Here is a 144,179-nt window from a genome sequence, read left to right on the forward strand (position 1 = left end):
AGGACATGCTTGTAGATAGAGATCTATGGGATATCATATCCAAATCTAAACTGATTGCAATGTCACAAGTTGACTAGCATATATTAGATAGAAAGGTGAAGGGACTTAATAAGATTTACTTGGGAGATTCTATGTGTTGGCAATTGGCACTCAATTGGTTGGTTTCACTATGTTGTCATTGATGGCAACATGGCAACTTATTCCGACTTCATATTTTGGGTCAGTTGTGTACTATCACCAGCATCGGCAGGATGAAAGGAATTATCAGGTTACCGACAATGCAGGCCGACATGGTTTAGAATGAGGTTATCGGTATTGGAGGCCGACATCTTTTGGATTCGGCATCGGCAATTATTTTTTATATTCATGTATTTATGTTATCTAGCCGACATGTATATTGATATTGTAATTATCTTTGCAAGCCGACATAAGGAATGATAAATTGTATAGGGTATATAGGTTAGATGGTTAGATCATTTTGATGGATGTAATATCACGTGAGTATGTAATTGGAAGGAAATAATGAAGGAGATGCGAAATATATCAAAGAGATCATGTATGTGAGGATATTTATGTAAGGGATATTCCAATAAAGGGTTTAAGGTTTTAGATCGGAACAGACAGAGCTTAACCAGAACTATATTTAGGCATAGAAGATGCTATCTCTGCAACTCAATAAATTCTTCAGATTGTAGTCTGGACTTATATGTAGTCAATGAGGCTTCTTTTATGATTGAGCAGTGTGCTCTAGGCTGTAAGCCTTCCTACAAGTGCAGGCCCCTTATATTTTGTAATATCTCTTCATATGGCCAATGAATTGATATTGTGGGTCACAAATCCCACTGTGGTTTTTCCTCTTTGAGGTTTTCCACGTATAACTATGTGTTTTATGGTTCTCATTTATGTGATTGGCTTATTGGTTGCTTTACTTCTTTCAATTCTTTATGTACCGGTATGCCGGTTGGTGTATGCATGTTTTATTAAGGTTAAAATTGATCATATCGGTAGAACAAGGATTCACCCCCCCACCCTTCAGTTCTCTTAGATTCCAACAATTAGTATCAGAGCCTTGTGCCTCGGAGGAAGTTTAATAGCTTGAGGGAGATCTTGAATCCGGAATCCATGGATATGGGTTTGGAAAAGGAACTTGAGATGATACTTGAAGATTATGATGTTGAAAGGATGAAGAACTTAAAGCTACAAGATGAATTGAATTTTGCTAAGGAATTCATTCTTGTCCTACAGGAGAGGTTGTCATTTGTTCAGGATAGGAGGAAGGAACTTTTACAAAATCCGGATGATGAAGAGAAAGATGCACTTAAGGAGTAGTGTCAAAAACTGAGCCAAGAGAACATGGTCATGAAAAATGAAATGCAAGCTATAACCATGAGAATGTCTAAAGAGATTAAGGACCGAAGAAAAAGGAAGAAAATATTGTTGTATCTTTTGTAGCGTCGTAAATTGTACGTACTTGCTAGGGTGGTACAATTTCACACCTAGTTTAGCACCCGCCTTGGCGCATTTTGCATTTTGCATTGCATTTCCCCTTTAGCATTTAATTAGTCAAATTAATTAGGTCTAAGGTTCTATTTCATCATCTCCCACATCATAAAGTTGGGCCCTTTCATTAAAGTGTGCCCCTTTCATTTTATTCTTCCAATACATCATTTAATCAAAAACCCTAATTAGGTCCTATTTTGAACTTGGGGGCTTGATTTCGGGGGTCAAAACATCTCGAAATCACCTATAACTTCGGGATTCTCTCTAAAATCATCATATCCGACGGCCCTGAAAATTTGGCAAAAAGTTGTCGGGACCATGGCGCCCGGAGTGCAACATGGTCCCGGACATTTTTCCCGAAATTTTAGGAGCACGATCCAATCATAAAATAAAGCTTAACCCCAAGAAATTGGCGGGATATTCAATCTCTAGGTCGGCCAAAAGACGAAATTAAGACCTAGGGTTTCATACATAAGAGCTCTCTTTCTTCATTTGAAAGGATCCGATTTTTGTTTTCAGGACCTCATATGCAGCGAAAGAGCAGATCTTTGAAGACTTCAACAACATTCAACATCCTTCTATCAAGCATTTATCAATTTCATTCATCCATTTAGGGCTTTGAAGACATTGAAGAACAATAGGAGATTACCGACTGAAGATTGGCTTGTACTCCTCCCTTGAGGGTTGGGTATGATTTCATGTTGTTTTCATGTCTTTGCATAAGCTTCAATATATCCTTTATTCATGCTTTAGATCACTTTGCATCTTGATTTAGAGCATTTACATTATCATTTACAAGCAATTAGGGTTTACTTTCTAGGTTGCTCTAGTTTGCTTTCTTGCATTTAAGGACCTTGCACACACACTAGGTCTGCACACACAATACATTTTACAATACAACTTGGCTATTCGTGGAGGTGGAAATCACCGAAGCGGGGGTTTGACTAAGGCAAAACCCTATATAGCCGCCCAAACACCTTTTCAGATATAAGTGCAGGTTTCGGGACTCGGACGACGCCGCAGGTTGCAGATCCGGGAGAAGCAGACTGAGACAGACCTTCATACCAAATTTCAGATCAAAAGACCAGGACAGGGGCGTGGGGCGCCCTAGTCCTGCCAGGACAGGGGCGCTGGGCGCCCTGGTCCCTGGGACAGGGGCACAGGGCGCCCTAGTCCTCCTGACAGACAACATTTTCAGCATTTTTGACAGCTTTTCCAGAGTGCAAAACAGCAGTTTTCGGAGCAGTTTCAGGGGCAGAATCAGGACAGTGGCGCCCGCGCCCCCATCCTGAACATTTCCACTTAGATTTTGACTCCGGGTACACATTTGCATTCTTGTCTTATCTTGGTATTTACAGCTTTCCATTATTTAAGTTCAATTATGCAAATCTTGTTATTAGTTCATACTTGCACTTTGGGGTTTGGGATTGAACTTGCATCATTTTATCTTTCAATTACAACAAGGGAATAGAAATCCTAATAGGTATCCCGTGGCTCTCTCTTCCACAAAAAGAAGTAGCCAATTGTGTGATACCTCTAGGCTCTTTCGTATTCCACAAGTGTGTGGTTGAAAGTGAGATTTGGGCATGTTTGCTTAGTGTCACTTTTTCTCCTACACATTTTGGTGAACCCGACGTGAACTCCAATCTTCTCTAATTCTGATTTATGTTTTCAAATTTGAGTGTTTATGCTATTTCCAATTCAAAATTGTATTTACAAGTTTTAATTTCTTGCAAGATTCAAAAATTTAGAGGAAATTTTTGCTAAAACCCTAATTTTTCAATTCAAAGTTGAACTTGTGGATAGCTTAATTGTGGTCAATAATTTCAAATCTGATTTAGGAACTCATTTGAATCATAAATTTCATTTTCTAAATCTACATTCTAAGTGCTTGCATTGGTTGAAATTAAACATTTCCTTCTATTTTGCATGTGTTATCATTTGAAAGAGGAAAATTGTTGTCATGATGCATTCATTTCATAGATGTGATAATGGGTTAGCTTCCCTTGTTTCAATTTTTCCATCTCCTAAAGAACTTCCCCCTATCTATAACAACATTTTAGTGCCTAAAATAATTGCTACCAATCCCTTTGAGACTCTCCCATGCTCTAAGGATGTAGACTTTAAGAGTGATCTTGACAATTCTCCTAAAATGTGCCCTTCCTATTTAGCTATCCTAGAGGAAGAGAATGATATCATAAACACATTTCTTAATGTTACTTCACCTTCCCTCCATGATGCCTCTCTAAGTGAAAAGGTATTGATGGACATTGACTTATTTTCTCCTAAAGTTGGTCCTTCCATTGGGGGCATGTTAGTGCAACAAGAGGTTATGAACACTTCTTTCAAAGATCTCCTTCCTAAGCATGAATCTTTGGAGAAATATGTTCATGTTCCTCCTAAAAAACACTCCCTTCATGAGGATCCTTTTGTGCAAGAAGATGACATTATCCCTACATTTCCTAGTGATTGCATTTCCTTTTCCAACAAAATTCCCACTAGAGATGATGAATTAATGATAAATGCTTACCCTTCTCCTAAAGTTTGTCTTACCCATAAGCATCCCTTAGAGAAAGAAGATGAAATAATAAGCAATTTCCTTAATTCTCTCTCCCCTAAAGATCATATTGAATATATTTTGAGGAAAGAGGATGAGTTTAACACATCTATTGATGCTCTCCCTCCTAAGGATGAGGAATTAATAAACAATGTTATCTCCTCTCCCGAAATTGACAATACTTCAAACATTCCTTTCAACAACTTCACCATTTGGGATGAACCATTAGAAGAAGGTGTAGATTATTCTCTCTCCCTTGATAATTTCTCACCTTCCTTGAATCTCAATTATTCTCCCTCTAAAAATAAAGCATCTCCCTCTCCTCAAATTGGTTCTACTCATAAGGATACCCTAGTTCAAAGCAAGATGATTAATATCTCTTTCAAAGATCTCCCTCTCCAAAGTGAGACTTTAGAGAGTAATGTTGATCCTTCTCCTAGATATTTTATTCCCCATGTAGATCCTTTGATGATAGAGGATGATATGACCTTTCCTAGTATTACTTTTCCTACTAGAACATCAATGCCTACCCCTTGTCTCTCTCCTAAAATTGATTTAATCCATGATAAGATTTTAGTGCAAGAGAAGACTATCAATAATTCTTCCAACACTTTTGTTCTTTCTTCTAAACCATCCTCAATCAATTTGATACATGTGAATGAGACACCTAACAAACCTCTCTTCACTGTCCAAGGTGCTTGTCCTTCTCAAAATCCTCAACCTTTAAATAAGCCTATCTTAGTGGTTCAAGGTGGTTATGCTAATGATTCTTTTTGCACTCCTAAGAAACCTATTATTACTGTGCAAGGAGGTTATTCTACTAAGAGCCCTTATGAGTATGCTAAGCAACTGACTAGAGAGAGTTATCATGCGGTTGCTCATACTTATAATACTAGAAACAATAGGCAACCTAATCCTCCTCTAGTTATCTCCACTTCGCTTCCTCCTTCCCAACCTATTCTTCCTCAAGCTCCTCGTATTTCACAAGTTCTTGGTAAGGAATATGATCTCATAGAACAACTTAAAGCTACCCCTGCTAAGATATCCCTATGGGACTTGATTCAAACTTCTTCCGCTCATCATGGAATGTTACAAGATGCCTTGAAAGATTTGAATATTCCTCCACCTAATACATCTAGTAATATAGTGTCTTTGGTTAACTCTATGATGAATCCTAAAGCTCAAATTGTGTTTACTCAAGATGAGTTGCCTACTAGTGAAATTCAACATCAATATGATCCCTTGATGATTGTGGTTATCATAAATGACACTGCTATAAGACGAACATTAGTAGATAATGGCTTTGGCCTTAATGTGTGTAGCAATAATCTATTGCATAAGATGAATGTGGATACATCCCTTATTGAGCCTGACTCTCGTCCAATTCGAGGCTTTGATAATGTGGCTAAGTCTTCATTAGGTACTATCACCTTACCCATCACAGTGGGACCTGTTACTTTGCCTACTCCTATCCATGTTATGTCGGGAAATCTAACATACAACTTGTTATTAGGGAGACCTTGGATTCACGGTATGCAAGTTGTCCCCTCTACATTGCATAGACAAGTTAAATTCATTTATAACAATAAGACATATACCTTGATAGGTGATACTAATTTTCAAGCTTGTTTGCAAACATCTACTTCCAAAGGGAGTTCTTCTAAATCTTCCTCTTCTAGTGATGACTCTTTACCTATGGACAAATCATCATCCTCTGATAATCAAAATTCTTTGGATGAAGATTCTTCTCAACTTGAATCTACACATGAAGAGGCTTTTGATCCTGAGAAGGTTCTCACAGAAGACGATTGGGGATCTCTTGATTTCACTCCCACCTTCGTAGGTGAGTATAGGGTTCCTCCTAGAGAGCTTAAAGTTAAAAAGAAGGAAGAAACTAGAGATCAATCAGTCTTACCTGAACCTATGAGTAATAATTTTGTGGCCGCTTCTCAAACTTCTTCTCCTCACACTTCTAATTCTGAAGAGTTTGACTCTTTGTCTTATGAAAAACCGCCTTCTCTTTCTGAAATGGCTGATCGTTATGGTCGTGGTTTTCGCATTTTTGCTAAGCATGGGTATCATGGAAATGGTTGTGGCGCTCACGAACAAGGGATAAAGGTTCCTCTAGAGAATAATCTTCACAATTATGCCTTTGGACTTGGCTATAATCCCTGCAAGCCCACCAAAGCATCTAAAAGACCATCTCTCAATGTGAATGCTATATTTAGTAGTGATGATGATCTCACTTCAACTAAATCATCTTCTACTTCTATCAACTCTCATTCCCCTCATAAGGAAATATTGGCGATGAACAAATCTCTTTATGACTCCCCTCAAATTTCTAAATCCACAAATGAATCTTTATCTCCTATTCATCATAAAGTCCTTTCCTCTAGGGATAAGGCTCTAATAAATTACACTCATCTTTCTTCTAAGATTTCTCGTAACTTTCCTTCTTCAATTTTTATCACTTTATGCATGTTTCTGATCTCACTTATAGTTGAGCATTCAACATGTCATATTCAAATACCTCATTCAATCTATCATGTCTTTAAATAACATTAATGGCTATTATGTTGCTCATCATTATGTGACATTGGTAGCTCATTTACTGGGGGCTCATTGTCATTCATGATGGTACAATTTCAAGTGCAATCATATTTTTGAAGCAACATAATAGCCTAATTTTTCTATGTTATCTCTTGTTCCTATGAGGTAATAGTATGGAAATATTGATCATCTTTTCTTTAGAATCCTCTTTTTCTAAATATGGGAGAAGATTTGTATTCTCTTTCTTATCCTACCCACTTCTTGTGAGAAGCATTTTACATACACTAATGTCTTGCTTGCATGAACTCATGTGAGTATGTAGTACATTTTGCTTATGTCTAAATCTCTCCCTAGAAGATTGTGTAAGTCCTTCTCATTGACCTTATCCTTGGGAGGCAATGATCTTTCCTTATTTTTATCTAAGGATCCACTTTTTCCTATTTTGTGGATGGTGTGGACTTTATTACTTGATGTTATGCCTTGTATGCATTTGTTGTTGTTTGTTCAAGGGGTGTAAGTCCTTGACTACAACCTCTTTTGCACTTGGTAAAATACATCCATAATGAATTCACCCTCCCAGTTGGGTTAAAAAGAGCATCATCCTTCATTAAGAATCACTTTCACCTCACAAAAGAAGGAAGTATTGCATTCTTATTCTCTTCTTTGTCTTATTCTAGAAGATGTTATATTTGTCTAAAACAATTCCTCTCGGGGATAGGTGTCTTTTGTACAAAGATCTCTTCTCCTCTAAGGATCTCCTTTACACATACTACAAGATATCCCTTTTCAACTATCTTATCCTTGCTTAAGGAGTGCAGAACTCTCTTGCTTGGATCTATGACATTGTTGCATTTTTGGGGTATCTTCTTGTGTGATGAAGGTAGGTATCCTTGTTCTACTTTTCTTATGACATAAAACTTACACTTTTTGAGCAATGGGTCATTCTCGGAACTAGAGCACAGACTCTTAGAGCGAGATGTCACGCTTTTGTACTATACATATACAGGTTGTAGCATACTCGGGCATAGACTCCTATGAGGTGCTTCTAACCTCCCTTACACACACATGCACGAGGTTGAGTGGAACTAGCGGCATAAGGCTAGACTTTCTCACTCTCCTCCCTTACATGGATCACCTAGACAGACTCTAGGGGCTAGTTTTCCATGTCCTTTTTCACATGGATCACCTAGACAAGATCTAGGGGCGAGAAGTCCGTGTTTTTCTCTCTCACTATTCTTCTCATGGATCACCAATGTGTGTATTCATGCTTTTTTTCCTTTCTTTTCTTCTCTTTGCATTTTGTTTCCATTTACATCCTTCATCTTGTGTTAGAGAACTCTCAAATCCTCACACTCTTTGTTGTGTTGGAATTGAGATTTAGTCCTCTTTCTTACCAAATGATTCTCCATTAGTTTTTGATCTCATATCAAATCTTCTTGTGAGCATTTGTCATCAATTTTCTTTAACAATTCGAAGTGGTAAACATGATACCCTGTTTCAACTCACTAAAATTAGCAAGCCGAAACAGGGGGGGGCATATAGCTACCCTCGAATTTTCATCACCTTCCTTAGTAAGCATTAGGTGATTTTGTGATCTAACGTGTGTTTTGTAGGGTGCGGTTCCTAACTGTGTACTGCAGATACCGCTGGGGGCTTCGTTCGACAGACTTATGGATATATCCTTTTTCAAATAATGTTTACTTTTCTATACTTTAGCTTGCATATGCACGTAGTGTTCATATGACCGCTAAAGTGGGGGCTAAATGTAGCGTCGTAAATTGTACGCACTTGCTAGGGTGGTACAATTTCACACCTAGTTTAGCATCCGCCTTGGCGCATTTTGCATTTTGCATTGCATTTCCCCTTTAGCACTTAATTAGTCAAATTAATTAGGTCTAAGGTTCTATTTCATCATCTCCCACATCATAAAGTTGGGCCCTTTCATTAAAGTGTGCCCCTTTCATTTTATTCTTCCAATACATCATTTAATCAAAAACCCTAATTAGGTCCTATTTTGAACTTGGGGGCTTGATTTCGGGGGTCAAAACATCTCGAAATCACCTGTAACTTCGGGATTCTCTCTAAAATCATCATATCCGACGGCCCTGAAAATTTGGCGAAAAGTTGTCGGGACCATGGCGCCCGGAGTGCAACATGGTCCCGGACATTTTTCCCGAAATTTTAGGAGCGCGATCCAATCATAAAATAAAGCTTAACCCCAAGAAATTGGCGGGATATTCAATCTCTAGGTCGGCCAAAAGACGAAATTAAGACCTAGGGTTTCATACATAAGAGCTCTCTTTCTTCATTTGAAAGGATCCGATTTTTGTTTTCAGGACCTCATATGTAGCGAAAGAGCAGATCTTTGAAGACTTCAACAACATTCAACATCCTTCCATCAAGCATTTATCAATTTCATTCATCCATTTAGGGCTTTGAAGACATTGAAGAACAATAGGAGATTACCGACTGAAGATTGGCTTGTACTCCTCCCTTGAGGGTTGGGTATGATTTCATGTTGTTTTCATGTCTTTGCATAAGCTTCAATATATCCTTTATTCATGCTTTAGATCACTTTGCATCTTGATTTAGAGCATTTACATTATCATTTACAAGCAATTAGGGTTTACTTTCTAGGTTGCTCTAGTTTGCTTTCTTGCATTTAAGGACCTTGCACACACACTAGGTCTGCACACACAATACATTTTACAATACAACTTGGCTATTCGTGGAGGTGGAAATCACCGAAGCGGGGGTTTGACTAAAGCAAAACCCTATATAGCCGCCCAAACACCTTTTCAGATATAAGTGCAGGTTTCGGGACTCGGACAACGCCGCAGGTTGCAGATCTGGGAGAAGCAGACTGAGACAGACCTTCATACCAAATTTCAGATCAAAAGACCAGGACAGGGGCGTGGGGCGCCCTGGTCCTGCCAGGACAGGGGCGCTGGGCGCCCTGGTCCCTGGGACAGGGGCACTGGGCGCCCTGGTCCTCCTGACAGACAGCATTTTCAGCATTGTTGACAGCTTTTCCAGAGTGCAAAACAACAGTTTTCGGAGCAGTTTCAGGGGCAGAATCAGGACAGTGGTGCCCGCGCCCCCGTCCCGAACATTTCCACTTAGATTTTGACTTCGGGTATGCATTTGCATTCTTGTCTTATCTTGGTATTTACAGCTTTCCATTATTTAAGTTCAATTCTGCAAATCTTGTTATTAGTTCATACTTGCACTTTGGGGTTTGGGATTGAGCTTGCATCATTTTATCTTTCAATTACAACAAGGGAATAGAAATCCTAATAGGTATCCCGTGGCTCTCTCTTCCACAAAAAGAAGTAGCCAATTGTGTGATACCTCTAGGCTCTTTCGTATTCCACAAGTGTGTGGTTGAAAGTGAGATTTGGGCATGTTTGCTTAGTGTCACTTTTTCTCCTACACATCTTTGATGAACAAATTTGAAGAATGTGGTAGGTTGGTTCATGAGAATGATATGTTGAGAACTAATTTAGTACAATCTCAAAGTAATGAACAAGAGCTTGAGAGACAAATGATAATTCTGAGAGATGATCTAACTATTGCAAGTGAGTATAAAGAAAAATTCAAGATTAGCTCACCACAGCTAGATGAGTTATTGAAGAGACAAAGGCAGAATGAAGATTCTAGTGGACTTGGATTTGAGCAAGGACAGAGTTCTGGTACTGCTAATGAAGATCAAAACCATAAGGCACTAGTAAGGGAGTTTAATGGTTATAAATTTAATGGTAGATGTTTTGTTCGCAATAAATTTGGTGACATGGCTAGGCAATGTCGAAACAGAGCAAATCAGAACCCTGATTTTGCTCCCGGTCAATGTTCTAAATGTAATAAGTATGGTTATAAGACAAAAGATTGCAGAATGAATGTAAAATCTTATTCATGTGGAAAATTTGGACATATGGCTAATCAGTGCAGGTCAAACAATTATACCGGTTTTAGCAAAGCAATTCAAAGGAACAATGTTACATGTTATACATGTAATGAGGTTGGACATATTGCTAAATTTTGTAGACGCAGAAATCCACCGATTGGTAATAAAGGATCAAATGAGAAAGGGAAAGAGAAGCTTAATGAAATCCGACAAGATTATATCCAGAGATGGGTCAGGAAGACTGAAGATCAATCAGTAGATGGGAATGCACCAGTTACTTATCTGGCAAAGGAGGTTGTTCCTGCACCAGTAGGTAGCTCATCCGGTAACTGAGGTAGATGCCTTAGGGGTAGGCAAAATTTCATGAAGATGTTGCATATACCCTGGGAAGAGGTTCTGGAAGATGTTCTAGACATTGGAGATGGTTATCTGGCATGGATATGCTTGTTGAAGATCAAGTATCTTTCACCAGAAGTCATTGATGTCAATGAAAGATTAGGGTGTTTCTTGGAGGTTAAAAGGTTGAATCTACTCCATTTTCGATCACCTTGCATTCAAAGAGATTTAGTGTGATTAAGAGTGATTCAGAGCAATCAAAGGTGATTCAGTGTGATCAGATATCTTCTCGAGTGATTTCACTGACAACTGAAAGAGTTTGTTAGGTTTCACCGACAACGATTAACATGTACTTATCTTTAATCATGGAAGAAGGATCATCATTTATTCCTATCTTTGTTTCAAACCCGACTGTTGTTGAGGTCAAGGACCATCCCAGGCCAACTTTCAAGTGATATCCGCATGTGGCTACCCTGGATGACTCGATTGGAGCATTTTCCCATGTTCCGAAAGGAGTTGTATATGTTGAAGATGTTAGGGCATACATACACTATCACATTGAAGAATTAGGGACATCTGAAATAAAGGGCATGTACATGAGCGAGCTAATGGGAAATTCTGGAAAGATCAAACTTGAATACAAGCACATTGAAGACTTAGGGTTTATCGACATTCTGGATATTCTGAAATTCGAAGATGAAATTGTTAGATATGTTTTAAGATGAGTACATGGGGAGTTTATCTGGTTGGATAGACCTTACAAGATCACCAAGGAAGCCATCATAGCACTCACCGGTTTACCACAGGTTGGGAAATGTTCAGATAAAAAGGTTTCTAATGATTATGTCAACAAGATTATTGGCGCAACATCAAACAGATGATCCATGAGAATTAGCACTATTACCGACACAGACATTAGATTTGGTAGCATGGTCATCGGTTATAAGGTAACTCAGTCAAACCAACTGAATTTTGTTTCTAGCCCTTGTATTTTCGCAGCTTATAAAATGATGAGAGAAAATGAGAAATTGGATCTATGTGGTTGGATGTTAGATGAATTATTAATAAACGTAGGGAATATTAAAGGAGAAAAGAAAGGAACTTTCTGGTATGGAAACTTAATTGTCTGTTTAATGCTATTTTTCATGAATGAGACTCCCAGTTTTGGGAAGAGGCAATGGGCATTTGATATCCTAGTAGGGAGGCAATTAAAATATCCTATTGCCACATGAGGTAGTCAAAGAGATGAAAAAATATGGGGATATTTTAAGGCATTCTAGAAGGCTATGAAATCTAGAGAAAGAGTTCTTAAACACATTGTTGAAAAATACTCAACTGACATATGCTTCATGATGAAGAAAGATGAAACACTCATGGAAGCAGTTAAGCCCTCGAAGATCTGGATTGAGGAAATGGGCTATGAAGTTGACAAATAGATTTTAGATGCTTATGCAAAAATGTTAATTGATGCACCAGTAGATGAAATTATCAAAACCTTTGTCACTGCAAAGAAAAAGACACAAGAGGTTGAAACAGAGTTGAACTGGAAGAAAAGAGAGAAGCAGGAAGGAAGGGAAAGTAAGTTTGTTGAGAAGGTCTCATGGGACATTAAAGCATTGATTGTTGTTGTCCCGAAGAAAGGCAAGAAGAGAAAAGAACCAGAAGTGTTCATTGAGCCTATTGTAGCATAGTCTACATCTAAGGATGACACACCCCTGGCTTTCAAAAGGGTTATAAGGAAGAAATCAGAAGAAACCAAGGTAGAGGCTAAAAAGCAACCAGTTAACAAAGTTACATTCAAGTTACTAGCACAGAAACAAGCACCAAAAGTAACACCTTCAGCTCCATCCAGTACTGCAAGAAGGAAGAAGAAGGCTGACATTGATCTGGCAATTGAATATGGTAATGTAACTATCATTCCACCAAAAACTTGTGCAGAATTAGTTGATGAGATCACTAAAGATGGTATGTTAAAGAATGTACAGTTTTATTATGAATTTAGAGGATGATGAACAAAGAGAAATAGAGGAAGCAATTTTGTTATATTTGGATATTTATAAGAAAGCCTTGATAGAAATTGAAAACCAAATACCGGCAGAATTGTATAATATGTTAGATGCTAGGAGACTATCAACAATGCAAGAAGACAGGCATATAAAGATATAAGAGTTGTTATATATTTGTATTTTTATTACTCCAGATGAAATGGATAAGACACTTGAGGTGCCAGATAGAAAAGTCTTTAACAACAAACATAGAATAACCAGTCTTATGTTAGGTAGAGTAAATGAGATAATCAAGGAGACCCACAAGGCATGGGTTAAGTTCTTTCAAGAGAACCAAGGTTTCTTTACTTCACCCAAATCAAAGACAGACACTGCAGACATCCTGGTTGAAGGGAAAGGAAAGGGTATTATGGGTACCTCACCCTCAATTTTGATAAACATTAAGATAGTGGAAATCAAGCCCCCGGTAAATACAAATGTACAGGCAAATGTTGAGATACCAAAAAATACAGAGAGTATAAAGGTTGATAATGTACAGGATACTAATTTTGAAGACAATACTCCTCTGGACACAAATGTACAGGATGAGGTTATAGTTCCTAGGGAGGAACCGACAGTTATTGAGACTGCACCAAGTGGCAAAGCCACCAGTGCAAGTGAGGAAGCTATAAAGGATAAATCATTGGAGGAGAAGAAAGGGGAATCCAACAGGGAACCGATAGTGAGTCCATCATTGTTGTCAATTGACACTTCACATGTTGTAAAGAAAAACATAACCGAGATGAGTTCTACTAAACTCATGATGATGGTTGCACAAAAATTGACAAAGGAGGGATCTATGGATAAAGGGATTATTGATCAGTCTATCACTATTTTGCACAGACTAGTCCCTAATTGCAAGTTTGATAGATAGGTGGGCCATGTAATGTCCCGCCAGGAACCCCAAAGGAATACCACAAAACTAGGCAACAAAGGGGTGAAATAATTTTTTTTTTTAAAGTATAAAACACCATAAGTGCATCAATTACTACATTGCATAAAATAACACAAGCAAAAGACTTACACCAAAATTCCTAAAGGGTTACCAACGAAGATTAAAACTAACAGTTAAATTACACAATTACGATTAATCCAATTAATCCAACATTACTCAATTAACATAACTAATCATATAGAATAACATATTACACCATTAAAAGATTGAAAGATTAACAATATAATTTCCTTTAAAATAAAGAATTTATACATATCATAATGAAAGCTGATAAATAACATCCCACTCTTAGGATTACTTTGACCATAAAAATACATGGCTTCCAATATACATTTAAAGTTAACATCAATATCATTTACAAGGTTACATAAATTTAATGATACAATTGACCACATAGGTCTCATTGTAATACCCTAAAATTGGTCATCTAAACCATGGGCCCCTAATCTCGACAACATCACCAAGGTCCTAACCAAAGGCAATTAAATTAATCTTGAGCACATTATTAATTCTTTAATTATCAAAAATCACATGGCAAATCAACTACTCAACATTAATTAAATATTTATTTAATTAATCAAATCATTTCCAAGAATATCATTTTGATCAATTATCCCATTTTAATTTATTAAATATCCTTGCATATTTAATTAATTAATAAATTTGCCATTCAATCATGCAAAAAGGATTAATTTTAATTGAAAATAAAACAAAAAGAATTGAATTGAGAGAGAAATCAAACTTGAGATATTATTTCTTTTTCTAAATTTAGAACTTGAAATCAAAAAAGCAATTTAATTCAATTATTCTCTAAAATTGGAACTTAAAGCTTTTCAAAACAAAAAAAGAAGTTCAGTTGCATTGAAAAGACCTTTTTCTTGAATAAATTAAAGAATTATCTATTTTTATCAGATATGCATGGAATTAATTTATTATCATTTTCCAATGCAACTTGGACTTCTAATTTAAATGCATTTCAATTAAACTATAATTGGAATATATCTCAAGGTTAACTGAACATGATTTCTCAATTATTTCAATTAATCCTAAATTGAGCTTTTTCTCTTGTGATTCTCTATAAATTCAGTCTTCAGCTCTCATTCCAATTCACCCTTGAGATTTTTGAGAACACGCTTGCCCTTGGAGATTATTATCACGCTAATTTTGCTCTGGAGTCATTGAAAATTATTGTGCTTTTTTAGATTATTTGCATCCATTTTACATTCATTATTGTTTGCATCCATTGTTGCTTGAATTGGTTATTATTGCTTGAATTATTCATCCATCTTGCATCCATATAGCTTAATATCATATAGATTAAATCCTTCATCTTGGTGTAGTCTAGTCACTGGTATTGCTTATAAAAATCTGAGAGCAATCTTATACTCGCATCTTTTAGAAGGCAATTAGTCACTTTGCTATGGTTTATTTCTTATTGATTATTGATTACTAACCATGCATATAATGACTTAATTGAAGTGTTGTGCTTGCAGCTATAGGTTCACTTTTTCACACACACATCTCTGGCGCCCACTGTGGGGCCCGAAGACTATATTTTTTTTGGCCTCCAAGACTGACTGCTTTATTTTTTGTTATTTTCCAGGTTTCAGATTTTTCAGTTTTTTTTTTGTCCATACATCTCGTACGACAATTTTTACAGACCAAAATGACAAACTGCAAGTGTCACACGAATTACAAATATCTTATCATACGAGCAGATCCTCTGTCGTACAAGAAGATACTCTGTCGTATGAGCAAAAATCCTCTGTCATACAAGCCGACATCATCAGCAATCTTATTTCGTATAATACTGAATCCTGTCTCGTACGAGTCAAGTTTCTATCGTACGATTCTGTATTTTCTAGTAAAAGAGGCAAATTTCATATTTTTTTTCATTTCTGATTGATTATTCTGACGACTGACCCTGACTATTTATCTGTCTATCTCAGAGTGTTTCACAACCTAACTAGTTTTTGCAGAATGCTTGTCGAAGAATATGCTTGTCGCACAAAGACAATATGACTACTGATTCGTTGTCTTTGCAGGTTGCCTAAAGGAGAATCAACTAAACATCGTGTATTCTTTAAATTCATTTTTAGGAACCTAACTTGTTATCTGGTTAAAGAACAAATCTGTCTTTTGTGCTTTTAGAATATTCTGAGAGGTAGGAGAGTATGCTCTTGTCTTTTTCTAGACAATCAGAAATCCAGACCCTTGAAGCTTTTTCTTTGTTTGAGATTTGTACATCTTTAGCAGGCCTGCCCTCCCGAGGGGTTGAAAACTCTTAAAGTCGTTACGACCGGTGTGAGGGGAACGACCTAAGTGGGAATGGCTAGACGCTAAGTACTCCAACCCACTATAAAATAAACATGATTTGATGAAAATCAAGTTGCTCGGGAATAGCTCTCCTTCGTACCTTCGGGTATATTAAACCTTGGTTTTCAAGGTTGGGAGACCTCTTAATTGAGTTTATACCTCGACACGTCGAATGGATCCCTGACTAAATCCAATTTAAAATTAGAAGCTACCTAGTTCATCTCTGAAAGGGGAATAATCTTTTTGCAAGAGAGATAGTAACTCTCCCAAGATACTTGTCATTTCGTGTCCCCATTAGCTTTTGGAGTCGGATAATACGGCATTGAGAATCCATTGTGTGAGACTCAGCGGCCGTATTTTGATTAGCTATTGGGTGTGTACTTGAGTCTACAAGCAAAGGTTTTCTTTCCTCACCAAATTCCTTAGGGTTTGCATGATGTGATTGGAGTCACTATACATACTACTTGTTTTCTATGTTTTCATCCCTGAAACAAAAACTAAAATACCAAAAATCAGTGAAGACCAGAAATAACTCAGTGAGTCAAAACTCTGCCTGTGTCAGAAACTAGTCCATCCTAAGTCAAAACTCTGTCCATGTTAGAAACTAGTCCATCCTAAGTCAGAAACTAGTCCATCCTAAGTCAAAACTCTGTCTGTGTCAGAAACTAGTCCATCCTAAGTCAAAACTCTGTCCATATCAGAAACTAGTCCATTTTAAGTCGAAACTCTATCTGAGTCAGAAACTAGTCTATCCTGGTAAAAAATCAGTCCATCTCAGAATTGGTCATACTCAGCAATCAGAAAAACTCAAAATTTCTAGGCTTCGTCCTATGAATAGTCATACGAGTCTGATAATTCATCATCCTATATCACATCCTATGTCGTACGAGTTTTCTGGTTTGTCATCCTAGACCCAATCCTGTGTTGTACGAGTCATTTTATTCTGTTGTCTGACTCTGTATCCTATGTTGTATGAAACAAAACTGCTCTGAGTCTTTTGTCATCCTGCACATGACCATTTGTCATACGGTATGAGGCAGCAACTCGTACGAAACAAAACTATTGTCGTCCTGTAGTTGCTAAATTGTCATCCGGTCCAGAAAATCCTGTCGTACGAGTCTCTAATTTTGTCAGAACAAAATAGTCAAACTTGCCTAGAAATAGCTTACAACAAACATAATACTGGTTATCATTTTCCTGAGCATAAATAGATCAAGACAATGTACCTCTTCCATTTGCATTGCACAATTTGGTCGATCACCTTTCAACTAGTTCAATCAACTACCTATCAAATTTTAGTCACTTAGATAACATCTTATACAGGATAGATCGTTCCTGAAACCAGATTGAATCTTTAGATCATTCCTAAAACTAGATTGAATCTTACACTACGCTTAGAATCAACTTAGATAACATCTTAGACAGGATAGATCGTTCCTGAAATCAGACAAAATCTCAGTTGTTTCTCCCAAACAATACTCTAAACAGAACAACTAGCTCTAAAATTGATCTTGACCTCTGCATCAGAAAATGACTTTAGGTCACACTAATCCATAAAAATGCCTATTCAAACCAGAAGTTCTCATAAGAAACAAGCCAAAGGCAAAGAACAAACCTTCACCTATCAAGATAATCCATTCTACGTGAAGGATCCACTCACTAACATACCGTCGTCATCAAGCGAACCAATTTTTGATGAACCGAAATCTCCCACTATACATGAGACAGAATACAATGATGGAAACAAAAACGACCGTAATATTCTAGAAAATCACAATGACTCCTCATCATCAAGTGAGATTGACGAAGATGTTGAACCTCCAGAAAAAGAAATCCTTGACTGTCAGAAAGACAAAGACTTTAGAAAAATGATGAAAACTATCATGACCTGAGAAAAGGAAGACTATTTCTTAGAACTAGCAAAACAAGGTGCCAAACTTCCTATTGGATATGATGTTCAGACACTTGTTACTAAAAGGGAAGACTCACCTATAATCATGGTACACAAATAGTTACTAGCTTTGTGGATGGAGCTCACAGAGCTAAAGAATAAGGACAAGTCCCCAAAACAATATTCTCTAGAAACAATATGTCCCTTTCCATTTGACAAAAATCTATACATGCCTCCATTTCCTTCATGAGTGGAAATCCCAAAATTTGACAAATATGACGGTACCTCAGATCCTCAAGATCATGTTAGGGAATTTAGTGATGCTTGTATGGAATTCATGCACGATCAAACGTACCTCATGCATCTCTTCCCAAGGAGTTTAGGGGGTCAAGCAATGGAATGGTTCTCAAGTCTACCCAAAGGAATAAAAACATTTGAAGAGCTAATCCAGCTATTTTTACAACAATACTCATACAACATTCGACATCCTGTGACTATGATCGATCTTTGTAATACTCAACAGAAAATAGGGGAACCTCTTCTTACTTTTCTCCAATGCTGGAGAAGGATGTTCTCTAGGTACCCACGACCTATTCCAGACTCTGAGAAAATGGATATATTTGTCAATAACTTGGTCCCCGAACTGAAATATAGCATACAAATACAAGTACACCCATCATTTAACAAAATGGTAGATAATGACATTCGAATGGAGGATGTGCTCATAAAGAAGGGAGATATCACACCTTGGAAAGAAACACAAACAGGATCTAGCTCCAAAGAGAAGAACAAGTATTGGAAATTTGCCAAAGACAACAACAAGAATGTTGTTAATGATGGGGTAGTAGACACTATCAAAACCAACTCAAAATCCATAATATTCAACCTGGCGAGTGGTACACAAGCACTTTAAGCTACTGAGATTACAGAAGAGAATCCACCAAAGAAAACAAAGGAATGGTTCAAAGAAAAGCCTTGGCTTTCCAAACCTAAGCATGATTTTACTCCTCTTGAAGAATCATATGAATCCGCTTTCAAAACTCTGTTGGCAAACAACTTGATAACACTACCAGATAAATCTAGACCATATGATCTGGATGTCAAACCAATATGGTGGAGAGAAAATGAATACTATGACTTCCATCGGAATAAGGGTCATCACATAAACAATTGCATGAAGCTAAAACATGAGATTCAGGATCTCATAGATGCTGGTAAAGTTGTTGTTGGGAATCATCCAACCAATGCTAATCATAAAGCATTTAAAGACCCTTTGCCTGCTTACGAACAAGGTGATTCCTCAAAGACCAAAGGAGGTGCCAAGGTAAATTATATTTATGCCAACCAGGACAACGTTATCAACATGATTGAACCTTCACACTCAGAATATTGCAATGTGATTATAGTTCAAGATAAACCAAATGAATCACAATATGCAAGAGCTCTGACCCGATCTCAAAAGAAAGTTACCCTCCAAGGAGCTAGTTCTTCCAACCCGGCTCAAGAAACATCAAATCCAACAGCCTTGCCAAATAAACAAAAGGAATCAACCTTGGATAAATTTAAAAGATTAACCTCATCATCATCCTATGGATACAGCGTGGTTGAATAGTTAAAAAGGACAAATGCTCAAATTACAATTATTGAATTGCTACAGCTCTCATCTGCTCATAAGGAAATCCTAGACAAAGCATTGCTCACTTCCAATGTTCCAAAAGATTTAGACATTGATCGGTTTCAGTCTATGGTGGGTCATCTGACTTCACCTCACTATTTGACCTTCTCTGAAGAAGATGATAATTCATTAAATCATCCACATAACCAGCCATTGCATATTGAAGCCATGATCCACAAACACAGAGTTAAACGTGTTTTGATAGATGGAGGCGCGGGGTTGAATATCTGTACTTATCATCTGCTTACACAACCAGGATTCTCTGAAAATTTCATTGATCCAGGCAAGAAAATAACAATTAAAGCCTATGATGAAGAAGAGAGGACCTCCAAAGGTCTGGTATCATTACCAATCAGAGTGGTATCAGTAGAGAGAGATGTCCTTTTCCAAGTTCTTGATATTCCATTGTCATACAATATATTACTGGGCAGGCCATGGATTCATGAAATGAAGGCAGTACTGTCAACATATCACCAATGCTTAAAGTTTCCTTATAACGAAGCTGAAGTCAGTATTCCTGCTGATACAAATGTCATCTGTAATGCATTGACAAAAGGTGCAGATACTTTTGTGCCTCATAATACGGCAACCTCTCCAAATGAAGATCCAGAAACATTGATGAAAGACTTAGAAAAGAGATTGAAGATTACAGATACCAACATGGATGGCTACAAGATAGAACCGGTACTATCATTAGTTTCTCTCCCTCCATCACCAAAACAGTTGAGTAAGCCATCAGAGGCTATGAGGACACAAACTTCAGCTCTGAATACTATATATGATGGTCTCTTCATATAGTCTTCTACCTCCTTGGCGGATGAAATAGAAGAGGATGTTGTGCTTAATTGACTCTTTAAGGAAGATAGTCCAAATGAGGAGGTATGACATTGTGAGATTTCCTCAAACCAATATGGTCATGGTTACAAAATGATTCAGCGCATGGGGTACTTAGGTACTGGTCCTTTGGGAAAACAAAAGAAGGTATTACTAAACCAATTCAGCTACAAACCAAATCCACACATGATAAGGCTGGACTGGGATACAATCCTAAAAAGACATCAGAACAAAAACATGTTTCTAAGTCAAAAGGCTTGAAAAAGATATCGCCCTTAACATTACATGAAGCAGACACTAAACAAACAAAAGTACAATGTAGAAAAGAGAAAGAGGAATCAACGGTCAAGAAAGAAGAAATAGTCAGTGCTCAAGCTTCAACAGTATCAGCTATGATAATACAAGAAGTTGAGGTCCCTGAGGATATAAGAGATGAAGTTGTAAGAATCAGAGAATCGTTTGCACCATTAAAAGTTCCAGTCACATATACTGGCAGGCAACAAGTAGATGATTCAGAGACTGATTCAAACAAGTATGAATGGGGTCCTGACTATCTTTCAGACACATCCGCTATAGAAACTCCAGAAGAATCTAGTGGTGTCATAGATGATACTCAAGAGCTGATGCACATAAAACTAGAGAGGGAAATACAAGAAATTAGACAAAAGAGGCAAGCAAATTATGAACAAGCATTGAAAGAAGGAACAATACCAGAAAGCTTCTCATCTATGTGTCCTTATCCTAAAACAGAACAAATCAGTTATAGCACTACACAGGAAGAGTTAGAAGCTACAGAACAAGAACCAGTCATCAGTCTAGAAGAAGCTGAATGGAGTAGATGACAAAAAATCACCGAAACAATGAGATCATGTCAATAGGTGTGTCAAATACAAATGACAAATGAACCACAATATGAAGGAACTTGTAGCATTAAAGATGCTAGTATTGATACCATACATATGCTTACTAAATCACCTGAAAGAGACTTGGAAACTTCATCTGATGACTCTAATGACTCTGATGACAGTCATTTTCATGATGATACCCACTCAACCTCAAATTTTGAATCATCTAATACAAACAATGAAAAGTTAACTACTAGTCTTATTGTTGTTAAACCATGATATAATGTCCAGTCCGGCGTAGTAAACGACATTACAAGTATGTCTATTGGATTAGATCGATTAAATATTAATGTGAACTTTAATAATCATGATCTGACTCTTCCTGGTCTCGAGACACTTACGCAAGGTATCATTTTGGAACTCGACTTTTTGATCCATAGTTGTGATAACAATACCGTGAACGCTCTTGAACCTATCCAAAATTTGTCCTTAGTACATCCCGAATTGATTGATTGTACTTTACAGAATCAACCCATGGATATACCTACTTTTTCCAATGACTATACATTATCCTATTATCTCAATGCAGTCAAACCTATGAACTCTTCCACCAGTGAACAGAGTGAAAATATGACTGAAGAGGATATCAAGTATCTTAGTCGCAAAAACAAGAAAAATAAAAATAAAAGATTTGATGGCGAAAACCATATTGTGGCAGTGTCAAAAATCTAAAAAAGAGAAAATAAAGGATGTACCTAAAGGTGAAAACCTCTTTGAGGTGCCTGAAGGTGAGATACTTGGTATACTGCCCAGTCATTTTTAGGAGCGGTCTTCCATATTGATCGAGCCAACTCAGCCAGTGAATATCGGGAATCAAGAGACACCACAAATTATTCACGTAACTCAATCACTATCAGCAGAGGAATTGAAGGATTTCACTCAGCTATTCTTAGAGAAGAAAATAAACTTTGCATGGACGTACTCTGATATGCCAGGCTTGGATCCTGATCTCATTATGCACCATCTCTCAATCACACCAGGAGTAAAACCAGTTAAACAAAAACTCTGTAAGATGCACCTGCATGTCGCACTATTGGTCAAAGCTGAACTAGAGAAACTACTCAAAGCTAGATTTATCAGAGCAATAGATTATGCTGAATGGATTTCCAACATAGTACCTATGTCGAAGGCAGATAAATCTATCAGAGTTTGTATAGATTTTAGAGATCTCAACAAAGCATGTCCAAAAGATGACTTTCCAGTGCCAATTATTGATATGATAGTCGACATGACAGCTGGGTATGAGATGTACTCACTAATGGATGGATTTTCTGGCTACAATCAGATTAAAATCGCTCCTGGAGATCAAGAAAAGATAACTTTCACCTGTGCATGGGGAACCTTTTGCTGGAACGTTATGCCATTTGGGTTAAAGAATGCAGGGGCGACCTATCAAAGAGCAGTTACAACTATCTTTCATGGCATGATGCATAAGAATATGGAAGATTATGTTGATGACACCTTAGTGAATACTATGAAAAGATCAACGCATATTCAAGAGTCAGGTCCTATACTTGACAAAATGGAAAAATTTAATCTCTGATTAAATCCAAAGAAGTGTGCATTCAAAGTGACATCTGGTAAACTACTTGGCTACATCATTTCAAAGAAGGGCATCGAGGTTGATCCTGAGAAGGTCCAAGCTATAATGGAAATGCCACCTCCAAAGAACATCAGTCAAATGAGAAGTCTACAGGGATGTCTCCAATCCATTAGAAGATTCATTTCTCAACTAGCAGACAAGGCTCAACCTTTTACAAAAGTATTGAGAAAAGGAATAATATACAACTGGGATCAGCAGTGTGAACAATATCTTTAGCAGATAAAAGAGTACCTATCTAATCCACCGATATTGATGCCACCTATTCAGGGTGAGCCACTAATCTTATATATATCAGCAATTGATTCATCACTGGGGGCACTTCTAGCGCAACAGGATGACAACAAAAAAGAACGAGCTATTTATTACATCAGTAGGACATTGGTGTCTTATGAAATGAGCTACAGTATAATATAAAAAGCATGCTTGGCATTAGTCTTTGCATCATAGAAACTAAGGCACTATATGCTAGAACATTCAGTCAAGTTGGTGGCCAAAATTGATCCACTCGAGTATCTTCTTAATAAAGCAACACTCGCCGAAAGATTGGCGAAATGGGTTATGATCCTTACAGAGTTTGACATTGAATATGTGGAATGCAAAGCCATAAAAGGATAGGTAATTGCTGATCACCTTGTTGAAGCTCCACTTGAGGATACTCAACCACTACACATCGAGTTCCCAGATGAATCAATAATGCATCTTACTCAACAACCCTGGAAGAGGTTCTTCGATGGTTCCTTTACTCAAAATGGTTCAGGTGCTGGCATACTATTCATTATTCCTCAAAAGTATTCAATTCCAAAGTCTTATAAGATTTTATTCCCTTGCACAAACAACATTGCAGAATATGAAGCTTTGGTGAATGGAATAAAACTAGCCATTGAATGGAAGGTTGTTGAATTACATATCTATGGAGATTCTCAGCTGGTCATCAATCAAATCAATGATACATATCAGACTCAAGATGACAAATTGATGCCTTACAAGAGGATGGTAGATGATCTCAAGAAGTACTTTGCTTTTGTATCATTCCAACAGATTCCTAGATCAGTGAATAGAGGAGTAGATGCTATGGCTACCTTGGCATCTATACCTGAGCTACAGGAGTCCAATTTTTGCTTTGATTTCCTGGTGGAAGAGTTGTATTACCCTGCTTGTGATTTTCCTAAGACCCAAATAGTCTGTTCTATTATTGGACATGACTCATCCTAATACAGCCACATCTATTCCTATCTAGGTGATCAAATTATCCCTGAAAACCTTACTCGTAATGAGAAAAGAAACCTAACTCGAAATGCTTCGCGGTATGTTATCATAGCTAACGATTTATTTAGACGAGGTTTGGACGATACTTTGCTTAGATGTCTAGAAATTGAAGAATCTAAACATACATTATCGGAAGTCCTTGAAGGTATTTGTGGATCTCATTCGAATGGTTTTACTTTAGTTTAGAAACTATTACGGGTTGGCTACTACTGGCCAGATATGGAAAAAGACGCCATAAAATTTGCTAAGACTTGTGATAAATGTCAGCTTCATCGAAATCTCATACATGCCCCGGCAAGGGACCTCATACCATTTATAACACACTGACCTTTTCAGCAATGGGCCTTTGATCTCATTGGTCAGATATATCCGGCTTCATCCAATAGACATAAATTCATCATAACTGCCACTGAGTATTTCACCAAGTGGCTAGAGGTAGTTCCGCTCACCAAGGCAACTGGTAAACAAGTCACCTTATTCATCCTAAACTATATAATTTGCAGGTATGGGATACCTTCATCCATCGTGACTGATAATGGAGGACAATTCAAGAATAAAGATCTGGATGAGCTTTGTGAGAAATTCAAAATAAAGCAACATTGGTCATCAGTATATTACCCTCAAGGTAATGGACAAGCTGAGGTGTCTAACAAAAACCTACTGATTATCTTGCACAAAATAGTGAACAAGTCTGGGAAGGATTGGCATCTGCAGCTCAATCCTGCACTATGGGCTTACAGAACCAGTATCAGTACACCTACTGGGGCTACACCTTTTTCTTTGGTATACGGGTCTGAAGCAGTATTACCTATTGAAGTAGAAATACCATCTCTAAGAGTTTCATTGCAAGGTCTTGTTACTGATGAAGATCATAGAATATCTAGATTGCAAGAACTCGAATTGCTGGATGAGCATCGGCAAGTGACGTTTGATCATCTCAGAGTGTATTAGAAGAGAATGTCCAGAGGGTATAACAAGAAAGTTTGACAAAGAGAATTTCAAGTTGGTGACCTATTTCTGAGAGAAAATCCCAAAAATCAACAATTTCGCGACAATAAAGGGAAGTTTGAACCCAACTAGCTAGGTCCCTACATTGTTACTGCAGTATTCGGCTCTGGTGCCTATCAACTCTCAAACTCAGAAGGAGAATAGCTCCGTGAACCGATTAACACCATCCACTTGAAGAAATTATTTTCTTAGCACTCTCTGCTCCAGCAAACTTGTACAATTGGAAAAAGTCCTGAAAAAAATCCTAAAAATCAGAAAAAGTCCTAAAGAAATCCAAAAAAAAAAAGAAAAAATAGAAAAGAAAAGAAAAAAAATAAAAAGAGAGAAATTGCCCTAGTGAAAACTTGGCAAACAGGCACCTTGGTAAAAAAAAAATGAATCTCTACCAAGTAGGTGAAAACCTAGCAAATAGGTGCCTCTTGTACTCAAGTGCTTCATCTATCAATGCAACGTTGGCATTTCCCGCTTTCAAGCATCTTTTGCTTTTGCTTGTACATATTTTCAGTCACTTTTGTGACATCCTGGTTTGTTGGAACCCTCATGACTTGAAACTGATCAACTTCCTAGTCTTAGGTTACTCGACAGAGCACATTACTTATCCTAAGCAGTGTCAACCAAGTCATTATTCTGTCAGTTAAACCTGGTCATCCACTTCGAGTCAATTACATGTCTCCTGACTACTACAGAGTTTTTATCACTGAGTTCACAAACAAAACAACATAACGGAAAACAATTACTAAACAGTTTGAGCTATGAATGAAAATTTTCTTTGTATGCTGTCTTTTATATTGATTTTCAATTATTGTCCCTTTGAGTAACTCGAGGAAGTCTATTGTGACTAAGAGAAACAAGGATTGGGGGCATAATATTTTCTTTGTTTTCTGCTTGTAGGAATGATCCCAATGATCTAGAAACATATAAATTAGCTGGGTGTCTGTGATAAGAGCCTTCACATTAAGGTGAAATCGCCTCACATACCTTGACTCTGCTTATTTGTATGCTACAGGGAGGTCCACATTATTTCTTTGTTTGTTTTGAGGGAATTTCTTTATGATGAAATTCGGGTCCCTGCAAAATTTGTCCAAGGATATGAACGGAAAAAAGGGTCATTGTGGACAAGATAATTAATATTGCACATTGAAAAAGAAAGGAACTCTAACCTGCCTGTTGTGTTCATTATGCTCAGTGATGAATCTTAAGTATTTTAAATCCAGTGACTAGGTTTAGGTTGCATTTCGCATATCATTTTGTATTTTATTATGCATTTTTGTGAATCTAGAGTGATTTCGGTATAGTAATAATCTCTTTATCTTCTGAATGAGAGCTGAAAGCATCATCATTTCTTACGCTAAGTGGTCTTTTTATCATTATTTCTTCGATTGAGTACTTGTGTTTTGAGATGTTTAGTTGCATACATAACATTTCATATAGATTCATTCATTTCATTTCATTATTATTCATTTACATTGATCTTATTGCATAGAAAAATGAAAAAATTGCATTACTCATTACTCATTACTCATTTTCATTCATTCATTTATTTGCATATAAAAAAGAAATCAAAACTTAGACATCCATATTCATTTGCATTACATACATTCATGCTGAAATAAATGCATACATTTAGAATATAGAAACATCTCATAGTCAATCAACACAAGTACGATGAAGTCAAATCAGATCTTGTATATATATAATGTCAAGTATAAGGGTACAAAATGATGTCCAATGACATATACAAACTCCCATCGAAGCAAGAATCGTATCGACTATAAAAAAATGGGTGTGTCTACAAAAAATATCCCAGCTACAAAAAGAAACATCTAGTTGGTGCCCTCTCCCTCATCGCCTGGTGGAGGAGGAGCCTGATGCTCGGGATCCTGGCGCAGTGCTCGTGCTCCCTCTGATCTAGCCATATACTGTGAATAGGGTTCCACCTGCTGTGTAATAGGAACTGTGACACTATATGCTACCACATAATATGCAGCCCTACTACTCTGGAGAAGCACCTCCTATCGAAGAGACTCTATCTCTGCTCTCGACTCGGCTCTCAATGCTGTGATCTGGCGATCACGCTTGGCCCTAACCTCGACCAGTTGTCGGTCTTGCTCTGCCAACTGAGTCTAAGCCAATGTCAACTGTGATTGTAGCTCTGCAAGGCATGCTCTCATTGACCATCCAGTGTCGACCCCTTGCTCTCTCATAGGCTCTCTGCCACCATCTCCACCGCCATCTCCACCTATGGCTCCACCCTGCTCATCCCGCCATTGCCGGACTTGCCTCAGAGCTGCTTGCTCCTCCTCTCTGCCACCCAACCTCACACCTACTCTCCCAAGGGATCCACCCTCACCCCTCTACTGTCCAACATCAGCTCGCACTCCGCTGCTGCTAGCACTAAGATCACCACCAGTCTGTCATGGAGCATCTAGTCTTTGTGCCTATCCTTGCCTATGGCCCTACCTCTGGCCCTATTCCTGTGCCGGTGCGGGGGCATCATCCTCCACATCCTCAATATGAGGAGCATGCTCTCTTGGATCTGTAAACCAAGGGAATGGATGCTACTGAAAGTAATCCCTGTACTAGGGCAATACCCCCGCATCTGCTATATCATACAAGTAATCCCACCTCAGATAGTGTAAACCTGTCAGCTCCTGCATCACTAAAGCATAGGATAGCCTAGGTGACCATCCTTGTCTCTCCTCATCGACGTATCGAGCATACGTTGTATACTCTTGAGAGATCCCTTGAGGCCGGCCATACTGCCTCATCACTCATGAAATGATGAATCGCTCCACAACAGTCTGTGACCTCCCAATCAGTGGGTGTGTAACAAAAAGATCTCTCCAAACCGCCCGCCAGTCATCCCATGACTCCAACTCCCTGTATGGTCTCCATATGACAGCTATCAAATCATTGAGCTGTCATTGCCAAAAGTCTATCTTGCCCAGATGGGGCTATGTAATATATCTGGCATACCTGTAAATAATCGGCTGCCCTGGCTCTATGCTATCATCAACTATCGGCCGACAAACAGGAAGGTGCTCCCAATCCCACACCTATAAAAGTTACACCCCTACAGCCATGCTCCGCCCATATTTGTAGACAATCTCATGCATCTCCTGATACATGTGGGCCAACAAACAAGAGCCCCAGCCAAGTCTCTAACGGGTCTCTATCAACCTCTCCAGTATACGGCCCCATCCGCTATGGAAACCCTGTTGCCCTATGTCTAGCATCAAGAAGCAACCAATGAAACCTGCTAGGACACATGCCAGCGGATACTCCTCACTGTACCTACCCATCAATATATCCCAACTCATAGAATGAGTCAAGATATCGAGATCCCTAAATACGTTCCTAAGAGCCTATAGTCCAGGTAACAATGCAGTATCATAATCCACCTTATCCCCAACAAAAGGGATATGAAGGATCCTGTACACATCCTCGAGAGTGATAGTCAACTCCCCAACTGGCAAATGAAAGGTATTATGCTCTGAATGAAACTGCTCTACCAACACTGTGAGCATCCCGTGGTTCACACGGATATCAGGTAACCTCATCAAGTGAGTCAAGCCACACATATCAACATGAGCCTGCTCAACCTCAGAAAAATCATGAACCAAAGCCATAGTGGGAGGATATACACATCTGAAGAGAAAAGGAGGTAAGCACACCTACAAAAAAACCCAACAATGATCATCAATAAACATTCCAAATGAGCCTACAAGAGAAGTTAAACATCACACAAATCCAAATAAGTCAAATGCAAAAGCAAAATTTCATGTTTACACTTTCAAAAATGATCACTATCTTCCAAACGACAAAACATAGTCAAACAGCATCTCGTACGAGTCGGGAATGGCTCTCGTACGAGTAAACAGCCTTGAACGAAAAACTTTTACACATCGCATGACAAAATGGTCTTTTAACAGCCCTGTCGTACGACACGAGGGTGAATCCCGTACGACAAATCTAATGGCTTCAAACAATAAAAGACAATTTGCCAGTTTCTCGTACAAGACAAGAACCTATCTCGCACGATAAACTGCGACACCCGACCCAAAACCTGTGAAAAACGTGAAAAATAAACAAAACAATTCAAAATTGGAAACATAAAGAGGCTAAAGATCAATCACTTACCGTTGGCTCGTAGTTTCGGGATCGATTGTGACATCTTTGGCGCTCAAATCAATGCTGACGAGTAGGGACCACCATTTTTCTTCGCAGAAGGCTTTTTGAATTTTCAAACTTGGAGGGTTAAAATGATTTGAAAATGACACTTTCGTCCTATATATAGCCTAAAACCTAATTTTTCAACTTGCTCCAATGGTCATGAAAATTGTACCCTTAGCTAATGTGCCTGCTCTGATTCCATTTTCGGGACCAAAATCAAAATTTGAGATCATTTTGCTAGTCAATTTCACAATTTTGACCACTTAGCACTTTTTTCATCAAATGCTCATTCTTTCTTCAAATTGCGCTCAATTTCAACGCTGAATCTTAATTCAATTTCATTCTACACATCAACATTACAATCAACTCTACACTCAATTTCTTATCAATCATCACTGGAATTTTCAAAAAAAAAAATCCTCAAAATCAATTTGTGCTCAAATAAGTTATTTTTGCCACACAATTGCCTATAATCAATCCCTCGCTATCTTTCGATTTCGCTCTGGAGGGGGCATGCTCACGACCTTATGAAGTCACATCTCACAAGTCGAGAAATTTTTCAAATCTTCATCAAAAGTCGAGCAAAATCTTTCCAATTAAAGAAAAAAATCCTTATTGCTAAGGGGCATCTCAACTTCATCACTTCACATCAAGTTGAGATCTCTCGATCATCTGAATCAAATCAATCGCTAGGGGCATATCAGTTTCATCGCTTCAAATCAAGCTGATATTTGTCTTTCATCTGAATTAATCTCTTAACGTTAGTCAGTTTCATCACTTCAAATCAAACTGATTATTCGTTTAAACTCAAACAAAAATTTAAAGAGTTTCTTTGATCACACTAAATCTAAGTAGGTGTTCAGTATTCATTTCTTGATCAAGCTGAATGGTTTATTCTTCGCTCATCGTGTCTTGATCAATCAAGTTCAAGATCAATTTTTTTCTTATCATCACTCACTGTATCTAAGATCAATCAAGTTCTAGATTAGTAAAATCTGCTTCTTGATCAATCAAGTTCAAGTTCGGTATCTTTCTTTTCTATCGTTCCTCAGTTCAATCAAGTTTGGGATCGGTATCACTTTAATCAGACTTCATTCAGCTTTGTCTCTTCGAATCAAGCTAAACACCTTGCTTTTCATCTAGTTCATGATCAATCAAGTTCAGAACTGGCATCTCCTAGACATCACACATTCTTTGAATCAAAGTGTTGCTCGCACATTAATTCAAAGAGGGGCAAATGTAATACCCTAAAATTGATCATCTAAACCATGGGCCCCTAATCTCGACAACATCACCAAGGTCCTAACCAAAGGCAATTAAATTAATCTTGAGCACATTATTAATTCTTTAATTATCAAAAATCACATGGCAAATCAACTACTCAACATTAATTAAATATTTATTTAATTAATCAAATCATTTCCAAGAATATCATTTTGATCAATTATCCCATTTTAATTTATTAAATATCCTTGCATATTTAATTAATTAATAAATTTGCCATTCAATCATGCAAAAAGGATTAATTTTAATTGAAAATAAAACAAAAAGAATTGAATTGAGAGAGAAATCAAACTTGAGATATTATTTCTTTTTCTAAATTTAGAACTTGAAATCAGAAAAGCAATTTAATTGAATTATTGAATTATTCTCTAAAATTGGAACTTAAAGCTTTTCAAAATAGAAAAAGAAGTTCAGTTGCATTGAAAAGACCTTTTTCTTGAATAAATTAAAGAATTATCTATTTTTATCAAATATGCATGGAATTAATTTATTATTATTTTCCAATGCAACTTGGACTTCTAATTTGAATGCATTTCAATTAAACTATAATTGGAATCTATCTCAAGGTTAACTGAACATGATTTCTCAATTATTTCAATTAATCCTAAATTGAGCTTTTTCTCTTGTGATTCTCTATAAATTTAGTCTTCAGCTCTCAATCCAATTCACCCCAGAGATTTTTGAGAACACGCTTGCCCTTGGAGATTATTATCACGCTAATTTTGCTCTGGAGTCATTGAAAATTATTGTACTTTTTTAGATTATTTGCATCCATTTTACATTCATTATTGTTTGCATCCATTGTTGCTTGAATTGGTTATTATTTCTTGAATTATTCATCCATCTTGCATCCATATAGCTTAATATCATATAGATTAAATCCTTCGTCTTGGTGTAGTCTAGTCACTGGTATTGCTTATAAAAATTTGAGAGCAATCTTATACTCGCATCTTTTAGAAGGCAATTAGTCGCTTTGCTATGGTTTATTTCTTATTGATTATTGATTACTAACCATGCATATAATGACTTAATTGAAGTGTTGTGATTGCAACTACAGGTTCACTTTTTCACACACACGCTCATTAGAATAAACTCCAACATGAGCTAGAACATGAATCACGAACTACAGGTACACCTGCGAAGCCAATCCTCGCATGAAGGTATGAACAAGAATATCTGATGGGAAATGGCACTACCACCCGACCATGTGATCCCAAAATGGAACCACCCCACCGTGCTAGGAGATAGCGGAGGACCCTCAAGCAAGAATAAACAAGACAAGGATGATAGTACAAAATGACTCCACAATACTCCATGTGACTCGAACTCATAATACACTAGCAACCCTAACGATAGAGTGTCATTGCATGGCTTAAGATGGTTACCCTAGGTAGGTCTCCATAGGTCCCGAACCCCATCTTGGGTTATCCTGGTAACCTTTCCTGAACCCCCGGCTCCATCTAAGTCTCATGCGGACCCTACCAACCTTTTGTGAAGACAAGGTGGTAGGTTTGCCATTCCAGGCCTTCCCACTACATCTTGAGCCTATATAAGCACTCATCCATGTACGGGGTACAATATCTTAACTAATATTACAACTACCCACCCCCTAATCAATTATTAGATTATCACTTATTAACTGACTTTCGAGGGGTTATCGTGCCAACCACTTCGGGTGTGGCCCCCACTTGAAAGCCACTCTCTCACAGGACACTTACAAACATGGTCACTCTATGAGGACCCTATGGCGAAACAAAAAGCCATAACACCACTATCCAAATACAAGTAGCCAAAACAAGGACATACTAACCCCTGACCAGCCATAAGGATCAGGCACTACATGGGTACTACAATGAGGTCACACTACATTACTTGGTCAAGGAATACCAAAATACGTCACAACAAGACGACTGACATAAACGAGAGATAACAACCAATTAAACCCCCTTGCAAGAAAAGCTAAAATCACTAAGACCCAACACAGTTAATCTTTTAAAAGAAAAACAATCATGTATATAACTTGCAGTTTTCATCGATCAAATTAAACAAATCATCAACACCATGAAACTACGAGAAAATCAAGTCATCATTGCACTGATAGGGCTAAGGATCTAACTAATCAGAATAATCCATTTAATTTGTTTAATTTGAAATACTAAAAATCATAACAAAAATAATAGACATATATTTCCCAATTAAAACTCATTAATTCCCAACAAATAAAACCACTTTATTATATTATTAATAAATTAATAACAATAATTATATATAACAAAATATATATGTATATAACAATCGTTACAATCGATTAATAATTAATAAATTTCCAAATTAAATTACCACACTAAAAAGACTAGCAATATTACTTAATACTAAAATACGTATTAATAATATTAAATTAACTAAATTTTTTTTTTCATTATAAAAAAAATAATACTAAATTTTTTTTAAAAAAATTAAAAATTAAATTAAATAAAAAATTAATATTTTTTTTTTTTTAATGTGGTGGTGGGTCCAAGGCCCACCACCAACAGCTGCTTGTTATCACAAACATGTGATAGCAGCTTCGTGTTGCTCGGGTAGCCTGGCCAGGTTGAGCCTGACTCCCCGCCACGTGACCCAATAAACAAAAAAAAAAAAAAAAAAATTAAAACCCCCTTTTTTTTACTTAAAAAAAAAAAATTACAATAAAACTTTAAACAAACCAGAATTATTACAGGTAAAAACTACATAAAAATCGAAAATCTCTGTGACAAAACATAGAGTAGTAAAACTCAGATTTATTAAAAAAATTCTTCCATAAAGCCAAATTGGCTGAAAACTAAAGAGATTGGCAAATCCCAAATAAACTTTTAGCCAAAAATAAGAATGGAGAAAGAAGAAATTTAACTCAATTTCCTCATTCCTCTAAATTTGAAACACTGAGGAAGAAAATTAATTGGAAACACAAGAGAGTAATTTTGGCAAAATTTTGCCAACATAACCCCCCCAAATTTCACAAATCAAAACTAAAACATACACAGAAAATCAATTCCATCCATAAGACATAAATGGAGGAATTGATTTCAAGCTAAAATATAAACATAAAATAACCAAAGAAGGAGATTGAAGAAGCATTCTAAATCAATAATGAGCTGAAATTTCCATTAAATCTCATGGCAACTACTCCAAAACAACAACCACCATTTTACAAATATTTCACACAACACATAGGAAGAAGAGGAAGAAATCTATTTTTTTTTAATGAAAATAAAGCAGAGGCTATCCAACCTGTGAAGCTATCCAGGAAGCAATTTGTGGAAGAGCTTCAATCCTACAACCAGATTCTCAAACCAGTTCCTTCTTTCAAACAATTTTTAAATTTTGTCTTCCAAAAATGAATCCTCCCTTCCCGTGAACTCACAGGCATAAATACAAAAATATTTCAACCTAAACTTTTAGGTTGAAAAGTTTCCTTCCAACCAATCAAAATAAAGCTATTAAACAAATAAGGAAATCTGATTTACTTTATTCTCATGAATTAACCTTTTTCTTTCAACAATTAAATACCAAAAGTCAAAAAGAAAGGTAGAGAGGAAAAGCCTTTATTATTTATTTTTCCTTTACCCTTTTCTAAGAGATTTTAACTCAACATGACATTTTGGAATTTAAATAGAAAGGAATATATTTACTAATTTATCCAATATATTAATACGATTTAACACAATATATTAAGCCATGTTAACATTTAATTCAAACAACTTTATCTATTTAATTTAAATCAATTACTCAAGGCCTATTTAAACAAATAATTACACCAACACAAAAATAACATCACTCACTCAATTTAACAACCATTTAAATAATCAAAAGCATGCAAAATGAGGAATGATCAAAAGATTGACTCACAAAGCAAAAATATTAAAATGCTACGAATCGCATAGCAATCAAATGAGAAAGATGACCGACTAACAACACTCACATGGGTGCGACTGCAGGTCAAGTTAGGTTCCAACCACTATCTCCTCCAATTCCATTGGACAAATAAGGTATGCTTAGACCTATGAAACTAGGTGGAGTCAATACCTCGTACCTACCCAATACTTGTACCTGCAATGTTCGACATCAACGAACCACACATGCATATATACAAATATATAATCAAACATGACACGCACCGATGAAGGAGAATCATCACGTTCACTATCTCACCAAAGTGAGTGAAGGAAAATCATCCCCTCGAATCTCATACACTTGCAAACACGCAACATATAAATAACACATCACATATGAAGGTAAAAGTGTCAGTCCATGACAATAATCCATAAAAATAGCATTAATCATATGTACTAAAATACTGCAAGAAAGCATACATCGCATATCTAGTAAAAGCATGAAATAACATCACATAAAGTCTGAATCAATATACAATAATATATCCATGGAATAGTCAAGTGAAGTCAAACATAAGTCCAAAAAGAGTCTAATCGAGGAGGGGTACCACATCCTCCCCCCCAAAACTAGGCTTATTCCTGGAAGCCTAAAACATATAAGAATAAAGCTCTCTCATCTTCGCTGCATCCTCCCATGTCGCCGAGGTCTCATCATTTGGGTCCCATAGGACCCTTACCTGGTTGATGGTACGACCCCTGAGGGTCAAATCCCGATGCAGAAGAATGCGCACGGGCTCCATGGAAAGTTGCCCGTCCTCGACTTGTAAAGCATTCCGATCAAGAACATGTGTCACATCGGGATGATAACGTCGAATAATAGAAACATGAAAGACATCACGGATACGGGATAGAATTGATGGCAAGGCAAGACGGTAGGCAATAGGTCCTATCCTCTCAAGGATCTCAAAAGGGCCAACAAAATGAGGCGCCAACTTAGAACCCTTTCCATAACGGATCAAACTATTTCATGGATGCACTCTCAAGAACACACGGTCACCAACTGCAAACTAACGATCTACTCTATGAGCATCGGCATACTTCTTCTGCCTATCCTGAGCAACAATTAAATGCCCATGAATCTGCTCAACCTGTTGCTCCATCTCTCGAAGCAAATCCGGTCCTAACATCACCCTATCCTCTAGCCGATCCCAACTCAAAGGAGTACGGAAAGGATGACCATACAATGCCTGGAAGGGAGACATGCTATAGAGTTGTGATATCCTTTGTTATAAGAAAACTCCATAAGGTAAAGATATTCCTCCCAGTGCGACTGCTGATTCATAACATACATGCGAAGCATGTCCTCCAAGACCTGATTCACACACTCAGTCTGGTCGTCAGTCTCTAGGTGATAAGTTGAACTGAAGTTCAACTGGGTCCCCAAAGCATGCTGAAGTGAGGTCCACAATGTTGAGGTAAAGACATGATCTCTATCAGAAATGATCCACCTTGGGATCCCATGCAATATCACCACATCTTCCAAGAAGACTCATGCCACCACTGTTGTTGTATAAGAAGATCGAATAGGAACAAAATGAGCAACTTTGGTCAATCTATCAACAATGACCATGATGGCATCATGACAACGTGAAGAAATAGACAACCCCACAATGAAATCCATGGAAATGATATCCCATTTCCAATCTGGTACCAAATTAGGCTATAAAAGCCTTGTAGGGTGTTGATGCTTCGCCTTCACCTACTGACATTCTAAACACTTCGACAAAAAATCAGAAATGTCACGTTTCATACTAGCCCAATGATATGTCTATCTAAGATCTGTGTGCATCTTCTTGACACCAGGGTGTGTTGAATAAGGTGCACGATGGGCCTCAGTCATGATCAAAATGCGAAGACCCTCCAAAGGAGGTACATAGATCCATCCAAGATGATGAAGAAGACCATCTACCTCAAGGTTGTAACCAGAATGTCTACCCTCTAATAGCCTTCTGGACTCTGTCACGGCTCTAACATCCTGATACCAGGTGTCCTAAGGAAGAACTCCAAGAATTCTCTCTCTCAAGTCCACTCCAAGGGACAATGCTACAACTTCGTGCCGCCTACGACTCAAAGCAACTGCCACTATGTTCTCTTTCCCCTAAATATATTGAACCTCAAAATCATACTCATAGAGGAATTCCATCCATCTTCGCTGTCGAGCATTCAAGTTCGGCTGCATGAAAATATACTGCACATTGCGGTGATCACTATGCAGCTCAAACCGATGCCCCAACAGAAAATGTCACCATCTAACCAACACATGCACTATAGCTGCCAACTCCAAATCATGAACTGCATAGTTAAACTCATGGTCCTTGAGTTTGCGTGACTCATAGGCAACCACATGTCCATCCTGCATAAGCACTACACCTATACCTTCTAAAGAGGCATTTGTGTATACCATAAAATCTCTAGATGGATCAGGGACTACCAAAATCAGAGCACTGACAAGGAGTTCCTTCAAGGTACAAAAAGTTGACTCACACTGCTCTGACCAAACAAACTTCTTCCCTTTCCTTTGAAGAGAAGTAATCGGGTGACCTACCCGGGAAAAACCCTGAACAAAGCGATGGTAATATCTGACCAAACCCATAAAACTTTGAACCTCTGAAATATTGGTCGGTGCTGGCCAATCAACGATGGCTTGGATCTTTAAAGGATACATAGATACACCTTCTCCCAAAACCACATGACCAAGATAGTTCACCTCTGATTGGAATAAATCACACTTTGCCAAGTTGGCAAAAAGTTGATTCTCCCTCAAGCACTGCAATACCTATCGCAAGTGGCCCTCATGCTCTTCTATAGATCTAGAGTAAATCAATATGTCATCCAAGAACACAAGGACAAAATGATCAAGGTAGGTGCAAAAAACCCCAATCATGAGGCTCATGAAAACTGAAGGCGCATTCATCAACCCAAATGGCATCACTGTGAACTCATAGTGACCATAACGAGTACGAAATGTCATCCTATGAATGTCTACATCATGAATGTGCAACTAATGATACCCAGATTTCAAATCAATCTTAGAGAACACCTTGGATGCCTTCACCTGATTGAAAAGATCATCTATACGAGGCAATGGATATCGATTCCGGATGGTTACCATATTCAGCTGTCGGTAATCAATGCATAACCAAAGAGAACCATCCTTCTTCTTAATGAAGATAACAGGCGCACCCCAAGGGGAAACACTAGGATGAATGAACCCCTTGGCCAACAATTCCTCCATCTGCAACTTCAACTCACTCAACTCCTGAGTAGTCATCCAATATGGATCTCTTGAAATAGGTTCTGCACCAGGAACCAAGTCAATGCGAAAGTCTATGTCTCACTATGGAGACATACTGGGAATATCCAACGGAAACACATCAGCATACTCTCGAAGAATAGGGTGACCATAAAGAGCAATCTCTCAACTCTCTTCCTCGTCCACATCCTCAAGAGAAACTGCAAAAAGATGGCACCCTTGACACATACACCGCTTAAGTTGCATAGTGGAAATCATACATAAGGATATCGATCTCTGAACTCCAATGAACCCCACTTTCCTGCCATGGCCATCTAAACACTCTACTGTCTTCTGACGATAGTCTACATGAGAATTATGAGATGATAGCCAATCCATCCCCAACACCACTCCATAAGACCCCAAAGGAATGACTCAAAGGTCAACTCAAGTAATAAAGGGTTCTAGGTCCAACTCACAACTGGGAACAAAGGCATCTACGAACACACACACACACTGGTAGCCAACTCTACTTGCCACCTATCCTCCTACTTAGCAGACATGAGCCTGCATCGCTCCACAATGGATGAAGAAATGAAAGAATCTGAAGCACCAGAGTCAAAAAGTATAGAAATAGGAATACCACACAACACACCTACGGCCTCAATAACTATAGCCTGATGCTTAGCTTGGCTATCATCGATCGCTGCAAATACTCTATGGGATCTACCTACATCCCCTATTGTCATCTCTGATGCTACTAGCCTCTGACTCCTCGTCTAGTGTGAACGCTGAGGGAATTGAGCGGCTATGTGACCAAACTATCCACAGGAGAATAAATCTCTCCTACCAGGTCCTCTACCTCCAGTCGGCCCACTGGACTGCTAGAAGCTTCCCCTACTAGGGGCCTGAGATGCACCCTGAGAGGACTGCCCTGGAAGACTCTGTATGCTCCTCTGCCAGTTCTCGTTCCTCCTATGCTGAGAGTTGCCACCCTGCTGGCCCTGAAACTATTTTGGTATCGGCGGCTGCTGCTGCTGCTGCCCACCCTTAGTGGGTGACTGAGGACTCCTAAACCGTGCAGCCAACTGGGACTAGTTCCCATGAACTTTAGGCCCACTAAAAGGTATACTCCCTATCTGCACTCTAGACTAACCACCATGTGCACGGCTAAGGTTTTGTTCTACTAGCCTGGCTTTCACCATGGCTACCTCAACTGAAGCTAGCTCAAACACTCTCTCACTCCTCCACTAATGCAGCCATTTAGACCCCTCAAGAAGTATTGAACAAGCATCACCTCATCATTGCCAATATCGGCATACTGTTTAAGCTCATAGAACCTATGCTCAAACTAATCTACTGACAAACCATACTGGCACAAAGCGTAGAAATTGTCTATCTGAGTCTGCCTCCAGTGGGGTGAGAGAAATCGTGCCCTTAATCTCTCCAGAAAGATCTCCCATGATACGGTGTTAATGCTAACACCGATCCTCTCCTCCTCTAACCGCCACCATATAGATGCAAAACCCTTGAGATGCATGATAGCGCATCTCACCTTGGTGTTGCTACCATATGGATACATGGTGAAACACTAATCTAAACTAATAAGCCAGGTCTCTGCCTCAAGACCGGTACCTCTACCATCAAAGAAAGGAGGATTGGACCTCATCAAGTCCCTCGTGTGACCCATGGTAGCTGGGTCCTGGTCAGTTTGGACCTCTCTCTCTCTCTCTCTCTCTCTCTCTCTCTCTCTCCCCTCTAGAACATGTTTGTAACATCTATCACAACTCTTCCCTTTCAGGAACCTTCTCACCTAAATGTTGTTCATTCTGATGAACAGATTGATACTGATCTGCACTCACATGAGTGGGTACTAGTGAAGGACTATGGCAGTCAAAACCTCGACCCCGTCCCCTACCTCTACCTCTATTGCGGCCACCAACACAGCCACTACCCTTGGCTCTCCTAACCATGACCTAACACTACAAAAGAGAAAATGATTTAGGTCTATGGCAAGGATTAAAAAAAGGGGAAACACAAACACTAAGACCTACACAAAAGGTCAAGTTGAATGGGCTCACTACAATCCCAGAGTACCCAATGTTGAAACATGGGCTCTGATAGCAAATGTAATGCCCCGCCAGGAACCCTAAAGGAATACCACAAAACTAGGCAACAAAGGGGTAAATAATTTTATTTTTTTTAAGTATAAAACACCTCAAGTGCATTAATTACTACATTGCACAAAATAACACAAGCGGAAGACTTACACCAGAATTCCTAAAGGGTTACCAACGAAGATTAAAACTAAAAGTTAATTTACACAATTACGATTAATCCAATTAATCCAACATTACTCAATTAACATAACTAGTCATATACAATAACAGATTACACCATTAAAAGATTGAAAAAGTAACAATATAATTTCCTTTAAAATAAAGCATTTATACATATCATAATGAAAGCTGATAAATAACATCCCACTCTTAGGATTACATTGACCATAAAAATACATGGCTTCTAATATACATTTAAAGTTAACATCAATATCATTTACAAGGTTACATAAATTTAATGATACAATTGACCACATAGGCCTCATAAGAATAAACTCCAACATGAGCCAGAACATGAATCACGAACCATAGGTACACCTGGGAAGCCAATCCTCGCATGAAGGTATGAACAAGAATATCCGATGGGAAGTGGCACTACAACCCGACCATGTGATCCCAAAATGGAACCACCCCACCGTGCTAGGAGATAGTGGAGGACCCTCAAGCAAGAATAAACAAGATAAGGACGACAATACAAAATGACTCCACAATACTCCATGTGACTCAAACTCACAACACACTAGCAACCCTAAAGAGAGAGTGTCATCGCATGGCTTAAGATGGTTACCCTATGTACGTCTCCATAGGTCCCAGCCCCCATCCTAGGTTATCCTGGTAACCTTTCCCAAACCCCCAACTCCATCTAAGTCTCATGCAGACCCTACCAACCTTTCGTGAAGACAAGGTGGCAGGTTTGCCATTCCAGGTCTTCCCACTACATCTTGAGCCTATACAAGTACTCATCCATGTGCGAGGTACAATATCTTAATTAATATTACAACTACCCGCCCCCTAATCAATTATTAGATTATCACTTATTAACTGACTTTCGAGGGGTTATCATGCAAACCACTTCGAGTGCGGCCCCCACTTGAAAGCCACTCTCTTACAGGACACTAACAAACATGGTCGCTCTACAAGGACCCTATAACGAAATAAAAAGCCATAACATCACTATCCAAATACAAGTGGCCAAAACAAGGACATACTAACCCCTGACCAACCATAAGGATCAGGAACTACATGGGCACTACAACGAGATCACACTACATTACTTGGTCAAGGAATACCAAAATACGTCACAACAGGAGGACTGACATAAATGAGGGATAACAACCAATTAAACCCCCTTGCAAGAAAAGCTAAAATCACTAAGACCCAACATAGTCAATCTTTTAAAAGAACAACAATCATGTATATAACTTGCAATTTTCATCGATCAAATTAAACAAATCATCAACACCATGAAACTACGAGAAAATCAAGTCATCATTGCACTGATAGGGCTAAGGACCTAACTAATTAGAATAATCCATTTAATTCATTTAATTTGAAATAGTAAAAATCATAACAAAAATAATAGACAAATATTTCCCAATTAAAACTCATTAATTCTCAACAAATAAAACCAATTTATTATATTATTAATAAAATAATAACAATAATTATATATAACCAAATATATATGTATATAATAATCGTTATAATCGATTAATAATTAATAAATTTCCAAATTAAATTACCACACTAAAAGGACTGGCAATATTACTAATACTAAAATACGTATTATCAATATTAAATTAACTAAATTTATTTTTTTCATTTTAAAAAAAATTATTAAAAAAACACTTAATACTAAAAATAATTTAAAAATTAAAAATTAAATTAAATAAAAATAATAATAATAATAAAAAAAACTTTTAATGTGGCGGTGGGTCCAAGGCCCACTGCTGGCAGTTGTCTGCTATCACAAACATGTGATAGCAGCTTCATGTTGCTCGGGTAGCGTGGCCGGGTTGAGCCCGGTTGCCTGCCATGCGACCCAATAAACAAAAAAAAAAAAATTTATTTAAAACCCCTTTTTTTTACTTTAAAAAAAAAATTACAATAAAACTTTAAACAAACCAGAATTATTACTGGTAAAAACTACATAAAAACCCAAATCTCTGCGACAAAACAGAGAGTAGTAAACCTTAGATTTATTAAAAAAATTCTTCCATAAAGCCAAATTGGCTAAAAACTAAAGAGATTGGCAAATCCCAAATAAATTTTTGGCCAAAAATAAGAATGGAGAAAGAAGAAATTCAACTCAATTTCCTCATTCCTCTAAATTTGAAACACCGAGGAAGAAAATTAATTGGAAACACAAGAAGGTAATTTTGGCAAAATTTTGCCAACACAACCCCCCCAAATTTCACAAATCAAAACTAAAACATACACAAAAAATCAATTCCATCCATAAGACATAAATGGAGGAATTGATTTCAAGCTAAAATATAAACATGAAATAACCAAAGAAGGAGATTGGAGAAACATTCTAAATAAATAATGAACTGAAATTTCCATTAAATCTCATGGCAACTACTCCAAAACAACTACAACCATTTTACAAATATTTCACACAACACACAAGAAGAAGAGGAATAAATCAAATTTTTTTTAATGAAAATAAAAGCAGAGGCTATCCAGGAAGCAATTTGTGGAAGAGCTTCAATCCTGCAACCAAATTCTCAAACCAGTTCCTTCTTCCAAACAATTTTTAAATTTTGTCTTCCAAAAATGAATCCTCTCTTTCCGTGAACTCACAGGCATAAATACAAAAATATTTCAACCTAAACTTTTTGGTTGAAAAGTTTTCCTCCAACCAATCAAAATAAAGCTATTAAACAAATAAGGAAATCCGATTTACTTTATTCTCATGAATTAACCTTTTTCTTTCAACAATTAATACCAAAAGTCAAAAAGAAAGGTAGAGAGGAAAAGCCTTTATTATTTATTTTTCCTTTACCCTTTTCTAAGAGATTTTAACTCAACATGACATTTTGGATTTAAAATAGAAATTTACTAATTTATCCAATATATTAATACGATTTAACACAATATATTAAGCCATTTTAACATTTAATTCAAGCAACTTTATCTATTTAATTTAAATCAATTACTCAAGGCATATTTAAACAACTAATTACGCCAACACAAAAATAACATCATTCACTCAATTTAAAAACTATTTAAATAATCGAAAGCACGCAAAACGAGGAATGATCAAAAGATGACTCACAAAGTGAAAATACTAAAACACTATGACTCGCATACTGGTCAAACGGGAAAGATGACCAACTGACAACACTCACATGAGTGCGACTGCAGGTCAAGTTAGGGTCCAACCACCATCTCCTCCACTCCCATTGGACAAATAAGGTATGCTCAGACCTGTGAAACCAAGTGGAGTCAATACCCCGTACCTACCCTGTACTTGTACCTGCAATGTCCTGCATCAACGAACCACACATGAATATATACAAATATATAATCAAACATGGCACGCACACCGATGAAGGAGAATCATGACATTCTCTATCTCACTAGAGTGAGTGAAGGAAAATCATACCCTCGCATCCCATACACTTGCAAACACACAACATATAGATAACACATTGCATATGAAGGTAAAAGTGTCAGTCCATGACAATAATCCATAAAAATAGCATTTATCATAAGTATTGAAATACTGCAAGAAAGCATACATCGCATATCCAGTAAAAGCATGAAATAATAAAGTCTGAATCAATATACAATAATGTATCCACGAAATAGTCAACTGAAGTCAAACATAAGTCCAAAAAGAGTCTGCTCGAGGAGGGGTACTACAAGCCCATCCGGCAAGCTTAAGACAATTACAGAGTACATTTCAAAGGATTTTCAATCCTTGCAAGAGATTTCAAACCAGCAAGCACTAGAGAGGTTCACACAAGCTAAAAGAGTTGCATTTGATCAGATGATTGAGTCTGAGAGAAAGGAAATTGATGAGAAGTTGAAATTGATAGATAATTCTTTGAAGCAGTGTACAAATATATACAAAGTATTTTATAACATAGATGCTCTTACATTTAATTTGGATAAGAAGATTAAGGAATTCCAAGAGAAAATTGCAAGTATAGCTAATTCTTTTGATGGATTGAATTCATTGACTACATCCATTGATGGTCAAATTTTGGTTTTGGAAGCTCAAATTTCTATTCTTGAGAAAGAAAAAGACAAAATCATAAGAAGAGCTAGAAGTCTTAGAGGTTTGGTGAGTCCTCAGTTGGATTCACTCAGTGTACATAAGAAGGAGTGTATAGATATGGTTGGCAAGCCCACACCGGAAGAGCTAAATGAGAAAGACTCCTATGCACATATGTTAAATGGACTTGCATCTATTTCAGACACTTTCAAATTTGGTTGGGATACTTATCTTGAGATTTTGGAGAAGGCATGCATACCCAAATATTTTCAAATATATTAAGCTTCGGTAAGATATTTTTGGGAAATTCATTGTACAATGTCTTTTCATTCTTTGTCCCGGTTTTGGATCTTTGGCATTCTTTTTGGAAATTTTGATGGAAGTGATGTCAAAGGGGGAGTGATATAGATGTGAAAAAGAAAAGAGGGAGTTGTATACATTAGGGAGAGTATGGAGTATTTTGTATTGATGAAATATTCAACTCAGGGGGAGCAGGTAGGATGAAACCATGATTATTTTTCACGTGAGTGTTGCCATCAATGCCAAAGAGGGAGATTGTTGGCAATTGACACTCAATTGGTTGGTTTCACTATGTTGTCATTGATAACAACATGGCAGCTTATTCTAGCTTCATATTTTGGGTCATTTGTGTATCGGCAGGCACTTCACCGGCACAGACATCGACATGATGGAAGGGATTCTCAGGTTACCGACAATGCAGGCCGACATGGTTTAGAATGAGGTTATCGGTATTGGAGGCCAACATCTTTTGGATCTGGCATCGATATTCGACATTTATATTGATATTGTAATTATCTTTGTAAGCCGACATAAGGCATGATAAATTGTATAGGGTATATAGGTTAGATAGTTAGATCATTTTGATGGATGTGATATCATGTGAGTATGTAATTGGAAGGAAATAATGAAGGAGAAACGAAATATATTAGAGATATCATGTATGTGAGGATATTTATGTAAGGGATATTCCGGTAAAGGGTTTAGGGTTTTAGACCGAAACAGATAGAGCTCAACTGGAACTGTATTCAGGCATAGAAGATGCTATCTCTGCAGTTCAATCAATTCTCCGGATTGTAGTCTGGATTTATATGTAGTCAGTGAGGCTCCTTTTGTGATTGAGCAATGTGCTCTTGGCTATAATCCTTCCTGGAAATGCAAGCCCCTTATATTTTTTAATATCTCTTCATATGGCCAGTGAATTAATATTGTGGGTCACAAATCCCACAGTGGTTTTTCCTCTTTGATATTTTCCATGTATAATTATGTGTGTTATGGTTCCCATTTATGTGATTGGCTTATTGGTTTCTTTACTCCTTTCAATTCTTTATGTATCAGTATACCGGTTGGTGTATGCATATTTTAATAAGGTTAAAATTGATCATACCGGTAGAACATTGATTCACCCCCCCCTCTCAATGTTCTTGGATTCCAACACTATTTTGATTGGGAGACATGTATTAGGCTAAATCATTAGTTAAAAAACTATTCTTGAGAAAGATGTTGTACACCTTGAGGATGGATGATAATGGCTTTGTGGCTAATAATTTTAATTTATTTAATATGATTGTTACCCAATGCATCATATTGAAGTGAAATTGGAGGAGGATTATTGCATGAAACTAATAAATTCTTATCTAAACTCATGAGGTTGCTTGTGATAGTAATTACGAGCACTTCCTCATAACTCAGGTAGTGGTTACTTTACTCTTGGAGAAGATGTGATGTAAATATTTTGAATATAGAAAGGAGGCCTTATCTATTCATGGAAGACTAAAGGAGAAAGGTAAGAAGAAGGACAAAAAGAAAGAGAAGTCTAGATCAAAATCCTATCAGAATCAAAATATCTTGGAAATTCCAATGCTAAAAGTGTTGGAATAGTTACAATACCTAGCACTTGAATAGAAAATTCAAAGAAGAGAAAAATAAAAAAGAAAAATGATTTAAGATGATGAATCCAAAAATTATTTTTCAAGATGATGCATATGTCTATGTCTTGAACTTGTTAACTTTTGCATTAGAAGGTGCAAGGTTGATAAACCCTAGGGCTTCCGCCCATAGGACCTCTTGATGAGGGTGATTTTCAAAGTATGAAGAATATGATTGTGGAAAGGTGTAATTTTATGATAATTCACATTTGAGAATAGCTATTCATGGTAGAGTTTATTTTTGATTTTTGACATGAGTGAAGGCAACCAATGGTGTATTATACATCCTTGGTTTGACATGAAATCTATTATAATTTAGTACACTTAATGATGTGATTGTGTAGGTAATTTTATTTAGTCAAGGGTATAAGATGGTGCAAAAAATCATGGTTATTTCAAATGGTGTTAATATGAGCACTTTGTTTCAACTAGAGGCATGAAAATTATTGAATAAAATGGTTGTATTCATGTAGAAAAGAGATTTGTAGAACCTACACCTTTACCATTGGAAAAGTCAATCAACAAAATTTTTGTGTCTACTTCCAATGGTCATACATTCTAGGTCCTAATTGATCTCTTGATTTAAAGAAAAGTTACATGAAGATAAAATTATGTGATGTTATGAAAAAATGGGCCATGTAGGTGAGAATAATTAAAGGGAGGTAATAAATAATTTTGTTGAGAGAATGAATGATTTTGCTAATAACTGTATTTTTTATGAACATTGTATATATGGAAAATAAAATCGTATTTTTATTCTAGCTTTCATAAATCTTCCAATGTGTTGGAATTTATTCATTAAAATATATTAGGTATTATTAGAATTCTTTCAGTTTCTATGTCTGACATGTACCTTTGTAGATTTTTGTCTATAAGGACATGGGTGCATTTCTTGAGAAGTAGATTGAAACTCTCCAGTTAGTTTAAGGATTTTAAGTTTCTTGTGGAAAATTAGAGTGGTATGGAGATTAAGGTTTTGAGGATTAACAATTCTAATGGGTGTATGAGGGGGAAAATTTTAGAGTATAATGAATAATAAAATAGAACAACCACAAAGACCCTATGATTCAAGCCATTTCTGAAACCTCAAAACAATTAGAGTATTTATGAATGCAAATCTGATTTCAAATAGAAATCAAACAATTATACCTTAATCAAACATGCATCATATATAACTCTATTTCTCTTCTTGGCCTTCATGTATTGGTAGTATGTTTCTCTCAAATTCTGTAGCATAATTCTAGCAGTGTGATTGCAAGAATTATCAAAGATTGTGGTTGTTTACAATGATCCAATGAAGTTGCTTTTATATATTTTTTGATATTGATCAACGATGGTGATCTAATAAGAACATTTGATGATCAATGGTTGAAATTCAATGTGAAAAAGTTGATTGAGATAATTAGGGAGATGATTGATTAAAAAGAGTTAGTTAGGATAAATTGAGCAGTTGAACTAAAAGTGAGTGGGAATTTCAAAGGTGGAAGTGGGAGGAATAAATTCGCACTAAAATATTAAATTATTATTTAATTTTTGATTTTTATTTTTTTGATCAATAATATTTATAATTTTATTAAAATTAGCTCAAATAGTACAATAGGAAAACCATCATCCACCCAAAAAACCATCCTTAGTTCACCAAACCATCCTACCAAAAACATGTTGTTCTTCAAACCAGAAACACATAAACCTTACCCCACAACTACTGTAGAAAAAAAGTCCAATTACATCAAGCCAAACTTAAATTGGCATAACTGTTCAAGAGGAAATTAACTGAAAGCAACTAAATCAATAATAACGAAAGAAAATTTGGTACCAAGAGGTACCTTGATCCGCCATGTTTCATCTTTTAGTCTTCGGCTACTTTTGGTGCACTCGAAGCGTCCCTCAACCTATAAATTCTGACAACCGCACCGCTACCCAGATTGTTTTGCCTTGCTAACACCACTGAAAGTCGCCTGGTAATCGTCTTCCTCCTCCGCACCTCGTCCACCATCCTAGATTCCACTCTTGCCTTCTTGATAATTTCTTCCAACTCCATTATTTGAACATAAATTACCAGTCCTTCCCACCCTCTCCTCGCGTCATCTCGAAACCTGGCTTTAACCTCCTCATGGCATTGTACAAAGGGAATCTTCATGTGTCTACCCCGTAGTTGTGTATTTTCCTATGGTATACCTTCAGAAACATTGAAACCCCAACCCGGGACTACCCACTCTAGCAAAGACTCCATGTTTAAAAGGTAGTCTCTCAAGACTATCATCGTCATCACCTTTCTGACCTCCTTGCATGAATAGCCCAAGTCGAGACCACAATCCATGATTAACGAGTAAATATCCACCCTCGAACGATATCTATGGCCAATGACTACCACCTCTTCGCAAAGAACTAGTTGAATAGATTTCAGAAATAGGGGGCTTCCATGTTGGAAGCCTCACCAAACCATCGAGCTCTACATAAAATTCGTAATCCCCCCACCAAACACGCTCAAATACCACATTGAATGAGCATACATTCCATATTTAGCTATTAAAGAGGCATGCACTACAACAATCACCATTGCAGAAGCATTCAACATCAATTGCCCATAAAGCATGATCCAGTCTCAGCTCATTAAATTAGATGCAAGTCGCATGTCGCACATATCAAGTATGTGATAGTATTGTCCTTGGCAGGCCATCTTAACTTCATAAAACGTTGTTTTCATTACCATCCCACCACCTCACCTCACCCTTGGACAACTCACAAGCCATGTTAGACAAGTCATCAGAAATAATATTTCCACTTCTCCTAACATGGGAAATACAAAAGTCTTGGAAATTTTTTAATTTTGCATAGATAATGGTGATGAACTTATTCAATTTTTAGCACGGGGTGTCTCCTTTCATAAGAGCATTTACCACCACTTGGGAATCCCCCTCCAAGTGGACTTTCGAAGCCTTCATATTCATTGCCAAATCAGTAGCTAACAAAGCCGCTTGCACCTCGGCTTCATTATTAGTTCCATCATGTAATCTTTTTACACCTTTGAAGAGAACCTTCCCTTCATCATCGCAGGCCACACACCCCGCTCCTGAGATGCCCGGATTCCCCCTCGAAGCCCCATCAAAATTAATATTAACCCAACCCCGCTCAAGTTTTGACCAACACACCTCTTCAATACCAAGATCATTGCACAAAGGATTAACCCTAGGGAACCCATGAACGAGTAATTATTGTTTAATTATGCATGGTAGAAATTTATGAATAAATTAAATATTTTATTTATTTTTAGGAGAACTTAATTTAAGAAAATTGGAACAGTTCAATAAATTAAAGAATTCATTTAATTATAGAAGACCTAATTAGCTAATTAAATGATTAAAATAATTACTTCATTATGAGAAAGTAGAAGAAGAAGATTCAATTAAATATTTAAAATTATTTAATTATTGTGCATGATAGAGGAAAATTAGATGAATTAAATAATAAAAATTATTTAATTACTTACAATGCAAGGAGTTAATTAAATAATATAAAATACTTAATTAGAATGTTAGAACAAATTTAAATAATTAAATAATTAAAAAATTATTTAATTTATGATAAAGGGAGGGAAATTTTGATTTTTAATTTTGAAATGGAAGAATTAGGTTATTTTTAATTGAATAACTAAAATTATTTACTTAATTAGAAGAAAAAATAGTAAAAATGTTGCTAGCAAGCATCAAGACAATTTTTCAGTGTCTACATGTTGCCCCTCTTTGATAAAATGCAGTTTGAGCATTGTTACAAATAAAAGTCATGAAAAATCTAGGTCCAACCATGCCCCAGCATGCCCCATTAACAATAGGCTAACACGGTGCCCCCTCAAGAAATTGGGAAAAAAAATTAAAGTGAGTCTAATTTCTCAACAATATTTATCTGAGATCATAGATATTATTTGGCTAAAAAATGTGAGATCAGGGTGCTAGTTGCCCTAGTCCCAAAGTGCTCAAATGTGGAGAGAAACTAGGTTCCAAGATTAGAATGTCATCATGAATCTTTTTATAGAAGTTTGATAGAATTTCTAAGGATCAATGTGGTGGTGCACCCCTATCTTTCAATTTTTGCTTCTACAAAAGCCAAATCTATCTATTCGTCATTGTCTCCTTAGTCTAGATCTTTGTTTATAGCTTCTTAATCTATCGTCTACACATAAAAAGAGGAAAAGATTTTACGGATAGGGATTTTTCTAGGTCAAACCTCTAGTTTGGAATTACACCCTAATTGAATTGAAATACTAGAGTAAATATTGTATGAGATACCTCAAATTTGTTGTAATTGATAATGATTAATGATGCAAATCTCTTTAAATGTAATCACAAGTGTTGATGCAATAGCATGACAAATATAAAAGACTCAAACACACGCACATGCTTGCATGAAGATTAATGTAATATGATGCTCCATGATGTTGAGATGCTTGAAGGTTATGGTGGGATGAAATGTTGCCTTCAATGCTTGAAGATGCTTGATGTTGCTTGATGTGGATGCATTACTTATCAATGGAATGCTACATGATTGATGGATTATGAAATGAATTGAAAGGATGCTCTCATATGGGGTTCCCAACATAATTTTCCAATTAGGACAACTTCCAATAGTCAAATTATGACATTGAGATTTGAAATCATCGTGTGAGAAGAGTGCATTGACATATTGAAATTAGGTCCTATTTAAGGGGGACCAGAGCAACCCATTTGCCCTTGTCCCATAGAAATAAGGAAAAACATTAAGAAATTGATAGTACACTATTGAAGGTCTGGGTTCAGTTCTTCGTGTAGAAGGATGACATCAATTTTAAGATAAAAAGCTTGAAAATGGGCATGGGAGAGAACTAGAATGGGACTCACTAAAGTAGCAACACAAAAAGTGGTATAAGTTGTGTAGGGTTACAATTTATGATGCTACATCTAGCTCCCACTTTAACAGGATTATAAGCCTATGCACATATGGTAAAGTAACAAAAAGAGAAAGATAAATGAGTAGTTTGGAGAAACATCACAAGGAGATAAAACATCACTAAATTCTAAGGAACGAGCCCCCAATTTCAGGATCTTAAAGAACACAATCATATGAAACGACACATGAAAAAAAAGAAATACAAATAAAATTAAAAGACAAAAAGACACAAAAAAACATAAAAGGGGTTAGTACTAAAAAATAAAATCTCCAAGTCAACTAGTTGAAGAGACCTTGATATTTAAAATGTCTCAACCACTAATATCACTCTCAAAATGATAATAAAAGAACACAAGTGGTCACATGGAAAGAGAAAGATCATGCATAAAATGGTGAACCATGATCCAACAACTAGAAAAGTTATGGGCTCATGGGGAGGAGAAAGGAGAAAGCATGGATTCCATAGGCTAGTATTTTGTGTTATGTTAGGTGATCCATGAGAGGAAAAAGCAAGAGGAAATGTGGATTCCATGAACTAGCAAGCTATGTTATGCTAGGTGATCCATGAAAGCATGAATTCTTATGTGATGAGTTGCATTATGTTGTGTGATCCATGTAGGAAGGAAGAGTTGAAGTAACAAGTTGTGTTATGCTAGGTCTACTCTTCCTAAAAAAACAACACAAGGAGTGTTGAAAGGTCTAGCAAACTATTACATTTATTGCAATATACCTCTTTTCTAGCTATCTCTTCCTTGCCCATAAGATTTATTCCTTTTCATCTTGGATTGTTTGAAAAAAATTTCTTGAAGGAAATCTCCTTGGTGATAAAGGCATGTATATGCGTTCCTTATTCTTTCAACCTTAAGATATCAATATAGGGCTATGTTGACATCTTAAAGGGGGGCATACATCGCTGTCTCCTTGTAAAATGTGTTCAATTCAAGTTATGGATTTTTTTTGCATGATGTCTTGCTTGGGTTTTCCTTAATTAATTCAAGTTTGCGGACTTCCTTATTAACAACTTGTTTGGTTTGGTTATCCTTATTATATGTCTTATATAGGTTGTTGCATGCTCAAAACTAGACCAAGTGTTAGATGAGATGCTTAACTCCTAAAACCAAGAAAATTTTTAGCTAGATGAGTTGAATAGCATAACACAACTTGCTAGACCTTTCAATTCTTCCTTTTTACACTTCTTTAAGGTAGGTTGACTAGCATAAAGGGATCCTCTTAAGGGATACAAGGATGGAGAGATCTCTATCCAAAAATATCCACCTCAAAAAATAGAGGAGATCTTTCATAAAGATGACATCTTTGAAAAATAGACGAGATCTTTAATAAGGATAATTCTTTGCTAAAAATGGCAACAATGTATGAAAGAGGCAACTCAACAAAAGAAAAGGAAATCCTTAGAAAGAAGGAATGGTTGAAAAACTATTGTGTTGGCCATTTGGTGAAATTTATTATGTGTTGCATTGGTGTTTTGTCATTGATGTCAACACTAGCTGTTTGGATGCTTTACCGGCACCCTTTTGGTCCTGGTAGGCTGAGTGTATTCTGGTTGTTTTGGATCCGGCATGATCTGGTAAGCTCCGGTATAGTTTGGTGATGGAATTATCTTGTTCATGATACTCATGCTCACATTTGGTCAGTTGGTTTTGGTATGGTGATCGGATACTATCCTGTCTGCTTAGAAGCTTAGTTTCTGGTTCTGGCGAGGGTTTCACCGGCAGAGCTTTTAATGAATATCTTTGATGAATTGCATAACTGGTGTTGGTGCAGCTTCTGGTAGAATTCTAGGATGTTGTTGATGATCATGTTCAAGATTTGGCAGATGGAAATCATTGCTGAAACATGTGGAATATTGGGTCTCGGTTGATCTAGGTTATGGACCGACCTTTAATGTAACATGTGGATTGGACCTCTCGATGTATTTCTGGGATGTCTTATGTGTTGGATACTATTTGTTTGGTCTAGGACCGACATGGTTTGTAATTATGTAATTGGTTTATTATCTGATGGCCGACCTGACTGTTTATGGTCGAGGGTTTATATATATAGATGTAAGATCTCATTGTAGATCATCACGGTTATCTTAGAGGTCATGGTCAAGGAATGTAATGTATGAAAAATGTAATATCATTTAGGCAGATGAGTTGGTCGATCATTGGAGATCGAATTGGGTGTATGTAAGAGGATTTAGTCCTCCAGTATTGAGCTTAACTAGAACTGTACTCAAGCATAGGAGATGCTATCTTTTGCAGTTCAACAATTCTCTAGATTGTAGTCTGGATTTATTTGTAGTTAGTGAGGCTCCTTTTGTGATGAGTAGTGCGCTCTAGGTTGTTGGCCTTCCTGCAAGTGCAGGCCCCTCAATTGTAATTCACATACTTACTACAAAAGTATTATCTGACTATGGGTAGGCTTCCCACCATGGGTTTTCCCTTTACCGAGTTTTCCACGTACAAATCTTGGTGTCGTGTGGATGGTATTTATTGTGTGATTATTGTTTATGCTTAATTAGTTTAACTTCTATTCCGATATTAATGTTTTAGGTTCTGATATTAAAGTTTAAATTGCTAATGGTTCTGGTATTCTGTGACAACTGATTCACCCCCCTCTCAGTTCTCTTTCGGTTATTCGAACTATCTAACAATTGGTATCAAAGTTTCAGTCCTCTTTGCAGAAAGCTTAACCGCTTGAGGAAGATCCTATGGCGACTAACAGTTCAAGTTCATCCAGATTTTTTGGATCTATCTTTCAGTGGGATATTCTGAGGCTTCATGGAACAAATTACATAGTATGGAAGATTCAAATGGAGACTCATATGAGATGTCTTGCAAGGAGATTTGGGAGATCACACAGAATGGTGTCACACCTTATAATCCGGGATCTAGCAATCCTCCTTCAGCAAACCTAGACAAGGATATTTAGAATGATTTTAGAGAAAGAGAAGCCCTCTTGTGTGCACTTTCGGATCAGCAAATAATGTGATTAACTGACAAATCATCTGGAAAGGCTATATGGGATAAGTTGGAGACTCTTAATGAAGGTGACCCTATAGTAAAGATTGCTAATCTTGATGGTTACTGGGTGAGATATGAAAACCTGAAGATGGAAGAATATGAAAGGATTACTGCATTCATGGAAAGGGTAAATGAGATTGTTATGGGAATTCAATATTATGGAGGAACTTTGAGCGAAGATGAAATTGTTTCTAAAGTCCTAAGAGACCTACCACTGGCTTACAAAATTAAGTCTACTGCTATTAATGAGTCGAGAACAATGGCTAATACATCTGTCAATAGAGATACTTTGGTTGGGAAACTATCTGCTTTTGAGCTTGAAGAATTTGGACCTTCTGGAGCTGTGAAGTCTAAACCTACTTTTCATGCATCTACATCTACAACTGGTAAGAAAGACTAGAAAGATTTGTATGCAAAGGAATTGGAAGATATGAAGAGAGAAGATGATGAGTTTGAGCAACTTGAAGCACTTTTTTCTAGAAGAGTACCTAAAGGACCGGTAGGAAGTAAGTATGAAGGAAAAACACCTTTTAAATGTTTTGCATGTAATAAGATTGGTCATTTTGCATCTAGATGTCCTAAAAGGAATTCAAGATTTGAAGAAAGAGGTAGAAGATCATTTAAGCCTAACCCTAGATATGAGAACAAGTATAAGTACAAGAAAAATACAGACAAATCATGCTACATAGAAGATGAGGAAGGCATTATTGATTCTGATGATGAACTGCCAGAAGACTCTGCTAGTGGTTCTGACAATGGGAAGGAATGAGTGTTCCTGGCTATCAAGGAAGATGATCTGACACTAGAAGAGAAAGTACCTGAAGAGAAGGAACTTGCTGCTTAAATTGAAGACAAAGATGAATGGGTAATTGACAGTGGTTGTTCACATCATATGACTAGAGATAAAGGGAATTTTCTATCTTTGCAAGAATTTGATGGTGGTCTAGTTAGATTTGGAGATGACAAAGCATGTATGATCAAAGGAAAATGAACTATATCATTGGATGGTAAGAACAATACTGATAATGTTTATTATATTGAAGGTTTAAGGCATAATCTTTTGAGTGTAGGACAATTGGTAGATATGGGATTTGAATTACAATTCAAGGATGGAAAATGCAAAATCATTAACAGATCTGGTTTGGAGATTGCAACTGGTACACATACAAAAGGTAATACATTTCATTTAAACTTCAGTGAGAAGACATGTTTGTTTACACAGATTGATCAGAGTTGGCTATGGTATAAAAGGTTGTGTCATGTGAATTTTTTGATTGCATTGTGAAAATCAGTTCAACTAAGGTAGTTAGGGATATACCTAAGATTATGAAGCCCTATAATCCAGTATGCAAGGAATGTCAAATGAGTAAACAAGTCAGAACCTCTTTTAGGAGTATACAAGATAAATCAAATGATGTTCTTGACCTTATTCATATTGATTTGTGTGGCCCTTCTAGAGTTAAAAGTTTTCAAGGTAATAGATATTTCATGCTAATCAATGATGACTATTCTAGAATGATGTGGGTTACTTTTCTTAAAGAAAAATCTGAAGCATTTGAAAATTTTAAAATATTTAAGGCTAAAGTGGAAACTGAGACAGGATTGAAGATTAATTGTTTGAGGTCAGATCATGGTGGAGAATTCACATCCGGTGAGTTTAATAACTTTTGTGAGAAGCATGGTATAAGAAGACAATTTTCTACTCCCCGGACACCTCAGTGGAATGGAGTTGTGGAAAGGAAGAGAAGAACTATCTTGGATGCTGCTAGAACAATGATGATGGAAGCTAGTCTACCTCATATCTATTGGAGAGAAGCAGTGAGCACAACGGTTTATACATTCAATAGAGTACATATCAAAGGAAAAACCGGTAAGACACCTTATGAATTATGGTTTGGCAATACACCTACAGTTAAGTATTTCAGATTTTTTGGTAGTAAATGTTATATCAAGAGAGATGATATCATTGGAAAATTTGATCCTAGATGTGATGAAGGCACATTTACTAGTTATTCTAATGAAAGCAAAGCATATATAGATGTTATAACAAGAGATTGCAGAGAATAATGGAGAGTGCTAATGTCAAAGTAGATGAGCTGAATAGAAGTCAAATCAGAGTTTATGAGAAGGAACCGGAAGTGGAAATGATTATATCTAAACTGCTAGCACCTTTACCAAAACAAAGTGTTGAACTAGTTACTCCAGCAGTATCAGAGAATTCTATAGTAACTGAAGAACATGGAAGAGGAGCTGAAAGTTAGAAGACTCCTAGGTATGTGAGATTGAATCATTCAGAAGATCAAATCATTGGGGATAAGAGCAATGGAGTGATGAGAAGAATAAGACTGGTAACTAATGAGGTATATTTAATTTCACAAGTTGAACCGGTATCAGTAATTGAGGCATGTAAAGATGAATATTGGTTGAAAGCTATGGAAGAATAATTAGACCAAATTGAGAAAAATAACACATGAACCTTGGTTCCACGACCTAAAAATAAAAATGTTATTGGAACTAAATGGGTTTTTAGGAATAAATTGAATGAGGATGGTCAAGTTATAAGGAATAAGGCTAGATTGGTTTGTAAAGGATATTCTCAAAAGGAAGGAATTGATTATGGAGAAACTTTTGCACCTGTAGCTAGGATTGAAGCTGTAAGATTATTTCTTGCCGATGTTGCTTATAAAAACTACAAAGTTTATCAGATGGATGTTAAATGTGCATTTTTGAATGGGGATCTTGATGAGGAAGCTTATATTGAGCAACCTTATGGTTTTTCACTATCAGATGATACAAATATGGTTTGCAGGTTAAGGAAATCTTTATATGGATTGAAACAAGCACCTAGAGCTTGGTATGCAAGGTTGGATAAATATCTTTTGAAGCTTGGTTTTACTAAGGGCAGTGCTGACAATAATTTATATTATAAGATCACTAATGATGATATACTAATTATTGAAGTATTTGTTGATGACATTATTTTTGGAGGTGAAGATAAGTTATGCATAGAATTTTCTAAAAATATGGAGAAAGAATTTGAGATGTCTATGATTGGTGAGATAATAAATTTCTTAGGTTTGCAGATTACTCAGACTGACAAAGGTATTTTCATCTGTCAAACTAAATATGCTAAGGAATTGTTGAAGAAATTTGGTATGGGAGATTCTAAATGGGTAAGTACTCCTATGGTTACAAGTGAGAAATTGACAAGAAAAGATGTTTTTGCACCGGTAAATCCTACAAGATACAAATCTATGATTGGATGTCTTCTTTATTTGACTTAGACTAGGCCTGACATTATGAATTTTATTTGTATGGTTTCAAGATTTCAGAGTGATCCTAGAGAATATCATGAGATGGTGGCGATGAAAAGGATTTTTAGATACTTGCAAGGTACATCTGAATATGGCTTGTGGTACCCTAAGGATGATAACTTTACTTTATGTGCATATACAGATGTTGACTGAGCTGGAGATGTTGATGACCAGAAAAGTACTTACAATGGATCTTTCTTTCTTGGAAAGAAGTTGGTTTCATGGATTAGCAAGAAACAGTCATGTACTTCTTAATCTACTGCTAAAGCTGAGTATTTTTCTACTGCTACTAACTATACATAGTTTTATGGATGAAGCAAATGTTGAAGGATATAAAGGTGGATTGTGATGCACCGGTAGTTATTCATTGTGATAACTCTGTTGCTATTGATATATCAAAGAATCCAGTATTTCATTCTAAAACAAAGCACATATCTATCAAGAATAACTTTTTGAAGGAAAAGATGGAAGCAAATGAAGTTAGACTGGTTTATGTGAACACTAAAGAGTAGATTGCAAATATTTTCACTAACCTTTGCCCAAAGAATCATTTGAGTATCTGAGAGACAGATTGGGAGTTTTTTCCCCTCTGGTAGAGACTTGATTGATGCGGTTTGGAACCAGTCTAGCATGCATTATCAGAGATACTATTCATTCCAGCACTGATGTGGGATGCTACTGCTCAAGGGGAGGGAGTAGTCATCTTTGTGATTCAGTGGTTTATGTTCTTGCTTTGATATTTTTGTCAGATTTTTGGCATTCATGTCAAAGGGGGAGATATATTGATGTGAAAAAGACAAATAAAGAAAAAGAAAAAATATTGGGGAGAGATATGAAAAATAAAAAATAAAAGGGGGAGAGATATTGACATTCAAAACCATATGTGGGAGATTGTTGGTTGTCTTCCATTAGGGGAGACTTGTTTTGGCATTTCTTGGTACTTAGATGTTTTTCACATCTAGTGTTGCCATCAATGCTAAAGGGGGAGATTGTTGGCCATTTGGTAGAATTGATTATGTGTTGCATTGGTGTTTTTCATTGATGCCAACACTAGCTATTTGGATGCTTTATTGGCACCCTTCTGGCCCCGGTAGGTTGAGTGGATTCTAGTTGTTTTGGATCCGGCATGATTTGGTAGGCTCCGATACAGTTTGGTGATCAAATTGGCTTGTTCATGATACTCATGCTCATATTTGGTCAGTTGGTTTTGGTCTGGTGATTGGATACTATCCTGCTTGCTTAGAAGCTTAGTTTCTAGTTCCGACGAGGGTTTCACCGGTAGAGCTTTTGATGAAGCTCTTTGATGAATTGCATAAGTGGTGTTGGTGTAGCTTCTGGTCAAATTATAGGATTTTATTGGTGATCATGTTCGAGACTTGGTGGATGGAGATCATTGTTGAAGTAGGTGGACCTATATTGGGTCCCGGTTGATCTAAGTTATGGACTGACCTTTAATGTAACATGTGCATTGGACCTCTTGATGTATTTTCGGGATGTCTTATGTGTTGGATATTATTTGTTTGGTCTAAGGCCGATATGATTTTGTAATTATGTAATTGGTTTATTATCTGGTGGCTGACCTGATTGTTTATGGTCGAGGGTTTATATATATAGATGTAAGATCTCATTGTAGATCATCATGGTTATGTTAGAGGTCATGGTCAAGGAATGTAATGTGCAAATAATGTAATATCATTCAGGTAGAGGATTTGGTCAATCATTGGAGTTTGAATTGGGTGTATGTAAGAGGATTTAGTCCTCCGGTATTGAGCTTAACCAGAAGTGTACTTAGGAATAGGAGATGCTATCTTTTGTAGTTCAACACTTCTCTGGATTGTAGTCTAGATTTATATGTAGTCAGTGAGGCTCCTTTTGTAATGAGCAATATGCTCTAGGTTGTTGGCCTTCCTGCAAGTGCAGGCCCCTCAATTGTAATTCACATACTTACTCTAGACTGTGGGTAGGCTTCCCACCATGGTTTTTCCCTTTATAGGGTTTTTCATGTACAAATCTTGGTGTCATGTGGATGGTATTTATTCTATGATTATTGTTTATACTTAATTGGTTTAAGTGCTATTCTGATACTAATTTTTTGGGTTCCAGTATTAAAGTTTAAATTGCTAATGGTTCCGGTATTAAAGTTTAAATTGCTAATGGTTCCGGTAATCTGTGACAATTGATTCACCCTCCCTCTCAGTTGTCTCCCAGTTATTTGAACTGTCTAACATATTCTTCCTCCCAATCATGAAGACAAGACTAAATAGGTTGTTATATTGCTCAAGAATGATTGCACTTGAAATTGTACAACCATGAATGACAATGAGCTCCCAGAAGGAAAGCCATCAATTTGACATAGTGAAGAGATTGGAACTTAGATGATATTTATAATGGTGTTCAGAAATATAACACTCATTGTCACCTTTTACTCGAATGATACTGGGGTTGATGAATTGTTGAATTTTAATATGCAAAGCTTGACATTCATTAGTAGAATGACCAAGGAGTTCATGATACACACAAAAAGTAGGATTGGCAAGGTCTTGTCTATATTTTCTTCTATGTTTGAGTCAAAGTAGGGTAATCAAATTGGCTTGAAGAAGACTGGACAAAACATTATCTTTTTGTAATGGAACATGAGAAGACATGGATGCACTAGGTAATGGGGGAGGGGACATTAACACAAGAATATTGATGATAAAAAGGAAAACTATAAAGGGATTAATAGAGCTATTATAAGTATTGATAGAGACAAGCAGAAAAGAAGTTTCTATTCAATGAAGGTCTATTTATTTCAAGAACAAGACTTGAATCAAACGATGATTAATTGTTCTTGGCTTTAAAAGAAAGGAGTGATGGATTGTCTAGAAATTCAAAAGACAAATATGCTCTACATGCTAAAGTGGAACCAAAAGCATGGATCATTGACTCTGAATGTTCTAATCACATGACCGGTGATAGAGACAATTTTATTAACCTTGAGAAATATGATGGTGGATTAGTTGTGTTTGCAAGAGAGGAAGCTACATTGATTTGTGAAAAAGGAAGCACTTTATTAATGGTAAGCATAAAATTGTTGATTTTTATTATATTAAAGGATTGAAAAATAACATGTTAAGTGTAAGTAAAATATGTAGAAAAACATATAAAGTCATATTTCATGGGATGAGATGTGAAATTAGAAAGAGAATCTCTAGAAGATTGGTTTCAAAACGTACAATAACTAATAAAAATTTCTACTATATAAAGGACAATAATGAAGATAATTGATTGTTGGCACATCTATAATCAAACCAATGATGTAGCTATGGTTGTGGCCACTCCTACCACTATAATAAAGATAAATATTTTTGAAGATAAAATTTGGGCAAATATGGTAGAAGAAGAGATAAATTAGATAGAAGAAAGTAGGACAACGAAACCAATGCCTAACCTTGTTAACAAGAATCTAGCAAAAGACGATCAAAATAAAGCTAGTAAAGAAAAGGTCATGAATGAAGCAAGAAATACTAGTAAAATTATTTCCTTTAGATCCAAATAAAAAATGTGTGTAGGAGATCTCAAACTCAAATCAAGTACTCATCAACTTTCAATGGTAACTATTTTTCATGTAATATGATTGGACATAGAGCTAGTGATTGCATGAATCAAATCAGATCTCAAATGTTTGATGGTTAGTCTTACATGTGTAATTAAGCTGGCCATAAGGCTAATAAGTGTAAAAGTGGAATAATCAATAATTTAAATTGTAGAAATGTTCAAACTTTCAATGGACATTGTTATACTTGTAACAATATGGGTCATAAAGCCATTGAGTACAAAAGAGAATAAAAAAAAAGTGGAAGCATTAGAAGAGATAGGAATGTTAGAACAAATAGAAGTACTTATTGAAAAAATGTCATATGTTACAATTGTAATAGGCTTGGACACATTGTCAAATTATGTAGAGAAAGAAGTGATAAGAATGGTCTAGTAAAGAAGATTGATATTAATATAAAAAAGGAGAAGATGCAAAAAATGTGGGTTAAGGAATCTGAAGTGGAGGAAAAATGTGGGGATGGATCCACACACTCTAGTGGTGTTGATAGTTTTCTGGTCTGAAAATATTTGTGTTCTCTAGATGTTGTGGCATTGTTCATAGTTGGTTGTGATATTCTATGTTAGACCTATCCTTAGATATAGATATGATTTGTGGAAGATTGTTTGATGTGTTATGGGGTCTCACCATAGCATATGGAGATGTGGATTATATTTATTTGCATTGGAGGATATTTTTTTATTGTTAATTGCTTCTATGGATGCATAGCGTGTTGATAAGCTATTTTTTATGTTCTAGTGCTCGTAGATCAATGAATTAATGTTTGGAAGATGTGTTTTGGTCCCCTCTTTCTCCTAGAGTGGATCAGTGTGTGTGTTTTTGGTTCGAAAGGTATATTTTGGTTCAAGCAATCTTGTTTCAAGCTTTGATGATCTATCTTGTATATAAGGATGAATGTGATTGAGTTAAGAGTGTGAAGAGGTGTGGAGTGTAGATGTATGATGCAAATATAATCAGTGGGGTTCACTAAAGAGTAGAGAAGAAGAGTTGTGTTCAAGTGATATGCAAACTATGTTGAGGTTGTGGTAGAGATATGAGATAGAGTGTTGGCAATTGAGGTATATGTTGTGTGTGTTGATGTTGGTTGCTTGATGCAGAGTTCAAGGATAGCTTCATGATTAGGAGATCCTTCTTTTCATATTATTATTATATCTTGCCATATTGTATTTAGCTTCACGTCTTGCAAGTCCTCTTTTGTATCTTTCCCCAAGAACAGTTAGCCTTAGTTTGCAAGTCTAAAGTAGTGAGCTCTTTTATTGTAATCTGATATACATAGTGGATATATTTTTGTGGGCAGGTGCTCATCGTGGTTTTTCCCTAACTAGGTTTTTCATGTAGAAAATATAGGTGTTCATGCATTGGATGTGTGTTGTTGTGTAATTATATAGATGTAGCATTATTTTTTGTTTAGACTAATTCACCCACCTCTTCATCATGTCTTGGATTCAACAAGCTCATAAGGTGTCTTTGTATGATTCACTCTCACTGGTACCCCATTAATAATATAGATAGCAATATGAACAACTTATTTCTAATACACATTATGCATGTTAGCATCTCTTAACATAGTTCTACCCTTTTCAACAATAGTTCTATTCTTCATTTCAACAACCTCATTTTGTTGTGGAGTCCTAGATGCAAACAATTGTCTTCTAATACCATTCTCTTCATAAAATATATCAAAATAGATATAAATTCTCCACCTCTATTAGACCTGAAACATTTTATCTTAGCTTCTACTTGATATTCAACCATAGATTTGAACACTTTAAATATATTGAGGGATTCTGATTTTTCTTTTAAGAAACTAGCCCATGTCATTCTAGAATAATAATCAATCACCATCATAAAATACCTTTCACGATTTAGTCCTCTTGTCCTTGTAGGTTCACACACAAGTCTCTATGAATCAACTACAAAGGTTTTGTAGTAGAATACTCCTTTTTTCTTGAATCTATTCCTTTTTGCGTTCCCATTTGACATTCCTTGCATACTATATCGATAGGTTTAACAATCTATGGTAAATATCTCACTTCTTGAGTAGAACCGATCTTCACCATGTTGTCAAAATTAATGTGTCTCATCCTTTTGTGCCACAACCAACATTCACTGCTCTCGACCAATAGACAACTACTTCCTCTATTTTCCTTTATGTAATAGACATTGTCATTTGTTCTTATTCCTTCTACAGCTAACCTTCCAAAAATTTCTTTTCTGATCTCAACATTTGGACCCATAAAATATGAGCTTGAAATATTTACTACACATCTGACTAACACTCAAAAGGTTATGTATTAATCTCTTAACTTAATAAACATAATCTATATTTTTCTTACCATCAATGGATATGGTTCCTTTACCATAAGTACCACAACCAACTTTCATTTCTCTCCACCAATAGACAACTACTTCCTCCATTTTCATTTATGTAATAGATATTGTCATTTGTTCTTATACCTTCTATAGCTAAACTTCCAAAATTTCCTTTTCTAATCTCAATATTTGGACCCATGAAATATGAGCTTGTAATCTTTACTACACATATGAATAACACTCAAAAGGTTAAGTATTAAACCCTTAACTTAATAAACACCATATATCTTATGCTTACCATCAATGGATATGGCTCCTTTACCATAGATAGGTACAACTTCTTCACTAAAAAGCTTTACTAATCCACTATCATACTTTTCAAAGTCAAGGAACTTATTTTTGTCACCTATCATATGATTTGAACATCTAAAATCAATTATCCAAGCTTCAGGTTCTTCTTTTGCATGTAGTGGAGTCCTTACAATCATTGATCTTTCACCGTTCTCTTCATCCTACAGAATATTGGACCTTTCATTACCCTTTTTTCTTTTATGTCTAAAAATAATAATTCATCAGTTGAGTCATCACAATCTTCATCTTTAGATGAATGGGTCTCCATTGAATAAAATTCATCTTAGAATTTTCTTTGTCATCTATTCTTTTATTTCTGACATCTTCTATAATTATCCTTTCTCTTGTTACCATCATTAGGTTTCTTATAGTTATCTTCCTTGAAAGTACATATAGCAACATAATGACCAATTCTTCCACAATCAAAATATTTAAAGGGCAACTTACCTTTTTAATTTCTAGATCATTTCTTTAGTCTTCTCACAAAGTTTACTTACTCATCATCTAGATCATATCTTGTTTTAGGTACATCTTCAATCTTCTTGGTAGTTTTAAATTTAACTTCCTTCTTAACATTGTGCTTATCTCCAAATTTTGATATCTCAAAGGAAAAGGAAGAGATTGATCCATATAGATGATCAAAGGTTTATGTATCTATAATATGACTTTCCTCAATAGCATACAACTTAGGTCTATAGGATATAGGCAGTATTCTTATTATTTTTCTCACAACCTCATTGTCTTACATAGTTCCTCCAATACCTCTAATCACACTTACTATCTCATTCACCCGGTGTGGGTAACTATCAATGTTCTCATCTTTAGACATCTTCAAACTCTCAAATTTATTCTTCAGAATCTACATCTTGACTTGTTTGATCTTTTGATCTCCCTCATAAATGCTACTTAAATTCTCCCAAACTTCCTTTGTGGTCCTATAGGACATGACCTTCAAGAGTACTAAATCACTCAAACCACTAATAAGTGTATTTTTTGCCTTCTCATTATATTCATACATCCTAATCTTATCCCAAGTAGAAGGACCACCAGTCAGAGGAGCATAACCATTCTTAGCAACATCCCATATTTCAATCAGTATATAATCCAAATAAGATTCCATCCATACCTTCCAAAAGGAGTGATTTGAGCCATCAAACTTTGGTACTTTGTGAACACTATCCTACTCCATCATGGACATTACTCAATTCATTAAGCTTTCTTAGAAAAACCTTTCTCTAATAGAAATTTAAACAAACCACAAGACTCAAGGGAGGTGAATCGGTCTTGAGAAAATCCTTAAAACTTTTTTTAATAAAATAAACTTATCAATTATCTTTAACCAACTAAATACCAAAGAAAGATGAAGACACAAACACCAAATAGATTAATACCAGAGTTTTAGATGGAAAACACAATATGGGAAAAACTAAGGTGAGAATAACACTCACTATATGAATAACTAAATATAATATTGTAGGAACAAGGCTAAGGAAGCTTAGTTCTCCTAATTTGGACTTGTAGGCTAAGGTGCACAACCTTAGGGAAAGATATAATAGACTTGCAGATTGAGATGCACTATCTAGGGTAAGATACAAATCTACACAAGCTACCAAAAAGAATCATTGTCTTCTAGAAGGAATAGAGGAATGATGAATCATTGAACAAGATCTCTTGATCATGAAACTATCCTTGAACCTTTGATTCAAATGACCAATTATCATGCCCAATACAACACACATATACACTACCTCAAAACTCTATCATACTAAAATATATGATCATCAAAGATCATCACAAGATAATATTCATAATTTTTCTTCCCACATATACTTCCACACTAATTTCAATCAATCCACACATAGATTCACACATCTACACATCTATTTATATTAGCTTATTCATTGAAATTCTCAACTAGGTCCACCACAAACAAAATAAACATAAATTACACCAAGTAGGTTGCCAGAAGCAAATACACTAAATGTAGTCCACTCTAGGAGATAAAGGGAACCTAAATACATCACAACATTATTTCCTAAGTTGATTCCAACAAACTACACACAACAACACATCGTCCAAAATTGACATCAAACGTAATGTGTAGATAAATAGTAAATCACATTAAAGATATTAGTTTTCCACAATCCATGATAGTTCTTGTTGTTTCTAGATTAGTAAATCACACTCCATGATAAGACCCATAAGAGCACCTTGATATAAACTCTGAATCATACCTAGACCAAAATAGTATGATCCAAATAAGATGAACCAACTGAATTGATTAGATACCAACACAAATGATAACAGTGAACAACAAAATAACATATCTTCACTTGCAAAGCAAACCAATACCTACATTTTTAACTAGAATACTACACAAACAATACGAACATTTCCTCCAAGTCACAACACATGAAATGACATTGTGTAAAATTATTTAGACTATCCCTATATGACACCCCCACTGTTAACAAATTGCAACAACCAACTTCAACACGTGAATCTATGAGTACCTAAAAAACATAATAGTGCAACCACAAAACAAAGGTTAAATCCAAAATATCAATTCATCATCATTAAAAGTGGAGGAATGTGAAGCATTCTCCCATAAAGACTTTAAATTCCTTTCTTGCATATTTTAGCTTCCAATATTCTCACCTTCCAAAAAACCAGATACTCATTCAGTATCATTACCAGATATCATAACATCTTAACTAATTTCTAGAACTATAAATATCAAGTAGTAATCCACATATCAAGTTGACATCAATGACAAAACTGAACTCACATTGCTAACATTGACTTATCCTGCAACCCCTTGATGTGGCTTTCAAATTCATTTTTGATTAGGCTTACTTCTATAGTTAAAGAATCTAGTGTAGAATGGATCTCTTGATCCTCTTATTTATTCATGGAGAATACCACAATCCCTATTAGAGTCAACCCAATTTTTTAATGAGTGCAACTTCACATTAATTTGATTTAGTTCTAGAAAAAACCATTTAGTAATCTCAAATTAACTCACCACAATATCTCTAGCTATCCCTAGGAACTTATAAATGTCCTCTCTATTTGTGTTGAGTTGGGGGAAGTTATCCAAGAGGTATTCAAGAGAAAATCCTTGATCATCTCTTCCAATATCAGGCTATAAAATTGGTCTTTTATAGTTTTACCAGTGGGGCCTTTTCTACTCTCATCCATCTTCCCTTTTCCTTTGAGTTTGACTCTATCCTTCTCATCAATGGGCTTACTCTTTTTACCTTTCTTAGTAGTCTAAATTAGGTTCTTACCAATGATAGATTATTTCATATAAGATCCATTTATCCAAGATATATGGGCTTTGTTCCTCTTCTTTGTAGATTTAATCTTCTTAGCTTTGTATTCCTCCAATAGAGGATTGGAATACATTTCAACCTCATCCTCATCCCTCCAATCCTCTTCTTCATCAAATCCCTATATCTTTGTCTTTGTAATAGAGGAAACATTAGCATGATTCTTACAGTTTGTAAAATGTTTCTTGGTATCAACATAGGGTTTTCAAATGCTCCATAATCAATAAAATAAGAATCTTATGTAAAATATTCATTTCAACATTCTTTTCGTGCTCTTTTAAACTAAATTCTAAAAAAGCCAAAAGATAAAAAAGGAAATAAATAAATTTCTTATGGATAAAATTGTAGTACCCCACCCTGACTCATTCCTTATGAGAGGATGTCGGTAGTATTCCTCCTTGACTTGTCCTTGTTTCTCCCATCGATGGGCTTATTTAGACTTATTATTGGCATTTTGATGGTTATTTATGACTCTATTCATATCCTAGATGATACTTGATGATGCTAGACATACCATATGATATGTGGTATTTGATGATTCTTATGGGTGATGACGCTTTGGATTATATTGATGAATGAATTTATATGTTCATGGATCTGTATGTATTCGATACTCTTATGTGGGTTACATTAATCTTGATGCTATGTTGCTACTAACCCATATTTTATGATGATGAGTACATGAGATGAGTGGTTGCTTTGGTAGCATGATTGTCTTATTGTCTTCATGATATGAGATGATTCTATAACACTCATTGAGAGCATGATATGGCATCGTGATTCTCTTTCACTTGTCTGATCACTTAAGATGTATAAGTATCATATATATGTTGTATTGTGTATGGTGGTGGTTGTATGATTGCAGGTACCAGACATCGACTCCACTTGGTCTCACAAGTTTAAGCGTGTCCTATCCCAATGGCAAGTTGTTGGAGATGGCATGGGTTTCTTTCACTCACTCTAGGCTTAGTTGTTCACCTTGTCAATTTGTGCCATGATGCAAGTCGGTGGTAGAGTCTTGCATGGATGTGTCCCTTTGTCGCGTTGCTTGAGTATGTTGTATGATTTCCATTTAATTTAAACTATGGGATAATGCAATTCATCGAGATTTAAATTAATTTATCCTATAGTATGATTTTCGGTTATTTATTTGATTATTTTATTAATTGGTGATTTTTTATTGTGAGAATTGTATTTAATCAATTCAGATTAATTTAATTGATTTAATTATTATTTATTTGTGATTTATTTATTTTCTATTTATTTATTGTTTTGATTTATTTAATTATTTAATTAATTATGGTTGAGATTGATTTATTTTGATATATTGTTTAATGATTTATTTATTATCTATTTTATAAATTATTTATTATTGATTTATTATTGCTTTATTTAATTTAATTGATCATTTATTGTTGAAGTTGATTTATTTATTTTATTAATTGTATTATTTATTTATTGTTTATTATTGATTTGATTTTATATTTTATTGAGAATCACTATTTATATGGCTTTATTCAATTAATTCATTTATCTGATTTTTATTGGATAGTAATTTATTATTTAATACGTTTATACAATTATTATTTTATCAATAATTGAATATATCATAAAGTTACCTACCCTCTTATTTGATTGGCTATTTTTGAATGGTTAAGTAAAATATATTAATAAATAATAAATCCCTCGAAACAATACATGATAAGTAAAATATAATGTTTCTTAGAATTTTCTAATTGGTTGAATTTTTCTAAAGTTTTGGTTTGAAAATATATTTAATTAGTTTTATGTGAATGTTGTCAGGTTGATCATCTAGCAGAATTTTGTAGTTGGTTTTCAAATTGGATTGAGGATTGGCTTGAAGAATTGGATTTGTTTGTGCATTGCTCTTCTTCAAATTTCAACCTTGTTTGGATTGTGTTTGCAGGTTGGTTCTATTTCTCCTTCGAAATTTTGATTTTTGGAAAATGCAAATGTCTGCACCGCTACTGTGCAAAGATTGTTTGTTATGTGTTATTGAATTTTTTTGGGGAAATTTGGATTTTGGAATTGTTGGAAAGGATTTTGGGAAAGGGAATTTATAGTTTATTAATTTCAAGTAAAAAAAAAAAACTTTTTGGAAGTGTTTTTCTCTGTATTCTTTGTGAATGTTCAAGATTTATTTTCCCTGTATTTTGGAAGGATTTTGGTATTGATTTTGGAGTTATTTAACTCTCTATATTGCATTCCTTGTGTTTCCTATGCTTCAGAATGTAGAATTTGTGTTCTTGTCTTCTTGTGATTGTCGAGAGTTCTTGCAACTCTCCTTGATTGCACATTTTAGAGTGCAGTCCCTTTTAGGAGAGTTTAGAGATTGCTTTTGAACTTTGTAAAGCCTTTGCAGTGTCCCTACAAAGTTATTGCAGTGATATTTTATCTCTCTTTTATACCATGACTTGTAAGTGTCATTCTGAGCACTTTAGGAGGAAGTTTTCCGTGTTATTTTTTGTCTGTAAGTCTATATTTTCATGTTCTTGGATTCCCATTTGGAATTTTCCATCTTCCAGACCTTCTGAGTCAGGTTTGTGTGTTAGATTTGACCCCTGTGCAAACCTAAGCAAGTTATTTTGCCTTATACGTCATTTTTGCTTGTTTCTGGGCACTTTGACCACAAACACTACTGAATTTACTAGGATCTATATTCTGCATACTAAAAGCGCTATTTTGGAAACCACAAGTGCTAGGGAATGTACCTAGAGAGCTAAGTTGTAAACCCAGTATGCTGAGTTATGTACTAAGAAAGATGACCAATGCACCTAGAACATTGGGGAAAGGACCTAGAACATTGTGATGCATAGAAAAAATGCTAATGCACTTACTAGAAGTGCTACATTGCATTCCAAGAGTGTCGATCTACATTTTGAGAGAGCTAGACTGCTTTGGAGGTCCTAAGAAGTTAGTTTTGAGCCTTGTTTGGTGTCTTTTGGGATTTGTATTTTCTCTAAAGGCATGTGAAAATTGTGTTGAGATTTTTTGAGTTTTTTTTAATGTCTTTTGACCTTTCATGATGTTTCTTGTACTCCGGTAAGAGGATTCATGCCTTACCATTGAGGTGTTTCATATGTGATGTGTTGCTCCGACGAGAGGGATAATTCCTCGCTATTCAGGATTGGTTATATGGCTCCAGTGGGATGTGTTTTGTCTCACTATAGAGGATTTGATATGGGTTTGATTTCATTCTTGGATTGAGTTCATGATTGGCTCTTCTTTTGCATCGATTTGGTGAAGGCTATTACCATGTGTATGGCTATATGTATCCTATTATGATCAGTTTGTTCTGAGTATGTTATGACTAGTTTTATATCCATTATGAGCCTTTATGATGTTTTATTATGTTCTTTGGATTTATATGGTCTATGGTTGGGAGAGTGGTCTCTCGCATGTGTAGGACCTAGATCATGAACAATAGATCATTAGGAGGGGGTCTAAACCTATGAACCACATGAGGAGTTTATGTTTTAATGTCAAGTGATAACAATATGAATAATTTATTAGTGGGTTTGGGTAATTATAAATTCACATAGTCAAGCTAAAGAATATGTTGTTGTATGCCCCAATTGAACAGACCCAGGGAGGTGGTTTTGGGATCTTAGATTGGGAAGACCGTTGGAGCGGTAAATCGATCTCCCTTGTTTGGCTCCAAGGTTGAGATGAATTCCACATGAGGTTAGCATGTGATGACACTCTACCACACATGTGTCCATTATCCATATGCCTTTGTTTTTTATTAGAGAAAAAATAGGTTTTGAAGGGATCCCAAATCCCTTTAACATGAGAGAAACTTTTGACTTAACAAGGCATTAAGCCAAAACATAGAACTAGACAAAAAATCCCCACATAAACATATAGAACAATACATACTAGGGGCAAGACAAAATAGGATGAACTAAGAACTAAACAGAAAAAACCAGCAAACTAACTAGCAAAGCACCAGCAAAAGGACAACATTAATCCAATAGTTGCATGGACTGCTCCATTTCTTTTAGAATATCCCTCATGCTACTAGTGATTTTCTCCAAGCTTTAAAAGTCAAGAGGAAGAACTACAACCTTTCTCTTTAGAATACATCGGATCCTTTTGCTTGGTCAAGAAGTAGCATCCTTCTCAAAAGTGTCAATCTCCACATCCTCCTTCAGTGAAAACTGGTCCCCAAGACTACTTATTATGTTTTTAAAGCTATCAACAGTGGCACTTAACACTCCATAACTATTATTAACCACAGTCTTAATGGATTCCTTGATTCTTTTCACTTGATCTTCCTGTGCGGCCATCCTAGTCTCATAGCCCTTTTTGACCTCATCAAAAGCTTCCATGGTAGTTTTGATGCAATCAATAACTGAAGCCTTGTCTTTCACAGATCCAAGGCTAGGATCATCTATTATTTGAGACTTCTCCAATTGCATGATTTTGTCTTTCATCATGTCAATATTGTTGCTACTCACCCTTTGCTTCAACTACACATCCTTAATCTCACATGTGGAAAATCCATTTGAAGATCTTGAATGTATCAATGGCCCCATCTCATGCTAAATCTAGCACATCAGTGACCACCTCCTTATCAGAGCAGAGTAGATTGGAAGAATAATCAAAGCTATTAGGGAAGGGTTGGTAGATCTCAGGGTTCTAAATAAGATGAGATTCAGAAGAGGCTATGGGAAAGGGAACTTTTCTCTAAGTAGCTTTTCCCTTATTTCTTTTAGGAGCCGACTTGGGGGAGAAATCCTCATCCTTCGATTCAGTATAGAAATCATCCTCTTGGGACTGGATCTTATTAGAGTCATAATTAACTTCAAGAGGGGAGGAGGGTACAAGAAAAAGGGCTTTATCATGTTCAAAGATTAACAAGATAAGACCAGCATGCAACACAAGATACTTAATAGGGTCCTTTTTGTGGCCAACTAAACTATCCTTTAGAGAGCTATCAAGAAAGAAAGGGAAAGAAATCCTCACCTTATGTCTGAAGTGATTGAGCAAGGCAAAATGGTATGAAAAATCCCTAGTATATATTTCATCCAAAGTAACATATTCCATCAAAACCTTCAGCATATTAGCCCAGATTGTCTTAATTTTTGTTGTATTGTAGCTGGTCAACCCGTCTCTGACTAAATTTCACTTTTCCTTCTCCTCCTTTGGTAAAATCTTCACGACATTCTCAAAAAACTTCTTGTCTTTGTAAAATTTTGCACCATCATTCAAAAGCCCAGTGATTTCAGCAATGAGATCCTCATTGATCTCGACATCCCTACCAAACAAAGAAACAAAACCTTTGTTGTAATTCTTCACAATGAGTCTGGTCATTTTGGCTTTGTCACCATGTAGTTTCTTGATATAGGTAGTGAGACCACATTTTTTTAGGATCCTCCAAATGGTAGTATTATTCTTCCACACTGTACAATCCATGGGCTCCAATATCTTGAGGTCCCCCCCATTCTTTCAAATCCACCTATACCAGAATTCTGATTGCAAACTGTCGACTCAGAGTCACTCTTCACCCTGCGAATGAACCTAAACTGGCAATTATCGTACATTAAATCCAAATGCACCCAAAAAGAGTGCAAAAAGAAATCTCTAGAAATTTAATAAATGCCTTTTTCCCTAGAGTTGTCCTTCACATGCCTCACATGATTGATATTCATAGCGAAAAAATGCAAAGTTGAATTAGTAATGATGAAGCGCATCATTAAACCTTAAGTTCATGGCTAGCAATATAATCCTACCTAATTAATCCCTTAACATCTTCATTAATATGATCCCTTCATGTCATGTAATCTTTTCATGGGCTCCAACTCCAATATTTGCAAAATAGTCTGCTACACTATTATTTTCTCTATTGGTATGAGAAATTTTGATTTCCTCAAAGGAATTAATAATAGATAAGGAAGAAGAGATTCAATTTGAAATATTCCAAGATGGTTTGATTTCCTTTTTAAGAAATTTAATGATATTCTTGGAGTCTCCTTCAATCCACACTTTGGCATAATTACATTTCTTGGCAATCAAAAGGACTTGATAAGCCCCTATAGCTTCAGCAAGATGATTAGTTTGATTGCATAACGGAAGAGCCATAGTAGAAATAAATGATCCATTACTCCCTCTTATCACTCATCCACAACCTGCAGGACCACAGTTACCCCTAGCAGCACCATCAAAATTTAGTTTAACCCAACCCTCAAGAGACACCAACCAGTTGGGACCCTCTCTGGATCTTCTAAGGGGTTTGAAGACTCTTGAAACATCCAATTGGATTTGCCAAATGGTAGCAATCTTAATATCACACTCAATAAAAATCTAGGTTTCATCTCTCAGATTATCACCATTAAGACAATTGAGGTTTTCTCTAATACTTCTCTGAATTTTCTAGAGGACAGTTTCAGTAGAAGAAGCCAAGTCTTTGAAAATCCAATTGTTCCTCTTTTTCCAAATTCCCTAGACAAGATGTGGAATGATATAAGACCACAATCGTCTAATGACTTAATTTTTAATAGGAACCCTCCACTGAGAAAACAAATCCAACATAGATGAAGGGAAAACGTAGCTCAGCTCCCAAGATTGGAGCACTCTACCCCAAATCTCATGGGCAAAGGGACATTCAATAAAAATATGGGGAATAGATTCAGCATCACCCACACAAAGAATGTACACATTAGGGAGGAGAAATCCTCTTTTACAAAGGTTATCAGCAATAAGGATTTTATTATGCCTTTGTTGTTATCTATGCCTATGGAATTTTATTGATTTATGATTTAGGCATGGGATGTGATTGATCTTTGAATTATTTATGTTTTCTTGTTTTGTTGAGTCCCTTGGTTGCTAGGTGCAGCCTAGGTCTTGAGTGTGAGTTTGAACCCCATGTCATCTCCTAGCACGGGGGGTGGTTCCTATTTGGTTCCACATGGTCGGGTGGTTGAATGCCTTCTTCCATTGGGATGTTCTTCTTGGATACAAGTGTGTGTGGATTGGGTTCTTGGATTCTTCATTATGTGAATATTCTTGGAGCTGATTTCTATGTACTTGGAATAGGAAACATTGTATAATGATGACTTATATATGTTAGGGAGATTATGCACCTTTGTGTTATGTATCTTCATGTATTCATAGATGAAATTGAAATGGGATATGATGTAGTAGATTACTAGAAGTATTCATTGATCATTCCTTGATGTATTGGATATTCATTATATAATAAAAATTTATGAGTTCTATGTGAGAAAGGAAATAGCTAATGGTTATGTATTTGTTTTGCATTTGAATTAATGAGATAGTATTGTGATATAAAATCTTATGAAATTTAAATTGAAAGAGTTGTAATAGTTTTTTTGAATCTTATTTTAAGTAAATAGGAGTTATCTAGAGGAAATGGTTAAATAGATCTATGATGCATTATGATAAATGGAAGTATGAGTTTTAGGAATATTTGGTTACCTATTTTAAAATGAACCTAAGAAAATGTAATGTGAAAGAGTTATGCATATGTGTTAATGTTTATCCTAGTTGTATGGAAAGTAAATGGTTAGCTGGATAATATAATATGATGTTCCAGATGGATATGTGATGTGTTATAACTATGTCAAGTAGTAACGTTGAGATACCCTAGGGAATGGATATGTTTGTAAGAGTTTATTTTGTAATATGTAAATGTTAGAATGAATTATTTTGCTTGTGTAATATGGATATGTTCATGTTGGTTTATGTGATCTTGTAAATAGTTAATATTGTATTTAGTGTATGTTAGTGATAACATAGAAGTAATTAATGGTTTAAAAAAAAAATATCTCCATTTGTTAGTAGATTATGGATTATTTCTCAAGGGTATTTTGGCGGAAATTACAAAAATGGTTCAACAAAATGAAATGGAAGCCATAACTAATCTTGAATATACCATATAAACTAAAGTGGTGCATTATTACCTCATAATTTTCCACCCATACAGGTTTAATTGAGAGTTTGCCATAGCTACCTAAAGAAAGCTTAACCATTTTCTTCTACTCATTCTCCTTCAAGAATTGACTGATGGCATCCTCATAAGTTTTTCTGTCCCTGAAGATTTTATTTACTTGGATAGAGAGACTAGTAATCTCTGCAATAAGATCTTTAGAAATCACAACCACCTTACCATCAACTTAATGAGTTCATTACCTCAAGGTTGTGAACATGGAGTTTTTCTAGGTAAGGAGTAATTCCATCTTCCTAAAGGATCTTTCAAATGATCCATTTAAAAATAAAGTCCTTTCAGGAGAGTGATTCAAATCTACTATCACTGCTCATCTTTGTTGGCACCAAGAAAAGTAACAAAAAAATCAAAAGAAAATGTTAACCCCATCTATGAATGAAGAAGAGGGCCCCAAAAGACACCCATAATCCACATGAAATTTCTCTGAATCATCATAACTTTGATTGGAATTTCCAATGCATACCTATTACGTATCATGATTAACAATAGTTTAGATATTAAATGGTAAGGCATATGTTATCTCCAATTTTTAAGTTTTAGCGAAATTGGGATAAGCCCCACGAATTTTGACCTATTTGTGATTTTCTAGATCTATACATGCTTTTCAAGGTGACTTTGTCACCTTGAGTGAGGTCATTCCTTGGTTTTTTCCCTTTTTTCCAACTTTGAGTTCAAGATGCAAATCGAGCCTATAGCAATTTACACCAACTTTTTAATTCAAGGTGTGAATCGGGATTATAGGCCCGATTTGCACCTATATAAGTTTCTTTTGCACCAAAGTGAAAATCAGGTTTGTAAACCCAAAATACACCTTGTCAAGTGCAAATTGGGTTTACAAACCCGATTTGCATCTATTTATGATAGTTTAAGTTATTAATTGTTTCTTTTTATAATTTGATTAGGAGTATTTCTCTTTGTTTTAAATTCATTTTATCTGCGTTATTAGCCTCAATTTTTCATTCCTAGCTAAGTTGATGGGAGAGGGAACTCCATTTTGGATTTCGCATATTTATTCCCTATATACCAGGTATGTCTTTCAAACCCTATTATTTCATGGTATCATCCTTTCGGAGAGTGTTCATGTTGGTAAACCCAAACCCCATCAAAGTTCGATGGTGGTCGGGTTTACCAACCCAAGCACCCACCTTATTTTTCATTATTTTTTTTCCATAGTTTGTATAATCATCAATTGGTGATGTTTGGGTTTGGAGGCCCAAACAACACCACGTTTGAGATGTTGCTCGGGTATTCAAACCCAAGCATCATTGTGTTTTTTCTTTTGTGGATTTTGGGTTTATAGACCTGAACTACACCAAAGCTTGGTGGAGTTTGGGTCTATAAACCCATACTCCATCTCCTTTGTTATTACCTTGGCATATGGGTAGTGCATGGTAGGACTGTAGGCCCTCCATGCACCAAAATTCATTGTTGGGTGCATGACGGGTCTACAGACCTGACATGCACTTCGTACCTCTTATGGATTGCACCATGGTGTATGGTGCATTTACAAACCTTCCTTACACTAATCATTTTGCCATACTATATGGTGGGTTTATGAACCCACCTTACATCATGATTTGAGTTTTTCCTCTTTTCAAGTGTACGGTAGGTTTATAAAGCTGCCTTATGCTATTATTCACTCGTATAGGTGTAGGGTAGACTTATAGACACGAACTAAACCTATTTTTTATTTGCACCCAATAAGTGTAGTTTGGCCCTATAAATCTAACCTACACCTATTTTAGAATTTTCTAAGGTGGAGTTTGGGGTTATGAACCTGAACCACACCTAAGAACCACACCTTGCCAAACGTGTAATTCGGGCCTATGAACCCAAATTATGTGAATTGAACACACATAAATACAGTTCATAGGCTCAATTTAATTATGAATTATCATGATAAAAGAAAGATTTTTGAAATCCTAGTGACATCAAATGTATCTAATTCAGGAGCTTGTTCGATTCAAAATGAATAAAATGTTTGATTGATTACATTTCTCTAGTATTGATGATTTTCCCCATGTTACAATGTTGTTATTGTATAAATGACAGAGGCATCTCCAAGAAAAAAGGCCATTAGGTTCAAGAAGCAAGACTCACATCTGGTCTTCTCACCTACATCAATTTCATCAAATATAGACCATATAAGGGACACTGAGATAGGTCATGTTGACCTAGCTGATTTTCTCAAGAGAGTTGAGAAGCCTCCTTCATACTACAAAATGGAGTCCATCATCAAAAGTGGTATCCATCTAGTTACATCTTTTCCCATGTCTACTCAAGATCCTGAATTAGTCATGGTAGCTATGAGTCACTTTGACCCTGATAGCAAAAGGACACCACTGTTAACAAGTTGATTAGACTAGATGAAGATTTCTTTGACACTATCTTCAAGTGTCCTAATATTGAAAAGTAATTAGACATTACAATAAAATTTTCCCAAGCCTACTATCATAGGAATTCTAACAAATGTAAGAGGAACATGAATGATAACTGGTTGAATATCTTGAGGCCTACAATTGCTAGATGGCCAAAACAATTTCCTAGAAGTGATCTCATTAAAGAGGTGTATAATTTGGTAACTCTATTGAGTAGGGTAAAATGGATTCCTACCTCTAATACCTATTATGAATGGATGTGTCAATACATCCATGTCATTGGACAAAACAAGGAGAGGATATTTTGGGGTAAGCAAATCAGTGATGCAATATGTGAATAGCTTACCACAGTGCCAAACACTCTGAATTTCTACATGATCTATTTGGTGTATGTTGTATCTTAAATGAGGGATTTTCCAAGACTGTCTACAACAAGACACAAAAGGAAAGTTTTTGTACATGAATACTACTCCCAGTTCGTGTTGAAAAAAAATTCAATCACTTCAAAAGAGTGAATGATTCCTTCTTCAGGTATCATATGTACATGATGAATAAATATTTTTACAATAGAAGAGTATCAAATCATGTATGGGAGGTTTTAAATCAATACTGATGCATGTTCTTACAGTTCCCCACCTTCACAAATCTCAGAGTTGGGTGTTTTAATGGTGAACCCTTTATGCTCCCGAGGCACCGATCAAATAAAAGTGTTTTGATGGAATTAGCTCGTCACATGGTGGTAGTCCATGAGGCATAATCAGGTTCCATAAGATAGGCTTGAAAATCGCTTTGACTATTGGTAGATATTTCATTGCTCCAATCTTCAAAGCTAGGGTAATGGAGGAAGAGATTAAAAGAGTGACCATGAGGTTCTTCAAGGAATGAAGAGACTTTGACTACAAGAGAATGAGGAATAAGTTGTAAAAGGCTTATATTTATGTCCATCATATTGTTGATGTTTGGGTTGATTACAGGGCAAAACATGATATTAGGAAGCTTGATTATTGTCAGTAGATAGTTGATCAAATTAGGGAGTTTGATCTTGTTGATATCCCAAATGACCTAGAAGAATATGACAATGTCTTAGACCTTACCTATGTTGACAAGAAACTCTCATCTAACCCTATGTTCCTCATTTAATGGTCTCAAAAGGAACCAAATTCCATCAGAAATAGATTTCAATGTATCCTTGCAAATGCTAATGTATGGCTCTCGAGCAAAGGGATCAAATTGAAACCTTTCTCCTCTGGCTTTGATGATGATACAACTAGACCTGTTGGAAGGAGATTTGAGATCAGAACGAAGAATAAATAGGATTCCTCCACTTTCATTAAAGCTCCCAAGTTGAAATTCACAGTTGGAACTAATAAAGGAAAGGCCCAAGGAGAACCATCGGCCTCTAATGTTCAAGAGACATAGGAATTTAAAGTACAAGATGAATAATTGGAAGATGAGCATCCTGATTCAGAGCCTATTGATGTTGATCTGCTTGAAGGTGATTGAGAGGGAAATGAAGAGCATAATGAATATGATGAAGAAGGAAAACCACAAGAAGATAAGTCCCAAGGTACCTCTTTCTTCTTCTATGGTACATGCTCTTATTTATACTTTTAAGTTAGAACCCTTTGTTGTCACATGTGTCTCCCCTATAGTCATTCACATTTCTTCCTCTAGTGCTAGTGAGTCTGCCCTAGAAACACCCCATGATAACATTGAGAATGTTTTCTCTATTTTTCCCAATTTGTCTAAAGTTTCTATCACCATGTTAGATGATTTTAACAATTTTATGATAGAGATGGGTCCTAGAACCAATGAGATCCCTTGAAAATATTCCCCCAGTTATTACCACAACATCACATATTGTGACTACTACCCCTCAAGAGCTATTAAATCCCTCTCAAGATTTAGTCATAGGTGATGATGTTGATGCCTCTTTTCCACCATGGTTATTCTCTAATGCTCTCAAGGGGAAAAAACAAGTTGTTTCACCTGATGATTTTGATTTTATTCAAGTTGTACCCACGAAACCCAAAATTACCAAGAAAGCCAAAACCTAGTCAAGGGTAAAGATTTCTATTCCTCTTCCTGATAAAGATATTGATCAGATTCAAGAATCAAATTATGTAATCAACAAGATCAAGCTAGGAAAACAAACTCATGATTCTACTCCAGGTGATGTTCAATTATCTTTAGATTCTCTTGTTGCTAGGTATGATGAAGACAAGGTCAAAAGGATACAATGAAGACACAAATTAAATAGCTCACCACTATGTTAATTAAGGTTACCAAGTCTTTGGAATCCATTGAACCAATTAATTCATCACTAGATGAAAATATTATAAAGAGGGTCAAGCAAGCAGCATCATGAAGTAGAGCATTGGGGGAATGGATGGATCGGATGCTAAGTCAAGGTACACAACTCCTAAGCTTGACTTTCACTATTGTCATTAATCTTGATGTCATTAGGATAGAAATGGACAATACCATGGAAATATTATCCCAAGAATTGGAAGTGCAAGAGAAGGATTTTAAGATATGGTTAAAACTTGAAGATTTTGATTCAAATGACCTTGTATAGTGTTGGAGCTCAAAATTTTAGGTAACCAAACCCTAAAGGTATGCTAATCCTTATACTCAGGTTTAAAATTCAATTTTGGCCAATTGATGGAATGAACCAATATGGTTGTAATTCCCTACACTTTTAGGCTTTGTAGGACCTTGGTGGGTACCTTGTGATTAAGCAAATATAATCTTCCTTTAATCTATCTTCTCTATATATCTCAAAATGGTATGAACTTCTGGAATAGATTAATTTAACTTCTATCCCTACTCCTATCTCCTACTTGCATAAAACTGAATTTAAAATCATATGATGGTTTGTTTGATGATGGATTGGAAATGACCAGTGTCTTATCCTAGGTTAGAGAGTCATAATGATTCTCTTGTTCCTCCAATGTTCATAATTCTAACTTCTCAGCACCATTCATGTTAATGATTATAGAAATAGGAAGCATGTGTTTATTCCTTGCATAAATGTGCAAGTAAGTAAATCACTAAATCGAATCTCAACCTTACCCTCCTTGATCATTTTATCCATCTGAGAGACTTTAACTCTTCCTTGAAGAGGGTCAATCAAACTGATTACACAAAAGCACCTTATGCTTTGATAAATTAGATGTATCCTTGATACACTGATGTATATGATAAAGAAAAAATAAAACTTGGAGATGATATGTTGGTTCCCAAATCAACAGATTGGAAAGTTCTAAAAGTGTGCCAAGATTTATATTCAAACTGCCCAACTGACTTGGCCAACTAACAGAGTAATCCTCTAGAATCAATCACTCCCTTCACTTTAGGCTCTACGGGACCTAAGAAGGTATACCTACTCACCAAGTGAATCTTCAGGTTGATGCCTTCTATAGCAGATCAGTCACTTCTACTTAGTTTTATCTTCTATCTTAGAATGGCATATGTTTTTAAAACAAAATAATCTGATTAGTAATTGTTTACTCTAACTTCTCTTTTAATTTACTCCTTACTTCTATCTCCTAACTAAAACTAAAAATGTAAATGTTTTGAAATGATTAAATGTAGTTTGATGACTGATCAGTGCCTTCCCTATTTTTGGGCTACATAGACTAATTTCTAGAATTTCACGTATAACTCCTATGAGATAGTTTTTAAATCCACTATTGGAATGGATTTGTCAACTATTCCAACCTCTAATACTACTCCACTATCACTTGCCACAATAATCAGTCTAACTGAGTTTAACTTTTGCTTGAAAAGACTAGCAAGACAAGAATCATAGGGATAAGAAGGTCTCAAATGAATCTTGTTTATCTAACTGCTACAACAAAGAATATTTTTTTGTAGGGAAATTTAAGATATAAATTACCTGCTTGAAGTAATAATCACAAGAGAAAATGAACATATTACATACTTATGAAAAACTGAGGGGTCAAATCACTTCAAATAGTCTTTTAGGATTAAACTAAACATATGGTAACTAAATTCTTTGATGCCTAATTAAACATAAATGAACTTGAGTTAAGTGATCAGCATATCATTGGCTCAAAAATGTATCACAATCTTCAGTAACACCTCTGATGAGGCTCTCTACACTGAACATCTCCTCTACATAGTTGTTGGTTGTGTTCGGGTCTTCCTTTTTAGACACCTTCATTGCATCATGTAGATATTTCTTGCAATCCTATACCCACACTATCTGCTCCTTTAACTTCCCATCTTCAATTATAAGAGAGGGTATCCCATGCCTTATAATTGAGGTAAAATACCTCGACTCCTCAATGAGTTGAGTTGCAAATTTGTTGTGAGATTCTATTAATTCCTCAATTTCTTTGATGGCAAATGGATTTGGGTCACTTCTTTCTTGAATGGCATCAAGTACTTCTTCCAACCAATCATCCAGCCTCTCATGTTCTATGATAGCAAGATTGTTTTTTGAGCATGTATTCCAGCACTTATCTATCCATATCATCATAGCTTTGAACCTTTTTTGAATTAATACTAACATAACATCAAATTTAGCATTAGTCAATTGACATATTAACTGCTTGTTTTCTTATTTCAGTTGACTATTTTTATCTTTGAGCCATGAACTTTCTCCTAGTGTTAACAAAGGTTTCTACCCTATTGCACTCAATTGATCCTTTAAGAGCTCAATTTCCCTAACAAACCTCTCATTCCTAGCCCTGAGAGCATCCTTTTCCTTAATAATAAGTTGAGTTTGAGCCTTATTCAACTTGGCTATGTTGATTCCTAAATCAGAAGTGGCTATGGGATCTACCTCTCCCACCTTAAAAGTCATAACATGTCCAAAAGATTTCTCAGTATCCACAATTAGAGGCTTCTTGTATGGTGGATATAGATCCCAAACCCAAAGTGCATGCTCATCTGGGTTGTATCCTGATCCAATGAATACTTGAGTTACCCCTTATGGACTTAACTTGTGTTTTGCACCACTATTGTGTAGAAAGCTGTCAAATACCAAAGAAGACTTCAAATCCCACCTAGGAAAAATTAATACACCTGCATCTCCCAAGAGTTTCCTCCCCTTTTTAGGGGTCATTGTGCTCATTTCTTGCTCTATGTCCATTCTTAAGGTCTCCAAAAGAAGTCCTTCATTATTGTCAGTAATGTTGTCAACAATTTCTCTAACCTCTTTTCCTTTCAATTGATATAAAAAAGATTCAAACTCATGTGTTTTAATGAATTGATCATCAGAAATAAAATGGTTATAAGCCAGTTGTCTAGACTCTACCTCAAAATCCTTAACTTCTAATTCTATGTTTATTGGCTGATATGAATCAACTTTAGAGACTCGAATCTTGCTACGCTCTTGAGGTTGATCCTCATCATCAGATGAACCCTCGCTACCAGAAGAAATAAATTCCACACTCTGCATTTCCCTTATCCTAGCTTTGACATTCATATTATACTCTTGAATAGCTCTAATGGTCTCTACCTCATCCAAGTTTCTCATCACATCTTCTTTGAGGTAGGGCTGATGGATGTACCCACTCAGCTTTTGTGATCATTTAGCATTGTCAATGAAGCCCTCAAGATCAAAATTCTTTCTTAGTGTGGCTTTTGTTCATGTTCAAATGTTGCAGCTTGCCCAGTATCTAGTCATACCCCTCCTTGGCAAGCACAGTGAAGTCACTAAAACACAATGTTGCAGGCATGAAGGACTAATTCTCATAGGACCTCAAATTTTAACATCAAAAAATTCTAGTTATCGAGCACTATTTCCAAGTAGGCTAGTCTATCAAGTACTGTTCTAGGAAGGATGAATGGAGTGTCCACAAATCTATAGACTCTTGTTATTGTAGCATCTTAATAACAATACTAGTCTCCCTAGTTATGCTTTATTATGTCCAAATTACCATTATATTTTGGCCTCAAAAACTTCTTAATCTCATTTGATAAGGAATAGTCACAAGGATGGTTGTACATCCTAAAAATAACCTTCACAAAGTACTCTTGGAAATAGGCATAATTAGCCCTAGCAAACCTACTGTGCCAAATGGATGTCTATAATTGAATAGATAATGGCTGACCTTCGTGATCAATCATTTGTATCTTTAATTAATCTAGCCATATACCCCTTTCACATCTGAAGTATAAGACCATATGCATTAGAACAAAGTAGTGTCTAAGAGATGCGTCAAAGAGATCCTTCTTAGCTTTTGTAAGAGATATGTCAATTAACCTATGAACCAATGCTGCATAATCAAAGTTTCTAGGATGGTGGCTCTGAACATCCACTGCTATCACCAGAGGCTCAAGTGTCATAAGTTCAGGAACCTCAACTCCTAACACCTGTCTAGCAGTATAGTATGTGTACTTGAAATAGTTCTCAAACAAATCCACATTAAAGGGTGGCCCTTCATCATCTGTCAATGGCACTAAATTCTTATCAACTCTCGGTTGATATAATGGTAATCTCCACCCATTGTAAGTGATGTCTAACCTACAATATTCACTACTCAATTCCTCATAAAGAATTGGATGGTCACATATATCTTCAAAATCAAAAACCTCCTCAATTGTACTTTTGGATAATTGTACAAATGGCTTACCTTGTAGGTCACATATAGCTTTAAGGTCCGAATTATAATGTTTAGACAGAATCTTGACCTGGTCTACATCCATGAACATATTAGGGACATATATCTTTCCCAAATTCATTCTCCATGGGTTACAGATGGGTTCATGACTAGTTCTCCCATGATAATGGAAGAGGAATAATTCAAATCCTCTAATATCCATCCATATGTCCCCCACACCCTAGTATTTATCTTCAAATTTATTCATACTAGGGTTCAATTGGACTACTCTCCTAGTCCTATTCCCTGAACTAGGGAATTGAGGGCTATCCCACAATAATGGTTCCTACTTTTGCCAACGAAGAAAATTGGCGGAGGCGGGGAAAAAAAATGGGGGGGGGGGGGAGGGGGTTCAAATGAACTAGGGGTGTTCGAGCGAACCCCCCCCATAGGGTTCGATCGAACATTCCATCGGACATGGGTTCGATCAAACCCTAGGTGGGTTTGTTTGATCGAACCCATTAAAATATTTATTTTTAACGGGTTTGATCGAACCCATTTTTAAATTTCTATAAAAACCGAAAATGACAGTTAAGTTTGGAGTTTTCTGTTTCCAGAGGGGGTTAGAGTGAATCCGACGTCAGCACCATGTCACCATGCCCTATCAGCAATAGCCAACGCTTCTCACCTTTGTTTAATAATGTTTATTTTTTATTAAATTTATTTAAAAATTAATAAATAATTTATTTGTTAATTTATTTTTTTTATTAAATAATTGTATATTTATTGTTTTTCAGCATTTTAGAAAAATATTTGAAAATTTAATGTTTTGATTTAACGTCAATTTGTTTTTAAAATTAAATAACTATATATATATATATATATATTTTTTTCAACTTTTTTAAAAAAATGTCATGAAAAACTTAGAAAACTAAGGTAGCAAATTAAAACTTAGAAAAACGTTAAGAAAAACATTAGCAAAATTAAAAATTAGAAAAATGTTACAAAACTAAATATAATAAATTAATACGTTAGAAAAATTAACAAATTTAAATTTAAAAAAATATTATAAAACTTAGATAACAAATTTAAACAAATTAGACAAAATAAAACCTCTATGACTTCTTTTCACATCCTATTACACACACAACATGACCCCTTAGGACCCCTTAAGACCACATATGCCCCCAACGACACTATATTTCCCCTTAGGACCATAGAGGATCACATAGTGGACCCTAAGGGGTCATATGTGGTCCTAAGGGGTCACGCATGTGTTCTAACACATGTGTGACCCCTTAGGACTGCATATGACCCCTTATAAAATCCTAGTGTGTATGACATACCTCTTAGTTCATCACATAGTGTCCTAAGGGGTCAATCATGTGTTAACAAATGTGTGACCCCTTAGGACCACATATGACCCTTTATAACATCCTACTATGTACGACATACCCCTTAAGATCACATAGTGTCCTAAGGGGTCATATGTGGTCTTAAGGGGTCAGGCATGTGTTCTAACACATGTGTGACCGCTTAGAACTGCATATGACCCCTTATAAAATCCTAGTATGAATGACATACCCCTTAGTCCATCACATAGTGTCCTAAGGGGTCATATGTGGTCCTAAGGGGTGACGCACGTGTTAACACATGTGTGACCCCTTATAACATCCTATTATATACAACATGTACCCATTAGGATCACATAGTGTCCTAGAAGGGGTCATATGTGGTCATAAGGGGTCATGCATGTGTGTTCTAACACTGTACATGCATGACCCCTTAGGACCACATATGACCCCTTATAACATCATAGTGTCTACAACATAGGATCCCTTAAGATCACATGTATAGTGTCCTAAGGGGTTAAATATGTGGTCCTAAGGGGTCACAAATGTGTTATACATGACCCCTTAGGACCACATATGACCCCTTATAACATCCTAGTGTGTACAACATACGGTCCCTTAAGATCACATATATTAAAGTGTCCTAAAGGGTCAAGAATATGTGGTCCTAAGGAGTCACGCATGTGTTCTAACACATTTGTGACCCCTTAGGACCACATATGACCCCTTATAACATCCTAGTGTACATACGGCATTCCCCTTAGGATCACATAATGGCCTAAGGGGTCATATGTGGTCCTAAGAGGTCACGCGTGTGTTCTAACACATGCATGACCCTTAGAACCGCATATGATCCCTTATAAAATCCTAGTGTGTACGACATATCAGTCTCTTAAGATCACATACATTAGTGTCCTAAGGGGTCAATAATATGTGGTCCTAATGGGTCACGCATGTGTTCTAACACATGCGTGACCCCTTAGAACCGCATATGACCCCTTATACAATCTCTCTTCCCTTAATTTGCTCAGCTGCCATGTGTTCTAATTTTCAAAAAATTATGTTTTAATTTAGTACATGATGTATATATCTTTAATGATCTCTCTCTCTCTTTGGAATTAATGTTATCTCTCTCTTTGTCATGAAAATGATCTCCCTCTCCCTCTTGAATTAATGTTTTAATAATTTAAAATGTATGTATGCAATCTATATAGATAAATCTATATATGTTTTAATTTAGTAACTGTATGTATATATCTTTAATGATCTCTCTCTCTCTCTCTCTCTCTCTCTCTCTCTCTCTCTGAAATTAATGTTAGATCTCTCTCTAGATGTCATGATTTAAATGATCTCCCTCTCTCTCTCATTAATATTTTAATAATTTAAAATGTATGTATGCGATCTATATAGATAAATTTATATATGTTTTTAATTTAGTACATGATGTATATATATCTTTAATGATCTCTCTATCTCTCTGAATTAATGTTATCTCTCTCTCTTGCTCTGTCAAGAAAATGATCTCCCTCTCTCTCATTAATGTTTTAATAATTTAAAATGTACATGTATGTGATCTCTATATAGATAAATTTATATATTTTTAATGATCTCCCTCTCGCTCGAGCTTTAAAATTATTTATTTAAAAAATTGAATAATGCAAGAACTTCAGGTATATATATCTATGAATTATGCGAGAACTTCACATGTGTACATTTTTAATTTTTAATGAGCTCAAGATTAACGATCTCTCTCTCTATCTCTAGAATTTAACTAATTTTAATTTTTAATGTTTTAAATTGAATGCACTTCATGTGTGTGTGCTTACATATTTATTGTAACTTTATGACCTACCTAGATAGATGGCATCCCAGGATCTCATCCATGAACATGTACCTAATCAGGAGCCACATGATGATATAGATCTCCACACCTGGATCCCCCATTGCCTAATATTGCTACCATTTTCCACTACAGTGACCATGAGTTACAAAGGTTGAGGGTCATATTAGATGACCCACAGACTGATGGCGTGTACACGAGTACATGTGAATCCATTTTTGATAGTTTGCGGACATTTAGGGAATGCCTAGTTAGTCACACCTCATTTTCACCTGAGGTTATAGCTGATATTTATAGACAGTTGAGGAGTGAGGTGAGGGGTTGTGATTCTTTTACTGATGTGGTGAGGGTGGTCTTGAAGGATACCATCAAGGAGAGATTTTTTCCATGGTATCAGGAAAAGAGTAAGGTGAGAGGATGTCAGGTCACGAGATGTATTGATCCACAGGTTGCATCATTGATTTACCCACGCTTCTTATCCACCCATGGTCATTATCCTAATAACAACTCGATACCGTTATACTTTGCACAACAGGTATTTGTTGAGGTTCATTTGCAGATGAAACCAAACTACCTTGATATTCTAGTATATTATGGACAGGGGAGGGGTAGGATTGCTGACAAAGATGCTTATTGTAGGCATGATAGAGCTCCACCTAGACATAGGGACCTTGTTGGCAAGAGATTTTTGGCAGTAGTCCCAGCCCTCTCCCCCATAGCTAATAACGTTGTGATTGCTTCTCAGAGAGAAGAAATTGATAGGATTCAAAAATTCATCAATAGCAGCCAAGATATCATCTGAAAAGGAAGATATATGATGAGCCGACCGTGTTCGAGATCATCTATGGATCATGCATCTTCTAATCATGGGGTGGCTTCAGATTCAGATGATCATTATGTCGCATGTATAAATTCATTAAATTTAAAGTAAACTAGGAATGAAAGGGAAATCATGAATCCCTATCCTAATCAGAATTCAAACAAACAGACAATGAAATAACACAGAAGCAAGAAACAAGAATATAATTAAAATCAATCAATCCCCCCTATTCCAAGATGGTGTATAGCTTCCATTGCTCTTCTCCTCTTTGTGGTATGGTGCCTCTCATATATTGTGTTGGCAACCTGCAATTGACACAAAGATTTGAAGTTCATGATTCAGAGTAATTGTCCAAGATTCAGAGGAGGATTGAAAATGGAGATTGAATGCTCAATTTATAGATAATTGGATGAGAATTGATTGAAAGATAGAACAAATTGATCAAGAGGTGGAACTCAGGTGAGCTCACATGTTGATTGATAGTTGAATTGCTAATTTGGAGGTGAAACAGAATAGATTGAATAGATTAATTGAGTCAATTGATTGAGAAAAGTTGACTGAAGGATGAAAAATAATGATTGGAGGAAATAAAGAGGAAGAGATAGTAAACTAATTGAAAGCTGATTGAGAGTTTTATTTAGAAAAAGCTAGCTAAAAGATAGAAATAGGAATTGATGAGATAATTGAATTAATTAATCAATTGATTGAATTAATTAATTTAGCATGTGCTATGAAGTTTAACTTTGATTTTCAATTTAATCTTTGCATGAGAATTAATTCAAATAATGAATTTATTTTAAATTTAATTTATTATTTGAATATATTTAGAACTTGACTTTGATTTTCAATTTGATTTTTGAAATCATGCACATGTATTTGAAACTAGAAGCAATTAGAAGTTAAATGAATTTGAATTTGAATTTAGATGAAATAAGAAGAATTGATGAAATTAGATGAAAATAGTGTTGGCATATGATGAACCGGTATGATGATATGATGATAATATATGTTGTCATTGATGTCAATAAGTACAGGTGAACCGGTATTAAGATTGGAAGAACTTGGAGAACCGATATGAAGAGATGTAGTGAACCGGTGTCATGGTTTCACTAAGTGTGACTACCGGTTGGTAGTCTCAGTCCTAGGGTTTCTGGTTTGGCAATCTAGCTTGTGTGATGCAACTGGTGATATTCTATGATGAGTTAGCTAAGAAATTAGGATGAGATCGAGATGCCACATCAGTTTTGTGCACGTGAAGGATTTCCTTGAGGATCTTGCATGTGAAGATCGATTGTATTAAATGTCTACCTTGGGAATGAATATTCTTCTTAGCGGTATGAGAAGAAAGTGTGATGGATTACTGATTTCTATGTGCGGTGAAGAATGGATGATGCAGAATGACTTGTAATCTGTTTGAGATTGTTTCATTCTATGTAATGTGTTTGGACGTTCAGGATTGGACAACTTGTAATTGTAAACCTAAATTGATTAGGGTTTAGGGTTTATGCTACCGACCTAATTGTTGTCTATAAGTTCGATGATGTTTGTTATTGTAAGTGTTGGAAAATGTTATGTGTGTATCTGAGTGATGAGATGCTTGCCAGACCAGTGAGTGGAAAATTGTAGAGTGTGATTGCAGAGTAGAGGAAATGAAAAGGATCTGCCTTAGCATATAGTGTTGTTATCAGATCAGAATTTTACCTGTTGTCTTCTAACCATTTCAATAGAAGGAAAATCCCTTTGCCAGGTAGCTTTAACAGTCCTATTGTAAAACCTCTAACTAGGTGACTCAAGTTCATTGAGCTCTTCAAATCCTCTAGCAAGGTAACCTTTAACAGGGTTTCAACCTTTAACAGGGTATATAGCCATCCCTTAACCGGGTGATCTTTAACAGGATCGGTTCCTAACAGAACCTTATTGTAAAGTCTTTAACCGAACTAGGCTCCTAACAAAGCGAGCTTCAAAAGAGTTCAAAACAAGCTTGTGGGTATTCATCCCCACTATGGTTTTTCCCATTTGGGTTTCCATGTGAAAAATCTATGTGTTATGAGTTGTGCATTTTTCATGTGATGATTCAATATTCTTTGTTTAGGTGAATATGCATGTAGAGCTAATGGTTATGGTATTACTGATACAACACTTGCATATGCGTATTGGTGAAGTAGTTATCAAGTCTTGAATGATATTTGAAGTATTCAATTTTACTTGTTTAAGTTGTCTGAAGTCAATCTGTGTTTAACCGATATTGCCATGGTTAAGTTCATTGATGAAGACAACCGGTTAGCATTGTTTTAACTTGATAAGTTGTGGAGAAGTTTTTGTATGTACTGATTCAGCCCCCCCCTCTTAGTACTAGTTAGGGTATTTGTTGTTCATCATTATTCATCAATTGGTATTAGAGCAACTCCAAGTCCTTGGTGATATAAGCTTAACCGCTTGAGGTAAAAGATCTTGCTTTAATGATGAAGAGGGAAGGTCCTAAGTTCAATAGAGATAACTTCAAAATATGGAAGGACATAATGAAGATTTATATCAAGAGTTTGGGTGCTCAACACTGGAGCTATGTTGATAATGCCTATGTAATCCCCACTGGCACTCTAACCAATGATCAGAAAAGAGAGATTCAAGAAAATGAGCAAGTCATGGAAGCCCTTATTAGCAGTCTGTCCGATATTGAGTTCATTGATGTACAAGGTAAGGAAAAACCTAAGGATGTATGGGACACATTGGAAACCATTTATGGTGGTGATGAGTATGTCAAGGAAGCTAAGAAAGAGATCCTTAGAGGAAAATTTGAAGACATGAGGATGGTTGAAGGGGAAACCATTCAACAATATGGCATAAGGATCAAGACTATTGTTGGAGATATCAAGAGCACTAGTGGAACAATTGATGATGCCACCATTATCAATAAAGTTTTGAGATCATTGTTACCGGTCTATGCAATCAGAGTTGCTTCTATTCAAGAACTAAGGTCTATCGACAAAACCAAGGTATCCTTAGACTCTATCATTTCAAAGATGACTGCATATGAGTTGAATAGCTATGATGGCAGTGTTCAGAAGACTAAGTTAGCTTTTAGAGCATCTGTTGCACCAACCAGAAAAGGAAAAGAAGTAAGTACCAGTAATGAATCCATGCAAAGCAGAGGTATGGATGATGAAGAGATTCTAATGGAGTTTGAAGCTCTTCTTGCTAATAGACTTCCAAAAGGCACTGAAAAATACAGAGGTAAGCTTCCATTAAAATGTTTTTCCTATAATAAGATAGGACATGTAGCTATTAACTGTCCTAACAATGACAATAAGGATAAACTGGAGAGGTTTAGAAAGTATAAAGGAGGAAGTAGAAGAAATTGTCTTGTTGTAGTTGATGAAGGTGTTATTGATGAAAAATCTGAGGATGAAGAGAATGAGGACATAGTGGTTGTAACTGTAAATGAAGAAGTATCTGACAAGAAAGCACTTGTCTCTCACATTGACAACTCTAATAGTGGATTATTGATATTGGTTGTTCTCACCACATGATTGGTGGCCGGAGAAATTTTCTATCTCTAGAAGAATATGATGGAGGTGGTGTCAGATTTGGCAACGATGCACCGTGTTGGTAAAAGGTAAAGGATCCATCTCACTGAATGGAAAGAGCAATGTTGATGATGTCTACTAGGTAGAAGGCCTTAAGAACAACCTTTTGAGTGTTACTCAGCTAAATGACAAAGGACTCATTCTGGAGTTCAAAGGTGGAGTCTGCAGTATAATTGGTAAGAGTGGTGAACTTATTGCCACCAGTAAGTAGACCAGAGGTAACTTGTTTCAGTTGAATGCCAAGATTAGTCGGTATCTAATGGCGAAGTTTGCTGACAGTTGGATATGGCATAGGAGACTTTGTCATATGAGATTTGATAATATTGTAAAGGCGAGTAAGATCAAGGCAGTAAGAGGATTGCCTTTGCTGAACAAACTGGAGAATTCTTTGTGCAGAGAATGCCAACTTGGGAAGATGTCTTCCTCAACTTTCAAAGGTAAGTATTTTTCAGCAGAGAACTTGCTTGATCTTGTACATACTGATTCATGTGGTCCAATGAAAACTAGAAGTATTCAGGGAGATAGGTATTCATGATTCCTACTAATGATTGCTCAAGAATGATGTGGGTCACATTCTTGAAAGACAAGTCTAAGGCATTTGGAAAGTTCAAAGCCTTTAGAGCATTAGTAGAGAAGGAAAGTGGTCAAAAGATAAAATGCCTAATAACTGATCAAGGAGGTGAATTCACTTCTGATGAATTCAACAAGTACTGTGAAGAAAATGGTATCAAGAGGTATTTGTCTACCCCAAGCACACCACAACAAAATGGCATAGAAGAAAGGAATAACGGGACTATAGTTGAAGCGGCGAGAACAATGTTGATCCAAGGAAAGGTTGCTAACACTTTTTGGAGAGAGGCAGTGAGCACTACAGTCTATACTATGAATCGGGTACTCATCAAGAAAGGTAAAGGTAAAACCCCTTATGAGTATTGGATCGGGAAGACTCCCACTGTGAGTTATTTTAAAGTATTTGGCAGTAAGTGTTACATCAAGAGAGGTGAGCATCTAAGAAAGTTTGATGCTAAATGTGATGAAAGAATATTTTTGGGATATTCCACTAAGAGAAAAGCTCTCAAGTGCTACAACAATAGGACATAGAAAATTGTTGAGAGTATCAATATTAGGGTTGATGAATCCCCTGAGGAGCCCGATGAAACCTGCAGCGAGAAAGTGGAAGATCAACCAGGTGTAGCCTTCTAGGAACCAATTAAGAAAGAAACAAGCAAAGACCTCAGTATTCCTGTACTGGTAGAAGTTGCAGTAGGTAAAGAAGAAGATGGAGAAGAAGAAGAAGAAGAAGAAGAAGAAGAAGAAGAAGAGGAAAAGAAAGTAGAACCAGCTAGAGTCATTTCTAGATATGTGAAACTACATCATGATCTGAAGCAGATCATAGGAGATAAAGATGTAGGGATACTCACAAGAAGAAACGTGAAATAAAACTCTTGCATGATTTCAGAATTTGAGCCCAAGACTTCTAGAGAAGCACTTACAGATGAAGACTGAATTAAGGCAATGGAAGAGGAGCTAGACCAGATAAAAAAGAATGCAACATGGTCTTTGGTACCAAAACCAAAACACAAGAATGTCATAGGTACCAAATGGGTCTTTAGGAATAAGCTAAATGAAGAAGGCACAATTGTAAGGAACAAGGCAAGACTTGTATGAAAGGGATATGCTTAGGAAGAGGGAGAAGACTATGGAGAAACCTTTTCCCCAGTGACTAGACTGGAAGGTGTTCGAATGCTACTTGCATTTGTAACATTTAAAGGATTCAAGGTATACCAGATGGATGCAAATTTTGCATTCTTGAATGGAATCCTAGAAGAAGAAGTGTATATTGAGCAACCAAATGGGTTTGCCTTATCAGAAGATAGTAACATGGTGTGTAGATTACACAAGGCCCTGTATGGATTGAAACAAGCACCAAGGGCATGGTATGAACATTTACACTCTCATCCTGTGAAGATAGGATTTCAGAGAACAAGTGAGGATAGTAACATCTACCTGAAATCTGAAGGTGATCAAATTCTGATCTGTGAATTATTTGTAGATGACATAATCTTTGGAGGAGATGATGAAATGAGCCATGCATTTGCAGATGAAATGAAGAAAGAGTTTGAGATGTCTCTGATTGGAGAGATAAAGTTCTTCATTGGTCTACAAATTCGCAAATGAGAGAGGGTATCTTTATTACCCAGTTCAATTAGGTCAAAGAGGCATTGAAGACCTTTGGCATGGAGGAAAGCAAACCAGCTGGTACACTGATGGTGACCGGCTGTAAATTGACTAAGGAAGATGATTCAATCTTAGTGAATGAGGAGTACCGATCAATGATCGATAAGTTACACTATGTGGTGCACAGTAGACCAAATATTGCTCATGCAATGGGCATAGTAGCCCATTTTTAGAAAAGTCCAAGAGAATCCCACTTGGTAGCAGTCAAGAGGATTCTTAGATACCTGAAAGGAACAGTCGATTATGGATTGTGGTATCCATACAATGGTGATTTTAATCTCAAGGTATTTACCGATGCAGATTGGGGAGGTAATGTGGACGACCAGAAAAGCACAACCGGTGGAGTGTCCTTTCTTGGTGGAAGACTAGTCTCGTGGACGAGTAAGAAGTAGAGTTGTACTTCTCAGTCTACAGCTGAAGCAGAGTATGTGGCAGCATTTATGAACTGCACCCAAGCAATCTAGATGAAACATGTACTGAATGGCTTCAAAGTACCTATATCTGAACCGGTGAGTATATTTTGTGATAATACTAGTGCAATCAATATTTCCAAGAATCCGATATTGCATGCAAGGACAAAGCACATTAAGCTCAAGTATCATTTCTTGAGAGAGAAGGTTCAAAACAGAAAGGTTGTATTAGAACATGATTCCAGTAAGGAGCAGCTGGCAGACATATTCACTAAGCCCTTACCGAAGACTACATTTACCTATTTGAGAGGTGAATTAGGGGTTCTGCCCCTTCATGAAGTAAACTAAAGATGTGTGCTCCACATCAGCTAGGTATTACAGTGACAAATCTTTCAAGATTGATTTGTTGAAGGATGCTACTCCATAGGGGAGCAGCATAGTGGAGTATGGGAGCTTATGCCTCCACTTTGGCATTGTTGTCAAAGGGGGAGAAGATATCTGATGATGAAGTTAGTTGCACTGGTCTATGATGTTTATAATTGCAATGCTACACTAAGTATTGCCATCAATGCCAAAGGGGGAGATTGTTGGCATATGATGAACCGGTATGATGATATGATGATAATATATGTTGTCATTGATGTCAATAAGTACAGGTGAATTGGTATAAAGATTGGAAGAACTTGGAGAACCGGTATGAAGAGATTTAGTGAACCAGTGTCAGGGTTTCATTAAGTGTGACTATCGGTTGGTAGTCTCTACCCTAGGGTTTCCAGTTTGGAAATCTAGCTTGTGCGATGCAACCGGTGATATTCTATGATGAGTTAGCTAAGAAATTAGGATGAGATCGAGATGCCACCTCAGTTTTGTGCACGTGAAGGATTTCCTTGAGGATCTTGCATGTGAAGATCGATTGCATTAAATGTCTACCTCGGGAATGAATATTCTTCTTAGCGGTATGAGAAGAAAGCATGATGGGTTACTGATTTCTATGGACGATGCAAAATGACTTGTAATCTGTTTGAGATTGTTTCATTCTATGTAATATGTTTGGATGGTTAGGATTGGACCGCTTGTAATTGTAAACCTAAATTGATTAGGGTTTAGGGTTTATGCTACCAACCTAATTGTTGTCTATAAGGTCGATGATGTTTGTTATTGTAAGTGTTGGCAAATGTTGTGTGTGTATCTGAGTGATGAGATACTTTCCAAACCAATGAGTGGAAAACTGTAGAGTGTGATTGCAAAGTAAAGGAGTGGAAAACTGCAGAGTAGAGGAACTGAAAAGGATCTGCCTTAGCATATAGTGTTGTTATCAGATCAGAGTTTTACCTATTGTCTTCTAACCATTTCAATAGAAGGAAAATCCCTCTGTCGGGTAGCTTTAACAGGCTTATTGTAAAACCTCTAACCAGGTGACTCAAGTTTATTGAGTTCTTCAAATCCTCTAGCAAGGTAACCTTTAACAGGGTTTCAACCTTTAACAGGGTATATAGCCATCCCTTAACCGAGTGATCTTTAACAGGATCGGTTCCTAACAGAAGCTTATTGTAAAGTCTTTAACCGGACTAGGCTCCTAACAGAGCAAGCTTCAAAAGAGTTCAAAACAAGCTTGTGGGTATTCATCCCCACTGTGGTTTTTCCCATTTGGGTTTCCACGTGAAAAATATGTGTTATGAGTTGTGCAATTTTCATGTGAAGATTCAATATTCTTTGTTTAGGTGAATATGCATGCAAAGCTAATGGTTATGGTATTACTGATACAACACTTGCATATGTGTATTGGTAAAGTAGTTATCAAGTGCTGAATGATATTTCAAGTATTCGGTTTTACTAGTTTAAGTTGTCTGAAGTCTTACTATGTTTAACCGGTATTGCCATGGTTAAGTTCAGTGATGAAGACAACCAGTTAGCATTGTTTTAACTTGATAAGTTGTGGAGAAGTTTTTGTATGTACTGATTCACCCCCCCCCCCTCTCAGTACCATTTAGGGTATTTGTTGTTCATCATTATTCATCAAATAGAAGAATATGAAATTAAATGAAATTAGAAGAATAAGAATAGTTAATTAGTTAATTAAATAATTTAAAGAAACTATTTAATTATTTTAGAAATGGACTTTAATTAAATAATAAAAGATTATTTGAATTAAAGGAATTAAATCACAATTAATTAAATAATTAATATTTAATTAATATTTAGAAAGGGGTTAATGATTAGATGAATAGATATAAAAATTGAAAATTAATTTATTTAAATAATGAAGATTATTTAAATTGAGGAATTAAAAATCACAATTAATTAAATAATAAGTATTTAATTAATATTAGAAAAATGGTTAAAATGATTAAATGATGATAGAATTGAAAATGAATTAATTAGTAAGATAATGAGGAAATATGAAATTAGAAGAATAAGATTAATTAACTTAAGTAAATAATTAAAGAATTATTTAATCAATTAGAGGAATATTTAGTACATGATCAATGAGATATTGTTAGATGTCTACATTTGCCCCTCTTTGAGATAAAGTCAGAATAACGTTGTTTCAAAGAAAAATGAAAAAAATATGCCCCAGTATGCCTTGGTACCACTGTATATAGTGTAAATATGCCCCCTCAAAAAAGGTGGTCGAAAAATTCAGAAATTGAGACCATATTTTCAATATCGGTATAATGAGCAATCGTGTGAAGTTTCATGCATTTTGTAGATCATTTGAGTAGCCTACGAGTTGTTTAAAGTTGGTGGGGACCACAAGCGTTGGAGTGGGAAAAAAAACCCTAATTTTGAGATATAAATAGAGATTTTATCTTTTCATTTTCTCATTTGCATTGTGGTGAGTTCTTAGAGATCCTTGCGAGTTTTTGCTTTCCTGCAAGTATTTGATCATCATGGTTGGCTATAGGGAACGAGTGCACTTGTCTGACCGAGTACGTTCTTATCAGAGACCTCTGGGGACTGGGGGCATGGTATTTTTCTAAATTTTTGCCTGTTTTTTGCAATTTTTCCAAAAAATTTTAGAGACCTATTTTTTAATCATTACGCATACCCCTGTCGGTTTTAACACATTAGTGCTAAATGTTACGCAAACTCTATAAATGTATCACAAAATCTTAAGTATCACACATTAGGTTCTTAGTGTGATGCGTTTGCTTATCTGTTCACGCATTAGTTGTAAATGCTACACATATGCATTAATTATATCGCAACGGTGCTAAATGTCACGCATAAGTGTTTAACTTCACGCATTCGTTGTTAATTGAAGTTTTTGTCATGCGCTTGATAATTTTTTTGTAATCTTGTTATCCGATATCTGACATTTTCAATATTTTCTCTGTGTGGGAGAATATTGGAGTTTTATACTACCGATAGAGAAGACCTAGTGGACTTGATCTTTGAGAAGATTTACTTGATGAGATTGCACATATCCGACATCTAGGGTTGTATCATGTTTTACATTTTCTAGAGGTTATGACCAACAGGGCCTTAATTACAATGTTACTAGAGCGGTGGCATTCTAAGACATGTTCCTTCCATCTTCCTACTGGTGAGGCATCCATTACCTTAGAGGATGTTTGGCATATACTGAATATTCCCATTCATGGTGTGAGAGTTATCTATGATCATGATGATGGCGTTGCTGGACTATGTGCCCTTTTTTAGTGTGAGGAGCAGGATTTACATATCAGTGGTCATTATGATATCCCTTAGGCTCGATTGGACTATGATGATCTTACTATCGTATTGTGCAGTATCATAGGTGGTTTATTGATTCCTGATAGATGAGGTCATGGCTTTCCAGTTGGATGGGGCAGAGTGCTCCATGATATGATTATTCATCATCAAGTATATGCTTGGGGTCCTTGTCTTTTAGCCATGGTTTATTATCAGATGCACAGAATTGTATACCTAAGATACCAATCTATCAGTTGTAGTGAGACATTGCTCCAGACTTGGGCATGGGAGCACATTTCTATCTTGAGACCAGTTCTTCATGTTGACTTGCAGCCTAATGATCCCTATGCATACAAATACACACCTGGTATTAGAAACAGGGGTTTGGGTAACACCTTGTATTGGCAACATCAGCTTGATATCTTGCAACATTTCATTTGGAGACCATATTTAGATTGCCCTGGTTGGGAAAATGATGCACATCACTTGCCTTTCTATAGACATCAGAGATATCTTATTGTGAGGATCGTTGAGACTCAAAGGATTATTGAGATGTCTCTTCCAGGATGGGTACTCAGACAGTTCGAAGAGATACAGGTGACACCTATTGTTACAGCGTACTTTGCTCATGTTTCTCATGAGGTTTCTGATTATGGTGTATGCATATAGCCACATGTGGCAGCTACCAAGTTTGATTCTCTTTAGGCATTACAGTGGCGTTGGAGTGCAGGTGCAGCAAATCCAGGGACTACTCCTGAGTATGATGCATGGTGGGCCAAACATAGGCCTATTCCATTGACTGATCTGACTATTTTGATCACAGCACAATAGATATAACATCCTAGACACCGATTAAGGATTGACATGGGGGAGAGGAGGGGAGATGACAAGGGCAAGGAGGGAGGAGGAGGAGGAGAGGAGGGTGGAGGAGATGAGGGAGGAGATGAGGATGTAGACATTGGTGGAGACATCAAGTCTATGAGTAGTGGAGATAATGATGATTCTTCAGAGTCATCGAGCAGTGAGGATGGGGATGATGATGATATGTCAGAGCTAGAGGAAGTGCCTACTGCAGAGGGGGAAGGAGGATAGGGTGGTGATGGAGATGATGATGATCCGCAGATCCGTAGAGCACGGATCCAGAGTCTAGATGATGAGGTTGCCAAACTTAGGCAAGGACAAGATACCAAGTAGGAGGCCTTCTGTGGAGACTATGGTGCACTAGAGACCAAGAGGGATCATCTCCAGAGGGAGAGAGATGAGGTAGTTAGACAGTCGTGAATGATCCAGGTTGCCTATGATCAACATTTTCTCGAGGTACTGATGCACAGAGATAGTCTGGCAGACTCTACTACACTGCACAGGAGGCTTTTTATTACCAATGGCTCTACTATGACACTGTACCTGAGGGATAGAGAGCTCCTAGCTTTAGTGAGGTTACAATCCATTCTGGTTCTAGTAGGACTTCTACACGGAGGACCAGTAGTGGTGGTGTTATGGGTCCACCTCAACATCATGGGGCGGGATATAGTGGGCAGGATCCACCTGTTGACAAAGGTAGTGTTGGTTGAGACATTTAGATCATGTTATCTAAGCCTTAGAGCTTATTTCTGATTATTGTATTCAGACACATTACCATTTTTTAGTTTTATATATATATATATATATATATATATATATATATATATATATATATATATATATATATATATAATATGCAGTTTTTGGGCAGCAATCTATTATGCCTTGTTTTCTATGTATGTTGCATGATGCTATGAGTTATGTGATGCATATCCATATGGTTTATGAATGATGTTTATGAATTCAATGGTTTCTACATGATTTCTATGTGATTTTTGAATAATGTTATGAATGCAATGGTTATTAAATGCAATTTAAACTAGATTAATGCAACTTTAACTTTATGGATGCAACTTTAACTATATGGATGCAATTTTTTATGGATGTAACTTTTGTTTTTGTATTATAATGCCAGAATATTCTTTTAACTCAGATGTATCTTGGAAGAAACGTTAGATTGATGAAGAAATTTTAGAAAAGAAAATGATTTAGAAAGAAGATGAGAAAATCAGCAAACTATCAATAAACAGATGAGATGAGAATGAGAATGAATGATTCATGAACCTGTTTCATTATTTATTGCACAATATATATTTATCACTAAGCATTATTATTGAACAATGAAGCTTAGCACATTAGGGTATAAGGAACCAAGATGTAAAGATATCTCATTGAAGAAACAAACACGTAGCAGACAAGGAGTGAACCCCTCCATTCTAGGAAATACACTAGGGGTCGAGGTATGTCTGGCATTCAATAGCTGAATACTCCTATCACAAACACCCACTAGAGAAATTTCCCTAGAACTTCATCTGTTCACACCACAAACAGCAAACAAAGAAAAAGACAATGCCCATCATGGCTTCTCTAGTCACTTGTGGACATCCTTGAGTAGCATAGGAACATAATTTGTCGCCAGATGATAAAAGATAAAGACTAACCTGGACAAAATTCAGCAGCTATACTGACCTTGTGCCTTTTTTCTTAGTTGCTTGATGTGATGGTTGATAATGTCTGATCTCATAAAGTTGCAGACCCCGTTTAAGACTGACCTGTTTGATTTCGAGAGTATCCTCTTCTGTTTAAGACAAGATAATGATCAATTGATATGGATAAGATATGATTGATAAGACAACTTGATCAGTTGATTGCAGATGTTTGACTGGATAGTTGTATCCTTTGTTAACTTCGTGTGAAGCGTTTGCTGGATATCTACTAGGGTGTTTGATTCTTGCGAGACATTTTATTGCAATTTTTTTGATTGATTAATTTTTTATTGTTTTTGGATTTTGTAGATTGTTATTTGATGTTTTTGGTTGATTTTTGTGGACATTATATGGATGTTTTTGATTGATTTTTTCAAGACTTTTTCTGAATGTTTTTTGTTTTTTTCCAGGACATTTTCTGAATGTTTTGGATATTTTTGCGTTTTCCCAATGTTTTTGGATTTTTTATGTTTTCTCAATGTTTTTGATATTTTTTGAAGTATTTTCCAATGTTTTTTTCAATTTTTATGTTTTCTCAATGTTTTTGATATTTTGTGTTTTTGGACTTTATATGATTTTTAGGATTTTTTCAGGACTTTATATGATTTTTTAGGATTTTTTCAGTTATGCCCCCAGTGTGCAGACCTGTATGACATGATGATCTGCAAAATGCATGCGGAGACAATGAATTTTTGACATGACCTATGTTAATGCAATATGCATGATGAAGATGCATTTCTTATTCAAACAAGGATGACTGTGTTTGTTTAGCATTTTGTAATACACCAATTGAATTGGAGGTGTAGACGTGTAAAAATGACCACTTTCCTAAGTGAATATTTCATGTTCATTTTATTCTCATTCCTCTATTTAATTAATTTTATTAAATCACTCACATTCATCTATTTTGATTAAATAAGTTATTCAATTTATTTAATTAAATTCACCTAGGCCTTTCATATCATTTAATTAAATAAATCACTTTATTTAATTAAATCCCCTTTCTACTCTTTTTAATTAAATTATTCACTTCAAATAAATAAATCTAATTTATTTAAATCCCCCACTTGCATCTATTTTGTTGAAATAAAGCAATTTATTTTAATTAAAATTACTCTCCATCCACTTGCATTTTCCTACATCTCCCACTTGCTTCTCTAAAACCTCTTCTAAATTCTTCTAATCACTTCTAAATTAGTCCTAACCCATCTACTAAATATTGTCACATCCCTAAACAAAGGGAAGTCACTTCTCAAACCTTTAAAGTCTTTGTTGGTGTAAATAATTATTCATCTTGGATATTATTACACCTTACTTAAGTTTACTTAGGTACATGCATTTCATAGTAGTTTGGGTATGAGACACTTGGGTGTTTGTGCCACATTGGGATAGTGTGTGTAGGAGAATTTCCACCTTTTATGGACTTATCTTGTTGTTACACTCCACATTTAGTGGGTGATCCACCTCATGTGGAATATTATATTGTTTCTCCTACCTACCCACACCTATTTCCTACCTACCCTTGTTTCTTATTGAACCACATGTCATGTTTGTGTGCTCACATATCCATATAGCCTTGCCTAAATAAGAAAGCTCATATTCACTGTATGTAACGATTGATGATCTAGTTGATCAGTATTTTCATCTTGATAGAATACAGTTTATTTCTATCATCTATTTTGCTCTCTCTTATTTGTGCTTTCTATTGCCTCTTGATCTTGGAAAAATCTCACATGGTATCAGAGTTGGTCCATGTCTCACATGGTATGCGAGCCATTAGAGTGCCATTGGTTTTCCAATTGAGAGAAATTTGATGTTATTTGGGGTTTTGCATTTTGGAGCTTTCTATTGCAGGTTATTATTGGCACTTGTTGGGTCAGATCTGAGGTCACCATTGGATTGAAGAGGTTCGAGAAAGTAAGAATCACCTTTTATTTCATCCAAATCCGACATCTGAGGCCAAATCTAGAGCCGTTTGAAGGTGAAGGGTGGTGACTTGTCCCGGTACCGATCTGCAATTTTGGAGCATTTTTGGCCAAATCTGTAATCGCAATTGCGCTCAAAAGGCCCAAAAACCCCAAGATCGACTATCATTTCGTCAAAATCGGCCTCCGTTACCCCGAGTTGAAAATATCTCCCCTCCTAGCCCGCAGTACGAACTTGCAGGTACATGTCTGAAAAATATATATATATATATATCCGTTTTTGGTTAATTTTCGGAAAATTAAAAAAATTATTTTTTTATTAAAGGGGGGGAGGGTGCATTTTTTTTTTTTTGATTTTTTTACTAAAGTGATTTTTCAATTTTGGGGGCAGGGGGTCCTTTTTGGCCCGCAGGCACTACGGGTAACCGCAGGGTACCTGCGGCCCCGTAGTGTACCTACGGGTGTCTGCAGACACTGTGGCCCCGCAGTGTACCTGCGGGCCCCTCCCCGTGTGAGGGGTAAAATAATTTTGTTTTTTTTAGTTTTTTTCAAATTTTTTTAATAAACAAAAAAAAAATCACTTTTTTCTTATTTAGTTAAATAAGTTTTTTTATTTAGTTAAATAAGTTTTTTTAATAACAAAAATAAAGTTTTTTATAAAGTTTTTTTATCTTTAATAAATTTTTATTAAAGTTTTTTTTCATTTCATTTTTTTTATAAAAAAAATGACTATCGCCTTTTTCATTTTTTTTCTTTATTTTTTAATAAAGTTTTTTAATGGGCTTTAATCAATTGTTTTTATTTAGATTTTTAAAATCTTTTAAAAACACAAACATCATTTAATAAGTCAAATTGGGAACACTTTTTTTCTTGTCACTTCACACCTGTCTTGCAGTGCTTCCAACCGACAGTCAAGGGGGGGGGTTGATTTTCTCCTTTATATCTCTTGGCCACATCCCAATCAAAGGCGTCTTTTTCTGCAGTATTCTATAGGGCTTCTTGGTGGCTTCATTTTCATGTTTCCATATTTGCACTATCATGTTGTATGCTCTTACATGAGCAATGTTGTACTCGCACTATCATAAAGTGCCACACCTCTTTATATCGTGTCATTGGTGACTATTTGATGTAATCCTCTTGTACACATAGATTAGGAATATCTTGTGAGACTTGGTGCATGGCTCTAGTTGAAACTTAGATTGTACACATTTGTGCATGGCTCCCGTGAGACTTGGATTGTACCGGTATTTCTGCTATTTTTGAGTATCCAGGTGATGCTCACAATAGGTTGTCTCCATGCCTAATCTTCATTTTGTTGCAGCGAGTGATTCATCGTCATCGACTTGGTACCTGGTTTTGTCACACTTTGACATTATTGGTGCAGCATTGGCTCTCTTTCTTCCTTATGGGGAGGTATTTTGGTCATCATCATTGGACCATCTTTGCAAGAGATTCAACATTGAGGGGGGGCATCATGGTCTCTTCTTCTCTCTTATGGGGGGGACATAGTTTTGTTCTTCTCATTCATCATTGAGAGCATTGTGTGCTTTCTTCATCTCTCTTTTGGGGGAGGGTTTTTTCCCTTTGGGTTTTTCTCTCTTTCCTCTCTTTATGGGAGATTGCATTTGCATTTGTACATGGGTACCTAACATGGCCTCATAACCGGGACCCATCTTGCATTGCTTAGTTGCATTGTAGACTTTAGTGCATTCCCCTAAGTTGCACTTAAGGTGGGGTGTTGGTGTAAATAATTATTCATCTTGGATATTATTACACCTTACTTAAGTTTACTTAGGTACATGCATTTCATAGTAGTTTGGGTATGAGACACTTGGGTGTTTGTGCCACATTGGGATAGTGTGTGTAGGAGAATTTCCACCTTTTATGGACTTATCTTGTTGTTACACTCCACATTTAGTGTGTGATCCACCTCATGTGGAATATTATATTGTTTCTCCTACCTACCCACACCTATTTCCTACCTACCCTTGTTTCTTATTGAACCACATGTCATGTTTGTGTGCTCACATATCCATATAGCCTTGCCTATATAAGCAGGCTCATATTCGTTGTATGTAATGATTGATGATCCAATTGATCAGTATTTTCATCTTGATAGAATACAGTTTATTTCTATCACCTATTTTGTTCTCTCTTATTTGTGCTTTCCATTGCCTCTTGATCTTGGCAAAATCTCACAGTCTTCAATAACCATTAAAGGCTTTATGTCTTCAACAATTTTACCTTGAAAGTCTTCCAAACTATTAATGGTTAACTCAACCCTCTTGCATGATTAGAGACTTTCTCTCTAACTCAATCCTCATCTAACCCAGGGGTCTCATCAAGCATTGATGGCTTTAACCTTGGTTATCCCTTTAACCCTTGCACAAGAGTTTATCCTTTGGGTAAAAGCTTTATCCAATGGGTAATCTTAACCTAACCTTAACCCCTACCTCCTAGGGTAACCATGAGGTCTTCTCAAACATTTAAAGCTTCTTACATCTCCTCTCAAGAAGTCTTATGTTGACAATTCTCACCATTTCATTGGTGAGAATTGTAAACATGGATTGATAACTTTCAATCCTGACCCTTGATAGGATCATCCAATCTTGACCCTTCATTTCCCTATTTTCCCTATAAACAGAGCCATTATTCTATCATTCAAGGATCCAAGTTTTATGCATCTAATCTATACTCATTTTTATCAAGCATTTCAATCCCTATTTGAATAAAAATAATATAATAAGCATTTTAGAAGTATTTATCTTTATCATAATAATCATATTAAGCTAGTGTATCATGTTAGGATAGTTCTTTTACTAATCCTTTCATCTTATCATCATATACGTGCTAGTTTAGTTCATCTTTTGTTAATATCATGCACATTAGGATTGCATTCATGTTAGATTGATCAAACATCCCTCATTCTCATGATTGTCATCCCTAAGTCACTTTGCTCAGCGATCTGAGAGCAAAGGCAAAGGCATTGGCTTAAGGGGTCTTGTGAGATAGAGAACAATGGAACATCCCTTGGGAAGTTGAGATATTCCATATAGCTCCATAACTTGCACCAAGAGTCCCATTGGTGTGTGGACTAGTCCTGAATTCGTAATATTTGTTTCATCGCACAACTTTTTCCGCACACATTTATGGCGCCCACCGTGGGAATAGAACCCCATTTATCAAATCATTTTTGATGCAAGACTAACTTTGCAAGTACGCAGAAAACTTGAATCAGCCCGTAGATACCATTCTATAGCACATCTGGTCTTTCCTTTGGCACATCTTGCTGACTATTCAGCGTGTTGATACCATATCTTAGCGCATCCTGACTTAAATTTAGCGCATAGCATTTTTGCTATTTCCTATAGGTCTCAGTGCTTTAAAACATCAATGTAGCGCATTAAGAAAACAACATAGCGAATCTGGGCTTTTTTTCTACCGCATTGGTTCCATTGTGTAGTGCATCTAGTTTGTATATTAGCGCATGAAAGACACAGAAAGAAAAACAAAGTTGTAACAGAGACAGAAAAATTAGACTTGTGGAAGTCCACCTTAAAAATTTTGTTTTCTAACTGGTTTTTGTTGCAGGTAACTAACATTTGTTTGCAGGATCGAGAGATTTTTCTTTTACTAAGTGTAGGCTTGTGATTAAATTTTTATTTCTAACTTGGTTAAGTTAGTTATTTAAAGTTTTCTTGATTTCCTCATTAGTAAAATTGAACTCATTTTCTTTTGGAGTACTTAAAAAGAACAACAAACAAAACCTTACTTTGCTTTCATAGGAAGAGAAAACACTTCGTTTTTGGGTTTTAAAAAGAACAAGACAAACCTTTATTTATGCAAAGTCTTAAAAATAATCTCACCCTCCTTTGGTGTCTTAAAGGATCCATTACATTTTCTTGCATAGGTTGAAGAACCTCACTTGTTTTCATGTTCTAGATAAAACAAAAGAGGGAAATATTTCCCCTATCAAAATTATTTTTGTTGACCATCTCAAAAAATTTATTTGTTGACCAGGATTTCATTACTTATCTTAGAAAATCATTGGCTTGAAAAATATAAAGAACACCATGCCTTTTTGGAGCAACATCTCCCACTAGAATTAGCAAACAACTGAATTGTGGGATTAAAAAGAATTATTTTGTGCCTTGTCTCGAAAGTGGAAGGTATATGCTCTCCCCATAACTGGGTGACCAAAAAGCCAAACCACTCTTATGCTTTCAGTATTTCAAGCATTTACAACCTTTAGCAGGCATGCCCTCTCGAGTTGCTCTTAGAGCGCCATTTAAATGGTCGATGAGAGGGGAACGACCTAAGTGGGAAATGGCTTTATCGCCAAGTGTTCCAACCCACTATAATCAAAAGTGGAGGCTGATGAAAATCCCTTTCAACGGTTTCACGCAGTGATTAGCCTTCCTCTAGTATCTTTACGATATGTAAAGCCTTTGTTCTAAAGGTTGGGAAGCCTCTCGAGGGATTTTATCACTGACGGTCGAACAAGAAGCTTTATTATGAACTTTAGAAATAGAAACCTGGAGCCGAGTCAGTATCCAGACATCTTCAATATCATAGTGCAAGGGTGGGGAAGAATCCGCCCCCAAGATTACTCACCATATATCTCCCAAGATAGCTACTCAATTGTGAAGCAATTCACTTTGCGTTAATTTTTGGCAAAAGGCAAAAAAACAGGCACCCCCTAGGGGGTGACACGGTTGTTTGAGCTGACGGAGTATCGAGACTAGTGGGCTATGGTATTGTTGATGACCCTTGAATAAAGAGTTTGCCTGAATTATATTATTTGTATCCAAACATGTGAAAACATTGGAGATTTGAACATATCCTCGCAGAACATACACTCTTTGTTTAGAATAGACAAAAATGGTTGTCTTTTTTGTGTTGTCTTTGCATTTTATACTTCAGAAAATCATCTATCAAAGTTGAGAAAGTGTTAAAATTTCTAGAAAAACCCACAAACAAAACAAAGAAGAGCGGTTTAGTGCATAGGAGCAACATCCTAGCGCATCTGAAGAAAACTTTGGCGCGTCAAAGCTAAAACTTAGCACATTCATCTTCAAAAGTAGCGCATAACAGTCTAAATATTTGGCAAATAAACATTAGTGCTTCTTAAGGAAATATTAGCACGTTGAAGTATTAGCCTAGTGCATTGGGGGCAAACTGTAGCGCTTTGAGTCTAAACATTAGCATGTACTTAGGACATATTAGCGCTTAACCATTCCTAAAATAGTAGAAGTCAAAACACTAGTTTAGCATGTAGCATAGGCAGCTTAGCACATTGGTGGTTTTAAACAGCGCATCTGAGTCAAACTTAAGCACATCCAATCTTTGTCTTAGCGCATCGATAAAACTGTGAAAAACAGAGAGCAAAACAGAACATTCTTGAAAAAAGTTAACATCAATTTTGAACACCCTTTTGGATCTTCAGTCAACCTCATCAGGCAAAACTTGAGTCAGAACATCAAAAACTATTCCAAATGTTCAAACAATCAAACAAGTCATTCCTAGAACAAAAGTTGTCAAAAATCTAAAACTAGCTAAGGATAACACTTTCTCCTATCAAAATCGGTTAACATCATTACACTGATCAAAAGGTCTGCCAATTAAATGGATTCCATCATCAAAACATACCTAGTTTAAACCTAAGTTATCAAATTGAGTTTTCATATCAGGAAGGCTCTTATTTCATATCATTTGACGCACTTTATCGTGAGGGGGCATCTAAATCTTCATTTGATAAAAGTAGACTTAAGTTTTCAAACAAAGTATTGTAATCCAACCAAATCAAAGGAAACCATTGATCACCTGTGTATGACCACTCCTCATATTTTGAGAATAAAAAGTCTTCATCGAAACACTAAGTTGAAGAAATAACAACCGAGTTCCCATAAACTTGCTAAACAGAATAGATTTCTCTACATCAATCGCCAACTCTTCAAATCTCATCGTACATTTCTCTGTTGTATGTGCTTATATCTTCAAGACAAGTCAAATGAATTTGACGAAGAGCCATTGAGAAGTGTCGGAGTTGAGAAACACAACACCACAGGAGCCTAAAGATCTTCTGCAAGCTAAAACAATCTGTCACAAGGAGAAGCAATGAAGCAAAACAATCTGAAGAACAAAACACAGGAAAATATGCTCAAAAGAGGAGAGCTCAATATTCACCAAAAATGTGTAATAGCATAATGATACAAAGAAAATAAAAATAACCTCTAATAGGTCAAGAAACCCTAAAAGGGAAAACCTAGGCTTACACATAATAATTAATAAAAGAATTAATTATTATGCACCTAATGTTAGCTTAAGTGTAAAAAGATAATAGGGAACTTAAAGAATTAAATAAATATTGTTTAATTAATCAAGTAAATACCCAATCACTCTAACACCCCCCCTTAAACTAGACTTAGGGAGAAGCTATAAACTAAAACAACTACTAAAAGCGTGAAAGATGGGTCCCAGCAACAAGGCCTGATCAGGTACCCAAATACAATGAAATCTCTATGAAACGGAGACAAAGGAGAAAACCCAGTGGGAAAAACTCATTTCCAAAAAGAGATAAAAGAACATGTTGAAAGAAGAAGAAGGGTGGTCCGCCGATTGTCGGGGCTGGGCCAGCGGGAGCCTGCAGCGGGGCCGGACTGTCAGGTCGTTGGTACCTACGTGAAACCCAATCTCCAAAAAAAAGTTTTTATAACCCTTCTTTTTTTTGTTTTGCCTTTTGGGATTTTTGATTTTTTTTGTTGATTTTTTTTTTTTTAAATCAAAATCTGGCCTTCATGTCGTAAAAAGGCAAAATATTTTTTCTTGATTTGCATGCCAAAGCCGTATGACCTGGTTTTGGAGAAAAAATTCACCCCCAGATGCTCAGGAGTCAAAAATAGACAAATTTTATATGACTGTAGGGGTTTTGGGCATTTTGAGCATGATGGTGAGGTTCGTTTAGGCCCAAAGTGCTCAGAAAAAAAGGCCTATCCTAAGCACACAAAAAAATTGCCTAAAACCCCAGATCTGCTTCCAATGCAAAAATTCTCAAAAATAGGAACAGATAGCTACAGACCTGAGCTCTAATACCATGTTGGAGTTAAGAAACACAACACCACAGGAGCCTAAAGATCTTCTGCAAGCTAAAACAATCTGTCACAAGGAGAAGCAATGAAGCAAAACAATCTGAAGAACAAAACATAGGAAAATATGCTCAAAAGAGGAGAGCTCAATATTCACCAAAAATGTGTAATAACATAATGATACAAAGAAAAGAAAAATAACCTCTAATAGGTCAAGAAACCCTAAAAGGGAAAACCTAGGCTTGCACATAATAATTAATAAAAGAATTAATTATTATGCACCTAATGTTAGCTTAAGTGTAAAAAGATAACAGGGAACTTAAATAATTAAACAAATATTGTTTAATTAATCAAGTAAATACCCAATTACTCTAACAAGAAGTAGAGCTTTTTGCCAAAAATCAACATTCAACCAATGCTTAAATCGTGGAGGAAAGATCAATTCAGCTTTCTTCCCGGAAGTTTGCATCACTTATAACATACCTCGATTTGAACCACCAACTCCCGAACAACACGAAGAAGAGGAGTTTATCCCCTTTGTCACAGAAAGTTTCTACTAGATACCCATTGTCACTCGCTCTCAATGAAACAAGCAAAGCAAACCACAACCAGAGTCCAGTATGGGTCGAAGATTATCAAATCCTTTTGAATATCCAAATCTAGAGGACACAGATATTTCTGAGGAGAACCTCCAAGAATGTCAATAAAGCACCTCATTTCAAAAACTTATGGAAAGACTCATAGAGGCTGACAAATAAAAATACTTGCTCATGCAAACAAGCAAAGGAGTTAGGATCCCTGAAGACTTCGATACTGAAATCTTTAGGACAAGGTCTCGAAATTATATTTATCAAGAAAAACAAAGAGAAGAGGAAGCACGTGACCCTAAGCAAAACATACCTGAGCCAAACATGCCAGAACACACACATACCCGAACTAGGTGTATACACGTAAAAATGGCTATGAGCAATTAAATAAATATTTTATATTTATTTAATAATTATTCTTCTATTAAATAGTTAATTTGAAAAGATTAATTTATTTAATTCATTTCGTGTCTTTCTATTAATTAATTTAATTGAAATATTTTATTAATTAATTCATCTATTCTATTCCTCTAAAAATAATTAAATATCTAATATTTAATTATTCCTCTAACCAAGTTAATTAAATATCTAATATTTAATTATCTCCTCTAATCAATTAAATATCTAATATTTAATAGTTATTCTCCTATCCTATAGTCTCAAATATTAAATAATTCTTAATTATTTAATCTCTTTTCCAACTCATCCTTCCATCTTCACTTCACCTTCCCTTTGCCAACTCATCCAACATGTGGCTAAGGAAATTAATATTTCTTAAATATTAATTCATCATTTATCTCCAACCTCCAAATTCAATGAATATTGTATACGTACACATATTTCATAACCATCTTTTATATTCTCTCCAACACCCCCTACATCTTAGGAAGGACTTGAGTCTACTTGTCCTCTCATCCCTAAATTTTCTCCAACCATCCCTAGATTCCCTCAGTCAGGAACCCAGTCAATGTGAGATGAGTGACACTTGTCTTCTCCTTCCCCCTTTCTCTCAACCTTCACCTTTGCTCACAACCATCCAAATCTACAAATCTGATCATGACCGTTGATCTAAGCCACATCATCTCATCCTCTCAAGGTGTATAAAATCAAGAGCTTCAGTTGAGAGAGAGTTAGACTTCAAGAGACTTCAAGTGCATTTTCAAGAAAATTATTTGTAAAACTTATGCATCATTTTAGCATAATCATGTAGTATTGCATATCATAGCATTTGTTAAATACCAGTTATCAGTCCATTCTTCATTTTCCATCTTGGAAGCTATCAGTGCATTGTCTGAGAGCACACCATCTGCAACCAGGAATAGTGGAGTTAGGACACAATGAGACATAAATCATGAAGGTAATATTAGTATTTTTTTCATATGTATTTCATGTAGTTTCATTGGTTGAGTTTGGATTTCCTGTAGCACTTCCATTTGTATTTTGTGAAACTAACTTGTTGCAGGTAGCATTCTGAGGATGAAATTCAAGTCGACACACTAGGGATAACGAAAGGGAAGAACTCTTCCCTTGGCAAAAAAATGTGCCCTTGGTTTCTCTTACACAACAAATACAAATGCTGCAAAGACAAATGTAGGACATGCAACAAGGGACAACAATATGGTATTCCTTAAATGAAATTTGTCCTTACCCTTTTGACAGGAGGTTAAACATGATACATTTTCCCCTGAATTCATGTATTCCCAAATATGACAAATATGATGGTAAGATTGATCCTCACGATCATGTTCAGGAGTTTTGTACAATGAGCCTTGAATTTGCTCATGATGACACCTATTTGATGAGGCTATTCCCAAGAAGCTTGGGAGGACAAACAATGGAGTGGTTATCCAAACTCACAGCTCCTGTCAGATCCTTTGATGAGTTGGTCAATAAATTTATCACTCAATACTCCTACAATAATCAACATGCAATCACCATGCTAGATGTTTGCAATACCAAACAGAAAAACAATGAAACATTCATGGTGTTTCTTCAACATTGGAGATGGATGGTTTTGAGATATCCTCGAGATGTGCTCGAAAAGGAAAAGATGGAAATTTTCATCGACAATCTGAATAGTGAGATGAGTTACATACTCAAGCTCCAATGCATAACATCTTTTGCCAAGTTAATCGAAAATGGAATCCAAGTAGAAGAGGCATGTATTAAGAAAGGAAAATTGAAATTCTTCAAAGAAGGAACTAATTCATCCAACTCTCATTTCAACAACCACAACAACAACAACTTAGACAAATCCAGGTTCTGGACCAGAAACAAAAACTCTAGTAATGAGGGAGGAAATGACACTAATGATATAAAATCCAAACAACCAATATTGGCTTTATCCGGTAATCCTCAGGCTACCAAGAATCAAAAGGGTGCTAACCAAGGCACTAACACTTATTCACCAAATACCAATCCAGGACCTTCAAATGTGAACAACACCAACAATACCCAAAACAACAACACAAGTCAAGGACCTAATCCAAATTCAAGGGGTAACACCAACAATTTTCCAAATAAGCGCATTTACACACCATTGGGGCAATCCTTAGAATCAGCATTCCATGAAGTCCTGGCAAACAAGATTATCACATTACCAGCTATAAACAACTTTGAACCCCAGGTCAAACCACCTTGGTGGAATGACTCACACTTCTATGATTTTCATCAAAACAAAGGACATCAAATAAATGATTGCATGAGACTTAAAAACATTGTTCAAGACATGATTGATAGAGGTGATTTAATGGTTGATGGTCTCAAGACAAATGGTGATCATGACGCCTTTAAAAATCCACTTCCAAATTACAACAAAGAAGGAACTTCATCATTGAATGATACATGAGGAGCTCGCATCAATCACATATACAATAACACCATCAATCATATATCAACATATGACAATCAAGTAAATGTCATTAAAATCAAAGACAAACACGAACATGAATCGATCAATGTAACCACCAAAGCTCAAAAATATGTCTTGAAAGGGCATACATCAACAGTGACCACTATCCCCAAGACTCAATATGATTTGGTAAGTCAACTACGGAGAACTATTGCTCAAATATCTATACTTGAGTTGTTAAAACTTTCACCAAAACATAAAGACATCTGGGAACAAGCACTATTGGAAACAAATGTACCTCAAGATCTGGATATTGACAAATTTCAAGCCATGGTGGCTCACATGACAGGGCCTCATAATCTCACCTTTTTTGAGCATGATAATATCTTGTTAAACCATTCGCAAAATACTCCTCTTCACATTGAAGTCTTAGTCTACAGACATCGAGTTAAAAGAGTAGTAATAGATGGAGGAGTTGGGCTCAATATCTATACCTTAAAACTTATCTATGCATTAGGCTTCTCTGAGCAGTTTGTTGATCCATACAAAGACATCACCATCAAAGCATGTTATGATGAAGAAAGATCATCCAAGGGAATAGTGATACTGCCAATTCAAGTAGGACCAATACAAAGAGACACTATGTGCCAAGTCTTAGATATAGACCTCACATATAATATTTTATTGGGTCGCCCTTGGATACATGAAATGCAAGCGGTGTCATCAACTTACCACCAGTGTGTCAAATTCTCATATAATGGGCAGGAGATTTCTATATCAGTAGATAATAACCCCTTTCAACATTGCAATGCCATGGGGGCAGCCCAAGATAGCTTGGTTCCACATAACAGGGAAGCCCAAACTTCCTCAACATCAGATCATCATCAAGAAAAGCTCAAATATTTATCCATGGATTTCAAACAAAAGATGAAAATCAAAGAGAAAGGCATGGGAGAATACTCTTTTGAACCCATGTGTCTAACCAACTTACCAACATCACCAAAATCTCATGGGCAACCTTCTGCATCAACACATCAAGCAACACAGCCCATCACCAAGTTTGATGGAAAATTTATCCAATTAGGCACACTAGCACATGAATCAGAAGAGAAGGACATCCTTAGTTGGCTATACAAGGATGAGGAAAAAGTCAGAGCTGCTACTATGGAAGTAGCTATACCAACAGAGCAGTATGGAAAAGGATACCTGATCATGCAACGGATGGGGTACAATGGAAAAGGACCTATAGGCAAGCGTCAAGAAGGCATCACGGAACAATTGGATCATCCTTCACAGTTTTCTAGAGACAAAACAGGATTGGGCTATGGACACACTTTACCCCCAAAGAAAAAACCAAATAAATATCAAAAACCTCAGTAGAAATCAAAGAAGAAATACAAGGAGGACTTATGGCAGGAGGCACTACACGAATCAGCAGAAAGAATAAGGAAAGAGAGAGAACACCAAGAAAAATAGAAACAACAAGAAGAGTTGGCCATTCAAAGAGAAGAAGCATCTTATGCAGAAGTACAGCATGTTCAGGAACCTATTCCAAACAAGGTAGAATCACCCTATGAAGACATCACTACTCCTTGAGGAGAAATAGTATATAAACAAATGTAAAGAGTACAAGCAAGATCTGATACAAAATTGGAGAAAACTATCAGACTGGTATCAATTATCAGGGATCTCTTTTCACCTTACAACATACCTGTCAGCAGCACTGAAAGACTCTAGGACAATACTTCTGAGACTGATTCTAATGACTATGAATGGGGTAGCTGTTCAAATGTTATTGAAGATATTCCTGAGAGTACTATTCATACACCCCTTTCTCAAGAAGGACAAGGCACAGAGTCTAGACTACTTGAATTTGGTCCACAACATATTGACGAAGCCAAAGAAAACAAGCAGCGACATTACAAACATGTCGACATGGAAGATGATACCATGGAAGACCTCGACACTATCATTAACTTATCCAATATCCCAACCAACCTTAATGATACCTCTATCTATCATGACACTTACCGCAGCCGAACTCGACCCACCCAATGACTCTTTACCGCTCGTATTTCCTGATCTCATAGATTGGGATGAACCTGAAAACCATGACATACTTATTTTCCCAGATGATGACTCCATTATCCATTACCTATGTATGATCAAACTAGAAATAGGCTCTACTAGCAAACAAAGTAATGACATCTGCAATCAGGAGAGTACCAAGTCTCTTAGTCTCAAAAATGAAAGAAATAAAGGATCTACTGTTGAAAACTAGTCAGTGGCAGCACTAGATCACAAAAAAGTAAAAATAAAGGATGCATTCGAGGGTGAAAACCTTTTTAAGGTGCCTAAGGATGGGAGACTTGACACTCTTCCTGAACACTATCAGGAGTGATCACCCATATTGATTGAGCCCACTCAATCAATCAACATTGGTACAGAAGAAGCAGCCAAAAACATACACCTAGCAGAATCTCTAACAGATGAAGAAAAACTGGAGTTTATCAAATTCTTCAAAGAAAAGAAAATCAATTTTGCTTGGTCCTATGCAGATATGCCCGAGATTGATCCACACTTAATCATGCATCATTTATCTATTGCTCTAAGAGCTAAGCCAGTCAACCAGAAATTGAGAAAGATGAATCCGCATGGAGCACTAATGGTCAAAGCTGAGCTAAAGAAGTTATTAGACGTCGGATTTATTCAACCTATAGACTATGTTGAATGGATTTCAAACATTGTGCCAGTTTCAAAACCAAATGGAAGCATCAGGATATGCATATATTTTAGGGATGTTAACAAAGCCTGTCCAAAGGATGACTTTCCTTTTCCCAGCATCGACATAATTGTAGACCTCACAGCAGGCCATGCAATGCTATCATTAATGGATGGTTTTTCTGGCTATAATCAAATCAAGATAGCTCTAGAGGATCAAGATAAAATAGCATTCACCTGTCCTTGGGGAACGTATTATTGGAATGTCATGCCTTTTGGCTTAAATAATGTTGGGGCAACTTATCAAAGAGCAATGACAACAATCTTTCATGATATGATGCATACCTTCATGGAGGACTATGTGGATGATTTACTAGCTAAGTCATTTACCCGGGCAGAACATCTAGGCATATTAGAGAAAATGTTTGAAAGATTGGAAAAATTCCAAGTCAGGCTCAACCGTAAGAAGTGTGTCTTCGGGGTAACATCAGGCAAATTATTAGGCTACATTGTGTCAGAAAAAGGCATTGAAGTAGATCCAGCAAAGGTACAGGCCATCATGGAGATGCCACCTCCCAAGAACATTAGCCAACTCAGATCTCTACAAGGATGGCTCCAATCAATCAGTTGATTCATCGCCCAACTAGCAGATAAAAGTCTACCATTCAAACATTTGCTACATAAGAATCTACCATTCAGATGGGAAGCCAAATGTGCAGAATCGTTCTATCAAATCAAGCAATATCTAATGAACCCACCAGTTCTGGTACCACCAATAGCAGTAAAGTTGCCTATTCTCTACATATCAACAACAAACATATCATTGGGGGCACTATTAGCACAAGAAGATCAAGAAGGAAAGGAATGAGCTATCTATTACATCAGTAGAACATTAAATGGCTATGAGCTCAATTACACATTCATTGAGAAGGCTTTCTTAGTTATAGTCTTAGCTTCTAAAAAGTTCCAACATTACATGTTGGCTCACACTGTAGCAAAAATTGATCCGCTTAAGTGTTTACTCAGCAAAGGAGCTCTCACAGGCAGACTAGCTAAATGGGTCATGATTCTCAGTGAATTTGATATCCACTACACAGAGCGTCGAGCTATCAAGGGACAAGTAATTACAGATCAATTAGTTGAAGCACCACTACCAAATAAGCATCCAATGGAGGTCGAATTTCTAGATAGGGATGTCCTTACCGTTACCACCAAGAAAAGGACCCTATACTTTGATGGTTCCTACACTCAACATGGCTTAGGTGTCGGCATCTTATTCGTCACTCCTGAAGGACACAACATACCAAGATCATATACACTCATGTTTCCATACACAAATAACATTGCTGAGTATGAGGCACTGGTCACAGGAATCAAAATGGTCATGGAATCGAGAATCACAAAACTAAAAGTCTATGGGGATTCCCAACTAGTCATAAATCAGATCAACAATGACTATCAGACAAAATATGACAAGCTGTTGCCATACAAAAGAATGGTGGATGACTTCAAACAGTATTTTGTACACATCACCTTTGAGAAAATACCCAAGTTGGACAATAGAGAAACCGATGCAATGGCTACTATCGCTTCACTGCTACAAATTCTAGAGCAACAGAGTCGTTATGAGTTTCTAGTAGAGCAACTATTTTCCCTAGGCTATGACAATTTTGCATCCCATGTTATCTATGCCTTACCTAGTTCTGAATCTCCTTTATATGGAACAATCTATGCGTATCTCAAAACCAATAACCTACCCATTGACCTATCTCGGAACCAAAAATGCAACTTTATCTGGCAAGCCTCTCGTTATACCCTAACTGATGATACTCTTTACCGTCGAGGTCTAGATGGTACTCTTCTTTGTTGCCTTGATCGTAATGATTTTGACTCTGCTTTACATGAGCTTCACGAAGGTATCTGTGGCACACATTCAAGTGGTCCTACTCTTTCTAAAAAACTTCTAAGAATGGGATATTACACGCCAACAATGGAGAAAGACTCTTATCAATTTGCAAAGAAATGTCCTAAGTGCCAAATCCATGGCAATCTTATCCATGCACCAGCGCAGGAATTGTAGCCATTTACAACATCTTGGCCTTTCTGTCAGTGGGGACTTGACTTAGTAGGCAAAATGCACCCTTCATCTTCAAATGGACACAAGTTCATTGTCACGGCAACAGAATATTTTACAAAATGGATTGAAGCAGTCCCAATGACCACAGTAACAGGAAAACAAATTGCCTCTTTTATTCTCAATTATCTGATCTATAGATACGGCATTCCTAGTTCCATCATCACAGATAACGAACGTCCCTTCAAAAACCAAGATGTGCGAGAACTATGTGAATGATTCAAAATTCAACATCATTTCTCTACACCTTACTACCCGCAGGGGAATGGTCAAGCAGAAGCATCAAATAAAACAATATTGAAAATCCTAAAGAAAATAGTAAATGATGCAGGAAAGGATTGGCATGTGCAACTCAATCCGGCACTTTGGGCATACAGAACTAGCATCTGGACACCTACAAGAGCTATGCCATATTCATTGGTGTATGGATCAGAAGAAATTTTACCTCTTGAGGTAGAAATTCCATCACCCAAAGTATCTTTGAAAGGCCTCATTCCAGATGAGGAGTATCGAGTAAACAGATTGCAAGAACTAGAACTTCTAGATGAAAAATGACAACATACCTATAATCACCTAAAAGCATACCAGCAATGCATGTGCAGAAGCTACAACCACAAAGTCATCCCTCATAATTTTAAAGTTGATGATCTTGTACTCAAAGAAAATCCTAGAAATCAACAGGATCGAGAAAAGAAGGGGAAGTTTGAACCTAACTGGTTGGGTCCCTATGTCATCATCTCAGCCTATGGATCAGGTGCCTATCAGCTAACAACTTCAAAAGGAGATGTGCTCGATGAACCAACCAACAGCATCCATCTGAAGAAATACTATACTTGAGTAGTCTAATGCACGGAAAAAATGAAAAATACAAAAAAAAATCAAAAAAAAAAAAAAAAAATGAAAACAACAAAAAGGTGCAATAAAAACAAATGGTGAAAACCTAGCAACAGGCATTACTTGTGAGAGAACAACTCCTCTATCTATCTATGCTCATATCTTTTTGTATCTGAAGTCGAAAACCACTGGCCATCGCCCAAACACTTAAACATCATTATCCTGGACATACTTAGCATAGTCACTGTCCTTGCTTATCTAAATATTGAATTCACCATATCCCACCATGGCTTGGTAATTACTGTACATATCCACATCAATCGGTATCTATAACTAGGGGCAACATTCCTCTAACTTCAAGCGTTTCAGCAAACAAGCAAAGAAAGAATCACAACATGCCAAGAAAATCCTATCAATCAAAACTCCAGCAACCAAGAAAACAAAACACTGATCCAATTAAGAACTTCAAAACACATGAGGGATGATTTTCTGAAGTATAATTTGTTTACATCTTGCATGAAGTTTTGAACTATTTTTGCACTTGAACTCTTTTGAATTATTGAATCCCCTAAATTTTCTCAACGATGCATCGAGCTAGAGAAAGTAGTTGGAGATTCCAATATTTTTTAGTTTTCTATCTGTGAGGTGATCACTTGTATTGTACAAATACTTGTCTCGAGATGTGATTCGAAGCATATCACTGAAGACATGGTTCCACTTTGTGCATACAAATGGTTCAATCTTGTCTATTTATACACAAGCAACACTCAGGTCATCTTGGTTCAATTATACCTCGATGCTTGTGCCATCTTGCAATATCAAAATTCATGTAAATTTTTCTGAGGTCATTATGGTTCAATTATACCATTATGATTGTATAAATTTTCAACATATCAACAGCTCAATGATGATAAACACAAAGAAAGCAAAAACATGTGACTATACAGGAATGACAAACGACGGAATGAGGATGATCAATTAGTTGCATATCATTTTACAATTGGTTGCATATCATTTTACAATTAGTTGCATATCATTATCATACATCTCATTTTCAAGATACATCTCACAAATCATATCATTGCATCATGAATCATACAATCATATCAATCAATATCAAATCACAAGCATTTATCTAAGCATTGCATCATCATCATAGAACCATAACATCAATGCATAACTCATCATCCATAAAAACACATCACATGTCGATCATAAAATCGATATCGTATATATATCTCAAAAATAGTCAAATATACAAAAGATGTCATGTCTGTCAAAATACAACACAATGATCAAAATACAATGGAGACAAGTCTCTCAGGTATGACTATCTCCTGAGGCTGATGGTCTCACAGCAGATGTCCCATCACTTGGATCTCTGAGTGGATCATGTTGATACGGCCCGATCACACCTCTCAGCTCTCTGTCCTCGAATGAGTCCGCATGGATCGACTAGATCTCACCGTAGCATAGCTAGGAGCTATGTGATCTCTAGGAGCCACCTCCTCGTATAAACGCCTATAGTAATCAGCCTCCTTGGCTTCATACTGCATCTCTCTTAGTGTGTCTCTCACAAAACCAACAGTCACCACTCTCTCTAGGCTATCCGCCTGAGCCTCTGCTCGACCTAAGCGCTCTATCACCATATCCCGCTCTACAGTAATCTGCATAATTTGATGTTGTTGAGCCAGTACCTATGCCTGAAGCTGCTGCACTGACAACTATAGGGACCTAATCTATGCATCCTCTCGGTGGGTGGGTACCCGAACCTGAATGGGTACCTGTGCGTGGTACCCCCTATCCCTGTCCCTGTCCTAGGTGCCAGTGGAGGTAATACATCTGATCTCCTCCTCTGAGTTGGCCACCTAAACTCATCCATCCCACCTGCAGCTATTATAACTTCGCCCGCCTGGCCAACTCCACCAGCTCCAACCACCAAACCTCCCCTCCCTCCCTCACCAACTACTCGCCTGACTAATCCACCTCCTCTCCTCCCTCTATCTCCTTCATCCCATCCATCTCCTCCAATCCTCCCTCTATCTCCTCCACCCCCTCCTCTATCTCCTCATCTCCCTCTACCACCTCCCCTCCCATCTCCCCCGTCAGCTCCTCCACCATCCCCATATCCCTCCTCCAGCTCCTCTCTCTCATCTCTCCATCTCCCTAGTCTCTTGGGATGCTCATCCTCATCATCATTAAAAGTGGGAATCATCTCCACTGGATCTGATATCCGTGCTTCAAGATGGGCCATAAAGAGCACTGGAAACTCCTCCGACATCCCCGCATCTACCACCCTGAACCCATAGTCCCATATATCTCTAGCCAAATGCATGTATTCCTCCACTACCACTGCACTATCAATGGTCAGACCCCAATCTAGCACATCCTGCCTCTGACGAGCATATAAGCATACTCCCTGTGGTACACCCTGTTGTTGACCATACTATCGTTGAACTCGGCTATGCAAAAACCTCTCAATGATAAAAGGCATCTGCCCTATCAAGTATCGTGACATATATAAATAAGGCATCTCTAGCCAATCCTCTACCCACACCTCGCACTCCATATATGGTCTCCAGATAACTGTATCAATGTCATCCAACACCCTCCTCCAATGCTCTATCTTGCCCAACACATACTAGATAACTATTCCTATGTACCCATATGCGTAGCCTAACCAACTGGCCTATCCTTGTCTGCAAGTGGCCTCGCTGGAGGAATATGCTCCTAAGCCCACACTTGTAATAATGTGACCCCTGTTGATAAACTGTTGTATCCTAAATACACCACCTGATGCATATCTTTGTACAGATGGGCCAACATGCAGGACCCCCATGCAAATTGCGACCCTGTGTCACCATATCCTCAAGCACCAATCCCCATCCCACTACTAGTCCCTTTGACCTACGGTCAGGACACAAGAATCCACCTATAAAACCTACCAACACTGAAGGTAGTGGGGCATAATCAAAATCTATGAACTCCTACCAAGGGATCTCATATCCGCAAATCTAATCATCGTGGAAAATATGGCGAAGAGCCTCCATCCCATCCTCCTTGGTCTACTCAAAAGGCAATAGAGCTCCCATCACAAGGATCCATCGAATCCAATAACAGTCCTCTGGAGTGACTGTAATCTCACCAGTAGCCAAGTGAAAGGTGTTTGTGTCACTGTGCCACCTCTCTACCAATGCTGCCAGTAAACCCCAATTAATGATATAACGAGGCATGTCCAACAACGAAGATAATCCACACCTCTCAATGATATCTCTATCCGCCTACGTCAATCAAGGAATCAGAAACCATGGTCTCGTAAATCACTCTCACGATTGGAGAACACCAAGCCATTCCTATAACAAACAAAACATGTCCAAATATCAGTTCCCATATCTATCCAATATATCCAATCAAATTCCATATCAACTTGAAACAAAACCATATCAAATCAAGTTTCATATCGAAAAATCAAATCCATATCGAAATCAAAATTCCATATCAACTTGAAACAAAGACATATCAAATCAAGTTTCATATCGAAAAAATCAAATCCATATCGAAATCAAAATTCCATATCAAATCAAGTTTCATATCGAAAAATCAAATCCATATCCAATCAAATTCCATATCAACTTGAAACAAATCCATATCAAATCAAGTTTCATATCAAAAAATCAAATCCATATCCAATCAAATTCCATATCAACTTTCAACAAAGCCATATCAAATCAAGTTTCATATCAAAAATCAAATCCATATCCAATCAAATTCCATATCAACTTGAAACAAAGCCATATCAAATCAAGTTTCATATTGAAAAATCAAATCCATATCCAATCAAATTCCATGTCAACTTGAAACAAATCCATATCAAATCAAGTTTTATATCGAAAATCACATCCATATCGAAATCAAAATTCCATATCAGCTTGAAACAAATCCATATCAAATCAAGTTTCATATCGAATATCAAATCCATATTGAGAAATCATATCAAATCCATATCGAGAAATTACATCAAAGATCCATAATGCAAACAACTCAAAAATCCATATCGCAAGAGTCATACCAGGAACCATATCGGAAATCATAAATCAGAACTCATATCGGACATCACATTAACAGAAGAAATCAAAGATCCAAATCAACAAAAAATCAGGATCATCATTCAATCAATTAGCTTGGAACTTCAACAGCAAAAGCAATTTCAAAAATCTATCTAACAATCACACATCAGCATGATAGGCACAACATTGGCTAAAGCACCCATCCTAAAAACACTTGGCAGACACCTACCCACCCCAACCCATCTTCCTTCATCTATTTTTCCCCCACAACATCACCTTTCCTCTCCTTTCTAGCTACATTTTCTGGCCACGCGCTAATAAATCTCTCCCATGCGCTAAGTTGCCACCTATATGCTAGCTAAACTCAGCTATGCACTACAAACTTTACCCTATGTGCTAGATCTACCCTACACACTACCTTGTTCCCCACATGTGCTACCCTTTTAGCCCTATGCGCTAGGTTGCCCTATACACTACCCCGTTCCCGGCATGTGGTACCCTATTAGCCCTATGTGCTATCCTATCCTATGCGCTACCCTAAACCTATGATGCGCTATCTAACAACACCTAGATGCTACCCTATTTCACTAACCCTATGCACTAATTGTTTTATCGTGTGCGCTACGTAAACGACCGGACGCGCTAAACCGTGAAAATCCGACAAAAAAATTTAAAACGTGATCAAAATCGACAAAACAAAAAGCAAAAGGGGAAAAATTTAGATGACTTATAGGTGGACCATACGTGGTAGGCCTCTGGTATCGACGAACGCACTTGAATCGGTGCAAAGCATAGGGAACGGACATTTTGTCACTCTCCAAATGTCACTCTCACCAAAAGTCAAAAGGCACAAATGATACAAATGAAATCACTTTTTACCTTTTTATAGGGTAAAAGAAAATTAGGGTTAGTAGGTAGGGCATGTATTTTGCTTGTTCTCTCGCTTTTAACCCTAGCAAACATCATTTTTCAGGAGATGAATCAATTAAACAACGCATTCAACACAGTCAAAATTTCAAAATGCGATCAAGTCTAAAAACAATTATCAAATCAACCAAATTTTCAATTTTTTTGATTCATCTCCCAAGGGGGCATTATCAATATCATTTATCAAATCTAGGGAACGACATCGACATCATCACACCGATCAAATTTTGGTGACACATCAATTTTATTTGAATCAACATGTGCACACACGTCACTTCAAAGAGGGGCAAAATGTAGACGTATAAAATGACCACTTTCCTAAGTGAATATTTCATGTTCATTTTATTCTCATTCCTCTATTTTAATCTAATTTAATTAAATCACTCACATTCATCTATTTTGATTAAATAAGTTATTCAATTTATTTAATTAAATTCACCTAGGTCTTTCATATCATTTAATTGAATAAATCACTTTATTCTCATTCCTCTATTTAATTAAATCTAATTTAATTAAATCACTCACATTCATCTATTTTGATTAAATAAGTTATTCAATCTATTTAATTAAATTCACCTAGGCCTTTCATATCATTTAATTGAATAAATCACTTTATTTAATTAAATCCCCTTTCTATTCTTTTTAATTAAATTATTCACTTCAAATAAATAAATCTAATTTATTTAAATCCCCCACTTGCATCTATTTTGTTGAAATAAAGCAATTTATTTTAATTAAAATTACTCTCCATCCACTTGCATTTTCCTACATCTCCCACTTGCTTCTCTAAAACCTCTTCTAAATTATTCTAATCACTTCTAAATTAGCCTAACCCATCTACTAAATATTGACACATCCCTAAACAAAGGGAAGTCACTTCTCAAACCCTTAAAGTCTTCAATAATCATTAAAGGCTTTATGTCTTCAACAAGTTAACCTTGAAATTCTTCCAAACCATTAATGGTTAACCTAACCCTCTTGCATGATTATAGACTTTCTCTCTAACTCAACCCTCATCTAACCCAAGGGTCTCATTAAGAATTGATGGCTTTAACCTTGGTTATCCCTTTAACCCTTGCACAAGAGTTATCCTTTGGGTAAAAGCTTTATCCAATGGGTAATCTTAACCTAACCTTAACCCTTACCTCCTAAGGTAACCATGAGGCCTTCTCAAGTATTTAATGTTTCTTACATCTCCTCTCAAGCAATTTAATGTTGACAATTCTCACCATTTCATTGGTGAGAATTGTAAACATGGATTGATAACTTTCAATCCTGACCCTTGATAGGATCATCCAATCTTGACCCTTCATTGCCCTATTTTCCCTATAAATAGAGCCATTCTTCTATCATTCAGGGATCCAAGTTTTATGCATCTAATCTAAACTCATTTTTGTCAAGAATTTCAATCCCTCTTTAAATAGAAATAATCTAATAAGCATTTTAGAAGTATTTCTCTTTATCATAATAATCATATTAAGATAGTGTATAATGTGAGGATAGTTCTTTTACAAATCCTTTCATCTTATCATCATATACATTCTAGTTTAGTTCATATTTTGTTAATGTCATGCACATTAGGATTGCATTCATGTTAGATTGATCAAACATCCCTCATTCTCATGATTGTCATCCCTAAGTCACTTTGCTCAACGATCTGAGAGCAAAGGCATTGGCTTAAGGGGTCTTGTGAGATAGAGAACAATGGAAAATCCCTTGGGAAGTTGAGCTATTCCATATAGCTCCATAACTTGCACCAAGAGTCCCATTGGTGTGTGGACTAGTCTTGAATTCGTAATATTCATTTCATCGAACCACTTTTCCCGCATACAGGAGGTACAAAACACTTCATAGATAAGCAGTCAATCGATCCTTAATGTCCCCTTGGAATATCCGAATTAACACACTTAGTGACTAGGATTTACAAATGGAGACGCGGAAAACTTCCCCATTGGTTCTTGAAACTTTGATCTTTTTTTGCCCATGTGTGTGAAAATTAATTAATTCTTTCTCTTGTGTTCACTAAAGATCCTTAGCATCCTATATGACTAGCTACATAGATTATCCTAACTTGAAAAGCATCTCGAATAGAGCCTCGCTACCAGCAAGCTTTTAGAGCTCTGACGAGGTTATAGATTGTAATTTCTCAAATATTGCTCCATTACTAGCAGACGTTCATAGCCCTGATGGAGTTACTTGCATGTTCCCATAGTCAATCTTTTTGTTGCACTTTGTATGGGTGATATTTCAGTTATATATCATTTCTCTTTTGTCTTGAGATGACTATTTGGCATAGCATTTTTTTTTTGTATATTTTGTTTTCATGCCTTGACTTGTAAGTAATGAAACCTACTTGGGTGTGACAAATTACAGTGGCGCTGAAGTAGAATTTTAAATTTTTCACTACTCATATGATCAACTAGGTGTCTCGAATGAATTAGAGATTTTGTTAATGTGTTTGAGATATAGCAATTGATAGATTTTGGGTTAACAAGTCTTAAATAGTGAAATCACTACGCAACCATAATTAAAGTGTTGTCATAGGGTGATGTTGAAAATGAATGACCTGAGGACCTCAAAGAATTTATATCTAAATATCTAAGAAAGGAGATGACCCTTGTTTCTCTTGAATGCAAACAAATGAAAAACTTGGATAGTTGCCTTGTTTTGTGAATATGATGTGCTTGGAAGAAAAACTATATGTGATGCAGTGTTGTGAATAAAATGAGATGCAATGCGGAAAGCAAAACCTACACTAACCCAACCCTTAGATAGAATATCCTTTAAGGTGCATGTTGTTCATAGGGTCAGGAAGTTCTATGTAGGTAGTTCATTGGTCTTTGTTTGAAGAGTCAGATAAAGATGTCTTTTCCAATAGGATATAAGGACTCAACTAAGTGTAAATGTTCAGTATCTCCAAATGTTGATTTCCTTAGGTTTTAGATTTTTTGGATCATCAGAGGGAAATCTAGCTCTAGAACCCATGACTTCAGCTATAGCCTTATCATTTTTAAAGCAATCCAACTGTGGTAGATTTTCTTGCCCCCAATCTATCAAGTGTGGGTGTATGAGGAAAATTGATTCTAGTTTTGAAGTTGTGACCACATTGGCATTTGAAAATGGCACATACACAATCATTGATATTTTTTTCTCTGCGGAATGATCAAGATTGGTGATTTCATTGATAAGGGGTTCATGAACAATGTTTGTAGAGGGATTGGGATCATGAGGGTGACTAGGAGAAATGGTAAGTTCATTTCAGAGGGAATCTTGTAAGTAACATGGAGGATTATGACATGGAGATGAAGGGATGGAGGGATCTTGATCAGGATCTGGAGAAATAATGGGATCTTACTTAGGACATGAAGGTAAAGGTATGCTTTGATCTTGGATTGGAAAGAGATTATTATAAAGGATAGAAGGGCTATCCTGATCTTTCTTAGGAGGTGGATGTTGGATGGGACTTGAAAGGACACTTTGTTCTTGAGACAAAAGGGTATCATTGTGAATGGAATAGAAAAGAGTGAGGGGATCATCATAAGATTCTTGGTCAGTGGGATCTTGATCAAAAATTGGGTAGGATGGAAGTGGTTGTTCTTGATCTTTATTTGTTTTAGGACTCGTTTCTTCTGATTTTGGATTATCCTCTTGACATGAGGAAGGAGTTTGAATATGCATGGGAGATTCTTGAAATGTTTCAAAACATTGGCCTAATGAGAAAGGATTTTGAATGAGGCTCTCTGTGATAGGAGTATATGATGTGATTGGGTCTTGAATTTCTGAAGCATGGAAAGAACTAGCATCATGACCTGGATTAGATTGGATTTATATTATGGATATCCCTTGGGAGGTTGTGTTATTGGATAAACATGGTGTGGACTTCTCTTGTGTGACTTTAGGGGATAATGATAGATATGATTGATTTGGGCTTTGGTTGAAATGGATTTGGTTTTGGTCAAAAGGAGTATGATTTTGGGTAAAAGAGGTTTGATTTTGGTTGAATGAATTTTGATTTGGACTTTGGCTAAAAGGGGTTTGATTTTGGTTGAAAGCGGTTTGAATTTTGGGTTGGTATGAATTTTGATTTGGACTTTGGTAGAAAAGGGTTTTATTTTGGTTGAAACAGGTTTGATTGTGGTTGAAAGAGGTACTTTGAATGTTGGGTTGATGTGAATTTTGTTTTGGACTTTGGTTGAATGGGGTTTGATTTTGGTTGAAAGGGGTTCGATTGTTAGGTTGATATGATTGGTATGATTGATATAGTCGGTTGAAAGAAAAATAAGGTTTACATGACTCTAATGTTGGTTGAACTAAGGTAGGAACGATTTTGTTGAAGAATGAAGGTTGGCATGTTTGAATGGTCTCACAAGAAGAAGAAGGTTGGCCTAATACTGATTCCCTCGTGGTCATCACTTCTCTCATCATTTTTTCTAACCAGCCCCTATTGTTGTTAGGACTAGTCATATCTATCATTTGTTGTTGCAAAGTCTTGATCTGTTGAGCTAACGTTTCTATGGATGACAATGGAATAGGAATGGAAGGGATGAATTATCCACCTTCCCTACGAAATGTATAATGTCAATTCATGATGTTTTCTTGATTGATTTGGACCTAGGATCACAACATGTAAGATGTTTTCTCCATTTCTCTAAATGTGACAATGTTTGATTTGTTGAACTTGACAAACTTGTTTGAGTTGAGGTTGAGTTTGATTGATCCTCTGATCGTGATTTGGACATTTGGGGTATGACTTTCTAGAATGACTATGCAAATGATGATGGACTAAGATGTATATGAGGTCTAAACAAGGACTTAAATCTAAGGACGAACGTAAATAAGGACTATGCAACTTCTAAGGATGATAATAAGGAAGTAAAAGAAGACTATGAAAGGACTATGGATGATAATAAGGACGTGAATGAAGACTATGTAACTTCTAATGATGTAAATGAAGACTATGCAAGGACTACCTATGGTCACAAGTATATAAAATTTTGAGTTTGTAGGAATATCTGACATTTCAAGATGGACTTTGTTTCCAGTAATTCTATGTGTAGGACAAGTTTGTTGTTTTCCAAATCTGAGAACAATTGTCTGAAGACAAGTATAGCTGACTAAACTGTGTTCTGACCAATTCTCAAAATTCAGAGATACGTAAGATAGGGCCTGAAATAGCCCAAAAAAAAAAACTGACTAAATACTGGTCTGGTACAATGAGACATAAAAAAGAACAGAATACAATCTTAGGCTAGAAATTGGACACCATCCAATGAGGCCCCCACAGCAAAATATCGAAACAAGATGGACAGATAGAGAGTCTGGCAGTACTGGCTCCACTCCATGACACACACTTCTCGGGCATGCCAGTCTCTCTTACCCTAAAGATCTGAAGATCTTATCACCAAGGGATTTATGTCTTATAATGCAAGGTACATGGGGGGTGTCTATGGGGTACGATCCGCACTCCCGAAATCACTGAATGTAGGATTTGGGATACTAAGTTGGTTCTTATTGTAAAATTTTGAGGGGTCCCGATCCAATGACGGATTCTCAGAGCAAGCCACTTAAGAATTTAGTTGAACTTATCGGTGCAGGGAAGGCCCCCACATACATTGAATTCACTCAACACTCTAGCCCCCTAACAAGTATATTTATATAGCGGCTCGAAAAACCCACTCGAGAGTACGCTGGGAGAGATTATATCCCCAACACATCCCAATTCAAAGTACCTCTATGGGGTGATGAAATCCCTAGTCAAAGATACCCCTCACTACTAAAATGAAAAATTTGGGCGTTGTTATCACCTTCTCCCTTTCTCCCAAGACCCCAAAGGTGGGTGGGAAGGTAGTTGATGCAACAATAGGTCCACCCCAAACACAATAAAAGTTCTTTCCTTTAAGAAAATGAAATGTGAGTTAATCTATTGAGTATCCTGATTCACGTTTGTTTTAAAACCCAGATTTAGGTGTGAGATACGCATGTGCATGTCAATTTTAAAACACCAAACTGAAATGTGAATGCATGCATGTAAATTTTAACCATTGTTAATTTTAATCCCAAAACTGAAGTGTTATAACATGCATGTCCATTTTAACCATTGTTAATTTTAAGCCCAAAACTGAAGTGTGAGAGCATGAGTGTTTATGGTTTAGTAAAGATTCGATCCTCTCTATAAATTCACCACATGCTACAAACAGATAATCAGTAGCCCAATAAAACCCACAGAAAATAGAGAAATAAACTATGACAAAAACGAATGCGTGATTATACCTGAGTGATTGTGTGATCCTGTAAGGCAGATCGTGTAATTTTGTCAGAGCAATTGTGTGATCCTATCAGAGTGATTGCATGATCCTGACAGAACGATTGTGTGATTCTAACAAAGCGATTCATGACACATAGACAGACCAAACAAAAAAATAAAGAAGAGAGCTAATTCTAATCTGGAACCTGCAAAACAGATTGTGATGCCCCAGAAAGATCTCTCATCATCCATTCTATGTTAAGGAAATCATATTTCACTCTATAAGAGAGAAGTAGGCTATTGTATCTATCGATGGCTGGTTGATCCTATAGATCTTGTATCTTCTTTTTTGCCTTGAGGATTCGCTGATAGCGTCTAGCTTGTCTTCTTTGTTCATTCGTCCTCCTGGCACCTGAAATTTTGAATTGTACCCTACATGCCATAAAATGTTATAATTAAGCATGCAATAAAAGTAAACTATATTCAGATTTACCTAATTTCATACAGAATTTGATAGAACAAAGAGCAGAAAAATAAAAAATAGATAATAAACAAAACAACAATATTCCTGATGAATGTGTGATCCTAACAGAGTGATTGTGTGTTCCTGTAAGGGCTTTTGCATGATGGGTTCCACATGAATGCATGACCCCTTCTACTCGATTGTGTGAGCCTATCTATACGATTGTGTGATGATGTAAGCATGATTGCGTAATTCAGAATTTGTTCTGCAAATCCATACAAACCTGCAAAAAAAATTTAAAAATTGTACAATCTGCAAAATTACATAGAAGAAAAACAAGGTTAAATTATTGTTAGTTCACATTAGGTTCACCAAAATGTCGCATGTATAAATTCATCAAATGTAAAGTAAACTAGGAATGAAAGGGAAATCATGAATCCCTATCCTAATCAAAATTCAAACAAATAGACAATGAAATAACACAGAAGCAAGAAACAGGAATATAATTAAAATCAATCAATCCCCCCTATTCCAAGACTGTGTATAGCTTCCATTGCTCTTCTCCTCTTTGTGGTATGGTGGCTCTCACATATCGCGTTGGCAACCTGCAATTGACACAAAGATTTGAAGTTCATGATTTAGAGTAATTGTCCAGGATTCAGAGGAGGATTGAAAATTGAGATTGAATGCTCAATTTATAGATGATTGGATGAGAATTGATTGAAAGATAGAACAAATTGTTCAAGAGGTGGAACTCAAGTGAGTTCACATGTTGATTGATAGTTGAACTGCTAATTTGGAGGTGAAACATAATAGATTAAATAGATTGATTGAGAAAAATCTGACTGAAGCATGAAAAAGAATAATTGGAGGAAATAAAGAGGAGGAGATAGTTAATTGATTGAAAGTTGATTGAGAGTTTTATTTAGAAAAAGCTAACTAAAAGATAGAAATAGGAATTGAAGAGATAATTGAATTAATTAATTTAGCATGTGCTATGAACTTTTAACTTTGATTTTCAATTTAATCTTTGCATGAGATTTAATTCAAATAATGATTTTATTTTAAATTCAATTTATTGTTTGAATATATTTAAAACTTGACTTTGATTTTCAATTTGATTTTTGAAATCATGCACATGTATTTGAAACTGGAAGAAATTAGAAGTTAAATGAATTTGAATTTGAATTTAGATGAAATAAGAAGAATTAATGAAATTAGATGAAAATAGAAGAATATGAAATTAAATGAAATGAGAAGAATAAGAATAGTTAATTAGTTAATTAAAGAATTTAAACAAACTATTTAATTATTTTAGAAATGGACTTTAATTAAATAATAAAGATTATTTGAATTAAAGGAATTAAATCACAATTAATTAAATAATAAATATTTAATTAATATTTAGAAAAGGGTTAATGATTAGATGAATAGAGATAGAAATTGAAAATTAATTTATTTAAATAATGAAGATTATTTAAATTGAGGGATTAAAAATCACAATTAATTAAATAATAAATATTTAATTAATATTAAAAAATGGTTAAAATGATTAAATGATAATAGAATTGAAAATGAATTAATTAGTAAGATAATGAGGAAATATGAAATTAGAAGAATAAGATTAATTAACTTAATTAAAGAATTATTTAATCAATTAGAGGAATAATTAGTGCATGATCAATGAGACATTTTTAGGTGTCTACATAGTATATTACTGCTGGCATCCCCTCCCCAGATGAGGTAGCAGCTATATTAGGAGGTGGTAGACATGTACAGATGTCGCAGTATTTAGCCGAGGACATGCTACATTCTTACCGTTTTATTTCATCTCGACTTGGGATACAATTGGCTACTATTAGAGAGGAGATTCTCAGAGACGAGAAGGCTACCGTTTCATCGATGTATACCTCGAGGCAGTCACAGCATTGTCATCACTCTATGCATGCTCCACGCACTGACCCACCTACAAATCACTCTGTCCCTACATAGGAGGAGATACGAGCTGAGCAGGTCCATATCACAGATGAGGGCTCAGATTCATTTGAGGAGCAACTGCTAGGTTTGAGCCATACTAGGTTTATGGATATGCTACTATAGTCAGACACTTCATCCATGATGCCTAGTCATCTAGTTAGCCCCTTACACTCCTCAATCATACGTACAGCCAGAGAGAGATATGCAGGCACGAGTGATGTGGTTGATATGATCACAGCACATGATCAGACTATATAGCCTACTCCTGATACACAGGTATGTACATGTGTGTTTAAATTTTTAAAAGATGTATATGTTGTAATGTACGATAAATCTATATAGATCATTTAATAAATAACAGAAGTTAACTTGTATCATTTAAATTGATCCTGGACTAATCCTTAAATACATGTATATACATATGTATAACAATTAGCTCATGTCACTCCTAGCTTGAGCTCTGAGCGTGTGCGTACAAGAGATTCTTTCGATGTTACACAGGCTATTAGTGGACAGGTTAGTTATGGTTTTTGGTATATATGTACATGTATGTATGTGCATTAAAATTTATATTTAAATTTAAATTTAACTAGTTGGATTTGATTATATTTAAAAATATGCACCACATATGTATATGTGTAGAGATCTATATTTAATATTTAAATAAATTCTACTTTTGCAAGGGTCTATTGGACATCCAGACTCTCACGAGGACTCTCCCTTAGATGGTCGCTATGTTCGTGGCCGACACGATGCATGTTGATTTGTTGGACTTTATAGCTCATTTGTTTATCTTTTTATATATGTACATTTTAGACTTTCATATTATATATTCATGCATGTATGAAGTTTCTAGATTATACTTTATACAGTTTGCATTTGATCAGATTATATATTTCATGCATGTATGTTATATTATGTACTTTATATATTTTGTGTTTGATCTTGGATTATATATATCATGTGCATGTATGGTTAGATTATACTTTATATGTATAGTTTGTACATTTGATCTTGGATTATATATCACATCATTTATATTCAAATTATATATGATCATGCATATGTTAGATTACTTACACACTATATATATGTACAGTTTGTGTTTGATCATATTTGCACATTTGATATATATATCTTAAATATTTATTTAAGTTAAATGTTATGTTTGATTATATGTAACTTATTAGATCACATGTGTATATGTATGTGCATGTTTGATTATTCTTTTAAATTATATTATATAAGATCATCTAAATTGAATTAGTGTAAATGTTCAATTTAAAAAATGTTTTTAAGAACTCAAAACTTTCAAATTTATATATCTGTGATTGAATTTGTGTACATGTAGATAGATTAAAAAAAGATTGATATGTTTATTCAAATTTTAAATTTTACTACATATGCATTGAATTTGTGAACAATATATCCACTCCACTGTGCAAGCCATGAACAATATACAAATCACACTTGTTCATATCAAATGAACAAACTCAAGTTAATGAACATATTCCATAATTTAAATTCTATGTTTCATCTGGAACAAGTTAAGTAGAAGTGAACATTCTAAAGTATTAAAAATTTAAAATTCATACATGTAGGTTCAAACACATGTACTTCTAGGTGTACTTAATAGTTCATACCACATCAAGTGGTTCAGACCGGTCTTCAATTATTACACAAATACATCCTAATTAATATGCATTTTTGATTAAATTTGCACATGTGCATTTTTTATTAAATAAATACATGTCCTAATTTACTTTACATACATGCTTAATTATTTTAACAACTTATAAATTACATATGCATACATCCATTTAGAATTAGATAGACTATACATCCTAATTGTACATGTGACCCCCTTAAGACCTATTCAAATTTACACATGTATGTATCCTAATCTAATATCAAATTTCATACAAATGCATTTTTAAAATTAAATGAATACATGTACATCGTAAATTACTTAAAACATACATACATGCAAAAATATTTTTACAACTTATAAATTATGCATGTGCATTTAGAATTAGATATAACACATTTTCAACTCATCCACATGTCCCAATTTACTTTGCATATGTGCACATAAGTATTATTTAATATGTACATTAACTTCATACATCCTAATTTAATATAATTGAATTCAAGCCATATATATAAAACAAATATTAAATTCAAACACTTTAATGTATTTAATAATTTATCCAAGTTCAAAAACAAGTTAAGTTCTAATTTATCAAGTATTAATTCAATTCATGGGTTGAAACAAATGTGCTTTGGTTTACTAAATAGTTCATACCACATCAAGTGGTTCAGACCATTGTTCAATAACACTTAATATTTTCTCATGATCTTCACTATTTAGTCTCCACTTTTGAGACCACCCGTGACATGGAACTATATGAAGAATTAGGCCAACAACAATGACCAAGTGGTTATACTGATATACCTTGTTGTCAATTTGATCTTCAGTGAAATGAATCCCATGTTGAATAATTTTAACTTGTTTGAAATATGTCCCTTGCACTACAACTGAGCCTGCATGTACATGTATATAAGAAACGATTTGCACATAAGCGAGTTGTGTACATATAAAAATTAAAACATGTGCAGATGTGCATGTTTAAAATAAATTTATTTAAAATAATTTAAACATTCAAATCAGTTCAAACCTGTGGGAAAGGACATTTCATCGCTCATTTCAGATTTTGTTAACTTCTTTCTCTCTTCTATGCAACACAATAAATAATAGCTAACACCTTCTATATTTCCATCTTCTGCTATTGTAATACCCTAAAAATGGTCACCTAAACCATGGGCCCCTAATCTCGACAACATCACCAAGGTCCTAACCAAAGGCAATTAAATCAACTTTGAGCGCACAATTAATTAATTCTTCAATCATCAAATGTCACATGGCAAGTAAATTATTTTATATTAATTAAATATTTATTTAATTAATTAAATCATTCCAAGTAAATCATTTTGATCAATTACCCTATTTAATTTATTAAATATCTTAGCATATTTAATTAATTAATAAATTTCCCATTTAATCATAAAAAGGGAATTAATTTATTACAAAAGAGGAATCAATATGCAAAGAAAGAGTTAAATTGAAAATAAAATAAAAGAATTGAATTGAGAGAGAAATCAAACTTGAGATATTAATTTTAATAAATTACTTCTTCTTCTAAATTGGGAACTTGAAATCAGAAAAGTAATTAAATGAATTGTTAATCATTCTCTAAAATTGGAACTCAAAGCTTTTGAGAAAAGAAGTTTAGTTGCATTGAAAAGACTCTTTTCTTGAATAAATCAGAGAAATCGCATGGAATCACCTATTTTTATCTCACAAGTGCATGGAATTAATTGAATTTTATCTCCAATGCAAACTCGAACTTATAATCTGAATGCATTTCAGTCAAACTATAATTGGAATCTATCTCAAGGTTAACTGAATCTGATCTCTCAATTGTTTCAATTATCCTAAAATTGTGTTTTTTCTTGAATAATCTCAACCGCTCATTCCTAATCGATCTTGACTATTGGTCTCTCTTGTGATTCTCTATAAATTCAGCCTTCATCTCTCATTCAAAACACCCTGGAGATTTATTGTTATTATACAGTTTTTGCTCTAGAGTCATTGAAGATATTGTGCTTTCTTTTTTGAAATTATTGGATCTTAGTTTAGCTTTTTGCATATTTAGTTCAATTAGGATTGCTTGAATTCATATAGCTTACCATTCATCCATCTATCATAATCTTGCATCCATTTAGCTTAATATCATGCTCATATAGATTAAATCCTTCGTCTTGGTGTAGTCTAGTCACTGGTATTGCTGATACAAATCTGAGAGCAAGTCTATACTCACATCTTTTAGAAGGAAATGGGTCGATTTGTTATGGTTTTATTATTCATGCTTATATATTTCTCACCATACATGTAATGACTTAATTGAAGTGTTGTGTCTTACAGCTTGCAGATACTTATTCCACTTTTTCACACACACATTTATGGTGCCCATCGTGGGGTAGAAGACTACATCTTTTCAGCCTCAAAGACTAACTTTTTCTTATTTTTCAGATTTTTATTTTTTTTTATTTTTGTCTGTACAGTTGCTACAAAATATTGTATGAGATTTCCCATATGCCCAAATGAAAAATTGCAAGTATCGCACGATCTCGTACAAATTATTGTATGGCTCGATGAGAATTGTCGTACGGTATTATGTGTTTTGGGGTTAAAAGTATATTTCATTCTTCAAGTTCTTTATTCAATTTTGATCATACTAATGCTGACCCTAGCTTGTTGTTCATTTGTCTGAGGAATTTTCACAGCCTAATCACTTTTTTGCAGAACGCTTGTCAAATAATATGCTTGTCAAACAAAGACAATATGACAACCGATTTGTTGTCTTTGCAGGTTGCCTGAGGAGATTCGAGTAACCATTGTGTATTCTTTAAATTCATTTTTAGGCACCTAAGTTGCTATCTGGTTAATGAAAAAATTTGTCTTTCATGTTTTAAGAAAATTCTGAGAGGTAGGAGAGTATGCTCTTGTCTGCATAGACAATCAGAAATCCAGACCCTTGAGGCTTTTTCTAAGTTTGAGATTTGTGTTCTTTTAGCGGGCCTGTCATAGTGGGAAAAAGTAATCACCCTGTGAGAATGACCCAAGTGAGTACAAATAGACCTAGGCATTCTAACTCACTATAATAAATAGGCCTCTGGTTGATTAAAGTCTCAGAGGATGGGATTATTTGATTTTTCTCTTTGAGATCTCTCATATCGAGCATTTTGTAGGGCCTCGCAGTCTCAATCATGTTTACATGACTATAACTTGTTTCGATACCTTGTTGGGCTATAGGCCTCAATCATGCTTGCGTGACTTCAAGGGGTAATTTCGAACGGAATTCTTGACTAAGAACTATAAGATAGAGGCTACCTGGTTCACCTCCGAAAGGGGGGATAATATTTGGGACAAGAGAGATAGTAACTCTCCCAAGATACTTGTCATTTCGTGCCCCCATTAGCGTTTGGAGTTAGCTAATACGATGTTGAGAATCCATTACGTGAGACTCAGTGGTCATATTCTGATTAGCTATTGGGTGTGTACCTGAGTCTGCAAGCAAAGGTTTTCTTCTCTCACCAATTTCCATAGGGTTAGCATGTTGTGATTGAAGTCATTATACATATTGCATGTTTACTGTATTTTCATCCCTGAAACTAAAACTGGAATACCAAAACTGGAGAAAACAATAAACAACTCAGTGGTCAAAACTATGTCCGTATCAAAAAAACTAGTCTATCTTACTGGTCAAAACTTTGTTCGTATCAAAAAACTAGTCTATCTCAGTGGTCAAAACTCTATCCGTATCAAAAAAAAAAAAAAACTAGTCTACCTTAGTCATCAAAACTCTGTCTGTGTCACAAACTAGTCTACATCAGCCATCAAAAACTCAGTCCATCTCAAAACTGGTTGTCGTCAGTCATTGAAAACTCTATCTGTCAAAATTTTGCCTCTGTACAGTTTGTAAACTGTCGTACGAATCTTCTGATTTATCGTCCTACTACATAAAGTTTTTCGTATGAAAAATCATCAAGCCTTACAATTTTTCATCTAAGTCTCAATTTTGTGTCGTACAAAATCTAATAAACTATCATTCTACTTAGGGAAGTATTGTCTGAGTCTTGATCCTATGTCGTCTGATAAAACATCACATTCATCAGTTTGTCATCCGAGGTATACCCATCTATCGTATGAATATAGGCAGCAACTCATACGAAATATTGTTTTCATCATCCTGAAGCTATCAAACTGTCGTCTGGTCTTGTAAACCCTGTCGTACGAGTCCCTGATTTTGTCAGTCCAGAATAGTCAAAATTACCTAAAAACAGTCTACAACGAGCATAAAACTGGTTATTATCATCCTGAGCATAAACAAATCTAAACAGTGTACTTTTGTCATTGTGTTGCACTATTTTGTTGATCATCTTTCAGCTAGTTCAATCAACCATTTATCAAACTTAAGTTACTTAGATAACGTCTTACACAGGATAGATCGTTCCTGAAACCAAACTGAGTCTTAGTCACTTCTCTCAAATCAAACTAGGTAACTTAGATCACATCTTACATAGGATAGATCTTTCCTAAAACCAGACTAAATCTTAGGTGCTTCTCTCAATCAATACGTTAAACGAACAACTAGCTCCAAATTTGATCTTGACTTCTGCATCACAAACAACTCTAGGTCACATTAGTTGATAAAAATGCCTACTCAAACTAGAAGTTCTTGTGAGAAAGTTGACAAAGGCAAAGGACCATCCTTTTCATATCAAGATAATCCATTTTACGTAGAGGACCCTGTCACTAATAAACCTTCATCATCAGATATACCAGTTTATGATCAACCCTTGTCTCCTACCATATCTGGAACAAAACAAGAAAGATGAGCTGCTAAACAAAATACTTATGATGATCTCAATATCCTGGCTACTGATAGTGATTCCTCATCAGATGAATCTAAAGCCTCTGAACCTACCAAAACTGATATTCATAAATGTCAAAAGGATAAAGATTTCCAAAAAATGATGAAGGTTATCATGGCTAGAGAAAAAGAAGACAATTTTCTAGAACTAGCAAAGCAAGGTGTTAAACTTCCTACTCGTTATAACATTGAGGCCCTCATCACTAAAGAGGAAGAGACACCCTTAGCAATGGTAAACAAACAATTACAAGCGTTACGAACTGAGATCACAGAACTGAAAAAATAAGGATAAATCATCAAAACAATATTCTCTGGACATGATATACCCATTTCCATTTGATAAAAACCTTTACATGCCATTTCCTTCACGAGTGGAGATTCCAAAATTTGACAAATACAATGGCAACTCAGATCCTCAAGACCATGTCAAAGAATTTTGTGCTTTATGTATGGAGTTCATGCATGAACAAAGATATCTCATGCGCCTTTTCCCGAGAAGTTTAGGTGGGCAAGCTATGGAATGGTTCTCAAGCCTACCTATGGGAATAAAAACTTTTGAAGAATTAATCCAATTGTTATTACAACAATACTCCTATAAAATTAGTCACCTAGTCACTATGATAGAGATTTGCAATACCAAATAGAAAACAGGTGAGCCCTTTCTCACTTTCCTCCAACGATGGAGAAAGATGTTCTCTAGATATTCATGGCCTATTCTAGATTCTGAGAAGATGGATATCTTCATCAACAAATTAATCCCTGAATTGAAATATAGTATTTAAATGCAAGTATACCCTTCATTCAACAAAATGGTAGACATTGCCCTCAGAATGGAAGATGTGCTTATAAAGAAAGGAGATATCTCACTTTGGAAAGAAACACAACAAGGTTCCAGTTCCAAAGAAAAGAACAAATATTGAAAATATGGAACAGACAACAATAGAAATATTATTAATGATGGAGTGGTAGACATTGTTAAAGAAAAATCAAAATCCATGATATTTAATCTATCTAGTGGCACACAAGCACTCAAAGTAGCTAAAACTGTAGCAGAAAATCCTCCGAAGAAAGTAAAAGAGTGGCTTAAAGAGAAACCTTGGCTTTCGAAACCTAAACGCGACTTCACTCCTCTGGAAGAATCATACAAATCTACTTTCAAAACTTTATTAGCAAATGATCTGATAACCTTACTAGACAATTCTAGGCCATATGATCCTGAAGTCAAACCAAAATGGTGGAGAGAGAACGAATACTGCAAATACCATCAAAATAAAGATCATAACACAAACTGTATGAAGCTCAAGCATGAGATTCAAGATCTCATTGATGCTGGCAAAATTATTTTTGGAAATCACACAACTAATGTTGATCACAAAGCTTTCAAAGATCCCTTACCTATTTATGAACAAGGTGATTCCTCAAAGTCAAAAGGAGGTGCCAAAGTTAATTATACCTATACAAACAATGACAATGTGGTCAACATCATTGAGTCTTCCCAACCTGAATATTGCAATATGGTCATAATCAAATATAAACAAAATGAATCATAAAATGCAAATGTTGTGACCCGCGCTCAAAAGAAAGTCACTCTCCAAGGAGCTAGTTCCTCAACTCCTACTCAAACAATGTCAAACCTACCAACTTCTTCAAATAGACAAATAGATACAACCATGGCTAAATCTAAATAGTTGGCTTCATCATTCTCTCCTGGTTATAGCATTGTCAAACAATTGAAAAGAACGAACGCTCAAATCTCCATCTTTGAATTTCTCAAAATCTCTTATGCTCATAATGAGATCCTGGACAAAGCCTTGCTCACTACTAATGCCCCAAAACATTTAGATATCAATCGGTTTCAATCTATGGTGGGTCACCTGACTTCGCCTCATTATCTCACTTTCTCTGAAAAAGATGACAACTCGATGAATCACCCACATAACCAGTCATTTCACATTGAAGCTATGATCCATAAACACCGAGTTAAACGTGTTTTGATTGATGGAGGCGTTGGGTTGAATATTTGTACCTATAATCTGCTTACACAGCTGGGCTTTTCTAAAAATGTCATTGATTCGGCCAAGAAAATAACAATCAAAGCTTATGATGAAGAAGAAAGAACCTCTAAAGGTCTGGTACTATTACCAATCAGGGTAGGACCTGTAGAAAGAGATGTTATTTTCAGAGTGCTTGATCTTCCTCTATCATACAACATCTTATTGGGTAGGTCATGGATTCACAAAATGAAGGCAGTTCCATCTACATATCATCAGTTCTTAAAATTTCCTTATAATAGAGTTAAAGTCAATATTCCTGTTGATACAAACTCCCCCTATAATGCATTGACAAAGAGTGTTGATACCTTGGTGCCTCATAATAGAGAAACCTCTATAGCTGAAAGTTCAGAAACCTTGATGAAGGACTTAGAAAAGAAATTGAAAATTACAAATACTGGCATGGATGGATACAAGATAGAACCAGTACTTTCACTAATCTCTCTCCCTCCATCACCAAGACAGTCAGGAAACCCATCAGAGGTTATGAAGCCATAGACTTCAACTCCAAATGTCATTTATGATGGTCTCTTTGTACAATCCTCTACTTTCCTCACGGATGAAATAAAAGAGGATGATGTTCTCAAATGGTTGTTCAAAGAAGATAGTGAAAACAAAAAAGTACGACATTGTGAGATTTCTTCGATACAATATGCCCCAAGCAATAAGATGATTCAATGCATGGGATATTTAGGTACTAGTCCTCTAGGAAAACATCAAGAAGGTATTGTTGAACCTATTTATCTACAAACTAAGTCTACAAATGATAAAGTTGGACTGGGATACAATCTAGGAAAGACATCAGACTAGAAACATACTTCCCATCATCAGTCTAAGTGAAGGAAAAAGAATGCCTTCAACGTCATAGGAAGTAGACACTCAATAGACTCAAGAAGAGTATGAAAAAGAACAAGAAGAACTAGCAATCAAGAGAGAGGAAATAGTCGGTACTCAAGTTCCAATGGTATCGGCTACAACACTACAAGGAGTAGAAGTCCCAGAGGATATGAGAGAAGAGGTAGAAAGAATCAGAGAATTGTTTGCACCACTAGAAATTTCCAGTTACATACACTAGTAGACAATAAGTAGATGGTTCAGAAATTGACTCGAACGAGTATGAATGGGGTCCAGATTATCTCTCAAATACATCTAATATAGAAACTCCAAAAGAATCCAATGACATCATAGATGACACACAAGAGCTGATACGCTTAAAACTACAAATGGAGATAGAAGAAATCAGATTAAAAAGACAAGAAGACTATGAACAAAAGCTGAAAGAAGGAAGAACACAAGAAAATTCTTCACCTACTATGTCTCCCTCTAATAGGACAGAACAAATCAGGTATGGAACTACACAAGAAGAATTGGAAGCTATGGAAATAGAACCAGTCATTAGTCCAGAAGAAGCTGAATGGAGTAGAAGACAGAAATTCACAAAACCATCAAGGTTATGTCAACAAGTATGTCAGATACAAGTGATAAATGAACCAAATCATGAAGGAACTTGTAACATCAAAGATGTAGGTATTGACACTATACATACATTCACTCAATCACTTGAAGAAGAGTCGCACACTTCATCCTATGACTCTGATGGCTCCGACAATAGTACTATTTATGACAATACCTATTCAGTATCAAACTCTGACTCCTCTGTCACAAATGTCGGGAATCTGTCTATTGATCTTGTTTCTGTCAAACCACGATATGTAGTCCAGTCTGGTGTAGAGAACGATACTAGAAGTAGGTTTATTGTATTTTATCAACTAAATATTAACGTGTACTTCAATGATCACATTGTAACTATTCCTGGTCTTGAGACATTTACACAAGGTAGTCTTCTAGAACTCGACTTGTCAGTCCAAAGTTATGATGATAATACCGTGAACTCACTCAAACCTGTTCAAACTTTATCCTTGGTACATCCTAAACTAATTGATTGTAGTCTCCAAAACCAACATATGAATGTACCTATCTTTTCCAATAACTACACATTGGCCTACTACCTTAATGCAGTTGAACCAATGGACTCTTCCACCAGCGAACATAGTGAGAACATGACTGAAACAGATATCAAGTATCTTAGTCGCAAAAATCAAAAAAAGAAAAATAAAAGATCTGATGGCAAAAACCACATTGTGACGGTGTCAGAATCAAAAATAGAAAAAATAAAGGACGTACCTAAGGGTGAAAACCTCTCTGAGCCACTTGAAGGTGAGATGCGTGATAAATTGCCAAGCCACTTCTAGAAAAGGTCTTCTATATTGATTGAACTAACTTAGCCAATAAATATTGGGAGTCAAGAGACACCAAATATCATCCACTTAGCTTAATCATTATCAGCAGAAGAGTTTAAATATTTCAGCAATCTCTTTTTAGAAAATAAGATCAACTTTGCATGGACATACTCTGATATGCCAGGCCTAGAACCTGATCTTATCATGCACCATCTTTCTATTACACTAGGATTTAAACCAGTCAATCAAAAACTCCATAATATGCACCCTCATGTGGCACTGCTAGTCAAGGTTGAGCTAGAAAAATTGCTAAAAGTTGGATTTATCATAGCTATAGACTATGCATAATGGATTTCAAACATAGTACCTGTATCAAAGGCAGACAAATCTATTAGGGTTTTCACAGACTTCAGAGATCTCAACAAAGCATGTCTGAAAGACGATTTTCCATTGCCTAATATTGATATGATAGTGGATATGACTGTTGGATATGAGATGCACTCATTAGTGGATGGATTCTCTGGTTATAATCAAACCAAAATAGCTCCCGGAGATCAAGAAAAGACATCTTTCACCTATGCATGGGGAACCTTTTGTTGGAACATCATGCCATTTGGGCTAAAGAATGCAAGAGCAACTTACCAAAGAGAAGTAACTACTATCTTTCATGATATGATGCATAGAAAAATGGAAGATTATGTTGATGAAACTTTAGTAAAGACCATGAAGAGATCCACACATATTCAAGAGCTAGGCCTCATACTAGATAGAATGGAAAAATTCAAGTTCTGGTTAAATACTAAGAAGTGTGCATTCGTAGTAACATCTGGGAAATTACTTGGTTGCATTATTTCAAAGAAAGGAATTGAGGTTGATCCTGAGAAGGTCCAAGCTATAATGGAAGTGCCACCTCCAAATAATATCAGTCAAATGAGAAGTTTACAAGGAAGTCTTTAGTCAATCAGACGCTTTATTTCTCAGCTAGCAAATAAAGCTCAACCCTTCACAAAAGTATTAAGGAAAGGAGTAACATACA

The sequence above is a fragment of the Cryptomeria japonica genome, chromosome 1 (assembly GCF_030272615.1).
Source record: "Cryptomeria japonica chromosome 1, Sugi_1.0, whole genome shotgun sequence".
NCBI classification, from domain to species: Eukaryota; Viridiplantae; Streptophyta; class Pinopsida; order Cupressales; family Cupressaceae; genus Cryptomeria; species Cryptomeria japonica.